Below are 144,179 nucleotides of genomic sequence, written 5' to 3'. Positions count from 1 at the left end.
AAGCGCTTGGAGGACATGTCCTCTAAAGATTCAAAATTTGAGTCATTAGTTGATGCTCAGACTGGTTAACATCCCTGACTGTAAAGGTTTGGGATGTGCATGCATTTGAAATCTTCAGTCCTCAATTAAATTGTTCTGAGCTTTGGGGGCCCAGAAACTGGGCTGGCTCTCTCATGAGAAAAGTTTCAGATTTGGGTCAGGTAATCACTTTGGAAATAAAACTAGGTATTTGCATGAGCTGAGGCCATGGGTCCATGAATGGGTTAACCCACAGCAGCTCAAGTTGTTCCAGTTTTGAAGAAGGTGTGAATACATGGATCAACTGTAAGGAGCCATTAAGCCCACCTAACAATAAATTTACCCCTGGCTAAGTTATGGGCCATTTTCTCACATGCTGAAATGCCTAACCTTTCCATGCACAGCCTGCTCACATCTTACACCTCTCAGTGAAGGATCCACTTACTTGGACACTTGTGCTGCTGTGCACTTTGCTTCATGGTTTTACTTCGTTTTGTGTCTCTTTGTGTGTGGCCAGAGCCTTTACTGTGTATTGCATACATAAAGGTAAAAGCCACCCACCTAGCTGAAAAGCAGATGTCATCTTGTGTTATACATTCCTTGGAAAAATAAGACAGAGTCATATTGCCTGGGGTCTTTCTCAGAAATAACTGTATTGTGTATTCTTCTTCACTCTCCTTATATTGAAGGTATATATATGTTTTGCTCTTTGCACATGTATAGGACAGAAAACAGATGTGAGTGTGGTCTCACTTCAATGTTTGGTCAAGTTTGGGCAAGACATTCTTCCTGTCTACGGCCCGGGAGGACAGGGAAACCAAGAAACCTGTTATGTTCCTGATAGATCTTTCGTTTACTCTTAGACCCCCTTTATGCTCTGTGGGCCAGATTTTTCCTTTATTTCCTCAGTTTCCCCATTCCCTGCAGGCATTGCTACCAGTGTGGGAAGGGAGAGAGGACTGGGCTACTTCGCATGCTGCAGCAGCATGTACCACATCAGCCAGCGGCGCAATGCGGGACAAGGGCAGCCAGCCTGTCTAAGGAGCACTGTCTCCCCCAACCCCTCCGTAATCTCATGCCTGAATTAAAGTGACATGTTTCCCTTGTTGAGGGTGAATCTACCCCTGCAAACTAGTCACACCACAATGTTTTACTGGGTAACTGACAGTCAGGCACAGGGCAGATGTGTTCACCTGCCCAGCCAGCACAGCCACCATAGTACTGCGCATACCAGGGCACTTTTGAAAGGGTGTCTTCATGGCAGAATCAAAAAATCATGCAATGGCACCTCCACTGCATGGCAGCCCCACCCTCCCTGGTCATGGGCACCCACGGCTGCGGGCTCCCTCTGCTGCCCACCCCCTGACCAGCCCTGCTTTTCCCCAGCGCCTTGCATGGCTCTGCAGAACAGCGATGAGAAAATTCCTGGCCCAACCCCAAGCATTTATTCCCAGGTAATTACTTAGCAACATATCAGCACTTCACAGCCCTGATTTTCCTGACTGGGAGACAACTAATTAAAGGAACAGGCATGGCATTGATTTATCACCAGATGGGTAAAACCTAATAAACAGCAATGACATATGGGTTCATTAGTATCTTTCTCTGTTATGTTTCTCTTTTCCTCCCTGAAACAAGAGCTGTTTTCCTTATGACACTATGGGCAAGAAAGACTGAAAGGAGTATCCCACCTGAAGAGGAGGGCATTCAGAACAGGCTCATTCAGTAGAGGCAGCTGGGTTGAACCAAAGAGGTACAGCAGCATCCCACTGACACGGCTGTTTAAGATGCTCAGCCCTGTCTCAGAGGCAGTGATGCAGCTACATAAGGCCTAATCCAGTTGAGTTATGCAGTTATTGCCTTCCACACTTCTTTCTGTGTCTTTTGCCAACCCGAGCTGCTTTTTATCTCCTCAGCCAAGCACCGAATATAGATAGATGGAAACAGCTGGGAGAAACTGAAGTGTGGGGTGCAAGAGCTAGTCACACTGTGTGCTGGTTGGAGCCAGTGACCCGTTTGACTGGCTCCACATGGAAGCTAGCTGGGGCAGGCAGAGGAGCAATCTTTTCCCACACAAGGTGCTGCTCTGAATTTTTTTTACCCTTCCCTCATCCCAACTGTCATCACCTTCCTCTGCAGAAGAAGAACATCTTGTTCTAGGAAGGACTTTGCCCCCTCCGCCATTCACAGGCTGGGTCTTTTCCAAAGGTTCCCACCTGCTCCCTTGGAGGATATTCATTCTTGGGTCAGAGTCCCTCTCCTCCCTCCTCTCCCTCTCCTGCTTTCACATACTGAAAGCTGGGATTCCTTATCTCTTCATGAGGTTGAAGGCTCCTTTCCATAGGGTGACAATCCCCATGTTCAGGGAGCTGCCTGAACCCTTCTGTCTGAATCACAGTTTATGTGGGAGCATGAGGAGTGTTGAGAGGTTATAGACTGACTCTGATCTTCAAAATCAGAAAAAGAGTGGCTGGCTAGTTCAGAAATCCCTAAGATGAGTTTATAGACTCGTTTGAAAAGCAAATTTTCAGTGCAAGATGGATTTCAGCTCAGCTCGCTCCCCCTTCAGCTGGTGGACCCAAATCATATGAGAGAACATAAATACCTGTGCTAGAGGAGGCAGATGTCTGAGAGATCGCCAGTGCCAGCAGCTCTCTCTCTGCTAGAGGCAATCTACTCCAGGGCTCCCCCTGCCCAGCATGCCATAGGCACTCAGTTACACTTTTGCAGTTTCTTTCTGATCCAATAAGTTGTTTATCCAAGGTAGAGCAGCTTCAAAGGGAGAGTGCTGTATTGAAGTTTCCTGGTCTCCAATATTAATGTCCTTGTCTTCAGGTGGAATACTCCTAACAGTCTTTCTTGCCAATCCCATCCCATCCCATCCCATCCCATCCTAAAGAAAAGGACTCTTGTTTCAGGAAGGAAAGGAGAAACATAACAGTGGGAGTACTGTTTCCCTGAGGGAAGAGAAGGATGTAAATCCCAAATGGCATCAGGCAGCCCCTCTGGCTCCACGGCAGGTTCCTGCATTTGTAAGGACATGCAGCACATCTGCAGAGGTGCTACAGAAAGAGAGAGAGCCCCTCCAATGCCTTTGACACATGTACTAGGACCAAAGCTAAAGGAAAGTGTGGGTCACACAGTGTAACAGCAACATACACACAGTAGTGTGAGGAACTGTATTTTTCCGTAGAGCTCTAGTATGGGGTTTAGGAGGTCAGTGTGTTCCTGAGAAAGATGCCTAACACGAGCAAAGCTATCACAGAGATGCTGTGAGAGCAATCTCCTTGAGGGGAGGTAAGCCGACCACAGGTATAATCAGGGGGAAAGCCCAGGGTAGAGAAGTATAGCTGTTTGGAGATGGAAGTCATCTGGATCTTATTATAAGGATCACAAGGTGGAGGCAGGGAGCTCCTAAACAAAAGAGGGGAGGAAGAGTGATGCTGTATGAAGATGGATAGTTGCTCCTGCTTCTGTTTTATTGTTGAGGCTATTTAGGCTTTTGAGGTTTGAAGGGCTAGTCTCTTTTGTCTTTTATTAGAGAAGCCATTCCTGGTTATAGAGTTTGGAGTAGGATTCTTCTTCAGCTAGTTTGGAATTTAGTGGAAGAGTTGTCTCAGGGTTGGAGTAGGATGTTATCTCTCAGACAAGGCGATCTGATTTATTTTGTAGATTATGATCAGGATATCTTATTTTTTTTCTTCTAGTACTATAAAGCAAAACTATTAAGTTACTTCAGACCAAAAAAGTGTAAGCTTGACCTCTATGTTGAAAAGATTTGGGGGGATGGCAGGAAAGAAACTGTCTACTAATCTGAGCTACTAAACAAAGATTACCTGAAAATCTGAAATCTGAAAAAATAAAAATGCATACTAGCACTAGTCTTCCCTTGGACTTTTTCAAGGATTCTGTATTTTTCAGGAAGGAGGCAGAAAACCTCTTAAGAAACCATTTGACTACCACTAATGAAGTCCTTAAAATCCCCAAATCTTGCTAGGACAGGTGAAAGAATTGATATAAATGTCAACACTCAGTATGCCAAACATGGCCACTCTAGGCTTTCTGAAGCAGCTTTATTTCCTGGTGGCCTTTTCACCTGGACCACAGCTTACTCCCTGAGTGATTCTGTGCAGTGTAAAACTTCTCTGAGGAGAGAAGAGTGCAAGCTCTCTTTCTTTAAAAAAAATATAGGAAGGACTTATAGTGAACAAAAAATAATCTTCTGCTTCAAGGCACACTGAATCCCGTGCCTGACTGTCAGGGGATCCTCAGCAGGTGAAAGACTTCCTGGACCTTCTGAGATGGGGTCAGCACTTGTGTTTGGTCCAGTTCCCAGTTGCTTGGTATTTCAGGTGGTGACTTGTGTCTGAACAAAACCTGACAGACCAGAATGGTGCTATTACTGTACTGTGACATTTCTTTACTTACAGCCGAGGGATAGGAAAGACATGTTCCTGTGCACAGTCACACAGGCCTTGCTTGCTACATAATATGGCAGCTCTTCAGGGAAAACTTCTTCAGTGATTGTTTCTCATCAACTCTCAAGTGCTTTATTCATCAGCTAATAAATAATTTGAATGAAAAATAACACAAATATCAGAAACTTAAAGTCAAGAGGAGGCCAAGAAAAAGAAGCCGTGAGTTTGTGCCACCTACCCCTTGAAATGGAGAACTCTAGGGACAGATATAAGTCTACAGAAATTCTAGTTTACCCTGAGGAAAACTTTTAATCTGTCATGGACTTCAGGATGTATGAACAATACAAGAAGAAAATGAGTTTTGCTTCAACATGTAGTACTTACACTGCACTATACAGAGATAGGTAATTCTGAAAGAAGAACAGAAATCTGACCAAACTGGAATAAACATTTCTCAGTATTCTTCTTTTTTTAATATCATTCTTTTTAAATAGTGGTATTGTTTAGTTACACTCAGGTGCAAATTATTGCTGTTCGGGATTCTGTGTCAGTTAAACTTTTGACAAATATTACCACCTGCTGGGCATGCTGTAACAGTGCAACTTGTAACAATTTCTTCGAGAAAGTAATGAAGCTCTTCTCCTTTCTGAGCCTGAACAATTCGTAAATCCTTCTCTGGAGGCAGCTTGATAAAGCTAGGTGGCTTGGAAGCATTTCTGATTTTATATCAAAGATAAATCTGTTAGCTCTATCAGCCCAGTAAAAAATGCACATTTGTTTTGGGGGGAATTCAGTACAGAAAGATTGCTACCCTTTGTTGATTGGTTTGTATTTTCACACCTACAAATCCAGCCCATGCAGAATTTACAGAAAAAGTGTTTATGTATCACTTATTTCTTGGTATATTTTGCCACTTAAAAATGTATGTAATGTGTGGCTCTCTTTGAGTGTCAGGTCAACAGCTGGATCCTACAGCCTTCCTTGGTCAGGCATACAACCCGAGCACAGAGAGCTCCTGTCTCGCCACATTGCTCCACCAGACCTATAGGAGCTAAAGGCTTGGGATCAAGGGAGTGCTTTTGCCATGGGACACATACTGTATGTTCAGAGCTGTTTTAGAGATGGCCAAGTTTGGCCACTGGTTAAAAATATTCCAAAATTCTATGCCTTCCATTCTCTTCCCCCACCTAGATTAAGATTGGGGGAAATACTGTATTTTCCAGGCTGCTCTAGCAACTAGGGATTCAAGACTGTGATGCAGAAACTATGTATTCCTTTATAGACTCCATAAATCTTTCATTCCTCTTGTGGACATCTGTTTTCTCAGTCGCTTGTTGGTGAACAAACAGGATTTTGGCACTTCGAGTGTTTACTCCACAAAGTAGAGTTGATTGGCACACATGGCTCAACAGCCATTATCAGCTTATAAATAAATCTTTGTGGTTGACTTCACAGCATCTGTGTGTTGTGGCCTGTTCTGGAGTGGACTAAGGCCCAGCTGAAAGAGTGGTGGTAGAACAGTTGTCCTTCCGCTCAGGCTAAGGGGGGGTCACTGAATGCTCTTCTGTGTAGTAGTATTCACTACAATAGAGTCTGGTGCTCAAAAGATGGACCTACAAGACCTGGCTGATCAGCAGAGATTTTGCCAGGACTGCTAGAGCAACTGGACAGTTGGAGTCTCTGAGATATCTGTTTGGAGGCAGCAGCTCTGGGAGGATGAAGAGAGAAAAGCTAGAAAAGAGAGCTTCAGGGTAAAGGGCAGTCTGTGAAAGGAGGTCTGAGAGTAGAGATCCCTCTCTTTCATTTGATACATAGTGTATCAAGTATCAGGACTTCATACTTACTTGGATGTGCCTGCTTACAAGCAGACAGTAGTTTCAAAGCTGTTTTTTCCTCCTGATTGGAACAGCCTGCAGGGTTTTGAATTTTGGCTCACTGCTTGCTTGGACAGCACTAGGAGAAGGGCAGGGAGAAACCAGTCCAGGTTGCAGTGGGTCTGGCAGCCTCTTATCTCTATGGCATTCAAGTTATTCATCTTCAGCCTTTCCTCAAAAAGTTCTTCTTCATGTAGTGATATTGTATAATTGTGTTGCCTGTGGTGACTGGTGTTCACCAGCAGCTACGCTGAGATGGTACAGAGAGAGAAAGAAACATGTTCTGCCTTCTGTATGAGCATTCATCTTTCAAGAAACCACTGCCTCTGGCAAGAATATCCAGCCTATTTCAGGGATACTAAATTTCTTCCTCTCTTTTCTTTCAATGGGGTTTCTTAAATCATGGGTATTTTTATAGATATGTGGTTCTTCCCATCTTATGAGGATACTAGCTGAAAGCAAATTTTAACATGTTTAATAGGCTCATCTTAGCTAAATGTAAATTTAAAAGCATTTAAGACCCTCATCCTCCACCACTGTATGAAGCCTTACAGGACTACTCAAACGTACGGCTCTTAATGTTTAGAAAACATCAGAAACAGTTCCTAACCCAAACTAATACATCAAAGACCGCCATTGTATATAGTTTTTCCACCTTATCCTCCCAAAGGTTTTCCTACCTGACCTGAAGAGACCAGTCAGGCAACAGACTGAGCAGACACCCCCCTGGATCCCATCACAAGGGGCTCCCAGTACATCCACCCAGCATCCAGGTGATTAGGTTCAGCAACGAAATAGATGTAAAACCCCTTTCAGATTAGAAAAAGTATGATAGGTAGCAAAGCTGCCAAATCTGGGGGAACATCTGGAAGCCTCGAGGAGCTATTTTTTTTACAAGCTTTTGGTCTGAATACCTGAATTTCTACTGTTTTTGTTGTGCCAGGGGGCAGGAGTCTGTCACAGACCTCTATGAATGAGCTACAACTTCTGACCCCGGTCCCCCCCTACAGGCCTCCGTTTGCCTGTCACTCCCAAGCCTGTGCCCAGCACCTGGTCTTTGCCTCTCCGTGGTAGTGCCCACATGCCATCTGTGGCCATCTGCCCTTAGCCCTCCATGGTTTTTGCCTCCTGGGTCTTTTGAAGAATTCCTGTTTCTGTGTACCCATTCCCTTGTGTCCTTTTCTGACACCAAGCTATAACACATTTTTCCACCTCTAGAGGACACTGTGGCCTGCCATATACTCGCTCCACCGTGGTGCTACAGATGCAGCAGCTGTATTTAGCTGCTGGCCTTATAGAGGTGCCACAAGCAGGTGGTGGTCCCATCTACACCTGGTTTTGGAAGGGGCCAGGTCATCGTTCCTGTTTGAGCTCCTCCCTACCACTTGCTGAAGTTTGGAGACACTTTTCCCTTTTCACACACTCTGTCCATCTTCCCACAAAACCACGAGGCCTCACCAGCTTCTGAGGCTGGCCAAGAGGGTGGAGGAATTCAAAAACATGCTCTGTAGTTGTGGGATTATATTTTCTTGCTCTCAGCACACATCCATACAGAGGTCCTCTGGATTTTGCCTATTTAGTCTACTATGAGGATTTCCTTCCTTCTAGGTCTCTGATTTTGATCCTGCAGCCTTCATGCCCCCATTTGTTGTTTCACGTGTTATTTTCTCCCACTTCACCTACATGAGAGCTGCAGTTGGAAGACAGGAAGCCTTTGGGGAGGAAAGACTCAAGCAGTCTCTACTCAAGCAGTCAGACTGAACACAACCCCAGCCCCAGGGAGTTATTCTGTTTTACTGTAGGACTGTGCTGAGTTTAATCTGCTTTCTTGCCTGATCACAAGCCTTGCTGACTTGAACATGTCCTTTCTTTTCCTGTTGACTCACTTTGGCATCTTGCATTGCCTACCATGGGGGAACTTCTTTGAAATTTTCTAACCAATGCCTCTTGGTATTCAGATGAGTTATAGAGTTCATGAGCACAGCAATTTTAAAAAAGAAGTCACAGTCAACAAGGAGGTGGCTATTTTCCTGGAATTAGCTAGCTAAGTGAGTGACCATAAAACAGGAATACTGCTAGGAGGTTGGGGGAGATCTAATACAGTTCCAAGTAATTTACACCATAGATATCCTGGAACCATGCTGCTCCTCCTTGCAAGCTCCCTTCAGAGTACACATATAGGTTTGTTTTGCCAGACTCATCCAAAGTACTCATCAGCAGAGCTGAATTGTGATGTTCTGCACAGGGTGCACAGGAATGCAACTGGGGAAGTTTCTCTATCATAAAGATAACCAACGGCAACAGTTCCAGACATAACAGTGGTCCCCTGCTCAGCACATGTATAAGTAATGTTAGATTCCCAGTATTGCCAATGCTGAAATTTTTATGTCTAACACTGCTGTCTCCTGACTGGCAAAGCTAACAATAGGGTAAGGTTTTTTGGTTTTAATCAAATCAGAAACCAGACCATTTTGGGGCAAGAGTATTTCTGTTTCAGTTGAAATGTTTGGCCATGATCTCTACATCCATGGATGAACAAGGGCTGAGTTTTTCCCACAAACTATCCTTCCCATGAAGTACATCTCCAGCTTTAATTCAAATATGAACTATTAGCTGGGTTTTCCCAGAGTTTCACAGTGACATCACAAATCCATTGGAACCTGCTACTGAAAGCAAAACCAGGCAAGCCAAAGCAAAGAATGAATCATGATATGACCCTAGGTTACTACTGAATTTCAAGCTCTGCGTGTTGCTGGTCACAGACACTAGGTTGTAGAGCAGGAAAGCAGATAGGAAGAAAAAATGGTATTTTTTATTCAAATAAAGATACAATTTTCCTTCAAAGTAGCTAGTTTTGATTTTGAGCTGGTTGAGCTAAGAAAGTGGTGGGGGGGGCAACATCTTTCTGTACAAAACAGCTTTTTATAAAAGCCAAAGTTAAATACATGTTTGCTTTTCAAGTGTTTTGTGAAGAATTGTAGTGTAAAAACTGGTTGAAGTTCAGTTAAGAAAATGGTAGACCTGAGCATAAGACAGGAAAGTAGTGGAAGTAGAAGCTGATCATATAGCTGCCGCTTTGATACCACAGAAACTGTCTGGAGAAGCCCTTTGGAGTAGGAACAGACAGGGTCACTGTTTCCTATCCAGCACAAGCCCTCAGATACAGTAGTGTAACATCGTTCATAAATTTGATTTTCGGGTGCTGGTTTGCATCCTTGCCACTGTGAGCACCTCCCCTCACCCAGGGAGGGTGGACGCAGCGTGGCGGCGGCCTTGGTGCATAATGCAGGTGCTGACCTTTCCCACAAACTCCTTTCTGCACTGCTCTCAGGACATCTGCTGGCCCTGGAGAGTCTTGAAACAATGTGAGTTTCCTGGCCTTCTATGTGGTTTTTCCTCTTATAGGAAAATATATGCTAGAAAATCTGCACTGTTTTCCAGTTGCTTTGTCCCAGTGTTAGCACGTGTGTGTTATGTCGGCAAGGGAGCCGTGTGCCTTTAATGGTGGAAAATCATGGTGCCACGTACTGCAGAAAGAGGCAATAACTCCAGTGTTTTGAAAGAAGGAGTGTTTAGATGGAGATACATAGGGACAAGCTGCCTTATTCCAGAGAAACACCCTGGGCTGAGAGAGATTTTTGCACAGCAGATATTTTCCCTGCCGTGTTGCTCACAGTGAGTCGGTAGGTCTCTCTCAACAGTGGTCTCCCCAGAGTTTTTTAACTCTCTTCCCTCATCGGTCCTGCTCTGCACTTGTGCAATACCCCACCAACAACCACTCTTAATACCTGACCTGCTACGACCATAGCCTTCCACCCACTTCTCCTCCTGAGCTCACTAACTTTTTTGACTAAGCCATATCTCCAGTAAGACGTCTGGTTTGAAAACAGTGATGATAGACATATTGCTTTTCTTGTTAGCCTGTGCCTGAGATTGCATATGCTATGTCTCTCTGACTTCAGTGCCACAGGTAATTTTTCTACTCTCACTCATAAGATTTTTAAGTCCATTTTCCTTCTGTGAAGAGATTTATATGCCATAATCTAGTCACTTCTTAGTGAACTAAACAAATTAAACTCTTTAAATCCTACTGAAGGCAGCTTCTACAGCCACTGAATCACATTTGTGGTTTTTTTCACACTCTCTCCAATTTTTCAATATCCTTTTTTACAAATGTGGACTGGACAGCATATTGCTGTATTTGGTCTTGCCAAAACTGTGTGCAGAGGTAAAATCACGATAGGAAGATTTTTAATTGTTTTAAAAACCCATGGTCTGTGAATGGTAACATTTACCATTCTTTCATAATATGGTTCCTTCTGCTACCTCAAATATAGTGACTAAATCCTTCTCCCTAAAATATTAAGGTTTGAGGTTTGATTAAAGCTGTGAAGAATGTGTGTGAAAATGTTTCTGGTAAGTGATTGTTCATGGGAGCTGGGAATTACCGCTGTTTACATTCTTTTTAAATTACTTTGAAAGATTTGATGTGCGCTATAAAGAACTTGATTTTCTACAGAAGCCAGCTGAGTCAAAAGAGTGTGAGGAATAGGAGGGGCAGGGTGAAGCTTTAGGGCAGTTTTCCCTAAAATTCCAAGAAGGAATATTTTTAAACACAGACAATTGCCTGTGTGGTGGTGCTCCCTGATATGAACAGATGGAGGCTAAAGTCCAACCACACTGTTTCTTTGTCGTTGCTGTCTCACAGGGCATCCTCTTCATAGCGCTGGTGTTTGATTAACTGGGAAGAAGCACAATTTCACATTCACTGCTACAAGCTCATTCACTTGGTAATACTATCTGTGATCCTCTTTGAAATCCCCAAAGCAACTGTTAATAGCTGGGTCCCAGGAAAAGCGATACGGCACAGCTAGCCCATGGGGAGACCAGTTGCCTAGCATTGTGCTTGATGTTGTGAAACAGTTGGCCAAGCGATCAGGCTTGCTCAGCTAAATGAATTAAGTAATCACACAATCCTGCAGAGAATATTAGTGAGGAATTTCCATATTGCAGCTCTTGATATTCCCGCCTCGCAGCCCTGTTACCACAAATATAAGGCTTTGGCTGAGCAAGCAGTAATTTGATATTAAATGAGGTTCTTATTAAGCAGATGCAGTGAAATAGGGCAGAGTTTTATGTTGCATTAGTCAACTAAATGCTTTTTATTAGCATTCATTAGGATGAGGGATAACTCAGTACAGGGTATTCTTTAGACAAAGCTTGACCCTTTTGAGGAATGGTAATTAAACAGCTCAGAGCTTGGGAATCAGAGCTAGGCCACACATGGAAAATGTATGTCTGCTCACTCTCTCCCTCTTCTGGGAACTGTCTCTGCAAAAGAGGTCAGTGAAGAAACTTGGGGGATAGTCCGTTTTGCCAGGGGATGAAACTCCACTTTGTCTCATTCTCCAGGTGTTAATTTGACAAATCACAAAAGGCTCTTAGAAAGCAAGCCATTTGCACATGCACGCATTGCTGTTTCCATCAAATGGAGCATATCGGGTTGTCAGCCATGGAAATACTATCCTTTGGATCACGAGGCCTCTTTGGAGAGGTAGTCTAAGAGTAGATAAAAGCACTGGCTCTTTACACTGTCCTGTTAAGAAACATGCACAAACATACACATTTGTCCAAGTCTGCTCTACCAGGGTGACAATGACCATGTYGAAGATGTTCCCCTGCAGGGATGCTGCTCCGTCAGGAGAATGGAGCCAAGCGTGCTGTGTTCTCACCAATCCCAGAACAGGTGGAAAAGTCACCTAAAAATCAGAGATGCCTCTCTGTCAGCCCAGACAGTGTTTGTTACAGCAGACTGTGGACTGCATTATCCGGCCTTGAAAGTCCTAACAGAAAAGATTTCCTCCACTCCCTTCCCAGGGCCGAACTGATGGTCCAAAAAGCTTAATTTTCCACTTACTTTTGTCCTGTTTAGATTTCTCTGTTTGTATTAAGTTTTGTCTCTGTTTCTCCTTAGCCTGTGTGCTACCATCAGTGAATTATTTGACTTTCTGTACACTTAAATCCATCATTATTAGACCCCCTAGGCCTTTTACCCATCCAATGTTTTGTAGATCTATGTCAAGCTGGGTTTTTGTCTTGGTTTAGTATTTTCTGGCAGGCTTCAACAAAAAGAGGATTTTCTGCAAGTGATAATTTTATGAGGATTTCCAGTGATTGCTGTGCATATGAATTTGTGGTGGGTGGCTTTCATCTTTTTTGCAACAAACCAAGACCTCATGCCCTAGGGCCTGGACTTGCTCTGGTCCTCTTAAGTTGAAAAAAAAAAATCTCCAAATTCTAGTTATTTTAGGGGGGATAGAATTCAGCCAATATTGACACCTTTGCAAGTCTCCCCTCCTAAGGCTGTTGCTGGCTGCTAATGTGGTGGTAAACAACACTTATAAGCTCTCCTGAGTAATGATGAAGATTCAAGGATACATCATGGTGACACTCTGACCAAATCATTTCCAATCTCTGCAAAGCCAGTTCTCAAGAAGACAGCAGGGTCTTCTGCTTCTCCAAAATTGGTGATGGGCTCCGTGTGTGAAGTGAGCCTATGGATCCAGATCAGGGTTTTTGGTATATTCCTCTTTTTGAGTAGAAAGAAGGCATAAACACAGCCCTGCACTATCAAGCTGTTTGTTCTGCCTGTGACAATGGTTCTTTGCCCTGCTGCTGTTTCTTTTGAGGGCCAGATTTATACCTTGTTGCTGTCATCTCCCCCTGCAGGGAACCACTGCCCCAGGGCCCATCTCTGCTTCATCTTGAGGAAGCAGAGACTCCTTCCCACCTCTCGGCAGCTCTGGCAGCACCATGAATGAAGGGGACCTGCAGGAGACACCAGGTCCCCTTGGGCTCACGGGAGAGGAGTTTAAGAGCTGAACCATGAGACAGCATGTAAACTCCAGGGTCTATCCTTCATGTCAGGCTGCTGCAGCCGTGATTTGCCTATGTTGAAGTTTGATTCTGAGGTAGCTCCAAGTTTGGCCTGCTGTCCATACTGTAATGGGATTTAAAGACATCACTCATCTCCTCAGAAAGATGAGAAAACATGTTTTTTCTGGTATATTTAATACTGGGTACCAGTAAGTCCACCCTGATACTCCTTTGGACAGTTAAAGCTGTGACAGCAGTAGCAACAACATGGTGGTTGTCACTGTGGGGGAGGAGAGGAATAAGTGGGAAGAAATCATTCAGCAGGAGGTGCCACTCTGGTTGGACTCAGAGGAACCTATTCTTTTCCCCAGCCATGAGAAAGGAAATGTCTTGATTTAGAGAATGGAAGAGGGCTGCACCTGCAGGGTAGATGTGACAAGAGTTGCATGGGGACAAAACAAAACAACCCACCCCCCCCCCCAACAACCTTGGATCGGCTTGTAGATGTGGTCCTGGGCCTTACTGCCAGGAAGTCCTGTTGCTCACAACCCTTTGCAGTAGCTAAGCCCTGGGAGAGATTGCTGTCTGCGTCCCACTAGCCAGTGCAAAACTGGAGGAAGACTCGTTCTCACATTGCAGCTAGCGTGCTGCCCAGCCTCCGGTGTGTGTGTAAGAAGCTTGGCTGTGTTTGTGTCTGACACCATATACTTGGGCAAACAGATGCGTGAAGACTATTTCCTTGAGGAAAAAGGATTCTTTATTTCTTCTGTTCTCATTCACTAATGAAAATCAAGTGCCAGTGTACTCCCAAGGGCTGCTTGGAGAGTGCACAAAGATCTAAGGTGGGTGTTTGACTGGGGGTTGATATTTGACGGTGTAGGAGGGACAACAGACCAAGCCCACACTCTGATAAGTAAATCTTCAGGGCTAAATTACTGAAAAGATTCCGTGTCCTTTTCTGGTTGCAAGACACCTACCAACAAAATGTGATTTTTTTGGACTGATGTATTCAATTAATGTTGACAGATGCAAGGAGCAGTCCAGCATTTCTTTTTTATTCCTGTTCAGTACCTGTTTTTCTAGTATGCCCTGACTCGATCATGTCTGCAAGTACAATTGTTAACGATTGTCTTTACTTTGTTGATTTAATCAAACACAAGGTTTTTCTACTGGATATTCTTATTTGAGCTGCATTGGTTGGCTTCTTTATGGTCACAGGCTGTCAGTTGTTTTTATTTTGGTGAATGTAACTCTCATAATCAAAGGAAGTACTCAAAGCCACAGAACCTTCTCAAAGGGAAAGCAGCAGAAAGGTAGCAGATGAACCAGAAAAGAGAATCTTGGAAAATGAACTGGAAAATCTTTTTTCTTTATAAGGCCATGAAGCTTTTGTATGTGATAATTATTCCTCTGAAACCTGGTCACGTGCATTTTGTTATCTGGTAGTTAATTAAGAGTGGACAGTTTCAGTGCAATGTCTTTCATGCACATCCCTATTTGTGAAGTTTTAGGCAGATCACTTGGTTGTACCTGACTGAGGCCTCTGACTCCCTATCATCTTCATGTTCCTTGCTTATAAAATGTATTGACCTCACAGCATCTATGGGTAGAGCATTTTCAAGTGTTATGACAGCTAATGACACAGAGCAGTAGCATGTTAGGAAATATCCCTAGTAGGGATGGCTCTCATCACAAACTTGTGCGACTTGTTTCATTTAGTCCAGAGCTTCAAGAACCCCTTTCAAGCTTCAAAAAATGTCCTATCTTCCTTAAAATATGTCTCTGCTTGCCTGAATACCACAGGGTAAGAGGTTAAAGCTTGTTTTTCCCAACTATTCATGCCAATGAATAGTTGACTTCTGAAAGTTCACAGAAAGCAAACACCAAAGGGTCAGGAGCACATCTGAACTGAATTCAGTTTTAAAGGTGAATGGATATCCATGGAAATAAGCTTGTGGTATTTGCCCAGCTCCTGCAAAGACCCCTTCTTAAATTCATCACTAATCTGCTTTTTAATGTTTCTCTTTCTGTATGTGATTTCCCTGCTGCCTTTCTCCTTGGTACCACTCCTAAAAGTTTATCCTCCCCTATGACAGTGGTGCTAAAATACTGAGGTGACAAAACTGGACAGCCCTTGGTTTTCCACTTTCAAGTGCTCTCTGTGGGTAGTGAACACCACAGGCTACACTGTTTTGATAGCTGCTAGGTCACATTACCTGTCTCTCCACTGGCATTGTAGTAGTAACCCGGCAGGTCAGCTATTTCAATGCTATTTCCCTTCGCTACCTGGCACCAGCCATACAACATTTTTATATACTGAATTATTTATGGACTCATAATTATTTAGCATCAATATGTCAATGTTACAATGCCCATGTTGGCCATAAAGGAGCAAAATCTTTCTTTAATTAAAATTACATGGTCCGTGTCAACTTTCCTTGGACCCAACCTTTTAAAACTGAGTTGGGAGTTTGAATTCCAAACCAAATACCTGTGTTTTAAGCAAAGACTAAATACAGAGCTTTCTTTCAGTGAGACTGGTCTTGGAAGCCAATAATTTTATGTGTTTTAGGGAGGTTTATGTTATACTGGGGAGTTTACAATGGACTTCATTGAACTGTAGACCACAGTGGCAGTATTTTTTTACAAGCAGTGTCTAATAAGGAGGAAGCAGCGTATAATTCAGACTGTCAGTGTTCCTGACTGAAGACAAAAGCTTAAGATGCCTCACTGATGGTTTGGAAAATTGGTGAATCTTGAGAGCAAGCTGGTAATGAAGGTGGTGGACCGCTTTGTTTTAAATAATGCACAGCTGTCCTTTTTGAGAAAATATTGCATCATTTGGCATTGTAGAAATATACTGAACCACCATATAATTTAATTACCCGACCACCCTGCAAGTTCCATGAGCCAAACTCAATCCTGGCATAAGCGGGTGCAAATCCCTCCTGGAATTGCACCCGCTTACTCCAACGCTAAATTTGATCCAGTGTTTTCTTCCCTTCTCCCCAAGAGCTTGAAGGTATGGAGATCCACTTCATACTATGCTGTGCTTGGAGCTATTAGCTTTTTTCCACACATAGAGCAACTCTATACTTCATGCTGAACTGACCTTTATTTTAGTTTTCAGAAGAAAAACAAGAAAATGGCTTTCAGTTGCAGTGTATAGAGGCAGTTCTTATGTATTTAAGGATATCATAATCAGAAAGCAAACTCCATCATTTTCTAAGTCACATCTGCCACAGAAACAATGTTCAACAGAGATAGTGAAGGACCCCTTCTGTAGAGTAATCAGCCTAACCAACCATCTATTTTATGTCCAATACATGATTGTTGATTTGATGACAGGTATATGATACATGAGCTTTCAGTCTGATGCTTAGATAAGTAATTAAGTCTTGTGTTTCTCTAGGATCATTGCTTTATTCAGGGTGTGAGCCTACCACTCTCACTTGAATCAGCCTTCACTTCTTGAGCAGTCCAGTCCCCTTTGGGAAAGAGAAAAAAAAAAGAGTTCCTGAAAACTGTTTTATGCACAGGCCATACAGCTTCCCAGGGATTTTTTTTTCTACCTTCATAGGCCTGCAGGTTGACTGACAGATCTCTTAACAAAGAAATCTAGAGGGCTTCTTTCCACATGCAGAGAGGACTCCTCAGCACAGATAAGAATAATAAAATCTTTGGGAGATGGTTTTGTTGAAGGGGAATGCTCTGTCAGCTTTCTTTTAAAATAAAAAAACTCTGTTACCTAAGGCTAACAGCTTGCTACATAAATGTGAGCGTGTGCTGTCCCACAGACACCAGTGGAAGCCTGGAGCAATGCAGAAGGTGCAAAGAAGTTCATTCAAAGTTTTCAGTCTTGCAGGGCTATATCTTGGATAACTTTGGCTCACTCTGATTAGCCACAGTGAGACAGCATGTTTATGACAGGCAGAAGGACATAACCCTAACTTTTTCACTTCCAGAACTTTATTGTAAATATTTGACCAACATGGATGGCTAACAAGATTTTTAGATGATGTTTTCTGAGAGAAAAAACCTAGTGTCAGGAGAAGCCTGGTTCTTTCCAAACACTTAAAACCAATAATCACTAGTGAGTACAGAGGCAATTCAAGGCAAAAAATAAAGCAAACAGAAGGGCCCAAGGTTTATAAGATAGGCATGTAGTGATAGCCTTCCTACAGTTATTCACACACACGTGCACACCCATGCACACACACACACACACACACACACACACACACACTCCAGCCCTTGACTTCAAGGGGAGCTGCTCACATGTGTCTTCAGACAGATCTTGTCCCTAAATTGATTTATGTGTGAAGGAAACTTGGACTCTGATTCAGGTTCAAATCAGGTTCAATGTGGAAAATCCTGAACTTGGAACCAGACCTTAAAGCAGGCCTTCAAACAAACGAACAAACAAACAGACCAGAGCAGCTTTTCTCCCTATCCAGAACTCTCTAGACTCATGCTAGGGCTTAGCATATCCCTCTGCCTCCCTCCTGACTGAAGTGAATTATTTTTAAAGGGATCTTTATTCCACCCAGGAGAATACAGTACAGGCAATTGGCTAGTGATCATGTCTTGGACCTCTGCCACCTGGGACAAGTGTGAGACTGCACATGAAGTGAAAAGAAGCCAGTGACGGAGAGACCCTTCTGCTGTGAGAGCCTGGGAGACACATCCCAATGACTCACAGAGGTTTCAGTCTCCTCAGTTTAAAGGGGCCTGATACATGTTATTTTTCCTGAATAGGCTGTTCTTGTTGGTCATGTTGTTTTTTAAACAAGTAGAATGTCAATGTGCATTTATTTCATTACTGTCCATCCTGCTATTGAGTGTAAAATGAATTTCTGTGGCAACTGTGCGCAACTGTTCAAAGACTGGACTTCAGGAAAGAAAAGGTCAGGCAAATATGACCTATCCTTCTTATGACAAACTAGTGAAGGTGCTTAGATTATTTATCTGCTTCTGTTCCTAAAGCATGTTGCTTACTCCTGGTGAAAATTGTTAAGTAACCAATGAAAAATGCAGCATGATGCTATGACTAAAAGTATCCAGTAAAAATTCATCCTACCACTAACACCAGACCAATCAGTTTAGGGATGTAACAATCAGTTTAACTACAAATATAAACTGCAGAACAGCTGATTGCCTGTCACTAAAGAGTCTGATCGATCTCATACTCAGTGATATGGAGATGTGAAGCTGACATGAATCACTTCAGCTTCAGTCCAACACTGAGGCTGGTCCAGCTCCTGAGCAGCCACCAGGCTGACCACCAGGGTTAAGAGGGAACACAATCCACTTCTGGAATTGATACATAGCATATCCTCTGCTTCCAGACAAAGATAGGTCCAATCTATCTAATGATTTCCAAAATCTGGCATGCTCAAAATTGGCCTGATTTTGAAAAACAGTGGGCACCTGTAACACCTATTTGACAACAGGACTTGAAGAATGTCTGGTAGCCAAATCGTGCTTTTCCCAGGTGCCTACAAACATCGTGGAGAAAGAAATCTATGTTAAAGATTACTCTCATCAAATATATTTATGTTTGAAAAGGTTCTTGATTCATCTATGAGAAACACATGAGCAGCTTTACTACATATTACTCCCAGTTTTTCAATATTCCTGTCATCTCACAGAAGTGTTTTACTTCAACTGGTTTGACTGGTTTCCATGGTGTTATCCTCTTCTTTTAACCTCATTCTGAGCACCACCTATTATGTAGTAGTGCATCCAAGTACGTCCTAAATGGTTGGAATTTTATATCTTGCACTTACCTTACCTCCTGCTTTCTTGATTTTAAGTGGCAGGAGACAATTAACAAATACTTTGAAGCGAGTTTACTTTTATTCTCTGTTTTTTTTCATGAAATTTCTTTTTTTTTCTCTGCCCAGGGGTTTAATGGGAGAAAGAAAGCAAATAAATATATATTCTGTGCATTAGACCATTGTCATCTGTCCAAAGTAAGGGTTATCTACTGCTGCTTCTCCACAAGCCCTATTCTGCTCACTTTCTTCTGCTGGGGGCTAACATAGTTGTGCTTCTTGCTGTGTCCTTACTTGGTCCAGAGCTGCAACCTTTACAAACACCTTTTTGCAATTTCTGCTCTTGAGCAAATGAATTCCATTTACTTTCACAGGGTTACAAATGACCCTATATGTCAACCCTGAATATTCACTCTGTCATGAAGTTGGTGAAGAAGTGAGATCAGGAAGAAAGGTGAATCCAAGTTAATACTAAAACCTTAGGATAAATAAGTGATTGTTTGAAAATGTGCTTGTTCCTTGCTGATTTACTGCCTGGCCTCATTATCACCATTGCACTTCCTCTCTCTGTTTCCTGTTTTGAGCCCTGCTTGTCGCATCATTTCGAATCAGCACTACAGGCTTTTGGGGAACAAAGTTAATACAGCACCTTTTTGAGCATTCAGAATAATATTTCATGCATCAGAATTTCCTATTGACTTCTTAGTTTCAGGCCAGCTGACCTGAACATGCAGTATCAGCGTGCCTCAGACCAAAGTGAGAGGGGTGATCATTTTCTCCTGACTCAGTCATGGGCTCTTCTTCAGAGAGATACTGCCAGCAAAGGTGCTAATGAGAGCTGATTGTGTGGGATTGATCTGTGATGCTGCCATCGACCCATTGGGAATGGTGGCAGATCCACCAACTTTTTTTATTTTATCTATTAATAGGGAGAGCAGCTTCTTTAAATAGCCCTAAAGTAGCAGTAAAACTATTACCTAAATCAAAAACAATTGCCTAAGTGTTGTTCTATTTATACAGCTGGAATACTTTAATTTAGTATCAGTGTTGCATAGCTGAATAATTAGCAACTTTATCTTTAATAGATATATTAGAGGGAGTGACTCAGTGAAAATATTAACAAAAATCCAAGCTGCTGAGTATGTAAAAGATGTTCATTAATTTCATTCAGTTTAGCTCTTGGTGTCTTCAGCTGAAATATTTTTGTCTGTTTCCATCGTCATACTGATGATACTGGGACCTTATCTGTAGACAGTCTGAGGTTCTGAGTTCTGCTGAGGTTGATGCTGTCAAAAATTGTATTGAGGCATTATAGGCCTTATCCTTAAGTCCAGATATATGGCAGGGAAATCAGCAGTGAAATGACTTTCTGAAGTTAAAACCCAGCTAAAAGCAGGACTGGGATGAAAGCAGTAGTCTCCTGACTCCCAGTCCAGTGCCCTGTCTGTTCACCTACTCCGCTTTTAATGCAGTGCCATATTAGAAATACTGATTTCCTTGCTTTCTGAGGTCTGCTACAAGGTAGGAAAAGTGTTCAAATAAAAATGTCTCCTCCCAGTTTAAGAGATGGGGGAACAGGGAAATGAAGCATGAGGCATTTGCAATTTATCTCCAGGAAGTCCAGGGCAACACAGAGAAAAGGCATCTAGAAACAGGTTATAGACTTTATCACAAGACATCCTCTGCAAAGAGTGACCCTGCTACAGTCTTCCGCTATCAGCCCACACAGGGTGTGAAACTGTCTTTGCCTCCAAGAGCCATGGGCTCAGACACATGTGAGGTTGCATGCAATATCAGCCCCTGGTGCTACCTTGAGTAATGTTTAGCCAGGAGGCCACTCTGCCTATTGCATGCTGCCGTAGCAGTTCTGAAGGGCTGGATGTGCAAATAGGTTCATAAAGCAGAGGAGGTTTTCAAAAGCACCAAGGGGCACTTAAGCACCTACCTTCCAGCAACACCTTTGAAAATCTCTCTTAACGAAGCCCTAACTTCACAAAGGCACAAGGCGAGTTTCAGACTGGAGCCTGCCCCCTGTTCAGCAGCAAAGTGCATTTGCTAAAAACCACCCACCATTTCAGACATGATGCTGCAACCTCTCAACTCAATGAGTAATGTTTAACAGGGTGACTTTTATTATTTTGGCTTTGAAGATCCTAAAAGGCTCCAAGCTATTAGAGAAAACCTCCCAAAATACCCAGTGGAGGTGTTGCAAAACCCGAATCATCTCTGCATCCAGTGCACCCCTGAAATTTACTGGCTGTTTATATTGCTAACTGCTACTGCTGGGAGGAATCCTATAAATAACCCTGACAATGTGTGGGTTTTAGGGAGAAAAGCATTGCATGAATAATGATCCATTTGTATCTTGGGGGCTGTGTAAGGTCTCTGCTTGCTATTTCTTACTCTGTTTATTCAGGCGAGAGTACCTCCAAGAACTGGGTAAAAGAAAGCAGGGTATATTCTTACTAACGTTGAGCTGAGTGGTGGTCAGACCTTTTGTATATAGACACAGGCTGAATGTAAATAAGCCTTTTGGGCCAGTGAGCTTTGTTCCCAGATCCTGGAAGATTATTTACAGCACAAGTATCGTCTTAGGAGTGCAGGAGAGATACACCAATTTCTCCACATACAGCAGATCCTTCACTCCAGTGGCCCACATGCTTTCCTGAAATAGTCTGTGTGGTTTTGATTATAGTTCTTGTCCAACTTCTGCTTGAAGACTAGCTCATCTACATGACTGGGCCACCTCAAACAGATCTCACTATAATTTTTTCCAGTACCAGAGGCAGCTAAGAGAGGAGAGAAGATGACACAGAGGAGTATTATGTTCTCTTGAGGTTTGTTTGCTACGTCTCTGAGTACAGTGGCCACAGTTAGGAAGACGACTCAAGTTAAAATAACACACAGATGGAAAAATAAGGATTCCCTACAGAACTCACCATTTTTTATTAGCTGTTTTTTTTTAAAAAAAAGAAGTCCATGGTTTTCTCTGCTTCCCTTAATGCCTTAGTCTCTTTTTTTCTTCGTTTTTCAGTAGACCTTCATTCATCCCTACTTCTCCAATCCACATAACTTTCACAACTGCCACAAAATTACTTTTTTTTTTTTTTTTTTTTCTGGGCAAAAATAATTAGCAATGTGCTGCAGAAAGCTTCTGTACTATTGAGGTCTCAGGCTCTACAAGGACAATCCCAGTAAACTCTGGAGTGGAGTAAATGAACTGAATGTGCCATCATGCAATGAGCCAGTGCCCATGTTGCCATGATCTCTCTGCTGGGTTTTTAATTTGTTCCCCCTGAATTAAGGCTTAAATTCAGACATTCCCAGCTGGTTTCCAAGGTTATCCTCAATTAATGAGCTTTTTTTATATAGAAAAGTTACTCAGACATTTTTCCAATGAAATTGTCATCTTCTCCTTACATAAATGTTGACCACAAGCATATAATGTGATGTCTTTTAAGATCTGAGCCCAACAGTTTGTTTATCCCTTTTCTTCCACGTACCTCATGTGGCCTCCTGTGGTTCCAGTTCCTTATTTGTTTGCAGAGACAAATTCAAAGAGCCCAACTGGCCTGGGAGATTAGGGTGACTTTGGTGCTCTGCCTTAAGGCCACCTTTGGTTTTTCTGATCCAATTGCAGCAGATTTTTCACCTCCTGAAACAAAATGAACAATGAGAAACATTTGTTCATCGAATCCCACAAAGTGCTAATGAGACAAGTGACTGCTCAAAAGGGCAGGTGACCTTTCACATTGCTGTAGCTGCACAGTCAATTTTGACTGACGGAGCAGAGATGGGGAATGTGAAGGGAAACAAAACATATTTGACTGCAATTAACCTTCTTACTCCATCAAAACATATGGAGCACCTGCAAAATCACCTGCTAAATTCTTGTTGTGCGTTCTCCCTTTTTGTGCAGATGGCAAAGAGTCAGGCAAGGTATAGCTTGAGTTCTGGGGCTGAAACTGGCTCGACGCTGCAGGATTTACCCCAAAAAATCAAATGGATAGCTGACTGACTGTGGGTGCTCTGGCATCTATATCTTGCACAAGAGAATGAACTGGGAATCCCAAGATGTAGCCCCTGCTCCCACTCCACCATTAAATGCCAGGGGATCTCCGGCAAGCCGTCACTCACTGGCCCATTTCAGTTAGAGATTCAGGGTGCTACTGTAATATGAGTGGTTATTACAGTCCAAGCTCTTGTTCCATTCAGAGCCCTGGGAAGCTGGATGTTGGATGTCTTTGCATCCTAATTTCTATTTTAAGTTACTTCCTTTTTATAGTATAATTTCCAGGTGGGGGGATATATTTCTGTACATCGAGTCTCCTGTTTTGCTTCCTTGGTAAGAGCCTTAAATAGCTTGTAAGCATTGTCAGCGGGTGGCTTTTTTTTTTTTATCATTTAGAAATTATTTTCTAAACACCTTGCTGAACTTCTGATCTTAGAGCACCCCATCAGGTTGTGGGCTGATCTGGGCCACAGCAGAGTGGTGGCCGCCGGGGCCCCTCTGAGCAGCCATGCCCTCTGGCTGTGCCACAGCAGGGCTGCCGCAGCCCCTGTGATTGCTGCACTGTCCAAAACAGGACTGAGTTCTCTTTGACTTTACTTTCACGAGTGCAAGTCTGAGCTGCAGACTGGGATCGTGCAACTCCCCATCTGGATAAATGTGAACTCTGGGTCTGTGCCTCATCCCCCGTCTTCAAAAAATTAAAAAGGAAAAAAACACTGGGAATTTACAGGAGCTGCACTAGAACAAAAGTGAATCTGTATGCTTGGATTCAGCCCCCTTTTTCCTCCCCTTTGAAAGGGAGAGCCTGCAGTGTGTTATGTTAGCCTAGATTTTATTCCCTTCTAGTCTTTACAAAGAAACAGAAGCTCACAATGAAAAATATGCAGTGATCTAATTTTGGTCTGATGCAGACCATATCATCTCACTTGGGTGTTGAGAAGATGATATGATTTAACTTGGATATATGCCATGTCTCACTGTTGCCCCCATCAATCAGTCTGGCTCTTAATCATCATCTTCCCTTTCCTGTCAAGGAATGATTCTTATCTAATGGCACCATTAACCAAGCACCTTCCCCTCTTCTGCCATATCCTTGGAAGTTTCTCACTATCCCCATGGCAAATGCTTGCTGATGACATAAGGCTGAGTAGCAAACAGCACCTCATAAATGTGAAGTGAAATGATTTAGGTTTAAAACTGAACTTGAGCCACCCTTTCTTGCCCTTACATGCATAATCCAAAAAATGCCCTCTGCTGTACTTAACAGAGGAAAATTCCCTCCTTTAGTTATCCATTCAACCCTCTGTATTTCCTCTATCCCCCACTTAAAGAGTCATTGCAGAAATAAGTACGGAATGTCTTTTTCTTTTCCTCTATCTTTATTCATATTCATATTTGTCTTTTCTTTTTCTTCTTTCACTGCAGAGAAAACGAGCAACAGAGCTGTTTCAGAATGTCTTTGTTCTGCAGTAATAATCAGTTAATTCAGACATAAGCATCCTGATTTATTTACTCTTTTTTTGAGGTATGTTCCACATTGTATATTGGTAAGAGGCTGCTTTTTGTTGTTGAGGGTTTGGGTTTGGAGTTTTGGTTTGGGGGTTTTTTTGGATAAGAATTTCACTTTTCAGTCTTCAACAAAGATAGCGTATTTCTATGGATTTCCATCTTTTAGCTGTGTGTTGGTTACCTACTTGACTAGCTCTATTTCATCCCAAAGGTAGTTACTTTACAGAAACATCATTTGTGAAGTCATCATGGAAAGCAGCCCTGAACTTAAATTCTGTGCTGCTGGACAGATTCCAATGGTTGCATTTTCTTTTCTTTTTTTGCCTGAGATAAACACAAGATCTGTACCTGCAGTGTTTTTTTCTCTCTCTTTGCAGCTCCACAATGAGATTTTTGTGAGCCAAAAAATTCTGGTAAGAATTGTTGCGCTAAACATTTTAATTAGAAACGTCATTTCTCCTGACCAGAACTAAATAAGCAGATTAAGCACAATCTGTGTACCAGAAGAGTACTGGGAGACAGTGGTGATTCTTTGCACAGGTGGCACTGTAGAAGACCACTTCTGCCAAGCACAGTAGTTTATATACAGCTGCAGAGCTACAGAGCTGGAGGCTGGTTCCTGATATAGCATAAAAGAACTGAAGTTGTATGGGTAGTAGGCTTCAATGATTTTGTATTGGTAGAGCAGGGAAGCTGACTGTTTTTTGTTTGGTATGGGGTTCATATGGATACTGTGCATATGTGAACTGTACCAAACAGACAGACATTGGCCGGCTTTGTGTTGATCATAGCTGTTTGCCTTTCTGTGAACAATAGTTCCATAAACCGGTGCTGAAAAAGTCCTGGTACATGCAGGTGTCTGGAGTTCAGAAAGCAGCTTCTCTAACCTGACTGTACTCCCTGTCTTAACACCCCTTTTTGCTGTGGGCCAGCAAAATAACAATTTACTATCCTCTAGTGTGCTATTCAAAAACAAGGGTCTAGGGAGTGTGGGGGAAGAGAAAATACCATCGAGACTAACAATCCTTGTCTGCCAGCCTTTTCATTTGGCCTCCTCTGAGCCACCAGCTGACCCAGCATCCCCTGGCATCTCCAGTAGCTCATGTTAGCTTTCCATGAGACACAAATGACAGTTGTCACCAGCTGAAAGGGATGGGAAAAGGTCCTGATTCAAGGCTGGGATGACCACAAGTGAGGTAAGAACATGGAGGTTTCCTCCTAGGAGATCTGTGCTGAGCTCACCACATACCCACGGAGGTGGGTGACCGCTGTCTTCCCACAGCTGGCCATGAAGAAGAGTGTGACAGCAGCCATTTGGAAGCTAGCAACCCCCAACCATTGGCTGTCCGTGGCAAGTCAGTGACTTACTTGTAAGCAAGGCAATAATGAAGGCACACACCTCTTGCCACTTCTGAGTTGCAGCAATGGTGGTAGTCAGCAGCAGCTTTGCACTCGCAGGGGTCTTCTGTTGCATCTGGCAAGTGGCAGCCCCCAATCTCCCTCTTCCTAGCTGACAGGCTGAGGTTTTACATGAACAGGAGAGAGCTCATTCCTCAAGGACCACAATGGCCATTTCACTTAGGTGACAGCCCATCTTCAGGCATGAGCTGCAGAGAAGGAGCTTTGTTCCTCTTGCTGGCCTTACAGGGACCCCATAGGGTGAAGACCTCTTCCCAGCACCCTCCTCCCCACACTGCGGGCTGCCCTGCTAGCACCCAGCCGGGATGCCTTACGAAGCTGTGCATAGGCAATTGCAAATGCAATTGGGGATCAGCCCCCGGTGAGCAAGTGCGGCACGCATCTTTGGTGGCTGGGCTACAGGTGGGGAGGTTGGTGTGCACAGCCGCCTTTCCTGCAGTGCTACCTGACAGTGCTGGGCATGGCTGTGGGAACTCCTGGCACACACAGCGGGGCCTCATTTGCCTGCTCATTGGAACAGGAAGAACATTTGTGCTGTGAGAGGGGCCATATTAGCACAGGAAAGGAGGAGCAAAATAGTCTTATCAAAGAAGAATAAGCCAGGAGGGTTGACTTTAAAGCGTATGAGAGCTGAGGAGGGAAGAGAAAGGCCACCTCCTATGGGATACAGACTCAAGCAGCAAGGAGGATATTTGGCAGAGAGAAACAGACAGACAACAGCAAGTATGTCCAAAGCATTACTGGCTTTGATTTAATGTCAGTGAGGATGGGTCAGGTCTCGGACAGCATTACCAATTTGTGGTGTCTGTATGGCTTGCATCCTGTAGCAAAGACTGTTTTCAAATGATTCATTTAGAATGAGGATGGCTCTACCCTCTCTTAGGCTCTCAGTCTTCTTAATGCTGCCTGTAGAAACTTTTTTCTTTCCTTTGCAGCTATGAAAACAGCCACAGGAATCAAATTCTACCAACCAGACCTCTGATTCCAAAATATCCTTAATCCAGGACACTATATCATGAAAGGAATATCCCTATTTTAGACTATTTCTCTTGGGAAGGGAAAAGCGAAGGTTTTCATTGTGGGTTTTCTTTTTCTTTTTTTAGGTAAGAGGAATTAAAACAATATTATAGAAAATTTGTATAAGGAACAGAAAAAAAGATTGAGAATGGAAAATGACAATTGCTGGACCAGGACAGGGAATATGGGAGGAAAAATTGAAAATATCTTACTCTGAGTATTTCTTTGAAGTCTGACAGGTATCTATGACAAAGAATGCATGCAGGAAAATATTTCAGTTGTATTAAACTAGGTGTTCAAGAAAAGAAATGCAGCAGACAATTCTTATTGCTTGGAATATAGAAGAAACTGCCAAAGTCAGCAAGCCAAGCAAGGTACATAAATTCTGCAGGGAGCTGAACAATTCATTTATAGTTGCACTAATAAGCTCTAGGTAGAGTTGTATTTCTTGAGTGTACATGTGCAGATCTTTGTAAGTGATGTGTTTTTTCCTTTGAGCCGGGCAGAGAGAAATTCTGTCCTGCTAAATTTTGAGATTTCAAAACATGATCCTTTTCCACCTGGGGAAGAAAGCTGTAGCTTTTAAAAGTGTTTTCTTAAAAATAAAAATAAGAGGGGGAGACAGGAAAAGAGAGGGAAAGAGAGAGAAACACTCTAGGATACCTTATCCTTTCCACCCACTCTTCCTAAGGACTGCCATTAGTAAGGCAAGCACAGTTTTCACTTGCAGTGTCTCAGATCTGTCCCTTCCCTGCCTTCCTCCCACAGTTCGTATGAGTGCCCCAAACAGCTGCTTTGGTTCTTCACCAGTAAGTCTTGCTGGTGGTGTGGAGCACTACAGATTTAAAGTGGGCCTCTCCTATGCCTGGGTAGCATCCTGACTCTCCAGTTCTCTTTCTCTGACTCATTGTTTCCATCCTGGAACTAAGTAGCCTTTGCTGCCAAAATTTTAGTTGAAACTGGTGTGTTTATGCAAAAAGTTAAGGTTTCAATCATTTGGCCTTTTTTTCTAACAAAACCCCATGTTTTTGTAAATATCTGGACCTGCTTGATTTCTTTTCTTCTTTTTTCCTGTGTCTTACTCCCTGCCTTTTCTTGAGCGGTCCATATGAAAACAGTAGACTCCAAATGTCTGGTTGACTTTGACTGTGCAAGAGTATATGTTCGCTGGAAAGAGGAACGGGCATGTTGTAAATGAATTGTCATGTAAATATGGTTCTGTTTTTCATACCTCTTCAGCCAAGCTTGCTTTTGTGCTGTATAGCAATATGCAACAACAAAGAAAAAGACTCTTCTTCCCTCTTTCTCATGATTGTTGAATCTCACTGTCTGGTGGCAAAGTACAGAAACCAATCTGGCCTATACAATTAGTTCCCCAGTTAGTTCCCTGTGACTATGGGAACTAATATCCTGGATCAAGAACTGCCCCTTTAGGAGACAAATCTCTTCTGGCAATGTCTTACTGTACTCTGGTTTCTTCCAGAGTTTTTTGCTGTGTCCCACCATGCTTGCTGCTGGGCCATTACCTCTGGGGCTCTGAGAAAGCCCACTTCTCTTCGTGACTTATCTGCTGTGCAGGGTGTGCAGGTTGATGCCTGATGTATGTATGGGTGGTATCGTTATGGGTGGCAGAGCCTCTCTGTTTTACCAATCTCTGTACTACTATTTGCAGCTGATCTCAAATTTTTTTTCTTCTCATGATATCTCCTTGAGTTCTCTATCTTTACTGTTCTTTTACTGTGAAGACACAAAATGGGAAATACTGGAGGTAGTAAATATCTACAACTCCGTTATCAGCCATTTTGCATTTCATTGCAAACTACTGTTTAGCCATGACTGAAATAGGCAATGCCTTCGGGAACCTCTGTAGCTTATTTATCCAACTTTACATCCTGTTACATGATCCCATTGCAATATTCTTCTCATATCTTCTTTCCCCTTCTTTCTTCTTGGAGTCCTCTCTCTAATGACTGTGATTTGAAAAGATTTTGGAAAAAGTGAAAAGAATATCTGCCTGAAGTACAATCTAGGTGCTGAAACTGGGGCACATACAAGAGTAATGGGATAGGTAGAAAATGGCTGGAATTATATGTCAGGCTTTCAAGTGTGTCTTATAAGTGTTTTCTGCTAGTCAGAAGGAGGGACAACCATGGGAGGAATGATTAGCTTGCGGGACAGGGTGTTTGAGGGCAGGCTTTGAAGGCTGGTCTTAATGGATGGTTTAAGTGGTTTTAATGGATCTTGAGGATTTGTTTCAGAGGAGAAGGATTACAAGTGACATTAACAGAGAGTCCAACAGTGTGTTTGGTATGCCTCATTTTGGGGGGTTATTGAGGAGTTTTATTTAAGGATGTAAATACAGAGAAATGTCAGGAATGGAGACATTTGCCATAGCTCCGTGTATAAATATTTGCACTGAGAGGATGACCTTCCCTAGCCGCTGTGTAATTGATGACATCCACGACTACAAGAGCACTATGCTAAGTGATTTTGGCACTGGGCTTGGGCTATGAATATTGTTTGCTCCACTTCACACTGACTTGGTAGCAATGACCAGGGAGATAACATCAGGACCCTGGCTGTCAAACAGGGTGCCAAAGAAGGCTGTGCTGTGACGTGGCTCAGACTCAGCGCTTTGCAGGCAGCAACACCCCTGCATGGGTTGAGAGGAATTCACAGCCAATGTGTTGAAGGTGGCAGAACAGTCGCCCGCAAGAGCAAGCACACAAGACCAAGGGGAGTTTTGACTGGGCACTCTTGGTCCGCATGCTGCTTCTTGCTGATGACTGCGTGAGGCTCAGGCATCCTCTTCAGGCTGCATGGCATGTGTCTGGTGCTCTTCGCTGCACTGTGCTTGGGTTAGGTGCTGCCACTGCTCCGGCTGTGTGCGGTGAGAAGCACAGTGAGTGAAAGGTGTGCATGGGCAAGGCATCTCCTGTGTAAAATCTCCATTTGTCTATAGATACTCCCATCTGCCTTGGTAGCTGGCTCACAGCACCATGGGCAGTGACAGAGTCGCTCAGAAGATCCCAAAAGGCAGTACACTATTTGGAGGATTACAGAAGCGTTTCTGGAGAGAAAGAGGAATTTGTCTTCTCATAAGGATAAATGCCGGTCCCCTGGTTGTTCCTGCTCACAGATGGCAAGACCAGCAGAAGCTGGGTGATTCTCCGTCATCTCAGACTCAGGCACAGCACATACCCTCATGCCTTTGCCTCGTGAGATGGCAGGATGAGGCTGCAAAGACTGAGAATGTGGGGTACTGTCAAACACCCCTCAGAAAAGCACTTTTCTTTAAGCCCAGCTATGCTGATCCAGGCACCTAATGCATATTCCAGAAACGCCCTGCCCCAGATTGCAATGTCTGGCCAGATAAAATGGGACAGACAGTTAAGAGAGTGGAAAAACCCAATGATCTGATCAAGCAGGTCATCAGCTGCTGTGCAGCACCAGCTGTATACCACTATTGCACATGAGGCTGCAGGTGAGGAGTGACTGCTCTGGCAGGAGATGCATCCTGGTGGTGTTAGCCCCCAGTTAAACCTGAGAGACATTGCGCAGCACCCAAAAGGCCAGGGAAAAAGGGCACAGCATGTACAGGAAGCTACAAATGAAACATCTGTGGCTGCTGGGGTGCAGTGACTGCTGGACTCATTTTCTGTTAAATATAAAAGTTCAACCATAATCCTCAGGTGACAAATGAACGGCCGATTCCGGCTGTCAGTGCTTGAAAGCTTCCGCCTTGTCATAACATTTGCAGTGCAGATGGGGGGTGGCTGTTCTGGGCTAAAAGTTTCTTAAATTTACTTTTATTCTGTCTTTATTAACAGTATTTTTAAAAATAGATTTATGTCAGGGTTTTAATTTTAGTTTGTTTAAAATTATTTTTAAATATGCTCATTTTCACATTATCATTTAAAGAAATAAAGGGTTACGTTCAGAAACACCTGAGCTTCTATAATGTAGAGCCATAACCCAGATGAGGACATACTGGCTTTGTCCAGATGGCTGTTGGACATATGGTGGCTTACCTGGTTTTGTCAGCAGATGGCCTCAAAGCTAGATGAGAGACTGCACAGCAGATTTTAAAATGTCCTCCTCTGAGCATAAATAACTATGTGAAAGAGACGTCATCATCTGCCAAACTACGGATCAAAAGTAAGCATGCCACTTTGGTGACAAATTAATTCTCTCCAAGCTGGTCTGATGGTCAGCTTGAAAGCTGCCACAAGCCTCCTGGCTTCCCCAGGAAGAGTCCCTAGTAGGACAAAAAAGTCAAATAACATGAATTAACACTCTGTAGCTGCTATATAGTGATAGCATCAAGCAGAGCTGGAAAAGACTGCTTAGTCATCACATTTAATCTTCCCAAAAATGTGCTGGCGTCTCAAAGGAAAAAAAAAAACAGTATCCAATACTCATCACATTGCATGATTCTTCCATTGAGTAATTTGTATCTTTGCCTATTCCAAAAGAGGTAGATTTAAGTCATCACTTGCATTCTTTTTTTTTTCTTTTGCATCTGCAGATATAAAATGAGTAATTCATTGCTCAGAGGTATGAAACTAATGTGACTAATCATTGACATATTTATTTTGAACTTTTTTTCTCAAAGACTTGGCTAGTCCGTTTTGAAGGATATTGTATGGAGGAGATGATCGTTTCTGACTCAGTACAAGTTTTTATTTGTGGCACTGTAAACACAAGTGAAATTCTGATGATCAAATTATCAGGAAAAAGCCAGACTGTCTGAAAAGAAACAAAACTGAGGAGGACAAGCATTAGGCTTCAATCGAGACTACCAGGCACGTGCAGTGATGACTTTTTCCAAATGCATTTCATAAGAGTTTTATTACTTACCTAAATCAGGAGCCATGTGAGTGACTCTAGCCAAGCTATAAAAAGAATCTTTTTTTCTGTTACCTTTAAGAGAAAACTTTTGTATTATTAATATAATACATCAAAGATATTTTCATGAGAGTTCCAGGTATTTGTCCTTTTTCTGTATATTTCTTTATGAATCTACACTGATTGCTGTCATGCCATGTAACAAAATTACTATTTGTTAGACAGGCAAGTAATAGGTATAAGCCTGAAAAAAGGCACCTTGGACTCAAGTAGGTATCCAGCATTCCACATTTCTTTTCCTTTCTGCCTTGTACATGCAGATCTTTCCTCTCCTCTGCTTTTCTGGTACAAGTAAATAAAGCAATAAGTTCCCAGTGTGCAGCACTGTGAATAGAGGGTAGGCTTTTGTTGAGTCAGGTTATCCTTTGACAAGGAATCTGGTACTGTTCATCCTGTTTCTGTATCTGATAGTGCTGCCAGTAGAGTCCACTCAGATGCCTTGTATTATTTCAATGGAGAGTGAAGGATTTTTAGAATACCTAGAGCTGTAGACAACAGCAGGTCCCATCCTGAGCACTTGCAGAGCAGCAAAAGGGTCAGGGATTGCTTCATTTTCCTGCTCCAGCAACCATTGTCTGTAATTCTTTAACAAAGGACCAGGTGCAGAAATTAGATTCTTTGACAAATGTTACTATTCGTGACTTTGTTTCTGAGCAACTGGTTAACTGGATCTCTTTTTTCCTAAACTTTTCCACTGGTGCAGGCTTTGCCAGGGCAAGTGAAGGTTCTCTTGGCATCGTGTCAGAAGTGCGAGCAAGGAAGTTTCCCTGCAGATTTTCTTTTCTTGTGTCTGATCCCCTTAATGTTTAGATGCTAATGCATCTAGCCTTTCATTTGTTATCTTCTTCATTGCGAAGCTTGGAAATGTGTTAAAGAAAAAATGTAAGATATTCTGAGAAATTTTTAATTCTGGAATGAATGTAGTGAATTTCATCTTGTGTTTGGCTGAAGTCAGTCTGAGTGACTAACTGCTCCAAGAGAACTTTCCAATTGTCCCTCTTGAAAAGCAACCTCTTTGAATTAATTCAGCATCCTCTATTTTGATTAAGTATGTGTCAGCTTATTGTTAGTGTGACAGGGAGATACGGGGCTGTTTGTTTTCCTTTTAGTATTATACAAACAAGCTAATTATGACTCATGCACAATACGTGCACTCAGTCCATGATAAGGGACATAAATGATAAAACATTAACTGGACTACGCGTAAGCTACTTTTGTGGGCTAAGCAAGCAGGGGCTGAATAAACAAGACTGGTACTCTTCTTCCTCTAACATCTTAGCAATTCCTCCTTTCCAAGGGGATCACTTCCAAGGAAAGTGACGTTCTTTCATAACTTATTTTATCCTGAAATTTAAGAAATAGAAGGAGATGAAAGAAAAAGAGAAAGCCTGTATGCCATAGGCATCACTAGCCCAATATGATAGCTCACCCTGGTCTTTGATGTCTTCTTGCAGATGCTGTGTTCAACTTATATGCAGCATGGATCTCCACCTGTACTGTGGCTCTTGCTAATGGGCCAGAAGTTGAGTCCTTCCTAGCTACACACTTGTAAAAGAGAAAACATCAAGACACACAGTGCAGTAGAATATCTTGTGAACCACAAAAGAAGCTTATGTTTTCTCTTCTGGAAAAGGTGTTGTTTCTTGCTGCCATTTTCTTTACTTTTTCTTGTGTCTGTTGAACAAACACTTTGACCACAGCAATCTACATAAGTTAACAAACCCACTGCAGGATGTTTGAATACACAGAAGAAAAATAACACAGGAACTTGCAGAAAGAACAACCAGGTGCAGATGGAGCTGAAGTAGAAATGTTGGTGACAGATGTTCTTCCTGGCCTTCTGGAGGAGTACACTCCAGACAGCATCTTCATCATGCTGCATGACATCTTCTGCTTCAGGGAAGTGAGACATTATATCAATTGCATAATGCTGCCGAAGGAGGTGAAGTGCTGCAGCCCCTCTGCCTGTAAACACCTTCTCCGTAGCACAACTGATTGGCAAGAGGATCATAAATAATGGAAAGGTTCTTTGGAGAAAACGTGCACCATAAGATTATGCTGTTGACTTGCGAAGCTTGGCAGCTACTTTCCTTATAAACACCTTCTCTACAGAGCAGTCCATTGACCGGTAGATTGTAAATAATGAAGGAACTGAAGGTGATTCCACCAGAATAGAAGAGGAGACAGATGTCCACACCCACAGAGAAAGAGCTCTGCTACTACACATGACATTTTGTAGGGTGAGCTTTACCTGCCTAAAGAGTTAACATGTGTTGCACTTCTCTGTACCATCTTTGGCAAATAATGTAGATGCTTTAAGGAAAGGATAGTGCACACCTTCCCAAGCCTACAAACGTTTTTTCCTCCATTCCAAATCTCTCTAGAGGAGGAGGCCAAGAGAAGAATGCCCTAAGCCTAAGGAAACTTATTTGCTATTATAACTGCCATGCATTTTTCAGTCCCAGGAAAGCTATTGCAAAATAGGTACATGCATCATTCAGTGGGTAGCTAAAAGTTTGGGGGTTGTTATTATTATTCTTTTCTTTTTAATATTTGCACTGTGGCACCTGATTTTCTTCTACCCCACACCAGCTGATGAGAGACAAGAAAATTTAAAGGAAACCACTGGAAGTTTCACAAATGGGAGAAGTTTTGCTGTGTGTAAAAGTTTTCCAGTGCATCAGTTATTCTGAATACTGAAAGCCATTTTAGGGCATGTACTGATAAACTATCCTAAGCTGCTCCTGAAGTACAAAATCTAGATTTATTTTTATTGGAAAAAAATAAAATTCTGACTTTGCAACTCGAAAATCAACCTTTATGAGCTTTTGTATGATGTGACCCTCTGCTTTTTTTGTGAATATTAAAATCAGGGCAAAATAGGGTTTTCAAAAGCTTGATGATAAATTAGTATTTGTATTAGCAATCAAGGGTCAGGGCTCTATGCTACATGCAGTTTCCCTCCTTAGGCTCAGAATTCTTCTTGTGATGTGGGAAGATCTCCTTTGCGTTGATGATCCGCCACTTATTTTGCAGGGAGGTAACTGAAGAATGCATGGAGTCTGAGAAAAATGTCTTGATCAAATTGTCAAAAGGCCAGCAAAAAAAATGGAGAGTGAAATATGGCTCAAGCTGCCTTCACTTAGAGCTGGAGATGAGAACCAAACAAAAATTGGATGCTTCCATGTGCTTCTATTGCTATTTCAGAACACGAAAGCCTTTATCATTGTGCAGCCCTTTGCCTCTAAGCCTCCAGAGTAAAGACTGTGTTTGGAGTTTTCCTTTTCTTGGAGTTTGCTTTTTTTTAATGCATTTTTGAATTTTCAATTTTTAAAATTAAGAAGGAAAGAATGTTTCATGCATCTCAAAATAAGATGTTGGGTCCTTTAGGCATTCTTGCACCACTCACCAGTACTATTTGAAGATCTAGCACTATTTTAAAAAGGAAAGATTAACAGGAGTTATGAGAAATTAGTAAAGCATTTCATGAATGCCAGAGATAAACATGGCCTATTTTGTGACAAACATTTTGGACCATTTTTCAAAATTGCTACTGTTTTCCATGTCAAGCAACAGATTATAAGGTAAAAAGCCACTTGATCATTAAAGAAGGACAAACAACTTTTCCTTGCTCCAAAACAAAAGCACCATGATAACCAAAATGCTGCCATTTCACCTCACTGCTAAAAAGGTCACAGTTTGGCTGAAGGCTACTTAGCAGAGTGATCTGCTTTGTCACTTGAATAGGTCTTTTTGGATCATGAAAAAATCTAAACTGTGGTAGTAGAGAGAAAAGACAGAGCACTGCAGCCTGGGAAAGGAACAGAAATTTAATAACACTCATTGCTTGTTTGTACAGCATTATGGCAAGAAAAGATAAAAAAAAGTCCATTTCAGAATCACCATATTAACTGGGAAACAAGTTCCATGAAGCTTGTTGTGTTTTTCTGTTGTGCTGATTCTGACCAATGTGAACTGCGCGGCAAGAATCTAATTTCAGATTGCCAAGAACAACAAAATGGATGTGCAACACCATGCTAAAATTTACACGAGGCTGACAGACACATCCATATTCAGCTTGCTGCTCCTCTGGGGCTTGATATGAATGTTATCCATGTGGTTAAGTTGTTCTCACTGTTTTATAAAAAAATCTTTGGCAGGGGAAGGCGGTGACATGAGCATGGAACAAGAAACGAATATGTGGAGGCAGGGGACAGGAGGGAATAGCCCACGTTGTACTTGGTTACACAGCATAACCTTGAAGGGCTCTAGCTGAGGAAAGGGGGAAACATTTTTTCTGTGCACAAGTCTGAAACTACTTGGGCTTGCCCATTGCAAGTGGCTTTAGCCAGGTAGTGGTTAGCTGTGAGGGGCTTATGGCAGTGTCCTGTGGGTGTCAGAGCAATGGCCGAGCCAGGACACCCGCGTGGTCTGCAGGCTCGCATCTGCTGGAGAGCCAAGAGGCCAAGCTAGCTGAAGCCATGCTAAGCTCATCTCAGTGGGAGCTTGTTCTTTACATGTTTTGAAGGAAGGAAAATGAGAGGCCACGACTCTCTGACAAGGAAAAACATGTGAGAGAAGAGTGAGTGATCCAAATGTCCTCCACCAAGCACAGGCCAAAGGCCAATAGCGTGCGCAGAGCTGTTAAGGACTTAAGAGGAGGACACAGTATCAGCTGAACAACTTCATCACATAAGAAGACTGATTTGGGCAATAACGAAAAAGTAAATTATGGTGGGCCTGAGATAAACTGCTAAGAAGAAGAGGCTGCCCTGGGGAGCAGGAAGAAGGAAGAGAATTTGTGCTGCTGTAGGTATGCCAGGTTCCTTGTGCTGTGCGTCAGTAAAGATTTGTTTCTCTTGAACCACTAGCACCAATTGTCTTGAGCAAGGAAAACTGTTTTTGAAAGGAAGATATGAAGCACCGGAGATGAAGGGCCTGGATGGGGAATGTAGCAGGGACTGGGGACAATGTGGCCCAGCTGGGAGCCGGGAATGGGGGAATGGGGACAAGGAGAAAAGGGCAGACCTGCACGTGAGGGGAAGAAAGAAAGAATAGACTAAGTTCAGGGTTGCAGGTGGGAAAATGAATTATGATAGCAAGATTTGGAGGCTTAAGTCCTTCTGACGTAAACTAGCCATATAATTTTTAAAGGGCATTGTATTTCTCTTGGACTGATTTGTTCACCTCCCTTCTTCTCCTAGGGAACTTCCAGCTGTTCTGTGCTCCAAGCAGACCTGGAAAGTTTTTTTTCTTCACCAGGTAGAGAGTCCTTTCCTTGATTTTACTTGTGTGTGTTTCTTCAGGGAAAATACAAACTTTTTTTTAATTTTTTATTCCTCCTCCTCCTCCTCCTCCTCCTCTGAAATGTACTAAGTTTCTCCTCCTGCTCTCTAGGCAGCTGCCCCTTGGGATAGGAAAAGGAAATTAAATAGCTAATGGTTATGCTTTAATTAGGCTTTATTGGAGTTAACACAGCTTATGCTCTACATATGTGCAGTGGAGAGTTAGATACTTAAAAAATCCTGTCTTTGCTATTATGAGTTTATGAGAAAGGAAGCCCAGGGAAGATCAATACATCCTCTGTGTAGATTACAAATGGTTCATGACGTATGTCCACAGGAGCTGTTTTTAGTGAGGGTAGTCTAGTTATTATGGATTTGACATGAACTTGGCCTGATGCCCTAAGGGAATGCAATGTAGGCATAATTTGGTCTTCCTGTAATTGTCTATTTAACTTGGCAATCCAGAGTAATTTTTTCCTGTGAAATGAGACCGAGACGTCACTAAAGCGGCGGTCAGATTAATTAATGAGACATAATAATACTCTTAATAAAAGCTCATGAGCTGAGTCCTCTTCCCTCCCCTTTCCTCTCATTCCTTGCTGTCCTCCCCCTGCTGAGAATGCAGCTTTGCAGGAATCCATGAGTCACATTTCGTAAAGGAGTTTCTTCTTTAGTTGACGCAAACAATACAGCAGAGAAAAATAATAAGTGCAGAACCATCTGTTTGATGAAGTCCTTGACATTTTATTTCATTTCCCCCTATTGCATATTAAAGGAAGTAAATAGAAAAACATTTGCTAATTATACCACTGTTTACTGATTGCAGGGCGGCTTTTATTGTATTTATCAGAAATGCTAGCCCATTCTGCAGTCTGAGCTTTAGCATCCTCTTGCTTTCTCCTTTGTGTGAGAGAAGCACAACAGCAATTTTTAGTGCTCTGCACAGCTTTTCAACCCCTCATCTCCAAGCAGTTCACAAAGGGTTGGAAATGTGCCTATTCTGTACAGGTGGGAAAGCTGGGAAAGGTGAGGGGACAGCACGATTTCTGGGGTAATGTACTGAGCTAACGGCAGAGCCAGAAACAGGACCTAAGGCGGACACTTAGGCACTGACACTGAGGTTGAAAGTTGAGGGAGAGCAGTTGCCATTTCCTTTCATGGGGCCAGGATTTCATTCTCGGTCTCTTGGCTGTCCTCTCCGGCTCAGTAAAACTTGACAGGGAGGCAGAATGGCAACGCTTCATTGGGACTTTGAGAGTCTGAGCAGCAGCTGCTGTCTGCCCTTTTGAAAGAAATCTCTTGGATCTCCTGGGACACTTTCACTACCTTGTTCTCGATGTGTTGGACCATGAGTGTGCGTTGACTGTTTCCCTGTCTGATTCCCTTTGTAGGTATAGTTTTATGGTTTAAAAGTAGTCCCTGGACAGTACAAGGGATGAACAGTAAAATGCAGAGCCTCACCCCTCTCTCTCTCTGGGATTTGAATTTGGCTAATGGTCAGAGCAAGTGAGTGCTTTTTGAAAACAAGTTGGTGGCCTAAGGCCAGTTATATTAGGCAGCTATTTCCTTTGCAAAAGCTGAGCTATTGGCACTCATTAAAAGTCACAGCAATGAATCAAATGGCTGTGAACTAAACTAGTTTTTCTCTACCGCACCATGTAAGGCCAGTGTGAAAGCAACTTGGCCTAGACCATTAGTAGGAAGGGAAAGATTTGTAACACAGCAGAGGACACAGTGACCTTATCTAGGGATAAAGACACTAGGAAATACAGAAACACCAGCTTGCTTTTGGATTAGAATTCAGTGCTGATGAAAGAATCTATTTCTGGTAATTTCCTTGGGTACAAAAGACTTAATGAATTTTCCAGTCCACCATTTGGATGGATTTAAGTGATTTTATTACTTATACTTCCATGAAGATTCTATCAGTAGCTCTGGTTGCCCTGCTGTGCTGGATGTTTTGAATCTTATCTCTAACATCAGTTTATTCAGACAGGTTTATGTTCCCCGGGCAGTAAAACTCTCAATTCAGAACACAAATAGTGGAAGATATATTTCTCCATGTCTCTAACCTGTGGTAACATATATGCTAACTTGGCTCCAAGTGGTGCACAATGCACGTTGGTTAAAAGTTCTTGTGAAATGAGTTATATTAAAACTAGAGGAAAATGGCTGTCTGATTGTTGAAGAGATACACAACATTCACACCACCACTTGAAGCACCCAGCACATGGAAACTGTTGACTAGAGCAGGCCCCAATGGCAAATCATCAGCCAGACCCTGGGGTAATAAATCTGGGAAAGTTCAAAACTGATGTGCAGGCTAGAATCCATTTATTTACATTTACTATTGACTACAAGAAATAACATAGCTTATAAACTTCATAAGCTTCATAAAGCAACTCCTATCTTCTAAGAAGTAAAACCATGCAATGCAGAGAAACCTCCTGTTGACTCCAAATTGATTTTMTTTAGAGGAATTTGAGGGTTTGCTGCTATGGTCTTAGCTGACGGACAAAAGTACACATGTTTTTCTTTCCTCATGATGCCACTCATTCTGTCTGGTGGTCTTTGCATCTAGAAATTCTTTCTTGAAATATGATTATACATAGAGAGGAAGCAATAGTTAGCTTCTGGTTTGTTATGGCTGCTTTGGAATGATCTTTTGAGGAATTTTTTATTATCGTAATGTTCTATTGATTCAGGTGACAGCTTCGTAGGAAGGAAAATATATCTGCTTCTTGTAGTTACATTTAATGTCCAAAAGTCTCTCTGTTGTGTGTTCTGCTTTTTTTCTGTAATGATTGAGAACAAAAATAGAGGATATATGGTGCCATAACTCCATCCTATTCTTCTTAATGTAAGTAGCTTGAACAAAACAAGGTAAATCTTGGGTATTCAAAGACTTCCAGTTTCTATCCTACAAAACTATGGACTAGGGCTGTGTCAGTGTATCGTAGTAGAGAATGGTCAGATAGTAAATTTTCAAGCAGCTTTTTTTATAAAGGTATAAATAATGAAGCTATGGAGAGTTTCTTTCCACAAGGTTTGCAAAAAAGGGAGGGAGTCCAGTCACTGACATGTCACGTTTATTTCTTCTTATTCTGACTCAAAATATTTCTCACTTCATGCAATGTGTATGTGTGTGTTTGTGTGTAAAGGTCTTGCTAAATCTTCAGAAATGGTGTTGACTATGCAGACTTCTCTTTGGCTACTTCCTCTTGCTGCGGACACCCATAGTTGCTGACTTGTCTGGCAGAGCCCATCTGTGCACCGTCATCTGTTACAGACCATCATAGAAACTGCTCACAGAAAGCTGCTCTTCTTCCAAAAGCCAATTTCCCCCAGCTTCCATGGGCAGAAAAGAGTGCAGTCAAGTGCTGCAGTGGAATAACATGACCTTGTTGTTTCTCTTAGAGCTACTTGTCCACTTCAGTGCAATGGGCAGTGTTTTCCTCTATAGCTCAATGGAAGCAGTGAGAGGAGACTTCATACACTGAAATACAGGTCATTTTTTGTTTTCTTGCAAGGGGAAGAAGAATGCTTTCAACTTTTGTAGGCTACTAGTCATTGCTGCAGTGTCAGCTGAAATAGAAGCTCTGAGAAGAAAGTGCTGAATGGGTACCCCACTGAGGCAATGAGATGCTTGTGGAGCTGGAGCTCAGTAAGCTCCCAAACGGACTGAGTTCTCTTTCCTAAGAATGAGTCTTTCCCTAGCACTGGTCCTTGGGGAATTCTGACCATTAGGATTATGGTCTACACTTTCGTAATTACATCACTTTCTAAGTCTTCCTGTGCATTTAGGATGCTTTCTGTCACCTATGGTAAGTCAAGTGCTTTCAAAAATGCTCAGTGAAGTCTGTCGCTGATGACAATGACCAATTTAAAACTGCCAGACACAAGAGAAGTTCTTCAGATTCATCCTGCCTCACCATACTATCTTCTTCAGAGGGACTTTTGACTCCTTTCTGCCCTCAGTCTGATCTTTTTCCTATGTCAGGCATCCCTGTGCAGACAGCAGTTGGGTTGCGTGCCACGGTCCCTTTCTGTTTCCCCTCTCTCACAGAGCTGTTCCTGGGTCTCTTCTGATTGAGCAGCAGAGGCTCAAAGACACTGAAGAGGCCATGAAGCCTGTGCTACTGTTAGAGTATGTTGTGTTGAACGGCCTGTTTAAACTTTAAATCTCTCTCTTACCTTCAAATCTCACTGAAAACGTGTTAGACATGGATTGGCATGAAAATCAATGCCCAAAGATAACCTGTGAAACCTGCAATTTAGGCCCATCAACGTAAAATATTTGCAGCCACTGCAGATTTGGTTGCAACTGTGCTAGTAACTAGTATCTTTACTTAAACTATGGAAATCCCTAGAGCGTTAATGATTTGGATTTATTTCTTTAAGTCTTGAGGATTTTTCATTTGTATACAATATCTGGGACAAGATCCAGACCCTATTCCAGCATGTTCAAATAAGTTCAAAGGTGGGATAAAAAGATGAATGAAACGTACACCATGAGTACAGAAAGCTGCCTCATGCTCTGATTTTTACAGAAATGTTTCTCTTTGTGTGCGCCTGGGTCTGAGTGGGTTCTAGGTGCACATTGCCAGCTTTGTGGTAGCGAGGGTAGAGGTGACCGTTAAACCCTTTTGTTTGTTGTCTGGCCTATATTATTTTATGTATGCAGTTTTAAAGCACAGCTGCGTTCCTGTGACTGCCTGTCAACTTAGTCAGAGGCAAGGTTTTGTAGAAAGAAGTAGAAGGACAAGGTACAGCACCTGGGCAGTGGGACCAGGCAGAGCAGATGGGGCTGTGGGAGAGGGGGGAAGAAACGCTGACAGCTTCCCTGCCAGTTGATTAGTAGTGCTGGCGTGCCTTCAGGAGAGGTCAGCCTCCTGCTCTGATGCCCAGCGGAGGGGATCCACGGTCTCTTCCAGCAAAAGGAAGAGGAGGAAGGAAGGGGGTTTTGTTCAGTCACAGCAACTCCTCAGGCACTCTGCACACCAGCTGGATCCCGCTCTCCGATGGACCAGGGCTATATCGTTCCTACAAAAAATGCTTCGTTTGCATGGGCTTGACTCAGATGCATTGGTGTAGTTCCCGGTTTTGACATTCCCCTATTTGTGAGCTAACATAAGCAAATATGTTCTTTTGATCTTTCATGCAGCTTTGTGAAACTATACATGCAGCTCCATGCTTTCTTTCACAGATGTCAGATTCAGTTGCCACATGGGATTTCCTAGAGAAACTGTTTTGTGTGTTTTTAAAGGAAAATTACCCAATTATTTTGATGGAGTTAATGTGGAGATGGTGACCTTTCCATTCAAAGCTGTTATGCTGCAAATGTTCCAAATACATTATGTGCTCTGCTAATGCTGCTGACAGGTTCTGCATGATTTATAGTGTTTATAAAGCATGTACAAGAGTTTGGGAAGACTAGGATAGAAGAACTGGTATGGGATTTATTTTGCACTAACATGATAAATATACAGTTGGACTTAAGAGTATTTTTTCTTTCTAGAAATGACTTAATGATGGAAGAGAAAATCACTAATTCATTAAATGAGTTGTTTAATTTTTCTTGTAAGAAAAATAAAGGCAAAGCATATTGGTGGTAGTTATTCCAATATGTACAGTTAGACAGATCACTTTTAACGGAAGACTGATTTTGTTAATGCATGGTTTTTACTTCAAAGCTAGCTTGGCTCTTGCTTCTTTGGAAGACTGTAGGAACTCTTACATCAACTTCACCGGGTCATGGTATTGCCCGGGGCCACACACAGCTTGGCGGAAATTTCAGGATGAAGCCTGACATGTAGGCAACAGAGGCAGGTGTTTAAAAAGGGGGAAAGGTATAAGGTTTCCCATTTGTGCTACCGTGAGGACATAAGGGATGTTATTAAATAAAACAAATAGACAAGGCAAGATGTTTCTGTCTACTCAAGATACACCCAGGAAAGACTCTTCTTCAGTTTAATTTTATAACAAAACAACATGACTTGTTTTTAAACTATTTTCCACTGTCTCTGTGACTCCAGGACAGAATCCCCTTCCTCTTCACCTGGTGCCTTGGCAGGACCTCCTGCCCTCCCCATGTATGTTGGGCAGTTTTGTATGAAGCCATGGGCCTGGACTATGACTCCAGWTTTAGCCTGTATAACATTGTGGGCTACGGTGGAGCAGTTCCTCATTTACACTGGTGTAAGCTGAGCAGAAGCAATCCCTCTCATTTTGATTAGGCTGAAGTCTGCAGACCAGTGCAAGGGTGCCTCAGACCCCGTTTGAGTGTCTACACTATACTATGGCTCCACTGCGTGCCTATAGCCCCCACTGAGCTTTGCCTGGAGGTCCCCCTGCAAGGATGGATGGATGGACTGATTTGTTGGTTGGGCTCTAAATTGTAATATTGTAATGTTTACAGCCACAAATTTCCAGGCCAAAAAAACAGGATTATTTCTAATCAACTTGTGTCTAAAACTGCATCAGCATAGACGCTCTTAATTGGATCCAATGATTTCTTATTCACAGGATAATAAAGGGAGTTACATTAAAGCTCCTTTAAACCACTCTGGCAAGGCAAAAGTGCTTAGAAACATGTGCAAACTATGTTTGCACTCACTATACAGATTCTTAGGGCTGTTTGAGTAGAATGAGGAGGTTTTTATAAAAATGAATACGGTATGAGAATTTATCTTGTGCCTTCCCGACTACCACACACATTAATAATAATAATAATCCACAAACATTTTATTCTCCAGCTTTTCACTGAGCCAGAACTTGCAAGAAGTACTCAATACTTTCATCATTAGTTCTGCATTAGCTGCCATACTGATTTTAGAAGGCTCAGGGGAAAAATAAAAGCATCTATAAAGGCATTCTAATTTTTAACATAAGCTTGGGCTTTGATTGTAAAATGTATCTCATTTGGTCATCTTGGTTTTTAAACTTCATACAATTCCCTAAATTTATCACTTGCTGCAGCTGTTCAGCACTTAGCACCTGTACGTTTACCCCTGAGAGACTCCAGACTGAACCAGAAGATTTTATAGGCACTGAGGCTAATGGCTAAACTTTCAAGATTTGTTTTTCAAATAAATGCACTTTTTTCCACATTATACTTTCAGCAAGCCAGAATAGTTAGAGGTTGCTTATGAGAAACCTACCACAAGGCTCTTTAACATGGGGATCTAAAGAGAAACAGATTGAATTCCCTTTACAGAGTGAGACTTTTTAAAGAACAATCATTTAATGAGTATCTCATTTCTGCATTAAATATTAAGGGTCTTTTAAGCACAGGTTTCAACTGATCATAAGGAAGAAAAGTGAGGGAGGAGTTCCTCTGTATTTTAATCTGTACTTTGAAGCATTAGAAATTGAATTTGTCTCTATGATTCATTTTTATTTTTGTGTCTATCTATATTTTATATTTTGTCCTCTGTCAGTTTACTCTTTTTTTTCCTGTATGCATGCATTATTTTATAAACCTTGTTATCCTTGGTACTCTGGGACTGTTTAGATTCCCTTCTCTCCTACACAAAGATATTCTGTTTATGCTTGCAGCAAATGTCAGAGGCCTTTATTATTAGTAAAGCAAAAGTCAGTAGGAACTGTGTAGCAGAGATAAGTATTAAACACAGCCAGTTCAAAACGTTAGAAGTGGTCAGAATCTGATCCTGCAGCAAAGGCTCTGTGGATCTGATCCAGGTCCAGAGCTGGATCCCAAATGTGTGCATAGGACGAAGCACTGGTGGAAACCTGGGCTCCAAGGCTGCTTTTATGCTTCTTGACTCTCCAGTTTGTCAGATCACTGAAGAAGGAGTGGGGAAACAAAAGCGGTGGAGGTATCCTGGGGTGTGTAAATGTGAGTGAGGGTAGATAAACCTCACAGCTGAAGTTTGGGAACATGGGGCCTGCTAGTACTTGGGTCTTTCTAGTGTTCAGCCCATGCCAAAACCAAACCAATCACTCATTTATTTAGAATGGGAATCTAAATAAGAATGAAAGGCCTCAATCCATTGCAGGGTGTACAGAGTAGCTATTTTCCAGCTAACCAAAATCCTCATCATGGGGAAAATAAGTTGGGAATAAGCAAAATCCAAGCTAATAACTATTCAGACTCCTGGGTAATATGCAGGTATGGCATGGCTTTAGTAGTCATTCACTTTTGACCAGACATACATTATCCATAGTGCAAATAATGGCAATAATTTTTCACCAATTGCATGAAATTTGTGTTTAGTTTGCCCAGAGCTGCTCAGAAACAAACCTGTCATATATTGGTAACAGCTTTCAGTGAGTATTTCCTGGTCTTGTTTGACTAAAAACCTATATAAGATAAAGGTTAAATGCCTAAAGTTACCTATGTTGCCTTTTAAATGCTACTACACACTGCTAAAATAAATGGTCATTTCTTCAGAATGAAAAGATTTTATCTATCTACTGTGTTTTATTATTTACAGCCTTTCTTCTTTGTGCTTTCCATAGCAACTTCTTACTTCACCTGTAGATATTCTTTGCTGCAGAGAATAATGCTTATGAAATATTAGGGTGTTTATTGTTTATCTTCTCAACTCCTTCTTGCACCAGAACAATAAATGTCACTAAATTTTTTTTTAATTGTTATTCAGAGACTGTTAGATGACTTCATTATGTAATATGAATTCATCGTGAATCACTGCAACTGAAGGGAACATGAGGGAAGAGGAAACTATTATTAGGCAATATATTATCAAATGAACTGTAAAGATTTCCAAGATCTCTTTAGAGAATATTCCACATGAACAGTACTTTCCTTGCAAAGAATTACGATACCCATTTCATTTTTGGTGATCAAGCTGTAAACCATTGTTAAAATTCTCCATGGAAAATATTTTTAGTCCTTATTCTTGGCATAACTGAAAATCTGCTCTCTCAGATTTCCTTAAAGGAGAAAAGCAACTCTGCCTGTCTCTGTATGACAATGAGATGAGATCCTATTCTAAATTTCAGACTTCTAGACATATTTGTGCAATATTTATATTCTTGTTTCCCTCTCGCCTTTCAGAACTTCTGCCATCCTCCAACAGAAATACCTTAACTTTCTTACAGAAAACCATACACATTTTAGTTTCCTCCAGGCATACTTTTTGAAAGTAAGTGCAGGTTAGAGACGTGTGTGTAAGATTAGATAAGAAGATTTACTGCCTCCCCAAGGGAATTAATTGAAGAATGTTCCATAACAAGTGCATTAGTCATCATTAGCCCCACCTCAATCTCAGCAGCGGTTATTGCTTCTTTTTTGAGTCTTTGTGTTTCCCAAATTGGTTACAAATTGGATCCAAATTTGGCACATGAAAAGCTTTGCAATAACACTGGATGCTTTGCAGGATGGTTAATTTACTGAGATTAGGTGTCCTCTATTCAGAATTCTGTAATGGATTTTTCTCAACTGCTACCCAGATGGGTTGTCATCTGGAAATATCTTTAACTCTTCCTTTAGGATGGACTATTCACTCACGACTGTTACAAGATTTTTGTAAAGCAAGGAGAAGCACTTTTTTGCTGGGATGCAAAGGAGCAGAATCCAGTGGGTTGTGTGGTGGCAGAGAAAGGCATTTTTTAAAGGTTGTAGGGACCCACTGGCAAGATGCCTTGGATCCTCACTCAAGTAGAACATTTCATCTTCTGTGCACACTGTGAACCAAAAGTCCTAAGGCAAATTGATCAGGTCACGGAAGGCATAGAGGATTTTGTGAGACTGTTTTTTTCTGCTATCAGTACAAATGAAGTTTGATGCCAGTGACATCAACTAGATTTACATCAGTGTTGAACTAGTGCAAATGGGAGTTAAACAGAAACGTTTTCCTCCTGAGGCATCCTTGTTCTCTGTTTAATTAGCCAATACTTTTAAAGAGAAATCTGCTGTCACCATGCATGGAAAAAGAGGGCAGAAGACAGCTGCCAAAAGAAGCAGTGAAATCCTATCCTACACTTTCTCACATCCTGCTTCTAAGAAATCCATTAAAGACACCAATTTAGAAGAAACAGCAAACATTTGCTTTTCTCCCTTCCCTTCCCTTCCCTTCCCTTCCCTTCCCTTCCCTTCCCTTCCCTTCCCTAGTGACAATGAACTTTTGCAGGGAAGGCCTGGATCCTCTTTGAGCTCTCCTGTCCCCAGATTCCAAATTTCAATGGTGTTTTGAATTTTGGGTCTGAATATTTTTATTATTTCCTCACGGAATTCACTTTTCAACTCACACCTACTACATGTTTCCATCTTCCATCTGCAGTAATGAAAGTTTAAATCTACCTTTTGGGCTTCTAGCTATTCTCTTTTGTCTCCCCTCTTTATTTTACACAGACTTGGAATGACTCCCAGAGCTCCTAAAAGTCTACCTGTGCCAGTCAGATCACCTACATCTGCAAGTGAGTGCATTGCAAACACCTCTCTTTCCATCTACTCTGACTTTTAAAATTATATACTAAGTACTCAGTACCCAAGGGCCTTATAGAAAGTAGTAATTCAATGTCAGGTAATTCAAGGTTCTTAGCATCAGGATACTGACTTGTGCAAAGGATTCATGTGTGGTATATGAAGAATACACTATGTGTTGTGATGAGAGATACTTCTCTTATGGGAAGATTTTGTGACCCACAATTAAGTGTGGATTAATGTCACGGTGTAAACTATCAATCTGCACCTGCAGTGCTGGCAGGTTGTCAGGACCTGTCAGGAATAACTGTACAGTATTAAACAATATCTGYGTGCTATTGCCAGACGACCGGCTTAATTCATTATCTATTCATCTGCCTTGACACTGGAAGCATTGCCCTGCCAATACTCTTCTACCAGGTGTCCTCTAGGAATCAAAGGGAAATATCTATGTATCCTACTATTTTGACTTATTTCCCCCTTTGTCCCTTGACTTGGTGGGTGTCCTTTGGCAAATGTATTTTTGCTGATTATTTCTTCTCTCCCCTCTTGCTGTCTTAGAGTGGGAAGCCCGCAGAGCTGAGGATCTGGGACTGCAGGCCCTGCCTCAATGCTGCCTCACCTTCTGTTTGCCCTCTAAATGCTACAGCCGCACAAATAAATACTGATTTGTTGACACAGGTTTATAAAAAGCATTTATCAATGCATCCTAATTCCAAATCTGACTGGGCTGCCATTTTACTGATTTTTCTCTATGCAAACACTGTTGACTGCAAAGCAGAACTGCGCTGTTCTCTCTACACCTAAGCAAAGCTGTAGCAGCTCTAGCCACTTCTCTCCAAAATAAAACTAGGAACAGTTTGAACCAACCCACTCACTAAAGCAGCCATTCTGGACTCTGGACTACAACACTGACCACAGGCAGTTATCTGAAGGAAGCATTTATCATACAAAAAGTCCTGGCATCTTATTTTTCTTGGTCAAAAAATTAGGTTTGTTCCCTTGAAAACTTTAAACTGCCCCATAAACAAAAGAAGCCGTTCTTTGCCGCAATTTAATTTTAATCAGGGTTGCTGATAGAATGAATATTGCTTGTTTTGCTGTGCTTGCTTGTTTTTTTGTGGTTTTACCCTTATAGGGTAGGCTCTCTCATCTTCTCTTGGTGTCAGTCTTTGCTGGGATGCAGAGAAGAACCCTTCTCTCATTGACTTTTATGGCAAATTAATTATTGGGCATTTGTAGTCTAGGAAAAGCTAAGGAAGGGGTGTGTCATAATCTCTGTGACGTGAGTGCTGTCTCTATTTTGCAGTCTTTGGCAGTCTACCAAAGGGAGGTTAATTAATTGGGTTTTTTAGAAAAGTATCTCATATTCAGGTGGATGAGCGACACCCGCCAAAATCTGAGGCAACTCAAATATTGCTATGGTATGCAAACTCAGATAACCTCGCAGTGACTAGCCTGCAAGCAGGATTTTATAGGCACAATATGTTTTCATTGCTGTTTTCTAGAATAGATAGATTAATAGATTTTAAGATGGCAATAAATGCTGGTGATTATCTGTCATGACCTATTTTATTACAAGAGCCATAGATTTTACCCAGTGATTCTGGCCTTCAGCCCGACAAATTTTCAGACTAAGTCATATCTCTTCAGAAATACATTTGCTCTTCAGTTAGAGACTCCAGCAAATGGAGAATTTACCACAACCCTTAGTAATCTGTTCCAAGTGACTTATTCGCACTGTTAAAAGCTTACAGTTTATCTCCAGCTGGAACATTTGCTGAGTCCTAAATTCCAGCCACTGGATCTTATGCTTTCAACTACTGAAAGAAAGACTCTAGTAGTAGCTCTCTTTTCTTCACGGAGGTGCTTGGGGCAAGGGAGCAAGTTACTTCTTAGCTTCTTCTTTCCTACACCCTGTACATTGATTTATTTCAGACTCTCATGGTAAGGATAGGTTTAAATTGCTGTGACCACATTGCAACTGGATATGCAAGTGGCTATGTCTTCCAGCCTGGTGGCCAGTGCAGGGCATAGCCCATGGCAAGCTGCAAATGGGCCTGCAAAGCTGGGAAATATGTGGCCTGTGCTGAGTCTCATGTTGCCATGGCTGAATTAGTGGCTCAAGTCAGCGCCAGTAGGTTTGTAAGAAATACCTCCAGTGACAGGGGAGAAACAACATGATTCTTGCAACTCTTCTCTGAACCCCCCCCCTGTGTTTTCAAAAGGCTTTTTGAAGGGTGAGTACCTTCTCCCCTGCTGCAGGGAAGCAGGACTGAGGCTGAGCTGAAGCAATCCCCCTGCTTCCCTGGCTTGCGAGAGCACATCTGCTCCTGTGGATTAATGGGAGCGAGCAGCAGCACTGGGAAGGCAAACTGCTCTGCCAAATCCAGGGCCAGAGCAGGAGGGGATTCCTGCAGCGCCTCTACCGTGCTTTTGCAAGGGACGAATGAAGAAGAGGTCTCCTGAGGAGCCATGCTCTGGTCTCAGCTTCTCCGTGGAGAGCAACACGGAAAGGAAGAGGACTTTCACATCCCAAGAACTGACTGGTGCATAGACCTGCGCTTTGAAACATGGCATTGACAGGGCACAACCTGGGTAGGGAGAGAGTCAAAGCGGTGTGGTGAGAAGGGAAGGAGGAGGCCAAGTGGTCTGTGCATCGCAGAAAGCGGCGCAGCGTGCGGAGTCACAGGACGCCCCATGTTGTGGGGCAGGAGGCCAGGAAGCCGGAGACTGAAGCTCTGGAAAGGGAAAAAGGGAACACTAATGGGGAAGAAGAAAAAGGGGAGCAAAGGGAGGGGACGTAAAAGCTTATGCAATTGCTGAGACCACCACGAGATTTAGCAGATGGCACTGCAGCTTTGGAGGGATCTGAAGGGAAGCCAAGGGCGGAAGCAGGCTGCTCGCGCTCCCTTGCAGAGGTGGTCCGCGCTGAGCTGAGCCAGTTGGCAGCAGCTGAGGGGGCTGCCGGAGCTCAGCAGGGAGCATGTGCTGGCAAGGCCTCTGCTGATCCACCGTGCATATTAGCAAAACGCGTTTTTAAGTCTTCCCGCTGCATTTTCTTTTAATTGAAAGGATATCCATCACCATGTCCTGCATAAACAATGACATGTTACAGGAAAAATATCCTTTTATAGGGGATATTCCCCTCCCACCTAAGCTGCCACATGCATTTGGTGCACTGTTAAACAGGCCTCTCCCCAGAAGTGGCTGCATTTTTGTGATGGGAGAAGTGATTCTGGTATCTTTGCAGAAGGGTCTAGCCTTCCCTTTATAGTGCTTTGGCAATCCTTGAGATAAAAGGCAGCACGTATGCGTAAAATGACTATGAAAGCTTGCTTTCTGCATGGTATATCAGTTAATGACAGTGTGTGTAAAGGCATGCTCACAATTTCTCTTGCTGACTTGCTTATTTTGACATGAAGCACAGATAGACTCTGCTTTGAGAACTTATAGAAAGCCGTTAGCTGATCTGGCATTTTGAATTCCTTCCGAAAGCCAAGAACCCTGTCCCAAGTTGCTTAAGATAACCAGATGTTTAAGTGACCTAAACACTTTTATAAGTGGTACTGCAGTTTGTTCATAACTATGCTAAGTTCTGGGTGTCCTTTATTCTGCTTTGGCTCATTTCCCTGGAGAGTTCCCACTGACTTCAAAAAAAGATCTGGTCCATTACTATTTTGAAACTTAAGTTTTATTCCTTAGGCTAATAAATGGTAGGCTGATTGGTTGATTTGACTGTAATTTATTTTCCAGTCAGCACTTCCTAGCTCTTTATGTGAATTGACAACATGTTCTTCTTGATAAAATGTTTTAGGCAGAACTAAATGAAAAGAGGAAAAGAGGGAGGGAGAGAAGGAGCCTGCAAAGTGCTGGAAGATTTGGAGGAATTGCTCTGCAGGAAAAACAACAGAGGAAGGTACCAGGAAACAAAGTATTAATTTCAAGTTCCACCATTAGCCTGCCACCTGTTAGCTCTGATCATTACCCAGAGCTGAGGGGGAAAAGGCTAATCTCTAGCACATTTATATCAACAAACTTGAACAAAAAGCTGCCTAATTATCCCATTGAACCTGTGTCAGTTTTAAGCCCAGCTCAGTTTCCCCGGCTGGCGGTTTGCCAAGCCCAGCAAGCTGGGGTCCATAAGCTGCATGCTAATGACAATGTCCTTTCATTCCAGGAGCGGTATAATTGCCAAAAGCAGTTTACAGACTCATTATTTTTATGGTCATATTTCAGATGACGAAGTCAAAGGTCAGCCCAGGGTTTACTTGGCAATGCATTGGAAATAGTTGATTTAGCAGAGAGATTGCAACTCAGTGATAACAGTGGGGCACCCTAAAATAGCTGCCTGTTTTTCCCGTGCTGGCCTGGGTTGTCAGGGCAGGATAACTGAGGAAGGAAACAAAAAATGACGAAGATGGACTGAATATGGCTATATATGTAGAGGCCCTGCTATGCCTATTTTCCTGCTGCTGCTGCTGTGTTGCTCAGCAGTCAGCCGGATTTGGTGGTACGACATCCAAGGCCATGGGATTTGTTCTCTCACGGCAGAGAAGATTTGAAGGAGTGGGTCCAGGCGCCACAGCTGATCTAAGCTGTGAAGTTAAATTCTACATTTTGGTCCAAAGACGAATCCACCCCAGGCATTTCAACTGAAAGGGATAGGAGGAATAGCTGTTTCAGTGTTTTTTAGCTTGATTCACTGCAAAGGCTTGACATTTGGGTTTGAATCTGAATGTATCCAAAATGCAGAGATATTTTGGATTCTTTGCTCCCATTTGGTCTATGATTACATCTGGTCTCAGTGGCAGAGGACAGATTTGGCCCAGAGCTTTCCCACAACGGCGCTGATTGTTCGGTTCAATTGTCTTGATTCAAACCAAAGTTAACTCAGAACTCCTCTAACCATGCTCGCAGTGGCAATAAATCACATTTGCAAGTATAATTTTTTTAAAAATAAATATCTAGCTCTCTTTGTTCATTCAAAAAGAAAAAAAAAACAAAAAAAAGGAAAGACGTTCAGGCCCTTACTTTTTTGACCAGTCAGAAAATTTGGCAGTGATGACTTGAGGGAGAACTAGCCCAGGAAAACTGTCAAGAAAACTCTGTTTGTCTGCAAATGCATTTGGAGCAGTGCATGAGGTCTGAATTAAATGCATGCTTAGATATCTGGCCATTTGTGCCACAGTTTCCACGCTAAGCTGCCTCTTGTGCAAGCAGTAAACCTAATTATAGCAAGCCCCATATTATGAAGGGCAGGCCGTGAGGCGGCAGGGCCGCTGGCGGCAGGGCTCTGCAGCCCCACGTGGCACGTTCGCTGCCCAGCCCGCGGCTGCCGAGCCGTGTGCAGGCGCCGGCAGCCGCAGCGGGGACAAGCGCCTCCCGGGCAGTGATCGGCACTGCCGGTGGGTCTGCCGTTTCAGGCAGATTTGGGTTTTGCCATAATGTTCCTTGGCTACGGGGACTGACTACCGAGATGTACACTTACAAGTAAAGCAGTAAGAATACAATTAACAATGACACRGAGGGAAAATCACTGTCAGCTGCTATTAGTTTGGTGGTGACTGTGAAATGTTTTGTTTCTAATTTTTTTTTAATTCAGTTTCTCCCCATCCATGGTGGAGCTGTGTCATTTTAGTCTGTGGGAGAAGAAAAGTAAGATCTACACATTTTTCTGCTTCCGTGGTTTCTGAGGCACCAGTACACAATTCTCAGCAAACACGGCACTGTAACTGTTTGGGTGGTTACAAAAGGAGAGGAAGCGAGCACAGAGAGAAAGAGATAAGCTGTGTGCATAGATACAACATCATAAAGAAAAATAGACATCACTTTCATTACAGCCCATTTTCCAGTCCTTTAATAGGGTGATTTCCACATGGGACTGAATGACTGTTACTCAGCAAGCTCTCAGGTAGGAAATTCAGAATGAAACTTGTGTGAAATACTTGTATCTCAAATAGGATTCTCTACGAGGTCAGACCCAGACATCTCTATATCTGGTTGAAATTGGAATCCAAAAGTTGTCTCTAGTCTCTGCCTCAGATGACAAACCCTTGTGCTGCAATAAACACTAAAAGATGATTACTTATTGCAGGGAAAGCACAAGTAAAAGAAACATGATTGAAGAGAAAAAATCACATATTCAAACACAGCTACATAGTGCAAATGTTAGGGGAAGGGCATGGAAAAAGTATTACTGAAATATTTCTCACAGCTTCACTGTGTATTAAAAAGCAAATGAAAATAGCATCTCTCTTTAAACTACGGTTGAATTATATTTACTGTAGTAAAACTACAGGAGCTTGGTGTATTACATAATAATAAAAAATGCCAGTTTATTAAGTCAAATAGTAAAACTATAGTCAGTCTCAGCTCTAATGCAATAATGCAGCAAACCATTGCTGACTGAGCCTTTATAGTTTCTTCAGCATCTGCTGTTAGTTACAACAGTTTTACTATCTACAGTTCAATATACTCTTCTGATTAAAACTCCTCATAGTTTTTTTATTAGATTTTTAGTTTATGTATGCCTGATTTACCAAGACATTGTGAAATGGAGAAAGTTGCTTTGAAAATTCAATTGATGTCTTGAATTGTTTGAAACATAGAAATAGGAATAGGACAATGTGAGGAAGTGGAAATCCTCTTGAACCTTCACTGTAGCGTACATAATTGCAGGGGCAATTTATCCATGGTAGATGCTATGCATGTGGCAGAAGCCAGTTTTCCTCAAGGCACCTGGTTCTCATCCCTGGGAGAAACAGGAACCAGACTAGCCTAGGCCTTGACTTTAGCCAGCTGGCTAATTTTTGTATTTCTGTGTTGCAATTTATAGTCCTGCAAGTGTTGTAAGAAGGTATGGAGCAATTCAGATGGGATTGATGGCTAGAAACCTCTACTGACTTCTCAGTCATGACTGTTGACTTATGTTTGAGCTGAACATTGTATTCTGGCTCAAAAACTGGAGGTGTGGGTTAGCTGGGTAAATAAAGGCCCAAAAATATCTAGACGTTTTGGATTCTCTGGCTACAGAATGGGAGACTCCACTGAGGTTCACTCAGCTCTTCCAAAATCAATATGTGGAGTTCAGTGTTGTACTGTCTGTATTTCAGGTAAGACCTTGAAACTGGGGAGTCTGTGGGCATTAGGAATCTATTACTGTGCTTATTAAATTATGATTTTCCTGTCTTTAGTCAAAATTTCCTTCTCTTGGTTTGTTGTTGGCTAGCTGTCCTCATCCATCAACATATTTGGTGTTCCTGTTAAAGTGCCCCACAGCAAAGTAGCTGTATTCTGCCTCAAAAAAAAAAAAAGAAAAAAGAAAAAAAGAAAGCCTTGGCTTCAAAGAAGAAACAATCCCATTGATGTCAATGGAAGGGGAAGGGAATTGGCCAATTACTAGCTTGTAAAGACACAGCCTGGGAAGTGATCCTGCGGATTACTGAAGCTGTTCCTGGATGTTACCTTGGTTTGGGAATGCAAAAGGAACTCCGCAACAATAACCTTACCTTAAGTCATACCCTTGTGAGTGTTATCACACAGGGATATGATCTAATTTCTGTTTATTTCACTCCCCTGAGAAAGCCCAGAAACACAGGAGGAAATGTCAGTCAGCTTTCCCCTTCATTTTATCCTCTGACAGGGCTATGAAGAGATCCTTTTCTACTGCGGGTAGTTCAGGGCAGATGCAGGTGTGTAAAGTTTACAGCCTTCAGCTTGAGTCATACAGACCACATCTCTGCCTAGCGGGGAGTGTCGAATGCGGTACCTGCTCTATTCTGTATTTCTCTCTGTGTCCCTGCTGCTCCCCCAGGATGGCTGGAAGGCAGCATGCTGTAGCTGTCAATCTAGTAGCTGATGGACCATGTGAATGATGCAGGGAGCTAATTTGCAGAGCAGGATATGGCCAATAAATTTCAACAGGCACAAGAACCTGAAAGCCATCTGCCTGCAGGAGGCTGTGCCAGCCAAACTGAAAACATTCGGCGTTCTTTGGTTTAAGATGCTATCAATCCAGCGTTATCGGAAACGTCAGTTGTATATTTTTGATACTTCCTTGTTTAAAATCATAGAGAGCCCTTCCAGGGGCCTCTGTGCCTTTTTCTGTTACCTTTTCTCCGGGGCCCTTCAGTTTTTGGCAAAAATAATAAACAAGTTTTTTTATGTGTCATGCTATAACTTTAGAAAAGTCAAGATGTGTTTTCTAGCACCAGTGTCATGTGACAGTCGTGAAGGATCAAAGAATTCTTTTCTTGTCTGTGCCAGAAGAACTTAGACGAAGGAGAAAATCTCATTTACATTCTTTCTTTCTGCTTCACTGCAAAGCTTCCGCCCCCCCCCAGTCTGTCCTCCTGTCTGCGTTGCTGCTTCAGACTTGAAAAAAACAGTATGTGGTGCTTTTGGTCTACTTCTAACAAAAACAGAGATACAGCATGCCAGTGGAGGTTCTGTTGCATGTTTTCTGAAGGTATAAAGAAAGGGACATGAGAAGAGTGTAGCTTATTTTCCTTTTTCTGCACTACGACCTCTAGTAAGATTATTTTTCAAAATTATTTTATCCATTAAATTACTTCTTTTTAAAATAAATTAACTTATTTTTTAAACAGCTGTTTTTTCATTCTCATCTGAAAGAACATTAATCATGCAGCTGTATTTAATTCAAACATTTTCTAGTTCTGGAGCCATTTTGTGTTATTGCAGTACCGCTTTTAGTTGTGCTGTATATCAGATCTTAATGGAAATAATGGCTAATACAGGGAATCCTAAGTCCAAGAAACCAATCCAACCTAAGGCCAACTCAGAGTGAAGGATAAACCTACTTATAAGATGTATGCACAAAAATGTCTGGTTGCTCTTATAAGGCACAAGAATTTGGGGTTTTGTGTTTGCCTTCTGATCTATGAGTCATGCCACTGACAGGCAGACTCAAACTGGAGACTTGTCAGTGTTTGATCCCTGTCTTTTCTGGATCATCTATTAAAATTTCACCAGGTCAGGCTCTCAGGAGATTTCTTATAGGCTGAAAGTCTCCCAGGCTTCAGGGTATGGTGGGGGTTTTGGCTAATTTCAGTAACCGCCTTAGACTTAACTTTCCAGGGACAGAGATTATCATTTGCTATAGGGAGGGTTCAAACAGGCTAAGCTGACTAAGACCCACTGGTGCTCCAGATAATGATGATAATGTAAGAAAACCTTGCTGTCAGGTTTTATTTGAAGTGAATGTGTTACACGTCCCTCTTCCTCGCCATCTTTGAGGAATGTTTACAAGTGTATCATGTAAAAGCGAACTCCCAAAGCTTATCTGCAACTGAATCTTTTGTTTGCAACTGCTTTAAAATGGAGGGAGAGTCCTGTGCATTGACACCAGTAAAACCATTAGATAAACAAACCTTTATTTCCTACATTTCCTTAATACTTCAGATCCTGCCCTATTTTTTTCTTCCTCCTAATGCTCTGCTCATTAACAGGTTCATTTGATTCCTTCTTTGGGAATTCACCACGGTTTGCCCTCAATCTCAGGGCAAATAGTTTATAAGTGACCTGCCGGATGGTGTTCGTTAACTGCTTCAGTCCCAGCGGGACACTGATATACCCTTAATTAGGATGTGAAGGGAAAAAACTCCAAGTGCTCTAAGATGACTTGAGAAAGTTAGATGAGAAAGCCTAGCTGTTCATCTTCCAAGGTTCAAGGCAAAAGTGTAAAGGGAACAGGAAGAAAATCCCACATTAGTAGTGAAAATCAAAAACAGAAACATTAAAATGGTAGTTACACACCCTGTCACGTTTTTTCCAGTGGTCTTTTTTTTTTTGTATGTGTGTGTGTTCTATAATACACCTGAAAAGTTGAACTCTCCTAAGAATTATACCAGGGTGAAGTGTAAAAGAATCAAGCACTTTCATTTCCCTTTTTATTTCCCTTCAGGTACAGATACCCTGTACACACAGAGTAGAAGAGCTATGCTGCCTGCCTTGTGGAAACTACTTGTTTATTCGGACTGATCTTCTTGAAAGAAAAAAATCCATGAGGTGTCTTACACAGTCAGTAGGATACCAGTTTGCTGAACCAGATGAAATTTTGTGATGCACTAGAGTTCAAGCTCTATTATCCATTCCAAGTCACTTTCCTGTGAGACATTTTGGGTTTGAGACTTTGACTTTGTAGCCATAGTTTAAGAAAATGACCCCATTCAGTCAGCAGCTGAGAATGTGCTTACCTTTAAGCACCTTAACAAGTCCTGCATTCTTACATAAGTGCTTTCCTGAATTGTGTTTGTTGTTCCAGCAATAGGTGATATTATGTGTCTCTCTCATGCTTGCTGCATTTGGTTGAGATTTAACACACTACTGTACAATAATAATCCTGTAATGTAATAACATCAAGGTTATTCCCTATAACAGAGAACAGATGGTGGCACCCTGGAAAACGGTGCTTTATCAAGCAGTTCTGTCAGGCATCGATTTTTGTTCTTACCCTGACTCCTTCTTGAGAAATTTTCTCCACCTTCCAGTTCTTTTTGAATAGTGTGAATTGATTGATTAAGGTCCTGTTTATGTATTTGCCATGGAGCAGCGGTTACATTTTCAGCCCTCCCTGGAAGGAGACAGGAATCCTCTCTCTCTCCCACTCCGGATCAGCAGGGCACAGAGCTGCGGCCCTCCTGTCTCTTGCTCTAGGCAGGGGATTTAGGCTTGCAGACACCAGGTTCAGAGACTCCAGCCAAACAGCAGTATGATGCAAGGTACCATGATTTGCAGCCTTGTGAGATGGGAGCATTTCGAGCTTATACAGGAGTCGAACTTGACTGGCAAAATATGTGCCTGGGACTGTTGATTGCCAAAGGTAGCTACGAAGTGAGTTTACAGTTTCAAGGACCTCTCTGCCAGCCTGCAAGGCTTCTTAAGCTCCACAGTGCTTATGGTGGAGAGACCCCCCAGCTACAATTATATGAACAGCCCAGGAAGCAGGGATGCCATGTGAGCACAGACCTCTGCAAGTGTCTATTTCTTACCAGGTTTGCTATTATTCTGCAGATAACATTGCTTTATTCCTTGTACCTGAAGTATCTCAGGGTCTCTGTCCTGCACAGCACAGCGTACGCACACCTTTAAGCATCCACATTGTGTGCAGGCCCCTCTTAAGTGGCTCTGAGGTCCTTTTGCAGGTCTGAGCTATGTAGGGCTCAACCATGAAGATCTGCTAAGCCGGGAGAATGGGTATGCTTCAGCTTCACCTGCTCAGATATCACCAGCATTAAGTTTTGCAAATGTAATCGTAAAATATTAACACTGGGTTCTGCTGAATCATCTTTTATTCAAAGCTCTTCAAGCATTTCCTGAACATTATCTTCCTAGCTACCTTGTACCCAGCACATTTCTAAAGGCTTTTTGCTCCTTCTGATTGCTTCTGTGCTTTGTACCTTGCAAGCATGCCACAGACCTGACTGTATTTCATGCATCAAAATCTGGAGGAGAACATAATTTGAATTTAATCTGCTCATTCTCTATTTTCACTGTCATAATTCTCCCAGAGAGAAAGAAGCAGTAGCCCACCCTATAACCTCTGCACCTTCAACCTCTTCAGCTATTACTAATGGTCTTCATTCTCTTTCTCCTTCCTCTCCTTGAGCCTGGTCTTCCTGGATGGGAATGACCTCCTCTCTACCCCCATCTTTTTTATGATTTCCAAGACATGCTATGCATGAAACTACAAACACCTGGCAGACATTCCAGGGAGCGATCTGTAGTGCGTCTCCTGCACTGTGCAGGCATCTGAACTGAACCTCGTTTTAGGGATCCCAGAGGTCCTCTCAATCAATAATCCATGTATTTTTATGAGCGCTGGATTACAGGGATTTGTGAAGGGGGTGATTAAGTAATGCTTCAAAGAACAGTTACTACTAACACCTGCAGCATTAATAAGGATCTATTAATAGAAAGTGAACAATTTAGTAATAATCCCTTATTCATAGAAATACCTTCTGATTTATGCCCTCCAAAATAGACAATACTTTCCATATATCCAACTGGATTTAGATCGATGTGACTTCAACATCTGGCTGAGTGATGACATCTCAACTATGCAGACGTCATGCAGGGGGCCCAGAACAGTTAGCTAAAAAAGGGATAATAATCATGCTCCTTACATTGCTCACCACCTGCATGTTCACGCTGTGTGGAAATGGTTTCCTGTTCTGATCTATCTCAGGTGGTCATCTGCAGGTGCCCCAGAGAGACAGAGTGAGCATTGTCAATCACTGCCTGGACACTGGGGAAACCAGTATTAACTCTTTTGCTGATGCGATGAGGTTAGATGCAGAATGAATGTTTGGGATGCAGCCTGTCCTACCAGGGTGAAGGCCCCTGGACACATAGGGCTGATCGATTTCCCCAAAACAAACATTTTGAAAGACTTTGAGCTTGCGATGGGAAGCAAATACAGATCTGTTTGCAGACAAGAAAAGAGCCTCTGCACAATGAGTGCAAACTGGCTGAAAGGTAGATGTGTCAAACTAATAATAACATCTTGCTCTTAACCCATATTTGTTGTTAGCTCTGTGCTGGCCTCTGAAGCGTGCAGAGCCATTGGATGGTTGAGTTCATTCACCAGTTTCCAAGTTTTTGGGCTATACTGGGTTTTGTCTCAGTTGCTTATCTTCCTCATGCCAGTGAGCTGGAAATTGTGTAAAACTATTCCTCTCAATAATTTTGCTCTTTGTTAGGGCAAATCTGCTCTACTGGACACAGAATAGGGTCTCACCTATTTATAATCACTGGGATCTACCACTGGCAGTGCACAGCAGTTTCATGCATGCACATGAAGCACTTTCAGGTCACTAAGCCTCCAAACAAGGACAGAAATGTAGTCCCCACATGTGCCACCCATGGCAGGATCAAATTCAAATATAACTGGACAAATGTATGTCCATTTTGCTATTTCTGAATCTTATACCCATGTAAGGCCATAGCTCTGATTGTGTTGCACAGATTAAATGGGAGCAGAAAATAGATCCAATTAGAAAAGCTTGCAACTTTTCTGAAGCCAAAATATTTCCACTGCAAACAAACAACTGTGCTAGGTTCAGCCCCATTTACTGCAAAAGGTCTGTCTCCTTTCATGAGTGAGGTACCCTGAGTTCCAATGGATTTAGACATTTGGACTCTTCTCCAAACTCAAGAAATGTAGAAATATCCTCTCCCATTCCCATTTGGGCTTGCACTTTTCACTTCAGTAGGCTAGCTCTGGATGTATGCCATCATCTCTGAGAGCAGATGGGATACTCAGCAGCCACTGGACAGCTCAGTTAAGGGGTGGAACTCAGCATAAATTCATGCAAAACTCTTGATTGTTTGCTTTTGTTTTGCTTTCAGGGCAGTGATCATGATGACAGGTCACTCCTCTGAATACTCTATAAATAATTGGAGGGGAGAAAGTAATTTTTCAATGACATGTAGCAGTTACTGCAAACCAAACTTTGATATACTTCTGGGTAAAGTCTGTTGGGAATGCCCAGACGTTTCCAAATACTGCTGTTTTTCTTGTCTGTTTGAGCGGGAAGCAGTTTTGTTTTGTTATGTTACGTTGCCTGTTGCAGCATACTACATGGGGCCTGCCTCCATGGGGCACAAATTGGGTAGTGCCTTTCTCAACCTCCAGCTCTTTGAGAAATGCTGAATTTAGTTGGACTGTGTCTAAGTGCAGTCAATTTCAGTGATGGGTGAAGGTTCACACTGATTCATGCTGGACTCAGAATAGCTCTCCCCTCACTAAACTGACTAAAAGCACCACTTTTTCTCAGCAAATGTGAACAACCCCGCTCTTGGAGCAGGTCATACATGAGTGCAGAACGCTATCACCGGAGAACCCATCCACGCATAAAGGCAGAGCTTCACTGCAGGCATATGGAGCAGAAGTCCAGATTCCAACAGTGTGGCCATCAAAAAGCCAAATTCTGCTCAGTTATGGCTGGCTGCCTCCACTGACCTCTGAGGAGAATCTGATGTGAAACTGAGGGCATAATTTGGGAGCTAAAAAGAAAACAAGACAGCCTCAGGTGCATATCCTCTTCTCCAAGTGGGAGGTGTTTAATCAAGAGGTGACCTTGTAATGGAGGACGATATGTCTCAGACATTAGTAGAGGTACCAGAAATGTTCAAGGAGACCTAGAATAGATTAAGTTAGCATGAAATGTATGTAATCATGAGATCAAGAACCTATAACATGCAAGAAACATGCAACAAAGTGACACAGAGGAAAGCTACTTATCTTTGTTCAATACACATCTTGCTGTATTTTTCAAAAAAGACGGAAAAATTAAAGAGTAAGAAAAAGCTATTCTTGCCCATTGGAATGCAGAACATATAGTCTAATAATTTATATCCTCATCAAGCAGAATTTGCTGGTGGCTGCTGAGATGGCTTTTTTGGTGAGGTTTCTTAAATATGGGTTGTCTTTCTGTTCCTGCTGGATTGTGTTCTTAGCAAGTCACTTGTTACTTTAAGAACTTTTGTTACGGGGCTACAGAGCCACCGAAACTCTACTTTTGCAAATCAGGTAAAGCATAAGGAAATGTTGTTGGTTTGTGTTTTTTTAAAACCCTTTAATGGATCTACTTTTTTTTTAATGACTAGTGTCCAGACTTTACATTCCCTGCAGGTCATGAGACGTGCAGTGTGTTTAGCAGTGATGCCTGCTGGGAGAGTTTCCATCTACTGCTTGTCATTATAAGTGATGTGCTGCTAGGGAGAAAGCTACAATTTGGCTGGTTGGCGTTTGTCATTGCCTTCAAGAAGAAATCTCTTATCTAGAAGTTAGGGGGAAAGCTTTCCAAGTTCACTGTCTTGTGCAAGTCAGCTAGAGCCTATCACTCTCCATGTATTTCGCTCTGTCTGTAGAGCCCATCCATTTAATGCTCTGAGTTCTTCTTTCATGGAAACCATTAAAAAAATCTCTTCTTGAATTAAAAAAAATCTCTTTTTTGATCCAAGAAGAGGAACCTGTGTTTTGCACACGACTTTTTGTTAGGACTGTCAGGTACCAACAGATCAAGACATTACCTTTAGGACACCTTAGGACAAATAAAACAGTAATTTCTATTTTTCTGTCCTTTCTTTAGGTGGGACATAAATGTAGGTACACTAAGTAAAAATGCCAAGAAGAGATGAATCTTGGGTGCAGAGTGTTTAGCATTTTATTTTTAAATAAAATCTCTCTGGAACATGCAACAGATTCCCCAGAGTGTAAGGCCTGCATAATGCACACTGGAAGGAGATCTGTATCCAGACAAATACTTCATAGGAGAGCTGTACCAGGAAGGCAATAGGTGGGAGAACAGTGAAGGCAACATTTTGGCCCTTGCATAAAGGAAAGCAACTCTGTCCTGCACTTGAATAATGGATTCTCCTTACCCAAGCCCCCCACACAAACACACATAAATAGGAGAGGAAACAGGATCCAGCCCTCCCAAGAGGCAGCAAGTATCCTTGTAAAACAGGACCTTTATGGGATGAAGGAAGAGGAAATTCTAGGGGCCCCATCTGTACAATAAAGTAGTTAAATTTACTCTGGGACCAAATCAATAAATCTTCATTTAAGACAGTTCTGCTGCTGTTTTCCTTTTTATTAATTACTCGATATTACAAGGACCAAAAGTTAGTGATCCACCCAGCTTGTCTGGCTTTCTGCCCAAGTCTGCCATTGACTGTCACTGCAATTCTAAACCATCTACGGGACCAATTTGTGCCTCAATTTACCTACCTATAAGCAGGACACAAACCTCATCTGACTGAGAAGCATTGACTCTGAAAGAGAGCTTTGGGTAGTTGGTATTATACGTCCAAAAGACATTGAAAAAAGACCTTTCATTCAGTCAGTAGAGGTATGGTGATTAACACAAGTTGGGGATCTGTTCTTCCTGATCCTTACATCAATTACATTACTTTCATAGAGGCTGGATTTTCACATTATCTTTACTGTTAATAGAGCAGATCCTCCCCTGCTGTAAAGAAGCATAACTCTGTTGACTTGTTTACATCAACTGTAGATGCAGCCAGAGGAAATGAGAGTAGGGCTCCGGCCTCTTGTTGGATGAAGGCAAAAGGTGTATTTCAAGATACAGGATGTCTCAGAGGGAAATGTGTTCATTTTAGGAAGCCTCCCATTGACTTGGAACTGACCATGGTTAGGAAGGAACATGTGTTTCCAAGAAAACATTTCACATCTTATCACTTTATGGCTGGAAGACTCCTAAAGGTACTTGATTTTGTTCACTTTCTCAGAGTTGCATGTGTAGCCTTTCCAGATATAACAGCAGTTTCCTTTTTGTGCGTGCTTTGTTTTAAAGCCTGGCTTTGCTCTTTGCAAAGGTTTCTTCTCCCTAGTGGGCTTTGGGAGACAAGATAGAAGGTCAAATAACATGATATTTCCTATAATTCAAAGTTTAAACTGGAGTTTAAAAGTTCTGCTTCAATCACTGTAGATGAACCAATGTTCATGGCTCAAGTCATGTGCAGTTAAAGAGACACTACCAAAGAAGTCCTGTACTTGCCCCTCAGCTCCTTTTTGGATGATTACGACCTCTCAAGAATTCATCTTAAACTCAAGTTTAATCTGCTTAATGACTGTTTCAAAAGCCAGTTGACTAAGGTTACAGAGAGATCACCCAATGGGAGGGTCCCTTTTACAGTCCTTGCACAGCAAAATGTTGCTGCAGATCTCAGGACAAGAGAAAGGTCCAAACTACATTAGACTTTGGATTTCAAATATCCTGAAGCTTGGAGGGAGTTTTAGTTCTGGGGTTTTATTCATCTTCTTCTCTGTTCTGAGCTACTAACAAATCTTAGACTCTTTTTCCCAGTGCAATAGGTTTTTACTGAAACATGAAGGCTTCCAAGGAATGAGGACTGACGTTATTCTGTATACAGGGTTTCCAAGAACATCATAACATGAGGAGATCATTTTGTTCATGAGCACAGGTTGCCTGAGCTAAAGATACTCTGCCAGCTGTTATCTGTGTGTAGTCTGCACAACACCAAAGGGGATTCTCATCACTGAGCAGAGAGATACACTCCTGCCAACATATCCTCTTCCGCTTCACCTTACTCCTTTAAGTCTAGCCTTCTAAGTCCTATGCTGTTCATATATGCATACATATCCCTTTTATTTGCACCTCTCCTGTTTGGAATATGTGAGTCTTTGGATTGTTACACTAGATATGAGTAAGATAAATACAGTCATTGTAAAGTTATACCACATTTCTGCAAGCTCTTCTGGTGCAGGTGAGCAGGCGAATAGCTCAGCTGGACCCTGAAGTTAAACTAAGAGAAAGTTTATTGGTTTCATTCTTAGTCTGAATCTTAAGAAATCTTTTCCAAATTAAAATAGGTGCATTGCTAAGCTCTTTAGAGTATAGAATGGACTTGGACAACAGAACCTAGCACTACTTTTTGTTTATAAATGTACTCAACCATGTACCAAGCCATGTCCCTTTTAAATCAAAATAAAGTTTGTTACGCAGTTGCTTACTAATCCCTAATGCATTTTAATATTAAGCAACCCAACCTATTTCTTTGGCTGCTGCTGTATAAAATAAGATCACTGTTGGCTGCAGATGCATGCTAGAGTAAGACTGTTGAAGAGTATCTGCTGATAATAATATCTATTCACAGCTGATAACACTAGTTAGCACTTCAGTAGCACTTTTGTGCACACTCTCAAATAACTTCGCATACAAGTATTTCTTTTTAATCCCCTCACCACAGCAGGGAGGTCAGAAAGAAGCCTTATTATATTCACCCATATAATAGGCCACATAGCCAGTGAAGAAGCCAAGAAGAGAGTTCTCTGGCATTGACTGGCCAACACTAACAATTTTAAGCTTTTATTATGATACTTCCAAATTATTTCCAAAATTTTCATGGTATCTTATTTTATAGCATTTTGCACAAATCTTCCTGTTAGAATAAAAAATACTTATGAGATTCAGTATAGTGGAAAGTTACGTTCCACCTACAGCACATTATTCGGTGTGCTTATTCAAGCTGAAATGTTTTAAATGTGCATGCCTTATCAAAAGTGTGCTGTGACTACACTAGTGAATGCTTTCTTCTGGAAATATAGCTCCATGAGGCCCATATGACCTGCCAGCACTGTCCATTCTTTGTACTCATCATGGACTCCTCCCTACAGATTGGAAGTTGCGTTTGGTTTACTTCAAGATCCAACATTTCAGATGCTAAACCAAACCACCTGTGTCTGCAGAGTGGATAGAGATCTCAGGCAAACTGGTCATCTTTCATGATCTTTCCATTCCTTCCACTCTGGCCAGAAATACAAAGCCATTAGTCTCTCTTGTGCTATCGCAGTGTCTCCACTCCTGGAAGAACAGAGGCATTCAAGCACTGAAAGATGTACTGAAGGAAAAATGCAATTGAAAACGTTTTTTATTTTTAAATAACTTCAGAATCTGTTTTAGCACTGACAAACTTACACAGAGTAAGTTTCTTTTGTTTAGACTGTTTGCTGAGCCTGTGGCATATGGGTAAGAAATGCTACCTTCATAGCTGATGTAAGGAACCTGTAAGGTGCAGTGTTAATTATAGCCAGAAGGTAAAGTTAATTGGGATTTTTTTTGTCAGTCAGAAATGTTCATTTGCCTTAAGAAGACTTCCATGGGAATATACTGGTCTCAACTCAGATGTCATTGGGATTACACAGCATTAATGCCTTTCTGCTCTAAGCGCATTGGCATTGTACAGTGCCTGAAGAGCCTCTTCTTTGAGCTCCCAGCACACTGCTGCAATGAAGAACAGGAACTCTGGCCCACAACCAATGTTTTTCTCATGAAAAGTGCTAAGGGATCATTAGGGTCCAGCCAGACCAGACAAAACTCTCATTTTTAAGGCTTCCTCTGAAACACCCACCCACTGTGAAGTGAATGGGACTGAATTTATCTTGAGGAAGATAAAGGCTGAGTCAGCCCAGCTGGGACTTGGACCTGTGGTTAGAGAAAAGTTAGGCACACCACATTTGAAGGTTAAACCACTAAGATATCCCCATGAGCTAAGGTAAACATACCATCATTTACCCTTCCTATCTTTTGCTTGCCAAACTATGTATTATGTGCATAGCAAAATATGTATATAATTCAACTACTGGAACATGGGAGATTTTTAAAAAGCCAAAGTACACTCTAGCTGGCTATATGTACAGCAGAACTGCACCCTATTTCTCCTAAAAGGTATGGCAATGCAGCCTAAGTTTCCTAAAAAGGTTTCCTACCTCCACCTCAGAAACAGTTAGGGTCTATGCCAAATTACCAGCTCTTTGGGTATAACAGATTTTCCTCACCTCAGCAGTGCCACAGTACAATGCAAACTGTTTCTTTGTCTGAATCTTCTAATGAGGAAGACAAATAAGGGCTCAGAAGATTGTTCTAAAGGGAATATAAGTCAGCTACATTTAAGCCTGGAGAAGAGAAGCTGTTCAGGCCTGGTGCCTAACAAAATAACAGGAGGAGAAACCGGGTCAGGAGACATTGACCTCCAGAAGCTCAATCCTCCTACTGAAGTCAAGAGGGAAATTATCATTGACTGCAGTGGGACAGGAACTAAGCCTTGGAGAGAGAAAGGGAAAAGTACCTTTAGCAGGGTTGGCTTAGAAAAGCCTTCCCCTCCTGCTTTCTTCATGTTGCTTCTCAAAGCAGCATTCCCCACCAGCAGCTGTGTTTGCTCTGTCAAGACTCACCCATCCAAAGTAATTCACCTTGATCTCACCACTGAAGAACCGATGGGAAAAAGAGGTCAAGCAGTGAGAATCATGAAAAGAAACTGTATCCACAGATGGAACTACATTCCCATTTTTTTCATCTGCCTTCCAATATCCAAGTCTTCCAGCTTTCATCCAAAAACCAGTGTTGGTGATGTTCTGACGCAGCACACTGCACACTCACCTTTATGCTTTCCCCAGTCTCCTCGCTCTCTAGATCCATTGCACCATGCTGTCTTACCTAATTTATTATCTGTGCATCAGATTCAAAAAGTTTCAGCTCAAGTATATCGAACATGTGCTGAATAATTTAGTTCTAGTTTAACACTAAAAACAAAATGGTCTTTATTTTTAGGCAAATTATTAAGTTGTTTCAAGCTTTGTTTTGTTTTTACAAGACATTAATAGCCATTAAAACTGAGCATGTTTTCCAGGTGCATACTTTCCTCTCTGAAAATGATTTCTTCTTTGAGTGTGTGTTTAAGAAAAGTCTGTAGCACCAGTTCTGCTCACAGGATGCTTTCTCTTTAAGTGTACATGAATATATTTAGTTTGGCTGTAGAGACCAAGCAGTATACAAGACATATTCTATATCCCGTGCTTTTCTGGGTGAACTGCAGCAAGTCCATCCCTAATCCTAGGCTTCAGTTTTCTGAATGTAAAATGGGGATAAGATGACCAAAAAAGCCATTCAACCTCATAACAGAGCCACCTGGAAGCGTTGGGTTAGGGTGTTTTAGCGCACATATCCCCATTCCTGTACCACCTCACAAGCTGCAATGTTACATCCATGCAGGAAAGTTTGTCTGTTTTTTCCAGGCATACAAGTTTGCCTCCTAAATGATATTACCTCTCCCTACAAACCACGTATCATGTCTATCTTCACATGCTGGCATGAAGCAGGAGAGCACGGCGAGGACAGGACTCACTTGCAGTTTTGCAGAGAGCCTCCCTCGGACACTGGGTACTGCCTGGTCACCCGGCCTGGAACACGCAGGCCATCTTGCCCAGGGATGCCAGCTCCTCCCATCCACAGGGGCAGGAGCATCCTGGCCAGCCAGGGCAGGCTCGGACACCCTCAGCTGCCCTTAGGAAAGTCGACTCTGCTTGGGGATGCAAACAGAGAGGTTACCCAGCTCATTATTCCTCTTACCTATCCTGCACGCAGGTTGATGAAGTTTACTTAGTCTCCTATGCTATGAGACCCTGGGAGAAAGGTGTTTTCTTTGGGAGGCTCCGCAGCAGCACACTGCTTCCTCCAGCTCGGAGCGGCCACCTGTGTGCAGTCACACCCGGCGGTTCCCTCCGTCTGCCGCCCGCTGGGTACGAAAGCTTCACCAGCCCCCTTGGCACTAAGTTGTTCATGTGCAGCAAACTGCAGAGAGCTGTCAGCGGGGGATCGGCCATCCTGGGCAGCCCGGGCTGTGGAAACGCGCTGCCCAGCTCACAGCTGCTGCGAGGTCGGGTTTCAAAATCACCTGCTCTGGCTGAAAACACAGGAACTCGCCTGTCAGCCGCTGCCCAGTAATTACTCCATATTCATCTGCACCTTCCCTGTCTGCATCCTAATTGAGGCTTAGCAGGTTTTGTCCTGGGTGTTTGAAAAATAGGCTTCTCTCACTTGAGAAGCCAATTAACATAACATCTGGGTCAACAAATACTAGCAAATGCTTTACACTCAGCTGGAAAGTCTGACTGCAGGTTAACTAGCTGTGCACACATGTACGATACACACTCCTGCAAAAGCCTGACCCTGCCTGTCTCCGCAAGCTGAAGGCTGCAAAGGGCAGCTCTTGCCTCTGGACCACCAAACACAGCCATAAGATTGAGCAAAAAGAGGCTGCACGTGTCTCTCATGCAGGTGTTTTCAGGTGCAGCTTCCAAATGCCTCCAGCTTTTGTCAGACAAAACTGAGAAAACGCAGCACTGAAAGTTGCTTCTGTCAAATTGCAGGTCAGACTTTAGCTATTCTTTAATTGTATTCCTGTTCAAAAATACATCATCTGGGACACTTGTACAGTCAGCAGAAAATTGGAGAGGGATAGTCTCCCCATTGCTGCTATTAATAATAAAAATGTGTCACAAGCATGAAAAGCATTAGTCCCAACATAATGCTTCTTTTATGAAAGTGTTTGCCTTTGTGATTGTAAGGGAACTATGGTGTAATGCTAACATAGAAGCAATGACCAGAACAAACCTTTTAGCATAATAACTCCAAAGATTCTTCGCAGCCTGCTGTAAAGTATTTGTTAATTTGGTAAAGAGATGGCCCTGTGCCATATCCTGAATTGGACTGCATCTAAGAGCTTCCCTGGATATTCCCTGGAAAGATTTACTATTTCCATCTCTTGATAATGGGACAACCAAAAAAAAAACTTGACTCAAATAGCCTTGACTCTGGCCTTCAAATTTTAGTTTGGAGTTTTTTTCTTTTTTTTCACTGTTGTTTGCAATCTGAAAAGGCATCCGTTTTGCTAAGCGGGAAGCAAGATTCATTTCTCCACTGAGGCTGATTCTTCTGTGTTCACTCTAACCACTACAGTTTGCTGCTATTTTTAACCGCAGTACAGCTAAAATAAATAAAATGCTTGCTTACAGTAGGAAAAAACCAGCTTCAACCTCCAAAAATTAAGTGCTTATTGCAATTAGCAGCTGTTGTTATAATTTGCCACTCTGTGGGAAGCTGGGATGGCACTTCTGGCCCAGCCCAAATCCTCTTGACTTCTTTTGACCAGAAGATTTCCCCATCTCTGTCCATCCATACCTGCACATAACTGGACCTCTTAGATATGAGCATCCCAGGAAGAGCTTCCTTAAATGCAATACTTCTAAAAACGCATTTACAGTATCAGGCTACTTGGATAACTTAGACCAGGCCCATCAGTCCACAACCTATCATCCTCCCAAGGGGGAGAGCACAGAAAACATAAGTATTCAGCAATATATCAGCAAAGCTAAATCTGTTTTAGACTAATAACATTAATCCCTCTTTGGCCATACATTGTAGTTTCCTGATGCTTTCCTAAGAAGCCTGCTGGAATATTATAGTATTTACAGCACTACACTTGGAGATATCACTATGGCTAATAAATGATAAATGGTTAAATATAATCTTGTAGAGCTGTACCAGCACTGCATGTTGACTTCTATGGTGGCAGTTTTTCCAGACAATTACCAAAGGCCCAGTCAGTTCTTGTTGGAGCTCTAGGCACTAGGAGAGCCTGAATGACAGCATGGCATTGGTGTGTCTGCAAAGAAACACATATTCCCCTCCTAAATCCAGTCTCGTCATGCTGGGTTTGCTCTAAATCAGCGCTGTGACCGCAAAGGCTTGGCAAGTTGTACTGGTATTTTTCCATACTGCCACTGTTCACTGAATCTTTATTGTTATTCCTCTGTTTTGTTTATGGTTTGTTGCATTACTAGCTAACCCCTAATACTTGTCTCAGAAATGGTGGGGGGTGTCACATCTTTATGCTCTACTGAATCGATTCTAGCATGCATCTAAAGTTAGTAAGTCAAGATCTTGGCTATTTTTTTATTAGTGTTGTTTTTGTCATTACTGATAGCTTTGCTGAAAAACAAGGCATAGTTAAATGACCACTAAGGAGCAGCTTCTTTTTTTTAATTCAGCATCATTCTGCAGGGATTTGGGAAAGAATTTAGATGAGTCGTGTACAGTAACTCCGAACACCTTCCAAATACAGTACGTTGGTGAAACTTGTTCATTACTTGTTTAATAAAGATCATGTGCCCTGTTATAAGCATCAAAACTAGTCCATTAATCTTGGGAAAAATTTTACTTCCAGTTCTGATCTTAAAAGAAGGGAGGGGAGGGAGGGCAGGGAACAGCCATTGAGGTTTTTTTCCACTTTCAGGAGAATGGCATGTTCCTCAGGGAGACAGTAAATTGAAATTAAGGCTGTTTCAGTTGGCCTACAGGATATGCCTGCAAATGTAGACATATCGAAATGGTGAAAAAGTCTGTCTGTGCCCATTCATATAAAGTGAATGGGTTGTAATGTTCTCCAGCCCTTGGGAACGGTGGCTAGATTGAGGAAAGAAGGCAGGAAGAATGAGATGGATTTGACATAAGTATATTTAAGTGCACTGAAGGCTTTCTCTCCTCCCTGTGGTTTAATGGTATATTCCACTGGGGTCTACAAGGAAGAAAGAGAGTGAATCCCTACAGCTTTTCTTTTTAAGGATAACAAATCTTAAAACAGGTGTGAGCACAGAAAGATCCTCTTACTTGTTGTTTTTAAGTTCTTTTCAGCCAGCCCGCGCACTGTGTGTATTATTATCATTCCACAAAGCAAGTGCTGGGGAGAGGAGACCAGGAGGGGAAGAGAAGCTGGAAAAAATAAATGACTGCAAATGAATAATATGAACTAAGTATGCTGGTCATGCTCTATGAAATTTATTATACTGTGGTTACCAAGAAGACATATTAGCCAGAGTAAAAAGAACAGAAAATAAAAGCTTGCAGTGTAGGGAAATACCTTCTTGCCTCTTGGCAACGTGTGAAACATGGGAATAAGCGTGACAGGAGCCCAGGCTGTTCATCAGCTTCCATAGCTGAGAAGGAAGGCTTAGGCTGTCTGAGCACAGAAAGGTGTGCTCTTAATTTACTGTCAGTGGGATATCAAGTGTGTGTGTATAGGCGGGGAGACTCCCTTAGACATTTAGTCTGCGGTCAGCTGAGTGGTGGCTTTCCCCTCTGAGCGCTGACGCTTGCACTGCCATCTCCAGGTGGGGTATAGAAGAGGCAGCGGTGTTATATCAGGCTGCATTTTCAGAAGCTGCTAGTGAAGTCCTCGGTGTCCCTCCACTGCGAGGACCCAAAATGCCACACAGCACCTGACTTCCAGGACTCCTGCTTGCTGCACACGCTTTTAGGGATTTCAAAGCGGATTGCTGAATGTGGGATCTCGGCTAAAAAGGAGAGGCCAAGCACTGGCTGAAATCTCTGTCTCTTCTTTCCCGCTCCCTGCCCACCTTCTTCAGGGAAGGCATAAGCAGACAGTACAGGCTCAAGTCATTGCTTTGAGGGTAAAAGTGAGGTTCTTGCGTCTTTCCTGCCTGTGGGAGGATGTTATCTGAAGTCAGGATGGAAACCCTGAGGGGTATTAAAAACATACAAGGACTCACTGGATCTGTGTATGTTTGGAAATGTTTACAGGGGGATTTTGCCACAGTTCTCATAATCCCAGTGGGTCCTGAACAGTCAGTGATTTTAAGGAGAGCAATCGTCTAAACTGCTGGAGTTCACAATATGGTAACTCTTAATAAACAGGAAATAAAATTAACTTTCTTATTCTCATTCCAAAGTATTTACTAAAGGGAGGAGAATAAAACCCAAACTCCAGAGCAGGCTGCCCCAAGTGGTTGGACCTTTGAAACCTGGAAGGGAATTTTACAATCTTTGCCCATATGTTTCTGCCCTGCTTTAAAAGTTTGGCAACTTTGCAGAGGTTTCCCCTTTTAGTTGTGAATTTCATATGGAAATGTAATGGTTTCATCAGGAGTTTTGCATTTCAGCTGTAATAAAAGAAGAGATAGGAATCAAAGACAGTTGTTCCAGGGGAGTGGAGTCTATAGTGTATAATTACAAGTCCCTCAGCCAAGGGCAGATGCTTGAACTATTTCAATTCTTTTATTGCTTTCTAGAACACAGCCAATGAAATGCTGCTAATGTACAAGGCTGCAATTGCCTCTCTTGTTTTCTCTTCTTTTTTTTTCCTTTTGTTCATCTCTTGGACAGGCAGGGAGAAGGCAACGATCTTTCTTTCCCTGGATATAGCCCAGCGACAGTATTCTTCAGTGAAAGGAATTTTCACCTCTGGAAAGTTAACAACATTTTAATCCCATGTAAGATTTCATGGTTTTGCCGTGATCTACCTGAGAGGTTTTTGGCTATGAACAGCAGTTGAACAAGAGAGACCACCATGATTACCTTGAGTCAGACTTGAGTGCAAACCCCAGGAAATATGGCACAGAAGCTAAAAACATCAGTTTTCAGATGCGACACTATTTTATTAAGCATAATCTCTGTTTAATTGGTTGGTCTCTGTGCTACCGTTGACACAAATATAAAACACTCTGCCTGTTTAAATTTCATTGTTGTTGACACAACTGGGAAGAGTATTTTGAGTCCAGGTTTCTAATGAGGATTTTTCTTAGGCCAGCTAAAGTGGACCTGGATTTCATTTCTCTGGTTTGTTTCAACAGTTGTCTCCATTACATACTATAATTCCTGCATGTAGCTTTTTCAGCCTGGCATAAGGACAATAGGTAATTCAAATATCTATATTGTCCCTGCACCCTATAATGGTATTACAATGACAATTTTATTACTCTCATAAAAATTTTGCAACTTCCCCACTGCACATTGTAATTTCACCAATGGTTGTATAAATTCTTAAATTATATTTGTACAAAATTGAGATGAATGGGTTTTAATATTAATGCATTTCTCATTGTGTAATTGGAATTTTTTTTCCCTTTCCTTTTGCCAAGTGCAGAGAAAAAGCAACTCAGTTCAAGTATTTGTCAACTCCCATTAGAAATATTTAATACCAATAAAATTTATGGATTTAGTTTCCAAAGGATACTCTGCCAGCAAAGTTCATGATTACTAAATCAGTACTTAAATACAACCATTGTTCACCTTATAAATTTATATATGCTGTTTGACATATACAAAGTGCAGCCTTGTAGGCTGAGTCAGCACTGGAGGAGCTTTTTGCTTAATTCAAGCTTATATAAAAAAAGACAACTCAGTACCAACAAAGCAGCAACAATATGCAAACTGTTCCCTAAACATTTCCTGGAAATGGTGTGCAATATACAGCCTGAATCATAGGAGCAGGTGGAGCTTGTTTTGTTCCCTTAAGCTAGACATTGCAAATTATTTTAAGTCTCAGATAATCAGAGCTAGTGGGGTGTCATAAACAGTTTGCTGTGGCTTTAAAAATAATGCTGCCTACTCCTGATTTTAAAGAAATCAGCCAATGTAAGAATAAAGTAGTGAAGTGCAAAATGCTGGAGTCCTTGTGGACATTTGTTACCAGTATGAAGTTTCAGTCTGCCTGATCAGTTATCTACATTAAAAAGTCTCATCAGATTGAATGTGCAGCAAAATCCGAAGAAGTGAAGTGCGAAGGTACAGTTTGAGTTGGCTGGAGTCCATGCAGCTGTGATGAAAAAGACAGGGAAAAAGAGATGGCATCAAGGGAAGGGTAAATTCTACTCTTGACATCCTCAGCACTGAAAAATTATTGAAGAGGGGGAGTGGAAGAAAGATGAACATCTTGATTTTTATTACACGTAAATGCAGTACCATTTCAAAAGCAATAGGATTAAAACAAGTTTCTGTTCATGCTCTACTTGTGCTTGTCCTTTTAGCCCTTTCTGGAGTCTCCAAATTCAGTCAAATCCACCTGCACAGCGCTAATGAATTTATCATTCAAAATAGAGTCAAAGAAAGAAAATTGACTTAAGTAGACAGCTTTTAACAGAAAAAAAAATGGCTCAGGCTGGACAGGAGATCACTGAAAATATAAAGAGAGCAGAGCCAGTCTTATTTGCAGGAGAAACTTCTGCAGACGTTTGTGTTTTCAATTTTATTCAGCTGGCTGCAGCTTTTGATTTTTGGATGTTTCATTTTTATTATTATTATTTGGATAATAATTCCAGCTTATCTGGCTAGGACACTCCTTTTTTCTTTTTGTTCCGCACATGAGGAGAAAAATAATTGATGCTATAGCTCCCTGAGGCTTACTGAGTGCCTGGGAGAAAACGACAACAGCATTTCTTCTGAAAAAATGTTGCTTGAATGAAAAACAAAAAGTTGAAGCCACATGTTTGGAGCAAATGTGCTTTAACTAATGGATCCCAGTGTATTATTAACTCACAGTAACTCATAAATATGACAAGCTTTTTTTTTCATTTTACACCAGCGTCCAGTTAGAGCCAAACAACGAACCATCATTCTCTGTCGAGCTGGTGTCCCTGAGCGATACTTATCTCCTGCAGAACTGTCTGCAAGTGTGTGCACGGGTTGTGAGGAGAGCGGGAAAGAGGGTGTCAGAAAGCAAGCTGCAAACACAGGCAGAGGTTTAAGCCAAATTCTTGTACATGACACAGAGAACAGAGCATCGTCCATCACAGTTATTGAAGCTGTGACCAGCAGCCATAAAGCTGACAAGGAAGAGGAGAAAATAAGGCTTGTTGGGCTGCGGTGGGAGGAGCGAAGAAGGAAAAGGACTGAAGAGGGAATTATAAAAGGAAAATTTCATGACAAATTAGTTTGCATTTTTTGTTTTCATTTCTGACACACGGAAGGAAATGCTCTGTGTTTTCTTAAGGAAGTGCAAATTTCTCCACTTCATCCATTTTAAATCCTCGCCCTTAGGCCTTTTGTACTGAAGCACAAAGTTTGGAGGCCTTAAATGGTTATAACGTTTCCCTGTAGAATTTGGCCTCAGAAACCTACTAACAATTCAGTAAAGCTAAAAAGGAAAACCATTTTACAGCAATTTGGCAACATCCATTTATAGGGGGGTTCATATGGAGCATCAATTTATTCTCATGGTTTCTTTACCATATTTGATGAAATATAAGATGCAATTGGAACAAGCGGCTAAAGAAAAAAGGCCATAAACTTTGAAATGGTGTTGTAAAACACACAGTGTGTTAACGTGAAATAAGTTACAGACTTAAAAGAATTTACAATGGCTTGCTCATATAATAGTAATACAATAGGCTTGCAAGTTGCAGATGTTTTTTGGTAAATCTGGTATTTTAATACACGTTCTCCTTCAGTGAAACTGTGACATTTGGATCTGGATAATAATAACTCAGTGACATTGGAAAGCCGAGTTAAAGGAAAACTAGTAAAAGGGGGAGGGGAAGAAGTCAAACAAAAATAGAAAGCTCAGCAATTGCCCATTTAAATAATATTCCAATTTATTTCTGCATGGAAAAAGTGTTAGGTTTGCAAGTCAGTTGAACAATTAAATTCCTTCTTTTTTCCCCAGCTCACTCAGTGGCTCTCGTCCTGCAAGTCAGATGTGTGTTTCCCTGGACTCTTCACTGACTAGGAGGGGGTGGAAAGTCCGGAGCAAATGGAGTGGGAAAGAGATTGTGGCTGGGGGAGGAGATGGACCCTGACCCCTGCTCTACCACCTAGTCCTCTCTCGTGCAGGTCCCATTCATGGCTCAGGTCCACAGCTGTTGCAAACTGCCGAGCGCCACCTCTCTCCCCAGGCAGAGCAGAAGCTACCTGTACAAACAGCTGCACGCAGGGCAGAAATCCCTTTTTGCTCAGGGAAGGAGAGGAATTTTTCCCCATGGCAAAAGCTGCCCGTACAATGGCAGTGGTGATATGTACAACACTTCTGGCGAGGCTCTCCCCTGTGTCCCTGGGAGCCGGCTGGAGCCAGAGGTGTGGGCACCTGTGTGCAAAGGGAGGATAGGAGGGAGGGCAATCCCAAAGAAATTCCACAGATTTCTTTCTGCTGGAATCACTGCAATCTTTATAATTGGGGTCTTCAGTGGATGCACTGCTGCAGCCTTATATATATAGCAACAATGATTTAAAGTTAAACATACGGAGCTGCGGTGTGGAGAAAAAATAAAAGGGTTTAATCCCCCGCTGGCCTAAGCCAGCCTCACAGACCCACACAGGGCCCTAATGCTCCCATTGCTCTAGGGCGTACCTGGGGTCTTTGAAATTTCGCGTCTGGGAGAACCAACCCCTGGGCTAAGGGCTGGAGTTTGTTTGCATCCTGCCCATCTAATAGGGCCAATTTACAATTGGCAAGGAATTCAGGAGGGCTTACACGCAGCGTGACTGACAGCGTCCTTTTCCCAGCAGTGCCAGTTTAGAGTAGAAAGGTAAAATTAGTTAATAGCTTCCTTAGAAAATGGGCTCAGCCCAAGGCTTGTGTACAATAAAGTGACAGAGAGGAGGAGGTGAAGCAAAGCTGTCAGTCCTCAGTAACCACCAGATTGAATTGCTTTCTTTCCCTAAGGGCCGTATTCTCTGTCGTCCAGTCGGCATAAGATGGAAATCTCATTCCCCTGAGGGGACCTCTTCCCGGGGGGAGCAGAGAACGTGCTCCTCCATCGTGCCAGTATGCAGCCAGCCAAAGACCTCCTTCTAGCTGGCTGTGAATGTAAAGTGCGGTCTATTGTAATATGTAGGCAAGTAATACGTAGCCAAATGCAGCTTTCGGCCCAAATGCAAATCCCATGTGGCCTCTCCTTTACATAGGAGCCTGGCCCATTCTAAGAGCACCCAGCTCAGCCCGCTTCCCTCTGCCTTTGTCACCTATGCACTGCATGCTGGGAGCGCAAGCTCAATGAAATAGGAAGTGTCCCACTTCAGAGCATTTTTATACTTTTCACTAACAAAATGCGGATGTATTTTTTTAAAGAAAACGTGCCCAGTTCAGTTCTTTGCTGACACTTCAAAATTTGTAACTAGTTCTTCTCTCTCACTTAGTTTGGTTGTAATGTGGAAGTAATGTGTATTGTGCAATGTGACTTCATCAAAGGGAAAGAGGTCAACAGAGAGGAGATTATTGCATCCATTTTACAGCTGGGAACCTGAGGCAGATAGGCTTCTTCCACCCTAATTCTAGCAGTCGTAGAGCTACTTCCCCAGGCTTTCTCTGCCATCCTTAGAGAAGGACTTCAAGAAGGCAGCTCATCCCGGTGTCCTTTGGTAAGAGCAGGAGCTTCCAACAAGGCCAGGCCAGCTCTACTCTAGTGACACGAGTTCTGCCTGGAGTGACTTGTCCTGGTCACATAAGGGCCACGAGGACCATCTGGAACCAAACCTGGCTACTTCCATTCTGCTTCCTTAAGGACAAATGATCTTTTGATGGACAGAGGAACGTTAGGGCAGTTGTCTCAGTTCCACTGTCAATACCAGCCTGAAGGTCATCAGGCTTCTGTTAAGGACTGTAAATTGGGCTTAGGGTAGCTGCGGATGGCATCATCTCTCTGGGCCATATTTGGTGATTAATTCCTGCAAAGAAGGCAGTACAAGGAGGCTTAACACACTCTTTTATATAATACCTCTACTGAGTCTGTTTTCTTATAAAAGGAAACCTTTACATACAGGAGCAAAACTACTTTTTTTCAAGTAGAAAGAAAATACTGGAAGCTGCTGAAATTAAACTATGGAGAAAAACATCCCCCATTATTTTCTTTGACCACATTGTTTTGCTTTTTAATAGATGTTTGGAAATTACTGTTTCTAGAGTGAACATTCATATGAATCTGCTACCGGAAACAAATGTCACGGAAATCTACCGCAGGATTAGAGAAGTCAGGAAAAGGGAAATCAGTCAAGTCAGTATTGATAGGGACAAATCTCCATTTAGTTTTATGTTCCACAAAGAAGGGAAAGGGAGGAGGGAGTGCCAAGGAGGTGAAGAGAGATGGAGCCTTTTCTGGATGTAATATTGCCATTATGGTAAGGCTTTTCAGGATTAAAGATCTCATCTTGGTTCCTGAAAGGAGGAGAAGGAAAAAGAAACGCGATCATAAACATGCCCTCACAAATAGTGTTGCTGAAAGGCAGCCACCCACTGGGGTCATGTACTGTGTGCGTCTGTATGTGCGTTAAACAATCTCAACCACTCAATTGCCTTGCAAGTGCCCTTTTGTGTGGGTTGTGGGTTTTTGAAAAAGATAGGAATCCACCAGAAGGAACCTCATACACTAGAGCAAAGCTAGCCTTAACTCCACAAGGCTGCTCCTGATTTACACCAGTGGGATGAGATAAGAATTGGGCATTGCATTTAAGCCTACAACATTAGTATTGTATGCACTGTGTGTGTGTGCTCTGCCTTTCACACTCTCTCTATAATCTGATTCAAGCACATGTGCGCTCTATTCAACAGAGACCTCTTTTTTCCCCTTGTATAGTTCAGGCCTGATGTCACCTACAATATGAGACAATGCCAGTACAATATTTCTTTGTATCAAACTTGCCAAAACACCACAACTCTCCACTGTGTTTCAAGAGAAAAAAATAAAGAAACCACAAGGAATTTTTATTTTCTACAATCCCAATCAGAAGGCAAAAGAAGCTGCCAAATTGTATGATAGAAACTCCTACGCACAGAACCCAGTAGAGCTGCAGACTGAACTTCTGTAGCTTTTTAATTGTAAATCCAGATGCTATTATCCACAATTCTTTTCAATGACCTTTCACTTGAAAGTCAATTTGTCAGTCTACTTACAGTGTCTGAAGAAATCATCAAAGCCGCAACACCAAGTTGTTCTGAAGATGTTGTTCCTAACACAACTGCAAAGTTGCTACACTTGTTTCCTGAGCCTGGGTGCTCACATCTTGTTCCTGCTAGCAGGACTTGAACAGATTCCTTTCTTCACTCAACGGCAGCAGCAGAGAGGCTTTCCCTTTATAGCTGAGGGATAAAAGTCAGTGGCATCAGGGAAGGAAAGAGAGGAGAGAGAAGGGAAGGAGAATGACTTTGGATGTGCAAAATCAAAGCCATTTCAAGTTTTTATGCCTGATAGCTGTACAGGAAATCTGGTCCTCTGTACAGTGGAATGGCTTAGGTTACTCTGAAGGCAAGCACAGCCTGGATGCAATGAAAATTATTAAATAACTTTAATATTGCTACAGTGCAGATGAATTTAGCCTCTGAACATAAGGATGGATGCACAGCATAGTGCTGGATTGGTTCTCACAGCTGAGCACTGCTCCTGAATTCCCCACTTAGGTGGGCAAAGCAGTGCCAGGATATACTGGTACCACCATGCAAACCCAGTCAACTGCAGCACGAACTGGCAGACTAACCACAGACCCTTCCATTTGGGAAAGGAATTTGAGACCTCAAATATATTTCCTCCATCATTTGGGCCTGCAAAATAGGCTTGAGAATTTCCTAAGTTAAGAGTCAGTTGTATTTCTGGTGCTTTCTGAGTTTGGATGAGCCAGAAATATGTGAAAGCAATATTTGGTGAGGGTTGGATACTCTTTTTTGTTTTTGTGGCCAATCCAGGGCTTGCCAAATTGTGCAGATACAAAAAAGAACAAGGAAAGTTGCATGCTGTGGCACGGTGTTTTAATGTACGTTTTTTAACATGGAGGAACTTTACATTTAAGTTTTGAGAAAAGTTTCAGGCTGGTTCTAATTATCACCTACAAGCTGATTCCATCAATCCTAAGGGTGGTTATGCTCCCAAGTGTTGATTAATTTTACTGTTATTAATTCCTATTTATTTTAAGTGCTGACAATGCAATCAGTCCAATGAAGAAAACAGAACTAAAATTCCTGCACTGCTGAGGTCACAAGCTACAGGATAGGAATCAGCAAATAGATGATCTGAGTGGGCTTGAAGAAAGTGCTGATATTTTCATAAGATATTTCTCTCTTCCCCTTTTTAGCTAGCAGTGGGGGGAAAAAAGCACATAAAACTGATAGGACCTGCTGTTCATGAGTCATGAGAAGAGAGGACTGAGGGGTACAGAGAAAGGAATAGAAGAAATAAAGACTGAGCAAAGCTGGCAGTCACAGAATGAAGATGACTAGGAGAGAGATAAAAAAACAATTAGAGGGTCAGCCAGCGTAGAGCTGCCCAAGGTAAGGGCCACTTGGGTAATGTATTTGTGGTGGGAAGGAGAGCAACAGTTGATGCTTGGAAAATACAGTCTCTGTGTCTTTGGACTGACTAATTCTCCAGTCATTAATGAAAATACTTAACACTGGATGGGAAAAAGGCCAGCAAAGATGACAGTCATCCCCAGAGATGTGAAAATCAGTCAGACCTGCCCTCAGCTATCATCCAACCCTTATATGGAATAGAATGAAAAACTTTCCAGGTTTGGAAAAAAAAAAAAAAAGAGAAGAAGTGGGTGAATTTGGAAGCAGAAATACAGGAGTATCACCAGGAAATCTGTTCTTCCATTACTGGCTCAGTAAAAAACAAGCAGTATTGGAAATACTCCTGAGCTCATGAGAGAGTCTGTGTTTGTGTGATTGTAGTCCGATTCGTACACAAAAAAGGGGTCAAAAGTTTATCCAAAGTTTAACCAGCATCTGAACTTTCCAATGCTGAGCTGAACCTCTAACCCAAATCACTCCTCCAAATGTGATACTATTTAGATCCACTTTTTCAGTTAACCCACTTCATGCTCAGTTACGAGACTCCCTTAGTCCTATCCTTAGCCTTACCTATTCTCGCTGACTCATGTCTGTCTTTGGAGTTAATATTCCTACTATGGGGATGCAGAAATTGAGACTGACATTAACCAATGCCCTCCTTCTGCTTGCTTTCCTTGTACTCTTTTCACTTGGCTTCTTGGCATGCACATTAAACTGCTTCAGAGGCCCTTTACACTCAGGTACATGGCTCAGCATGGGAGGCGGCAGGCTGGAGGGCTGTAATTGCCCAGGCTGCTGGGGCTGCTGCCGATCGCTGAGCTTGCTGCTGCTTGCTGCCGCCCCGCTTTGCTCGCAGGGCTTTCCCATTGCCTCTGCCCTTAGCCTGCCCAGGCTCGGGGGCCGGGATAGGGGCTGTGAGGGGCTCTCCATCTCTGAGAAGGGTCCTGCATGAGAAAGCTGTGTCCTGTAGTGTCACCATGGTACAAACACGCAGGCACGGTGACTAGTAAATACACCAGGGTCTAAATATGGATGGAAATGTGGGGTCCCAGAGAGGCAGACTGGGAAGGGCAGATTGCTGCTTTTACCCCAGTGTGACCGCATTGACACCGGTAAGTCTCACCTAGGGCTCATCTGCATTATCAGTGCAAGATCAGCACAAGGAAAGCAGTAAATTCCGCCTTTTGAATGTCTCAGTGTAGTTGCAGTTTAAAGTCACAGAAGTGTCTTTTAGGCCAGCCTAAGAAGCAAAAAGAGCTGTGCTTATAAAGCGATCCCCATGTAACTTGGTCTGCTCTAGGGAGTTTTGGCAGCACAGTTATATCTGCCAAGGTTTTGCTTCTTCACAGCCCTGAACCATATACTCTGCAGCAAAAATCTGTGGAGTTCCACATAACTGTGAGATCAAAAGCAGATCTTAGAAATGATGTAAGCTGTGAGGAAGTACATCTTGAAAAGTGGAGTATAAAGTTGTATAAATTCAGGTTCCAAATTTAATCCTTAGACTTAATCTACAGAATGAAGATTCTTGTCTTAAAACCAGAGAGAGTCTGAAATTAATTCAATTCAGATATTGGAAAAGTAGATTTAGGGAAGGCTAGCCCCTTATAAAGAAACTTTGGAGAGTCTCCCAGTCATTTGTATTTTCCAGCTGACTTTTCTGATTCAATAACAAGGAGGAAAGAGATGCAACTTATAGAGAGACACCACTTCTCTTCTGTCAAATACTGCACATTCCACAACGCTTGCTCATGCTACATCCTTCCCTATGGAGTTGATGCCTGACTTTCCCAAAGCTGATATTAATATCACAGACCATTATAATACAGTTATTTTCATGGAAGCCTGGGAGGAAGTCACGTGGCATTAATTGGTCCCTGATGCCCATAAGGTCTCCATTTAGTTTGTTGTTTTTACTCACATACACAGCAATGAAGTGAAAAGCTGAGGAAGTGGCAGTGATTGTCCTAAATGAGTATTTTTTAGTACCTGTTTTGTTAATGAATCATTATTCCCCTTAATAGGATGAACACATTTATTAGTCAGTGCAAGGACACACGCACACACATGCTTCACCAGCCAAACTGAGTTTTCGCTCCTCCACACCTGCAAGGGCTGGACTGCCCGGGGTACTGGGGAGAGTGTCCTGAGTCCAACCCCCTCGGGTAAGACATCCCAGCTCTGTGCCAGGAAGGATCACAGTGTAGCAGCTGTACAGTGACCTCCTTCAGCCTATTCACTTTCCTGAGAAATTCAAAACAGAATAGTAGCAACACACACACACACACACACACACACACACAGAATCCACCAGAAGAGAAGAATACTCCTTGTCAAATACTTCTGCTCCTGTCACCTGCCAGTTCAAAGCAAATACTGCTCTTCTGCAAGTACTGCCTCATATTATTGAGCATATTTGCCCAAGTTTGAGACAGCTAGAGCCAAGAGTGTTGACCTGTTCTGGATATAAACTTGTCAGTGTATGTGCATGTGTGTACATTGGAAAACAGGGCTCTCTGTGTCTTGATACATGCAGCATTAGCACAGCACAGAGGAGGGCAAAGCATGATCCTGCAGGCAAAGGACAGTGTTGAGAGCCCAAAGAGCTGAAGTTTCATTTGTGACAAGTGACTTCTACAAATATTAGTAAAATCCTTATTACTGTTGACTAATTATTTGCAGTGCTCTAAGGATGTGTTTATAGCTCTTTTGTTAGAGTTAGTAAAAAAAACATTTCTTTCAGAAACGTTTTTTCAATAAAGATTGCATTTTAGCAATATTTTCTTTGTCACAGTGGCTGCTTTCTGCCAAAATTTTCAACTTTTCATTGAAGAGTTGAAAAACCCTCAAACCAAAAAGGTTTTGGCTGAAAACAGCAATAATTCAAATCAGAAATGCTACTGTGATACCTCATGGGAATAGCAATTTGGCTGTCTCATTCTTTTCAAGGATTTAGATTCCCCAGCTTAATACCATCTCCCAAAACGCATCAAAGAGAGGACTGCCATACTGCACCATGACAGTTTATCAAGTGAGGAAACACGTGGAAGCTGGGAGGAGTACATGACAGCAATGTCACATACATTCATCCAGGAAGGCATTCAATCAGCCTTTCAGACAAATGGACACCTGAGGCAACAAATCCCCACAAGGTGTCATAGCAGCATTTCCAAATAAAAACTTTCCAATTTTTCCCCAGAAGTTTTCAGGTTTGAAGTAAAAGATTTAGGGGTATTTTGGGATGAAAAGCCCACACTTTCAAACGCCTATGAGAAAGAAAACACTTTCCCACAGGTGTATTTGTGCCTAAATTTTGTAGCCTACAAAAAATTCTGAAAGAAAAGTTCTGGAGGAGAGGGTAAAAGCCTGTATTCGTCCCTCTAACCCACTACATTTAAAAACTAACCTTATATTTTTGAACACTGATGTTCTGAGAACTGCACTGCTGGACATTTTAGGAATAGCACCCAACTTTTTCTGTTTTCACACTTGCTGCTTCCAAAGCTTTCCAGCTGCCAAAATCTTCAGCTGCCCTCCTGCCCAGAAGAAAAAGGCTCCAAAAAAGCTTGCATGATACAATCATGCATTATCAATATAAAAATATTAATAATCTTAAGAACTGACTAGTAGTGTTTATAGAAATGTTTTCAGCAGGATGAAGCTTCAAGTAATGATATTAAATGATATCAGGTTCTCTGAAAAGCTACAGATTGTCTATGCCCCAGTTCTCCTGCATTCCCCCAATGCCCTGCCTGTTGGGTAACCAAGGAACCCATTAGAAAACAAAAGCCCTCCCAAAAGAAAAGACTTGAGTTTTTGATCTGAAATCAGCCATTTCAGTCCAATTTCATTTTGTAAAGAACTGAAAAGCTTTTTTGTTTTTATACCAAAACTGAGTGAAAACAATTTCAGAACTTCAACATTGTTGTAAAATGGAATTGTAATCCTGTGGACAGTATGACTGAGCATACGGTGTTACTGTTGAATAGATCTCATTAATATCAAAATGAATACCATTGGACTGATTGCGTTATTCAGTGTATTTTTTTTAACTCACTCAAGCCCTGTCTTTTCTCATCTAAATAGAAATTCCAGAATATCAAGGAGTTTTGCTGAAGAACTGAGTCCATTTTGCCATGTATTTCAAAGACAACAGCACTAAGAGAAAGTCTGTTTGCTTCCTTTTCCTGGAAGCATTAAACACCTTGCAAGAAGGCTTGTTCGTCAGAAATGAACAATTTTTAGTTCAGTTTTGCCAATCCAAATAATTTGTATACTCTGGAGAAGTAGCCTTAATTTTTCATAAGGGACTTTATCGCCTCAAACCAACCTTTCATTGTTAGTATGCATTTAGATATTTCCTAATGAAAGATTTACTAATGGCATTCTGTGCCTTCACTTGTGCAAATTTCTTACCTGTTTATCTTCCGTACTCCTCATAGGTCTCAAATCTACACCCCAAAATGTATTTTAACATATTTAAGCTCATGATACACCTGTGAGCTACAGCGGTGTAACTACCTCCATTATGCACAAGGAGAACTGAGGCTCAGGGGTATGAAATCTCACATCCTCAGGTATTTTGATGCACAGCCCCCTGAAGTCAATGAGAAAGCTGTCAACCAGTGTTTGAGGAGCTGGACCAAAGGAGGTCCTGAAGGTTCCTCAGAAAATCTGGAGCAAAATAAGGAAGTGACCTGGGCTTCTTTAGTACTCAGCTAGGCAGATGACTGTATCAGCTTCTTCATACAGGTCCTAACTATGTCCACCTGTGAAGGAAGCTATGCAGCTGAAACACTAGACTTTTTGCCTGCATTTTTTATTGTTCAAAGGGGTATAGGTTAATTGTTCTGAAGTCTATTTGCTTTCAGGATTTTTTTGATTTTTTTTTTTTCTGAAATAAGAACTACATACATACAGGTCAGGCTGAACAAGTCATTTCAGCTCCCTCTGTCTCAATTTCACTTTCAGTACAGTGGGATTGATGAAACTTTTATAAAAGCATTGGGTGTCTATGGACAGAAAGATCAGTTCAGTCAAATTTTACCTGCACCATTACTGATCAGTATGGACTGCATGTTTTTTTCCTCTGGATCCATGTTCATACCAAAAGATATAGGACGATCAGTATTCATAAACTAGCATTGTATTTTGAAGGGTTACATTCTCATTTGATATTAACAGGCATAGCTCCATCATGAAGTTGTATCAATTAATGAACAGAAGGCCTAAGGCTGCAGCAGAGTAAAGGCAGTCACAGCACTTCCCAGGGTTTTATGCTGACTTGTGCTCCTTTTGTACAACTCTTGACAAGGGGCCCAAACTAAGTTGGAGATCAGAGGACAAAGGGCAAAAGAATGATACTAATTCACAAACAGCCTCATAAAACTATTCTTGTTGGCCCTTTAAAAAGTTTTTACTGTCTGCCAAAATAACTACACATGCATGAGGTCACTATGAGCATTCAGCAAGTCTTGCTATGCAAGAGAAAGATCTGTTCACATTTTGCTTAAATCAATAGAGGGGTAAGTACATGATCACAGTCTGGCTATCTGGCTGCCATCCATCTATAACCTTATCAAGCAGTCACCAGAAGTGGACAAATTTGTGCCTCAGTCTTAACTTAATGGTGTCCATAGGTTAAAAAAATACATGTGTTCCAGAGGTTGTTTCCATAAGACACTGATTCCCAATTCACCAAAGCACTTCAGGATGTGATAAGTATTATTGGTTTCATTTGTCATTACCTGCTGTTTCATAGAGAGAAGACCTACCTTATACACAGGAAAAGAAAACTTTTGTTGTACTGTGTGTCATGTTGCAAAATGTGCTCTTTATGTTTTCTTTTCTTTGCATAAACTATCTCATGAAGTAAATAGAAAAAGATTGTTGAGGAACACCACCTGGTCTTCAGTTTTCAATGGAAAAAAATAACTTTTCTCTTCACAGCTTTTCAAATCCTATAAATACATTTTTTGCATATCAAATTGCTGTTCATTTGCAGATCATATTTAATTTAGGTATAAACTTGGGCTTTCATTTTTTTCTTTTGTTGTAACTTCCCTGCTCTGTTAGCTTACTAACATCTTGGTTTCTTTCTTGTGAACCACAAGGATGATTTACTTATTTATTTGGTTTGGCAAATGGTAGGGGTTTTTTGCATCTTTTTTTTTCCTGAGTTCTCTTACACTCTTGCTAAATATATCACTCCATTAAGCAATGATGCTGCTACCTCTATACACCCCCTACACAACAATCACTTCATTTATCACAAAGATTCAGCATCGAAACTGTTATCCTTTTATTTCATTGCTTTTTTACAGGGGTAATACAGATAGTTTTATGAGGTTGTCTGTGAATTAGCATCTATAATTTTCCCTTTGCCCTCTGATCTCTGTCTGAAACCCTTGTCAAGAGCAGTACAAAATGAGTGCAACTGGATACAAAACCATGGGAAATGTTGTGTCTGATCTTGTTCTGCTACAGCCCTTGCTCAGCAGCTGGAGGAAAGGGAGAAATGTCTCTGATTGTGCTGGGCTTACTAACACTGGTTGAGGGTCAAGGCTTTTGACAAGCTTAGAAAATTAGCATACGTTTGCTTCTGAAGCAAACAGAAAAAACCCTGCTAACTAAGCTCTTCAGAAGCACCAGTCCAGTCAAACTGAGCTGAGCTGAACATTGAATGTTCAGGTTTTGATGGTGGAAAGCCACATGGGTGAGCAAGTACAAGAGGGCCAGACTGATGAATTTGGATTTAAGGAGTGTCTCACCAATGTAGATTCTCTGATGTCTAGCAAGGACTGAGCTCATTAGCTCCTTCCTCAGTGGGGGACACTAGTATGGTGTCTGTCTCCCCTGCTTTCATATAACTTGTAGGAGTTTGATCTCTTTTAAATCTCCTGCCCTCTCCAGTCTGCTTGAATTTAACTGACATGTTCAAAAGCAACTGAGGGGAAGGATCAACAAATCTCACTTGTATATACACATGCATGTGTGAGCACAAGCGCACACACACAATGAACAGGATTGCATAAACTCCATTTCCTTAGGAAGTAAGACTAAAAATGAAACAAGTGTTTATGCAAAACTGCAAAGCAAAGCAGCCAAGGAAGGCTTTCCACCAGATCCTTGTCTTTGGTAAATCAGTGTGGAAGGCAACACCAATTTGCACCAATTTAGGGAATCTGGCCCTTGTTCATGACTAGTCCTTTGTATATCCAGTCTCCACAAAATGAAAATGTCAGGTTTTTGAGATCAGGATCAAAGATGTGTTGGAAAGAAAGTTTGCTAGGGAATTGAAAACCCACAAGGGATAGAGCATGAAGGCTAAATAATATTATTTTAAAGTAATGGCTACAACATTTTCAGGAAGCTTGCTTTCCCTGGATACATCCCATTTTAAGGAATCACTGTTCAGTCTCATAAAGAATGCTATTGCTGACAAAATATCCCCAAGTTCTTCTTGCTGTTTCAATTACTGCATTGATCAATTTGAAATGTCTGTTTTCTTGACATGGCTGTGAGTGTAAATGATCTGAAATGCGATACAGTGTTGCAAGATGATTTGAACTAGTCATTGCATCTTTCTTCAGAAGGACGATGGTGAGCCAAAAAAAGAAAATGAAACTTGATTTAGGGAAGCACCTACAACAGTTATGGCCTGACTTAATTCAGTGTCCTAAATAAAATTACTATGTTGTGTTTCATTTAATAACAAAACCAAAAAATAAGGAACTACCAAGTTCCTCTGACCACAGTTTATTAGACGGCCTTTGTTCCCAAGTGATCTGTCTAAAAGGCCTTTACAAGCTGCTAAATTTCTTTATGTCTCCATCCTGCAGCAAACCATTGTCAGGCAGGAGCCTGACACAGTTTTCCAACTTACAAGTATTCCTACGCTTCTTATGCTTACAGACAACTGGGAACTACAACTGGGGTCTTTGTAAAGAAATGAAGAATGAAGTCCAAAGTGAAGTAAGATCCATGTCTTCTAGGGCACAAAAACTAGCCCTTCAGAAAAGAATAACATCTAAGATGTTGAGGAAATGGGTTTGTAACATGTTCTTTATACTCTCCAGAGGAAATAGGTTAAAATGCAAAAGACCTGACCTTTAGGTCAGTGGCTCCAAAAGAGTGTCAAGTTCAGATTCAAGATGAGTACCTGCCTATTTCTAGACTGGTCATTGGCACTGACATTACCTTAACGTAAGCTTTTAGGGAAAGCCATTTGCTTCACTACCCAAAAGCAAGAGGGTCAGACTGAAAATAAGGCATTTTTTCCCCAAGTCTAAGAAAAAAGACATTTAAAATGAAGAAAAAAACCCTGTTCCGATGTGGTCTTTGTCCTGGTCTAATTAACAGTCCCATTGCTTTCAATCAAACCTTCCAGAACTCACCCACTATAGGTGCCTTTGTGGATGTGATGGCAAAATATTTTGAGTGGCTGAGATTTTTAACAAGAAATCAGATATTGTTACATATGCACTTTTGGAAATGGGAGGACAGGTACCAGATTTAGCAAAAGTTAGTAATCTGGATAGTATGGAGATTGAGCAGGTATAAATCATTCTGCACAGGTCAGACACATCTCCTATAATGCCAAACAAAAAACATAATTCAAAGGCTAAGGTATGACATGTATGAAAGTTATAATCACCTTTTGCCTGAGTTTTTGGTTGTCCAAAAGGTTATAGGCTTTTCTCAGCCTGTCTGCTCCTTATTTCTTCATGGTCACAAGAACCACAGTAGAGCAATTAGGATTGTACCCCCCTGGCTCAACGCAGATTCTGGTCCAAGAACTCATATTTCTATGTGTGAGAACCTATCTCCATTTCATCATTGGTCAGAATAAAGTGAGAACTCATCTAAGTCCTTGCTCCAATCACACTCAGATTTGAAGTACTTCGTGTTAAGTCCCTGCTCCCTGTTTTTCTTGCTCACTAGATGAACCTGATGAACTAGTAGAACCTGACTGGCCAAGAAGTGCTGGGAACATCTTGTTCTGGGAAGATATTTCATGCTCTGGAAAATAGTTTTAATTCAGCCAAGCTTCAGGAAAACATATAAGATAGATAGACCTGAGATCTGACCAAAACCCAGGATCCATACACCCTTAGACTTTTGGAGAAGTTCAGACGTGGAGCCTAACTTGGTAGTTCTCTCACCTGCTTGATAGCAGCAAATCCATGTTGCAGGTGCTGGCCTTCAGCTGCCACTGAAGTACTTCATTGTGATGTGGCTGATAGACATAATCTGAAGTGTTCCTCCTCCTGTAAATGATACCCCCAAATTGACACAGCATGAAACATAGGCCTTCTGCTGTTCACCTGTCTCTGTACTCCTGTTTCCTCATGAATCCAAGTTCCCTGCTGGCACTTCCTGCGAAGCCACCTGGTTATCTGGAGCAATGAAAATGTGCATAAGGATAACACTGAGAAACTCCTTGTACAGACTGCCTCCCACCTTTCAAAACCTTTTCAAAATCTCCATACCAGCTGTTAGAAGAAAATGAAGCTGTACAGTTAGGAAAAATTGTCTGAAAAGATGCAATGTTTGGCTTCTTTCCTCAGATCCAGCATGTACTATGTGTTCCTTGGATAATGGACAAGATGTTGGGTAGTTCCAGATAAGGTATCCAATAACTCTATTTTGGGTCCCCACTTTTCTTGCCCTTGTTCCAGAGAAAATTGGATGAGTGCCTCAGAAATAATTTTATTGTGAGGAGAGTTATTATGAAAACGTACACTGCTATTTTTCATTGACCTCTAAAATGAACTCCCTAATTAAGTGCAAATGGGAAACTGACTTGGAGCAGGTTGTCTCTAATCTTGGACAGGGCAGACACAGAAAAGTTTATGAACTTGATAGACTGAACCTGCCAAAAGTTGCTTTTGATTTTCTTCCATATAGTGTGCACAGAATATCTATAACATGTTGCTGAAAATTATGAAAAAGGGAGATTCCTTAGACATCTGTTTGTATTGAAAGTTAAAAAAAAAAAAAAGATACTCCAGATGATAGCCATTTGTGGAGATTAATTATTTATGCAGGAGCTTTTATCTTCCCCTTAAAGAATCTTTTATTTTTACTGAGTTGCAACATAATTGTAAGAAATTGCATTCATATTAAAAAAAAAGTGATATTCCTATGTGCCATAGAACTTATTTCCACTGGAATTAAATATAGGGAAACTGTGTTAACAGAGAAAAAGAGTCCAAAAAAGTTTCAATACACTGCAATATGCACATTTCAGTTCTTGCTGAAAGTGAATTTAATTGTTATGGTGAAGTTACAGGAAACTATATGTATATTACATATGAATGTCTGTATGCATGCAAATCAGCTACCAGAGCTTTCCCACTTGAAAAATGATGGAGTAAATGGACCTGGATGGAGGGGGGCAGGAGGGAATAGGTATAAGAATAAGGAACCCACCATACAAGTTGCCTACTTCTAAATGGTCTGAATAATAAGAGTCCAATATCAGAGAAGTACTTAAAGATGTACAAGGGTGCACACTAGACCGGAGAATACTCTGTGCCTCAGGTAAGGTGCCATGTCCCTGCACTGTTCTGCTGCAGTACCTCAGGGCTGCCCATGGAGACCCTGTGCCTACAGGGTGCCATGCCTCTGCAAGGTCCCATGGGGCACCCCAGCGCTAGGGCAGTGCCCTGCACCCTTGGCAGGCACCGTGGGGTGGCTGGGTGTCAGAGCCCCTGCAGCTCCCCATCAGCCACCAGGCCATGTGAAATGTGTCTGAGGTTCGTTCAGGAACCTGTGTTTCTTCCCTTCCTTATGCTCCCAAGCCACAGTGTTAGTCAAGAGCCCCTAGGAGAGGCCGCCATGCCACCATGCCATGTCATCCATGGTCTTATATGCAGTGACCGCAGCAGTGAGTCTCCTTATGGTTTGGACCGCAGAAACAGCACAGAGTAAAGTAGTGCCATTCAGGAACATCACTCTGTTAGCTGCGGATGCATCCTCCAAGACCCAGAGGAGCATTTTCACTTTTTTTACCTGATAGTGCACCAGTGTGGCCTACAGAGTTTCCCTGTAAGCTTGTAACATGCAGCTACATCATTACATGTTCCTATTTAATTAGTCTCAGCTACTATTCTGTTAGCCCTCCCTGCCTTGCTCTCTCTCTTTTTTTTTTTTAATTGTACCACCTTCTTGTGCCTTACCATCATTTTAGGGTCTTGATCTTAGGGCTGGATACATGCTTATGGTCTCCACAAATGCTCCTTCAGCTCAGGTGCTTCACAAGAGGGCAAAACCCTGCCAGGACAGCTCTGACGTTACACCAGTGAATTATGGAGGGTCTCTCTTATTACCAGACTGTAAGGCACCCAGCACAACAGAAAACAGGGGGACTCTAAATACAGCTGTGAAAAACTAAGATAATTGATATACAGGCCACAGCATGAATTTAGTTTCTGTCTGAAGAATTTCTGTGTCTTTTCCAGATCTCTGGCCATAATTATGTGATCAAGTTTCAATGATATCCCAGTGATGCAAATCAGCAATAGCTGTGCTGATATCAGTGTGAATCTGAAGTAAGATCAGAATCAGTCTCAAGAAAAGTATTCATCAGTTTTATCCAAAATATGTAGTCATCATAAGCTGAAATGTGTTTTGTAGCTATTCACATAAAATCAAATACTGTTAAGAAATACAGATATGAAGCCTCTTCACCAGTCTTCACAATGTACCTGTACTAAAAAGATCACCTTTGATCAGAAAGTAGCACTTTCTTTATGACTGGTTAAACTCCTTTGAAACCTTTCTTATTTCCTAGGGATTTTTTTCCATAGGAAAAAAAAAATACTTTTTCTCTATACACTTCTCTTAACAAGATCTTCTTTAAGCTCCTTGACTTTACTCTTCATTAGTGGCTAGCATTGCGTAACTTTGCTTGCTCGCAATGTGAGGCATCAAGGTAATAAAAATGAAGGGCAAGTTTCTTCTTTTGCTTCTGCAATTGGAGACAAGCTAGAAAGTAGGGTTACAAAAGGATGAGGAGATTGACTTTCCTCTCATGACAACAGACTGTTGCTGTAAGTTACTGATTCAAACCAGTGCAAGTGACATGCTAACGAAGACAAAGAGGTCAAGGAATATTGAGTGACATAAGAAGGGCCATTAAAGCACTTTCTGGGCGTTAGAATTTGCTCACACTTCTGTATTGCAGCACATAAAATTTTTGTTTTATCTGTCTGCGCTTCAGCGTTACAAAACATGCATGTATATTGTATGTATCATATCTAAGGACTGTGTGGGAGATTTCAGAGTGTTCTGAATACAAGGGGAGCAGGACATTTTCTCCAACAGATTTACTACCTGCCATTTGGCAAAAAAAGTAGTTTTCCGTATTTAGTGCTCTCTCTTGCAAGATGCTGAATGGCCTTAATTCTCCTGATGCCTAGAACCTTGTAGCATATGGTAATACAATGTGCATAAGCCAAATGGTACCTCACAAGTACACAGATGGTATTTTCACTGAAAGTTGATAGTGGCCACACATGTGCAGGCATGAGAAGATATTGCTGTAGAAGCTGCATATAGAAACTGCATCTAAATTTTATGGTGCCACAAAACTGCTCCTTAAAATTACTTTCAGTAACAAATGTCATCATTTAGTCTAGCAGGTCAAAACATGACAAGGAAGTCCATCTGTGCTATTCAAAGCTCATGTGCTGCCAAACATCTTAAATCTGATCTAATTTGTTTTATGTTTACTTATTAGCACCTAATTCTGTGTTACATCACTAAACTCTTGTCTTAGGACACTGTCATTTTCCCAGTAAATCTATCTGATGAAATGCCTTGATTTTTGCTCTGTCCTGATCTTGCCCTCTGGATTTAATATAAAGGGGTTCCTGATATTTATGGAACAAACACCTGCTGAAGTCCCTTGGGCATTCTGAGTCCAGGAAGGACAATAAAAAAGGCTTATCTTGAATGTAAGTCTTGGTAAACTGATTTCTTGTAATAGCCAGGAGTGCATCACAATTCTGAATTGGGGCTGTTCCCTGGAGTGAGCCCTGAATGTCAGGTGTCATGAGAGCGTGAGAACACTTACCTAATAAACAGAGATCCCTGTGACAGTCTCTCCACTGAATTTTTCACCTCATAAATATGTCATTTTAGCTCCATGTTCTTTTTGAGAAATTTTCCATCATTTCTGATGAAATGGAACTATCCTGGAAGTATTTAAAGACAGAACTATGCTTTCATTTATGCTTTTGCTGGATAGAGAAAATATTAATAATAAAAATATTAAGGTCCCCTTTTGGGCTCAAATATATTGGACCATCATTTTCCATCTTCATTTTCTCCTGAAGAGGTTGGCTCCATGGTCAAGTACTGCCATGTGGGAGAGAGAGTTCAATCAGAGGTTGTTTCTGGACTTTGAGAGCTGCAAATGCTGTGGAGAAATAGTAAGCAGTGGAACTGGAGGGACTGGAATTCTATTTCAGGCTCTGTTACAGAATTCCTGTGTGGCCTATAGGCAATCTTTTAGCTCCAGGTTTTCAAAAGTCAGCAATGAGATATTTAACAACTTGATTCTGAAAGAGTATTGGCTTGTAGGATGTTCAACTGCTAATGTCACGCATCCTTAATTCATGGCCCTTACAGAATTCTGCAGCATGCCATATAAATACTGCTGTTGAATACCAAATAGTTATCTTACATGTGATCTTTTCCTCCAGTCCTAGAAAAGATAAGGCAGATAAAGATAAAGCTGATGCAGAGTTGCAGAGTTTCATCAGAGCAGGATGGATCACTGAAAGACTTCCAAATAGAAAGGGCTGAAAAGAGTGGAACTGTGCAGTTTAGGGGAGAAAGCCAATACAAGAAATTTTAAAAAATAACAGAAGGACTAAAGAATGCATCTGCTTTGCATTTCTTTATATCTAAGAAGGGCCAATGGATCATCCTCTGGCAACAAGATGGACTACTGGCCTAAATGAACTTCTGCTTGAATCCCACTGGGCAATTCCTATATTCCTACAGCAGACATGGAAATGTGATGTGTGATGTAGGCCAAACTGAGGTCCTGCAAATGTGTTCCTCAGTCATTACTCATCTTGTGGGAGTGCAATGCACTCTTAAAGATTTGTAAAGTGCTTGGGATTCTCTTATACAAGGCGTGAAAAATCATAAGTGTGAGTGAGTTCATGTGTGTCTGTGCATGCTTGAGAGGGCTTTAATTTATAGAGAGAGACTTTTGCACACAAATAAACACAGCCATACATAGTCTCAATCCTCTTGAATTAACCCATATGGCCAGACCTCAGTGTCACGGGCTGGATTCATTCAGATAATGGAAGAGGAAAATAGAAGGATTAGTGAAGCAAAATGTAAAGTACAAGTGTACTCAAGGAAACTGAAGGTGTCTGGACTTAGTCTATAGAAAACATATTTTAACTGCCAGATTTTGTCCCAGTGTCTACCTAGCACAACTCTTGACATGGCTCCTGTCACAACAGTTTCTATGGACTCTGTATCATATGGTGTGGAAGTTCGTACACCCTTACAAGTAGTCCCTGGGGCAGCTATTTAGTATTTTCTTTGTCTTCTTTTCAGAATTATCATCTCAACAGCAGCTATGCTCAAGATTATGTGTCATGTTGAGTCACACCTTAATCATGCCACATTTCTGTTGTACCTTGACAATGGCTTCAAAGTCAGTGATCTTCTATGTCAAACCAAAGGGATGAGTTACAGAATAATGTACTTCCTATGAGCAAACACGATAAATTAAGTATATTGTTTAAAAAAGGGGGGGGGGGGAATGTTAAGTTTTTTAATTATTACTACCATGGGAATTTAACCCTATGGATAAAGAGCACTTGACAAAGATGTTCCTATGATAGAAAAAACCTCTCAGTTAATGAAGCAATATTTCACCAGGGTTTACTTATCAATTATCATATTTAATCTAACCAGTTTTAATAAAGGAGGTAAATGCAAAATCTAATTGTTCAAATATTACCCAGCTGGTACACAGACAGCCTTTTCATTGCTGTTTACACAAAAAAATTGTGACTCCCTTTACTCACAGGAAGTCAGAGTAGCTCACAGAAAGAGTGTCCCTGAAGCCAGCTTACTAACTGCTTGCCAAAGGGATTCACCCTAATCCCAGGGGATTTCAGTGCCTAGAACATTGTTAGCAAGCTGTGGAAAAGGACCAGAAGGAAAACGTGTGCCTAGGAGCTGGAAATGGATTTCTAAAAACTCCACAGTCAGCAACTGTTGAAGACAACTGCCATCATACACTTGCAGATATGAAAGCTGCCTTACCCTGTTTTTCACCCAGAGATTTTCTTTTACATGAAATAAATGCATAGATTCAAGCAATGCAGAGTTGAAAAGCAATGCTTGAACCTTACTTGGAAACATAGAGAATTTATTCCGTCTCCTTCCCCTTCCCTCCCCACCCCCAGATTTAACAAAGTTTCTGCCTCCTGAGCACAGTGGAATTCAGCTTGAATTGACTTTCGCACTGCAGTCTTCAGCCCACTGAGCAGGGCTCCTACCACCTTCAGCAGCATGGTGTCACAGCTCTAGCAGCAGTTTCTTAAAGACCATTTTTGATATATGCTAACCTGCTAACCTCTCCTTCCTCCTCCAAGTGGCCACTACAGCATGAGAAGCTAAGAGCAAGAACAACGCTTTTCATAGAAAGGTGATATTTTTAGGGTCACTTGTAGGCACACAAAAATTCTGTGTAGTGACCTGTTGAGTGCACAAGTGCATGAACCGTCTGCTAAAATTTGATCAGACTTTATCAGGAAGGCAGTCTGTGCCTGACTAGTCCAAAGGGCTTTTCTCTAGCCCAGATCAAGATCTGCAATCATTTATAAAGCTGTTCAGGAAATTGAAATTTTTTTCTCTGAAAAAAATACAGACTTTTTTTCCATTTCAATAGAATCATTCACATTCAAAGAACAGAAAAGACAACCTACCAAAACCTGTTTCAGTTGCTGAAAACAAAACAAAACAAACAAAACAAAACAAGTTTTCACCTACTGGTAATACAAAGTACTGTTTCCAAGATTAAATTTGTTCATTTGTTTTAAGTTCCTTTTTACTGAAAATTTTCAATTAGCTTTTAATGAGCAGGGCCTTAAACCTGCCCTTGTTGAAGGTGACAAGAGATCTGGCACAGAATCAGTCCTGCGATGATCACAATGAGGATTTCCCCAGATGAGCTCCTCTGTAGGAATAATCCGTACAAAAGTTACAGAAGAGATCTGAAATAGAGCATAATGGAGAAAACATGCAGAAAATATTGAATAGCAGCAGATTTTATAAGCACAGGCATCTGTACATTAACAATGATTCAGTTTAAATGAAGCTTACAAGAAAGACCGTGTCCTGTGGCATATTCTTTCTGGTTTCAAACAGTGCAGATAAAGATGTGATACCTCTTCCTTTCCACAGGACCCTGGACAAACAGCTCTGACCTTTCCCCAGTGTTTTCATGCATCAGTATTGACCTGTTTCACTGAAACCACTAATCCTTGACTACTTCTGAATGAAACTGAATATTAAAAGAGATTTCCTCCTGAGCCCAGTAAAGAGCTTGAAATTCTTCCAGTTCTGCTAGCCTGCTAATCCTTAAATTATGTATGTTTTTTTAATCTGGTCTAAATGGGTGTCTCTGCTTTTAGTCACTGACAGACATGCCTTAATTTTGGTGACTGTTATCCTAGAATTGCTTAAGCTGTACAGTGAAATCCTACCTCTGCAGGCTTGCCATATACCCACCATGAAGAAAAGAAGACTGACTTAGATTTTAAAAATGGGTGCTTAAGAAGAGTTTTCCAGGGTGGACCGTGCAAAAAGACCCTTCAAGGAGTTAGACATTGAAATGGCAATGGTCCTTTGAGCCCTTTAGAAGATGTCAACCCTGGAGCTTTATTTAGGATCAAGCTTAGTGCCTGGGTTTTGCAAGCTTACTGATCTGCCTGTGGCTTGCATAGCCAACACATCGAGCCGTAAGGCATTCAGTCCATTGGAAAAATTGGGCCAGTTATCTAGATGCCTAAATCCGGCCTGTAGAAATCTAATCTTAGCTAGAAGTTTTGCCCCATTTGTCAGCACACAACTCTTTCTTCTCCCCTCAGAGGTTTTCCAGATTGCCTGTATCACATTTCGTTGGGGACTCCTCTTATTTTTTGAGTAGCCTTATGCTTTTTTTTTTTTGTTTGGTTGGTTTTGTTTTTGGCTGGCTCTGTCAAGAGATTTCATAAGGTAACTTCATTAAATTTAAGGAAGTTACCACACTGACAGTTTGCAGTGCGTTGTGAAAGGTATAGTGACTTGGAAAGTCTGACTCGTTGTCAGAATGAAATGTGCTAGTGCTGTGTGTAAAAACCCACTGGCTCCTTAGGGAAAACAATGAAAATATTCAGCAAAGACACAGGCCTGCCTTTGTATTGTGTGTTTTCTGTTTCTCCTCTTCTATCTTTTTGTTATGGAGGCACTCTGATAGAGAATTAAGGCCTCAGTTTTCTCTTTCCTGGGTAAAACAGGGCACAGAACCTGTTAGGATACCAAATCAGCCAGGCACTGGAACTGAATTGCTAAAAGCAGTCAAACTTCTCTGATCTGCAAGAAGTCTAAGATGCCTAAAGGAACTGTGTTGCACAGCAGCCTCGTTTGCAGAGTCCAGATGCCGTCCATGCACAGTGTGTTGTGAACTTACTCCCCACAAGGCCCTGATCTGCTCCTGGCAGTTCCCAGGATGTCTGGAACTGAAGAACAAAGGTTCTAGAGCAAGTTTCCTGTGGATCCTGGTGTAGGAAAATGTTCAATATCATCATGCCTATTGTTAGAGACAGTCTATGTCTTACATTAGGGGCTAAGCTTAACCTAGAGGTGCATATATTGGCTCCCATGTCTCCTTACAAGGAAAGGAAATCATCTTTTATCACCTTTTCACCAGTGAAACTGCCAAGGAAGAGAGGCAATGGAATCCTCTTGCCTTTCACCCTGTCCATCACCACTGTGGCACAAGACTAGTTCCTTGTGTACTGTTTGCCCTTCCATGCTCCTGACGCCAAGACCAAAACCATTTTTCCTTAAGAGCTTGCCTTTTCCTGCAGGTGATTCTCTTCATCAGAGCAGTGCAGAGGGCCTTGTAGAAGGAGAGCATAATGCTGAAATCTACCTGAGTGTGGCTGGAAGGTGTATATAACATCAAGCTCCAGGGATTCTCAGTGGAGAAGGTCACTCCCTCTTCCCATTGCAACACAGATTCCCCCATATGGGATCCACGGTGTTGGTCTCTGTTGGTTTAGATGCTGTGAGACGGAGCATAGTTAGTTCCTCAGAGGTCCATGCCCCATCCACTTTTACTTGCACATGAAGCTTTTAAGAAAAGCTGAGAGTCCCCACGAAAGGAGACAGTGCTGTATAAGCAGCAGCCAATTTCTCTCCCAGTAACGAATATTGCTATCTTGTAAGAAGATCAATCCACACCTTCAAGCAGCACTCTCTCTTTGATACTGAGAGTGTTTGATCCTTTTGCCAATGCATCCAGCAGAGAGTCTCTGATAGGACTTTATCTAGTTAGTGAATTGTCACTTACAATGTAAACAATGAGTTAACTGCAAAATAAGACTAATCTCCATGAAGTACACAGAGAGGTCAATGAACTACTTACCAAAGTCTTCAATCCATCTTAGCAGTGTGCAAAATGTAGGCTTTCTTTGTCCTCAATTTCACCATGCTTCCTCTGTCATAATCATATTCTTAAAGCAGGAGCAGAGAGATGGAGACAGTCTTCACCATTAGACAGAAAGTGGAGCTAAACTTGCAGACAGAGCATGTGTAGGGAACTAATCACACCTTTGCTCAAACATCTCAACCCAGCTGAAACCCTTGATTCATTCCAAGACCTTCTTCCCAAACAGGTTTGTATCAGCTGTGCTGAATGACACAGCCACAGCCACTTTATAAATCCTTCCCCCAAAAAACAATACAGATGTGCTTATACACCAGAGGGCTGTGCTGCCATTCAGAGAGACCTGGACAGGCTGGAGAGGTGGGCGGAGAGGAACCTCATGAAGTTCAACAAAGGCAAGTGCAGGGTCCTGCACCTAGGGAGGAATAACCCCATGCACCAGTAGAGGCTGGGGGTGCTGGTGGACACCAAGTTGACCATGAGGCAGCAATGTGTCCTTGTGGCCAAGAAGGCCAATGGTATCCTGGGGTGCATCAGGAAGAGTGTTGCCAGCAGGTCGAGGGAGGTGATTCTCCCCCTCTGCTCAGCCCTGGTGAGGCCACATCTGGAGTGCTGTGTCCAGTTCTGGCTCCTCAATACATGAGAGACATGGCACTACTGGAGGGAGTCCAGTGGAGGGCTACAAAGATGATTAGGGGACTGGAGCATCTCTCTTATGAGGAAAGGCTGAGAGAGCTGGGCCTGTTTAGCCTGGAGAAGGGAAGACTGAGGGGGCATCTTATTAACGTATACAAATATCTGAAGGGAGGGTGTCAAGAGGATGGGGCCAGAACTCTTTTCAGTGATGCCCAGTGACAGGACAAGAGGCAACAGTCACAAACTGAAACACAGGAAGTTTCATCTGAAAATAAGGAAAAACTTCTTTCCTGTGAGGGTGACAGAGCACTGGAACAGGTTGCCAGAGAGGTTGTGGAGTCTCCTTCTCTGGAGATATTCAAAACACGCCTGGACGCAATCCTGTGCAACGTGCCCTAGGTGACCCTGCTTGAGCAGGAGGGTTGGATTAGATGATCTACAGAGGTCCCTTCCAACCTCAGCGATTCTGTGATGTACATGCAGCTCCACTTGGGAGAGAAAGAACTTTATGCCACCCATGTTAAAAGACCTGGCAAATCAATCTGTGGAAGATGCTTAGATTTTCTAGTAATGAGAAGCAATGCAGACTAGAACAGAACACGCATATCTCAACAGAGAAGAAGTTAGACCAAGTTCTTTGAACAGATTGGCAACTAGAGCTCCAGTCATTTACCTGCTGGCCAGGCTGCCTGACTACAGTGGTGGTTTTCAGTTTCTTCCTTTATCTTCATGCCTTCAGAAATTGTGCTCAGCACCTTTTTCCTCTTATATTCTCCCCTCCTACCTTGGGATACTTCCCACATCAGTGTTAGAACATCTTTAAAATATTCCTTTCTGGGCTTTTGTATGTGAGGTGCTCTGCTTCCCAACAGGGCCGTGTCAGTCTGTACACCACCTCTGGTTCTAGCCAGGACTTGACATTACCTTACAGAGACCTTTTCTCCTCCTCATTACTTATTTCCACCTTCTTGCATCTTGTCTTTTTGTTTCTAATTAGACTGTAAGTTTTTCAGGGCAGAGATCACTGGGAAAATCCAGACATCACTGAAGCTAATGATAAAACATTCATGAACTTTAACAGAATCAGGCTTTCACCATTCCTTTTCTGAATAAGTGTGTGAGATGCACTGGAATATCATACTGCACTTTGAGGGGAGAAAACCCTTCCTCACTTCAGCAGCTGATTAAGTTTGACCCTGATGAATTGGGTTTTGCTTGCTCACTTTTCACTGTAAAAAGCTGACATTCTTTTCTGTGACCTATATAAGATGCTCATTTTTTTTAATATCCAGTATTGGCTGTTCTTGTGGCAGCTTTCTGGAGCGGGGGCTGCTGCTGGTTGCACCCTTGGTGAAGTACTGACCATTTCATTTGTTGCTCAGATATGGCTCTGATGAGTGGTTCACTGTGAAACAATGACTCTGTGCTGGCTCTTAAAAGATAGATTAACAGTTATAAATTCAAGGTAAGACAGCTGTGTCTGGCAATGCTTTCATTGCTACACCATTAACAGACAAATTGTGGCATAAAATCTTCAGTGATAAGGCAGTGTATTTTATGAAGCAGGAAGCATAAATTACACAAACATGACACTGGATCTTTAAAAGGCTGGTACTGGGAAAATCATTTGCTGTATTCAAAACAGTCTCCTTTGAATTCTTCATCTCTTTAATTTGTATTCATTATCCTTAGGAGGAGAAAGAAGCTATCCCAAGGAAGTTGCATCAGATAAAGTTAAAACTGGTGCAAGGGCAAAGCCAAATAAGCCCTTTCAAATAAGAATCTGTCTTTTTTCATAAAGAAACCAATTATGCTCTATTGATAAACTGAGAGGCTAACATTAGATCCATATGGGAGCAGTCTTAGTACAGGCTTTTCTTTTGGTGACACCCCTGCCGGAACTCTGCACATTAAATGTAACAGGTGCACAGCCTTGCATGTCTGTCCTCCTTTACTGCTAAGGAAATCATGGAGCGAACATACTGCTGGAGGATGGCTTCTGGGGCACCCTGTGGGCCAGCCAGGAGGGAAAATGGATCAACAAGTAGCCAACAGGGACAGTCGCTCAGGCGGGAGTTTGGTGTGCTGGTGAGGCTGGGGAGCACCTGCCCTGGCCCCGGCCCCCAGCCCCAGCGAGTGCAGCAGGCCCAGCAGCCATGCGAAGGCAGCCGCAGTGAGGATGATGGGGCTGTTTGTCGGTTGCTGCTAATCCACTAGAGGCCATTGTGACACAGAGTAAAGGGTGCCTCGCGGAGCACTTTCTCTAGTATTTCTCTGCTGTCCTCTTCCATTTGAAGTGGTGTGTTAAGGAGCTTATTCAGTAGATATTCAAGGGGTGGTGGAGTGGAGAAGTGATTCCTCCCGAAGTTGCAAAATTTCCCGTGTATTATAGAGGAAATTCTCTTAGCCAGAAGCATTGATTTGCTCATGTAATTTGTATTTCAGCAATACAGAATATATCTTACTGTTGCATTTTGAACAGGATGTACAGTACTGTGCAATTATTTGTAATCTAGAAAAGACATCCTAACGATTTCTTTTTCTATTTACTGTATTTTAGAAAAGCAGTTGCTTAAGGATTGTTGAGGAAATACTGTGATGGCAGTTACAAGTAACTTGCACTCCCTCTCTTACTCATGCATGAGAATGAGAGCAGAAAAAGGTGATTTTTGAAAGAAATATGTTTCTGCCGGGGTGGACGGTGAGATATCAACACACTTAAGTCTGTTGGTGATGCAAAGAGAGCCCCAACAACTGGGAAAGGGGAGAAAATGAATCAAATCGGAGTAAATGTGGCAGTTGTGAGGGCAGTACAGTAGTGGGAAAGGGAGAAAAGGAGGTATCCAAAGAGACAAGGCTCCTGGCCACCTGAGCCAGTACATCTGAAGGCAGATAAGCATAACAACTGCTAGGCTTACCCTCAGAAGAAAGACTCAAGCCACTTTTAGTTGTCATTTCTGTTTAATCCTACAGCTACCTGAAGAGAGAACAGAAGCATTTGATGAAATGCTGTAAAGAGTTTGACCAAGTATAAAAAGAGGCATCTCCCATTGATGAGAAACCTTGCAGAACTAGCTAATCAACTCTTCATTTATTTTCTATTATGTATTACATACCCCATCCCCCCTGCCACACACACGTATATTTGTATATGAAGACATTATTTCAAAAATCAGTATTGCAACATTTAACATTTGCATGAGAAGAACACCAGAAAATCTGAGATGATGCAGTGTCATCATGGCAAACAGACTGCTTCTTGTGGTAGCAGTATCATGATCTTTCTTGTGTTAGGATTTAGGGAACAATAAACCTAGTGAGCCTCTGATCTTCCTGAGACTGGCGTAAATCAGGAAAAATTCTACTGATATCAGTAAACCGGACAGTGATTTAAATTGCTATAAGTGGGTGCAGGATCAGGCTCTCGGTCTCAAGAGAAATATGAGCATTACTCCTCTTACCTGAAGCACCTAGAAACACATTGATGTGTGGAGAAAACTGTTCTGGAAAACAGGATAGCTTCTTGCATGTCTGAAGGGACTGACCCCACCTGTTTTTAAGACTGTGCAACGGCTGCTCATTGTGTGAGGGTGTTGGAGAATGTGGTCAGAGAGTGGCTGTCAGCATCAAGTTTAAAATTAAGGAAAGCAGGAAATACTGATTTATTACCCCAAAGCAAATCTTTTATTTATGAAATGGAAAGTTTGCACACACATGTTTTTAGACAAGAATATTCTAAGGAGTATGTGAAAGACAGAGCAAAAAAGGAATGCATGCTAGATAGGCAGCATTTTTTAAATAGAAAAACATGAATTTAATGAATAAAGTATAGAACCTGCACCACAGAGCCTGTGTTTTTAAAGATTTAGCAAAGCTAATATAATATGAATCCAGCCATATAATCCTGTGTTCAAAAAATGTGAAATAATAATAACAATGTAACCTCATCCCCTGTATTTCCTCATTTCCTTAGGGCCACAGTTTCAAAAGGTCTTAAAAAACGTAGCAACAATACATTCCAACACTTCGCTCTGATTATGGGAAAGCACCCTGCCCTCCGAGCCTAGGTAAGTGTTGACATGCTCAGTACCTCCAACCCAGTCCTCTATGAGCAGTTAGAGGAATGGGTCACATGTGTGTACGATAGGGGTCAGGTCTTTATTTCAGCTTTTGGGCCTGGCCCAGCAAACATTTAAAATTAGACTTGAGGTTTAGTATCTCAGAAAGTTTTATGGGTTTTCACAGAAATATTGTGTGGTAGTTAGCACTGCTACTGGTAACGTTTGGGGAATTGATCTCTTTGTGCAAACTTGGATATTTATCTGCATATACAAATGAGTGCACTTTCTTTGAGACTAAAAGCCCCCCTCCCAGCCCTCCTTGGTCTTTTAAATGACCTGTGAGGCGCTCATCCTGCAATAACACCACCCCGCCTTCCCCAGGCAGATTCCTCTATCTACACAGCAGCCTAAGACTCTTTTTGGGGTTATGCACGACCTCAGGGATCTATCAGCATGGAGCTTGCTGGAAGATGGATGGCTCAGAGAAAAGTGAAGGAAGAGTCTGACTTGGTTGGAAATGCTTAGTAACTTCTCTTGGGAAGGCTAGGTAAAGCCTGAATAACTTTGAGAGGAACAGGAATGGGCATGAACAGACCTCTAATGCAAACTGACTAAATTCGGAAAGTTGAGTGGACCTCAATAAACCACCTGTCTTTTAATAATTGCTGACCATAAGCATTTCTGCTTGTGTTACATATTTCACTCAAGGTTTCTGGGTAAATTTATAGATATTTACTTTTGTTCTGTGAGTGAGTAATCTGAAACACTGGGAAGCATGTTGCAACTTACTTTGTACAGATAAGTCAGCTGCAGAGCTGGATCTATAATCTAGCGACTCTGGTCACTAGATAATTGCTTCACAGTGCATCCAAGGTTAAAAAAAAAAAAAAAAAAATCGCCTCTCTAAACAAAGTAAACTAAATCATGCTTTGTTGGCTTTGTCTGAAGATATTTAGATCTGGTATTCCCTTGTCTTGAATCTCCGAGGGCAAAATGAACTCTGCACCAGTGCTACCCATATTCTAAGTAGTTAGAGTCTGTAAAATAATAAAATTTGATCCCTTCCGTGATTTTAAAATAAAGGAATGTGAAATTGTTCTGAACTGTTGATTTATCAAATAATTTTGGTTCAGGTAAAACCCTTGAGGGATTTGGCTGTGTATGTTTTTGTAATAAATATTCAAAATACTACTATCAAAACAACCTCTCCCCCACTAGGACAAAGCCACACCATCACCACAACATTTTGGTGACTTCAGCAGCACATGTTATGACAGAGACACTTGAGACTTGATAGTAGCTACTTCCCTATTTTTTTAATTGTCTTTTTGTGCCAAGAATATTTGTTTTTCTTCTTCTTTTTCTTCTTCTTCTTTTGTACACATTAAACGCAGTTGTCCATTACACTGTGCTTCAGAACTGCATTTTCCAGTGCCTGGAGTAGACTTCTTCCCAGCCTGCACTGTGACTCTCTGGATTAAGACTTTTTGTATGCAGTGAAGAGTGCCTCACACTACAGCCATAACTGGAATGTGCACAACTTTGTGAAGTTTCTCAGAATGACTCAAAGAGTGGAAGCAAATAAAAAACCACAGAGATATTTGTATCTTAAATGTGCTTCAAGTAACTGCATTATTACCACAGTACCTCCTAGGCTTCCCATTTTTGTAGATTGCACATTGTCACCACTTCCTAAATAGCTGTATTTATTTATTGAAACTCAAGGGTTTTATTTAACACCTCACATACAAAATACTTGGATGCTTATAGCAACCCACCTTCATCCTTGCTTAGACACACATGTAAGTAGTCTCATTTTTAAAAGACCCAGATGAAGCATCTGTGCAAAAAAAACTACTTCTAATTTATTTGGATGTTTAATTTTATAATTAGGCCTGGGTTCAACAGGGCGGGTAAAAACCCAGGTTTGATTTTAGAGTCCTGAGTTATGCCATGGGCTGCAATCAGAACACTCATGTAATTGAAGTCAAGCATAAGCTTGAGCAAAGTACTGAATTTGAGGCTTTGATGCCTGTGACTGACTTGAAATTGAGGTGAGATTGCTGTAGGATTGAAAGTTATGTGGCCAAGTCTCCGTGTGACAGAGGGGGCATTCGGAGACCCTAGAGCCAATGAAGGGAAGTGTTTTGGGAAAAGCTATGAGCTAGTTAGAAGCTTTCTGCAAGAAATACCAGTGATCTCTTCTCTTGCAAAAGGATAATGCACCAAAATTAGTTTTTGTCTGTGACAGACCACATGTTTGTTCCCATCGGCTTGAATGAAATATAAGTGGGGATGAAGGCTTTAAGGAAGACATGCAGCAGGGGTCAGTGGAGCTGTGGCAGCAACTGAAAATCTGCCCTGGGGGAATGATTCCCACCATCTAGTAGAACCATAGCACTCCTGGTATGAGCAACAAACAGCAGTGAGCTGGGAAACTGGCAAATTTTAGATTTGATTTTTGCAGGTTTAAGCCCCTACCAAGTCTATAGTGTCAGCCAAGACCACAATATTTCAAAATATGCCTTAACAGAAAACCGAAAAATCAATATGCCTTCCTCATTTTCCTGGAGCATGATAGAAAACTCATTTAGTCAATGACTGTCTTTCTATCAGTCTCAGTGGGCATTGTATAAATTCCCAATGGATAAAAATAAACAGAGGAAAAATGAGGAATCTGCCCTTACCCCAAGGTCACCTTGCTGATAGGAGTTCCTTCAATGAAGGAACCAAATGAATTTTATGCCAAGTAAATGGATAAAGCAGAGCAATGTTGCATGTAAGGCTTCAGTAGCAATGTATGTTAAGGACCTACTTAAGTCCATTTCTGGATAGCAGATCAAGTAAGGGAATGATGAAATTTAAGCCTTTGTTTAAGTTCCAAGTTAAGCAGTTATCAGTATAGTAAGTTAGGAGAGATTGCTTCAACAGCACTGTAAAAATCTTTGTTCATAACCATACTCAGATGACCAAGATCCTAAGAGCACTTATATAATAAAACTGTGTTCAAGGAAACATTTGCAGATTGAAGGGAAATGATAAGAGAGTAAATTATTTACACAATTTTATTCAGCTATCTATAATTGTGGTGTATAATGAAAATAATGGGCCAGATTTGATCTTTAAATGAATGCAGCTTCATGGATAGCTTGTAATTTACAAATAATTTGTCTTAAGATAAAAGACAATATGTAAAATTATTCATTGTTTGCATGGCTTAAAGTTAATTCATACATGCACACTTTTTTGCACTTTTTACACATACAAAGACGGAAGTTTTGCAGACAAAACCAAAAATACAGTCTCTCGAGTCAGACTATTTCTACCACTGTGTTACTGAAATTTCTAATCATCATCTCATGACAATAGTTTCAAGGGATTTATGAAAAAGTAGCAAAGAATACACTTTTCTGTAATTTACTATTTCCTGTAATTCATCATACCGTTTTTTCCCCAAATCGCTTTGACTTTTTTTCAGGAGTATCATATATCACAGTCCTACTGCTTGTGACCCTTTTTTGACTGATACTCTCCTGCCTTTGTGCATTGTTTATTAATTGCTGGTTTTCTGCAAAGACAACTATAAAACTAAAAGGCAAAGCAAGAGACAGCTTGATAGGCTGGAATAGGTGACTAGAAGGCTACCTCTGCAGAGGTTTGTTTAGTTTGCCCTAGTTACTCTAAAAACTTTAGGTATCACTGACCTAGTCAGTGAAATTCTATAGTCTAGGCTGCACAGGAAGGCAGACTTGATCCATTCTGTTTTTAAAATATTTGAATCTACTTCAAAACTAATGGTGTTAAAGCAAAGCAAAAGTAATGGTGGCAAAACCAAAAAGGAAATGCAAAATAACATGTGACTTAAATGTTGGGTAGGGTAGGAGTCTGCATTAACTACACTGCCTACGAAGCTGATCAGAAGTGCCTCAAGCTGTCACTTTTTGAGTGGTTTGTCTACTAAGCTAGAAGATGAAAAATAATCAAATACTTGTGTTTTTCTGCTATGCAAAAATAAACAGTAAACTACAATTTTATGAGGAGAGGAATTATTATCTACAGAGGGCAATCCGAAAATATTAAAGACAGGAGTGCTTGGGTTATCACCTGTGGGTTTTGATGTGCAGTGTTAGTACCTTCATAAAACTACAGCACTTTAACGCAAGGAAGAGGAAATACAGATTAGCATGCAATGTCTATGATACATCTGTGAAAAATGGACACTTCTGTAATGTATTTTAAGTAAGTACACTTAAAATCTTCTTTCAGGATTCCTAGGAATTGTTTGAGGAAAGTCTCTACTCTTAGTAATCTGTGGCAGAAGATGATCAAATAATTAGGGAGATAGATGGGAGCTGGAAACTTTGCATTCAGTTTCCAGCACTGATAGTGTCTTCCTGTTTGACCCTGTATGTAAGTCACGTAATCTTCTTTTTGTCACTCAGTTCCTCATCTGTGCTTTGAGTACAGCAAAAAAATGAAGTGTTTTTATTTGTGTGTATATCCCACTGAAAAAATTGTCTCTGATTTCACCCCTGCTACATCTTGATACACAGCGCAGTCATTAATGTTCTTCTTGTGAACCACACAGTAAAATACAGTCTGAGTAACCAGACCTCATCCACAAAGACTTTTAGCAGCTTCCATGGATCTGATGTTGACCTGTGCTCCCCTTCAATGAGCTCATGTATCCATGGTGGGTGCTAACARCTCGATGGAAGTTTTACCAGTCACATATTCCTGGTTTTATAAAGAGGAAATGACTCTTAATTAGAGCAGTTCAAGGAGAGAGGAAGTATTGACAGCTATGTACAATTACACAGCTCTTCAGAGATCAATGCAGTGGACCAGCTGCTTCCACTGCGTGAGAAAGCACTGTTGCAAAAGTCACAAAGTCTTCACCCAGCCTTACACCTCCTGGTGAGCGTATTTACAAAGGGTAATAGAGCTCTGCCGTGCAAGGCCTTCTCTTTGCCCATTTTAAAATGGAGACAATAAAACCAACAGCCAGAGGAGCAATACAGACCTGCCTCAGAGTCACGCCTTGCCATAAGTCCTTTTGAGGAACAGCTAGAGTGGAAACAAAATTAGATAAGGCCTTAACTGAAGATTCTACTTGGAGCTGCTGGCAAGATTTCTAAGGAAGGGAGACTTTCCTCATCTGTTGTCACACCTTTGCTTTTTCACATTGTCATAATGCCTCAGAGATAGTAGACACGTTGGCCATGGCTTCAGATTTGATGAGAATCATGAAACAGGCCACAAAAAGCAGTCCATTTCATTTCAAGTACTGTTCAAACTCTGTATGACTATTTCTGTATTTAAAAGGGTAAAAGCAATTTTTCTCCAGGGATTTGGCCCATAAGAATTAGTGTCTATGGAGGATGCATAGAAATAAGCGGTGACTATCAAAACACACTGGGATTCAGAGCACATTTGTTACAAAGATTGAAGTTCGCTGGGGTATCTGGATTGTCAGAGTCAGTTTTATTTTCCTTACTGCACACATGCGCATATTTGAACCTTGTCATACTGCAAAGGGAAATACCTCATTACATTTCATTATGGTTTCTTCAGAGTTGTTTATGCAGTACAGTCAATAATGATTTTTTTTCTTTAATAAATGAAATACTGAAATGGCCTGTTCTGTTAGGAAACCAAAGGAAGTGCGTTTATCCCTGGTAAAGATGAAGCTCTACATTATAGGGTGCAGAAATCCTGAATGTGTATTATTTTTCAAATAGTTGAAAGATTTATAGCGGTAAATGGATTCTTTTTCAGAGTCTTGATCACATTATCTGTAACAAAGCAAATGTTACAAATAAAAACAAGAGTCAACCAGAAGCATTTTTATATTCTGTATTTTCAATTATCATTTTAACAGAAATGAATCACTTATCCTTTTTTCATTTGGAAACATTTTTGCTTCTCTTTTCCCCACTGGACATATAATCTTGATTTATAATTGTAGCAACCTGGAGCAAAGGGAAGTTTTAAGCACAGTACATACTCCTGCTGAGGCCTGCTTTTATTTTGCTTAGAATCTTTTATTTTTATTTTTTACATTTTCAGATCTATTTTAGCTATATACTTCACAGATGAAAAACATGCTTGCAGATGACATATTTTGCCCATTTCAAATCTGCACAGGCCTAAGGTTTCATCTTGCACCCAAGGCCTCATTTTATAAACAAGGTGAAGAGTTCTTCCAGTTAAAATGTGCTTTTAACTGGGATAAACCTGTCTCCCAATGTTAAGTCTTATAAATCTTCTCTGCAGTGCTATTTACAATCCAGCTACTGCATGCTTACTTTATTGACTATGAATGAATAAATCAGTTTTCCACATCACCCCATTCTCTTTGYTGATGTTTTGATTCTGTGTCTATCCAAAAGTCTCTGATCATAGACACATGATTATAAAACCATCTCTTGCACTGAAAACTATTTAAGAAACAAGCAATGGAATTAACTTCTTTTAGATATTGTTTTACACTGCACATTTGAACTTGAGGATATACATTTTTCACAGGGCTCAGTTCTGCTGGGCAGAGCACTCTGATAAGACTGCAGAAGCCAAGAAATGAAATAAGGGTTTTTTTTCATCATTCGCTATTTGGCTTGAGTTTCTGCAACACAGAGTCTGTCTCTTTAACTGAATTGGGGCTCTTTGAGTAGATGCAGGTGTCTCTATGTTTTACAGATTTTTAAAAGCTTTTAAAGATTTTTCATAGGTTTGTTTTGCTAAAATTGCTTTGGTGGGGAGGGAGGGGGAGTATTGCACCACTCAGGTGGAATTGTGCAAAACTATGAGAGAGAACAGAATTAGTCATCAAAGCTTTACACAAAGTATTTTCCATTCCCTAAGTATCTAGGAAAATCAGAAAGACATTTTCACTTACTTACAACTTACACTTTAATTTTGTAAACACCCTGGAAAAGGCTACAGAAGATCCCTAGAACTGCTGGGAAACACTTTATACATTAGGATCAGACACTGGCTTGGGTCTCAGCAATAGCATCTGTCTTTTTTTTCTCCTCATTCCCTTAGGGAGAAGAAAAGGACTGACATGAGCATATCTAGATCAGAACCCACTCCTTCCCTTTGAATTCTGGGTTGAATTCAAAACTAGAAGGAGCCTGCAGATTGCGTGCAGCCTCTGATGATGGAAATAACACGAGCACCAGTCTTGCAAGGCATTTGATCTCTCAGGAAAAGAGTCCCTGAGAGCTGAGCATGGTGGAATTTAAACTCCATGTGAAGCCTTTGCTCAGTTTCAAAGCCAAAATCCAAATCTTACCCTTTGGCTCATTCAGAGGTAAAAGGCCATTGCAAGGCAACACTTGACAATTCTCCCCGCAGGACAGGTATAACACAGCTATTTGTAGATTTAACTTTCTATAAACACATTGCAATCAGAAGAGAACAAGTGTTCTTTTAATTTTATAAAACAATAGATAGCTGAAGGGAATTTGGGATATGTAGAGACCAACAGATGAGCTTTCTTGGAAGATCTTATTTTCTTTACTCCAGATCTCRCAGAGATTTATAGTATCAGTATTGTCTATTCCAAACAATGTATCTTTTTGTTTACACTCAGCTAAGGTTTGTACACCTAAAAAGGTTGCATTACATTTCTTGAAACCAAATTTCCCTGTTTTATTGTCTGGGGTGGAGATATATCGTATTTGCCCACATTATTCTTCAGATAACCCTCAGTCTTCATTCAAGGGAATCACAGTTTGAGTGTATAACATTCAGTCATGCACAAACAGGTGTACCTGGCAATTCTAGCTCTATTATAGTAAGTCCTTCATAACATAGTAGGAAAAAGAAATCAGTATCTGTCTTGATCACTGAAAGTCTTGGTAGTATTTCAGTGTGCTTGGTTTGTTCAGGTCTCAGCGGTAGCAGTTATGTCAGTGAATTGGATTCAATTCACCATTTATTTTCAAAGAAAGAGCCATTTAGTGGTGACACTGAATTGACTCAAGCCAGTAACACTTGTGAAGTTATGCTTTCTGTCTCTGTCATCTCCCTTCTTTTCCTTGACTGGAATAAAATGCGGAAAAAGTGTTCTGTTAGGATATTGTGCTGATCAGACCCTCAGTATCATCCTTATTAAGAATAATGTCTTCTCTCTGTGGTTTGACTGCTACCCATCTAACTCTAACCCTTTCCTCAATTGCCTCAGTTAGGAGATAGTTGTGCTAGGTTCTCACTAGGCAGTTTGGTGGTGGTTTAGTCAAAAGAGAAGTGAGGACAATTTCACCCACTAAAGGCCTTGGTTGCCCTCTTTCTCCACTGGCTTTGTAGAAGAGTGACAAGGCACTTAGAGAAGCAGTGAAAATCAGATGAATCTGAGCCTCTAATTTGTATTCAGTACTTTCCTACAATGGCCATCAACAAACAACACCAAGGCACCAATAATACAGCCAAGGAACACTGAAAACTAGCATGAGAAAGTCCAGCAATTGCCCATTATAGAAAAAAATGAGAATATTCGGATTTTGAGGCAAATCATCTCTCTGRGATTATTTCTGATGGGAAAAATTACTCTGGAACAAAAGAATAGAACAGTTAAATCCCAAACAGCAGTAACAGACAAGATATTGGCTTAAATACCTCCTAAAAATAAAGAATGAGATTTTGTCCTGGGAAATACTGACAACAGCATGTGACCTTTCACAGAGACAGGGAGATACAGCACAGAAAGATAGCAAGGATACAAAAAGAACGATGATATCACAAGTAAAACAACAGCTACAAGGAAAGCTGAAGACAAATGGTAAGGGAGCAACAGCAACAGATGTTTTCCCYTAAGGTCGTAAATGAAAACAGGAATCCTGATGCACAGGAGCTTTTCCGGAGAAATACATCTATATCAGAACATGAAACAGCAGTGCACAAAGAATAAAAGCAAAAGGGTCTCCTTTTTGCAAAGAGCATCAGGGCAAATACCCAGGTATCTGGGGATGGGCTGTTGTTTTAGGAGCAAAACTCACATCTCTTGCCACCAAGATGTGCTGGATTCTGGTGCCGTTTGCACGACTGGCTGCCCAAGGACAAGATAACTAACACAAGGTCTGGCCATGAGGTATCTGTGGTGCTCAGCCATGCAAAGTGGAGGGAGGGGAAGGACAGCAGCACTGGATTGCATAGGCTGAGGTGGAGGGCCAAGGTAGTATAAGAGACAAACAGCACGGTCTTCTCACCAGTCTGCAGCCTGAACACAAGAAGCTAAAATTATCCTGGCTGAACTCACACAGGTTTGCACCTGAGCTAATGAGCTAGTAAGTGAGGCTAGCAGGAGCAGGATTTAGCGGTTCTGGCTCAACAAGTCACAACTGGCTCAGTACAAGGATACCATAGTATGCCCAGAGAGCGCCTGAGCTGGGAATCACTGGTGGCCAGGAGAAGACCCATGGGAGACATAGTGCTACATGATTGTCCCATGCTTACACTCTTCCTTAGACATCTGTGACTGACCAGTGTGAAGGAGAGAAAGAGACCTCAGTTCTCACCCTCTATGGCTGTTTTCATATTCCTGGGACACAGTCTTCTTGAGCATGTTGTGGTGCTCACAATATGTTGTGACATGGTTTATCCACAGAGTGGTCAGTGAACCCACAGATCATCCAAACATGACTGCAATTTGAGATCCCTGAAATTTTCATTGCTAACATTCACACTGTGGAGTTCTCTGATGATACAACGCTTAAATTGACCTATAATTGGTCAATGCTCTTCAGACAAGGAGGGCAAAATTGGATTCTCTTCCAAATCTCCCAGCTTCAATCCTGCAATCAATTAGAGAAAAACTGAAGCATTCTCCACCCCTCTTTCTGTTGCTAGGTGGGCTTACTCTTCCCTTCCTTGTCTCCCCCCTGCCCAACAAATCTCCCAACCCATCCTCTCCAAGGAGAGTGTTCTGTTGGGCTATCACTAAACCCCTGTGTGCCACATCCTGGACCATGACGTGTCCCTTGGAAAGTCACAACAAGCTGTATATGAAGTGCCAGAGCAAAGGTTGTGCTCAAGTGAATGTTGATGTGTTATCCAAGCAGGAGAGCCCACCCCTGGCAGCTGTGGAATGAGCACATCCACAACGTTGACTTTCCACATGGATCTCTGCTTTTTATTTTTCTCCTAGAACATCCAGATTCAATCTGTGCTCAGGAAAATTGCAGTGCAAAGTGCTTTCTCAGACCAGCTCTCTTTCAAGACTGACATTATCAGTTTGGAATATTCTCAGGGCTATTGGGTATCCGGAAGAGGGAATGGCTAAGATCTGACTACACCATTCATGTCTAATCCAAACATCTCCCAAGATTTAACTCAGCCTATCAGGAAAGATAATTTAGAACCTGGGGAAGATAGGGTTTGGAGTCTGCATTTGACAGGCCAGCCAGCCACCTCTGAATAGACCTTCCAGATGAAGTATTTTGTCACAAAAAGTTCACAGAGGTGTTAAGTGCAAAAGCATTCCTGAACCAACAGCAAATCAGGAAAAAAAGCCCCACACTTTTGCCAGGAAAGAATAGTTTTCTGGGTGTTTTTCAAAATATTGTTTACATAAATTATTAAGGAAAGAAGGAAAATAGGAGGAAAAAGAAGTACCATGATTTTTAGAGTTCTGATAAACAGTGGTGTAGTCAGAAGAGCTCTGGAAACTATCTGGCTGTGCAGTCTGTATAGTACGTGCTGTGCTGGGCTATAGCATATCTGTTGAGTACAGGAGGCTAACTGAGCTTCATGCTACACCACCTGACTGATTGTCAATGGAGACGAGGGGTGCCTGCACGTGTGTGTGTGTTTTGATCATTGAAAGAGACAGTGGATAAAATTTTCAGTGGACCTAAGTGACTTAGGACCTTGTGTCTCATTTTCAAAAGTAACCCCTTGCTGGGAATTCAACACAGTGGAGTGGCAATACCATAACAGATTTGCCACTCCTCAGCAAAAGCATTATAACTACCTTTGAATACTTGAGCTTAGAGGTCATCCTACTAACATGGTGTAAATCTAACCTCAGCAAAGCCCCATCACAGTTGCAACGGACAGACATCAAGGATAGGCAGCTTGTCAGGAGGTGGGCAGTAAATTGTTAAGTTGCCATAATTCAGCTCCGTGTGCCAGCCCATAGCTCCTGATTTGGTTCTATATTGTGTGCATTTTTTAACAGGACTTCTAAATCACTTGGATAAGCTAAATGTTTTCTGCCTGTCTGGAAAAAAAAAAAGAAGACAGAAAAGCTGAATCCTCACTGTTGAATCAACAGGAGAGCTGACCACGAGCAGATTTGTGAAACATTATAGCGCTGTTATTGTGGGTTTCCAATTGCAGAACCAGGAATAAAACTGACACAAGATATAATCAGCAAAGAAGTAAAGGACTGGAAAAGAAATAATGCTAGTCAACATTGCTTTATGGACRATCAGTCTCCTTGGACAGATCCGATTTCATTCTCTGGTGAGATTATGAACTTAGTTGATAAAAGTGACTGCATAAATGTAACAGACATTTTAAAGTTTTTGACTACTATTACATGACATTCAGACTTTCAGAAATTACACTGTATAATACAGTATGTGATGTACTGAATGGTGTAAAGAGCCAATTAAGCATCAGGGCCTGAAAGGCAGCCATCACCAAAGGGGCATGGCTAGGGAGACTGCAGTGTGTGGGGCCAGGCTGTGAGGCTGTTTGCCTTCTCATCATTGATCCAGAAGTAAGTATAGAAGACAGGCATGCATTTTTAGTGTTGGGGTACTTAAATATTGGGGCAAACATTGACAAGAATTGATCAGTTCTCCATCTCTTTACATCTTTGAATCAAAAAGGGAGTGAAAACCTGGAAGAAACACTCTAGACCAAAAATTTATGCTTATAAAAGAGTCATGGGCCTCTGTACAAAGGTAGCTAGTGGAAATGTAGTAGTCTCTGTAACATGGAGGGAGGGGGATGAAGTACAGGAGGTTGTACCCTCTTCTCATCTAAAACTTATCTATGAACTGGAAAAGGAGAAGAAAATGAGAAGGTATTGCAAAGAATGATCCAGTGTGTTTAAGCCTGCAAAAAAGTTTAATATAAACTTAATTTGATTTGCCATTTTACTTTTATACTATATCTGATACACTTAGAAGCTGTAAATAAGAATAGTCAAATCTCCACAGAATATTTGGGGCACATATCAGGTTTGGTTTACAAAAAAAAAAAAAAGAAGAAGAAGAAGAAGAAAAACAAGAAAAACAAACATTATTAAATAGTCTGAGTATTAAAGGATCACTTTATTTTTATGAACACAGACTACTCAAACATCTGGAACCTAGTTTTCCTTTTGTACACTATTTTTATTGTATGTTCCACCAAACCGTGGAAATTATCCTCAACCTGACTGTTATCGGAGGTGACTAATTTTCATGGCAAGGTCCTCTAAACTCTGACTGCAGAAATCTGTGATTGAGGAAAAAAACTAGCCAGACATGTACATAGTCTACTAAATATCTGTAAAAAAAAAAAAAAAATTTCACACTCCCCCAAACTCATTAGCCTACAATGGCAATTAAACTCTCCTTTGTGTATTTCCAACTGAATCATTTTTGGAAGATGTTGAGGTGACAGTGGGATTCCAAAAAGGAATAGAGCTGCTTGTTTGAGGGATAAACATTGAAGAACTCAGACTGGTTTCAGTTTGGGTTTGTCTCCCAGAGCTGTTCTTCTTTATGTCTGAACTTCCTGAATTCAAACACCAATAGCATTTCAAAAACCATTCTGCAAAAATGGTTCCCTTGCCATTGTATCACCATTGTATCTGTGCTCCCCAGTTAGAATTGTATGAAAAGTAAGGTCTCAGCAGTTACTCTGTCAGATATAATATATTGCCTATACCCCCTCCAATACCTGAAATTCCAGTCTAACACATAAAAATCATATATTATATGATTTATACCATATAATGCCTCATTTTTCATTTAGTTTTAATATGTATCTCCAGATATCTCACAGTTATAAAATAGTATTGGCCTCCTTTGGCAATCATAGCAGTGATAATCGGAGTATATATTACAAGGCATTAAAGAATTTAAGTAGGTTTATTACAGCAATGGTGATATGGCAAAACTCAGTGACATTCAATAGATAGAGATTCACAAGAAAGAATTTTCACCTGTGGTGACTCTTTCACACTTACCTTTAAAAATGATTTTTAGGAAATAATTCAGCAAATGAATACTTATATCATGTCTTTCTAGTGTCACATAATAGTTCCCACAGTAGTTCTAATAAAGATACCAACTTGTTTTGTCCCATGAGTGAATTTTTAAAAATTTCATGATAGAGTAACAGTGAAGAAAACTGAGCATCAAGAGAATGGATATGGGTGATCATAATAATACATTATCAAAGGTATCTTTAAAGTGCAGTGGTCTGTATAAGATGATCCGCATATGCTGTGAGGATGCACATGAGCCAAGCCAGATGAAATAATATATAATTTTACAAACTATCAGGTTTTGCCTCCAACATTTCACAGAAAGAAGAATTCTCAGTTTTATATATTTCTTTTTAGAAACACCTTCAAGTAGATTTTGTTTAAAAGTTTTGCAAAACCTGCAACCCATAGGTTTCTTTCATTACTTTTATTCTTAATTACAATGAAAGCAAAATGGAAAGGTTTTTTTTAGGGAGGAGAGCAAGAGGCAGCTTGCATTTTTATTTTAAGATTGTAAAAGGTCGCTCCCATGGGAGAAGATAAACCACAACAGCATTGTGAAAATTGGTGAGAATAATATGAGTATAAACCAAAGTGAAAGAGAGCTGAGTGTTTTAACCAGACATATGCAATGAAATACAGTAGCAAATGAAAGTGAGCACTTTCAAAAATAAAAACAGATCTTTTTTACCCCCAAAAGTTATTTCTGTTCCTGAAACTGTTTTCATTCCTCATTCCTGTAGCAGAAATACCTACTTTGTAATCTATGGTGTTAATGTAATATAGGTGGAATTTAATTAATTACTTAATATACTTCTTTGATGCTGATCTAGGCCTTTCAGTGTATTTTTTTTACCAGATTTCATTATTTTAATCTAAAAGTGGGGAATCAGTTGAAAGAAGACAACAATAATTACGGATGACTGCAAAAGTAGCTATATGAAAAAATCTTGCTCCACAGCTCAAATTTTAAAGACAGAGGGTAGTGTATTTTACGTAAATGTTTAGTGGGGAGGATAAAATAAGTTCTGTTTTTTACGTAATACTGCACAGAGTTTGTTCAAATCCAATAACTAGTAAGATTTTACTTGATAGCTAAGAGCATGAAAATTCAGTGGGTGGTGAGTTGGCATGATATCTAAAAGCAGTCCAGGGAGCTAACGGGGTGATTCTTTCTTTTGAGTGACACAAGGGCCTGGGAGAATAGTAATGGGGTAATTTTTAAATTCCAGTTTGCATCCATAAGGAGGAGGGAGGACACTGTGATGAAAATTGCTGTTATGTATGCAAAAGCATCAGTTTCCCTTAACCATCTGAATGACAGACCACCTCTTCCGCTAAGCATTGAACTGATTAAGACCCTTTCCTTCTAAAACTCCCCTTCTGCATCCTACTTTGTAAGGTGGATGCTCTCAGGTGCTGAGCAGCGCTCCGTCAGACAATACCTCAAAGATGAATCGAGCAAACCTGTTTGGTTCAACAGCCTGATCTCACATCTCCTTGCCCAATGCCCACAATGCAGCCGTGGTGCCCTCACACGAGTTAACATTTGATATTAGAGCCAAATCTTCTGTTTAACTGCTGCCAAAGATTTAAAGTGTTTCTGCTTTCCCTCTCACATCCCTATGAGCTAACCACATACCCTTGCTGTTGCTGTCCTGTAACTGCCTTGAAAAGAAAAAAAAAAGAAAAAAAAGGATCAGAAATCCCCTAACTAATTTTACCAGCTAGAGAGCTGGCAAGCAGAAGTATATGTGTTGTAGAACCGAAACAGGTGTGGTTTGAGCATTTTCCACATTTGATCTTGGCAAAAATATGAACAGCGGGTATTAATTCCTCCACACTGATAATGGGGCTTTGGAATCTGTTATCTGAAATAAAAACTTTTGGTGGAATTCCTCACATACTCAAAAGGACAAGCAAAACTGATAATGATTTTTTTTCCCTTTCTTTCTTTTTAGTGGTAGTATTTTCTAAATGAACCAATTTGTGTGCAAATTTTAGTGAATACTTTTTTGTTTACTGTGCTTTACCTGTTAAAACATCTCTGCTGCTCTCTTAAACCCTAAGCTGGATTCCATGGCTCTGTCTCAATCAAATATCCCACTGATTGGTTTTCATCTGTTCATGTGTATGTCTCTGTGCTTGCATACCTGATCATACATGCACTGCGCAGCCAGGTTGGGTGCAATTGCACAGTAAAAATAAGCTGTTGCCACCTGTATCTCTCCATGTCTGTAAGAAAGCATATATAGACCAGCTTCTGGAGTCAGAGAAGACTGATAAGGCTCTAAATGTAGGCTTAGTAGGTAAACCACGCAATGTGATACCATGTTGCTTGGTTGGCTTTTCTCTGCCTTATCTCCTGACGCTGYATTGTGTTGAGCACTGCACACAGAGCAGGTCTTGGTCCCTCTGACTTTGAGAGGGACTGCAGCTGGCCGGGCATTGACAGTACGAGATTTAAGATGAGGACAAAGGGAATGAAGGGCTCATTTGGAATTATATGTGGCTGGTTCTGCCTTTCTCTTATTCTCTGCTCCCTCTATGCTACGCAGGCCTCCTATAAGTCTTCCTAACCCTGGGGAGACAAAAAGTCCCTGTTAACAATGTTAAAACTACCCTGCTTCTGCAGTATGTATACCACCCGCAGATGGTGTGGATGGCATACACCATATGGTGTGATGGCATTATCCCACATGTTTGTGCACTGTAGAAAATGTTACTTACTCCTTTCCTCAAACTCCTCCTTCAAAAACCTCCTCAAGACTCATTTCTTCCATGATGCAGAGAGGAATTTGTCCAGCTAATAACAAATTGGTAATGCACATCTGCACACATGGAGCAAAGTACTGTAAGTGAAACAGTCACTGGAAAACATGTAGCTAGCTCTTAGAGGGACTGAAACCCAGGACTTTCCCTTTACATACCCTAGCTGTTTGACTGCTAGATCAGTCTTACTCTTGAACCGTCCCTTTCTCTCCAACACAACGAATCTCAGCATCTTTGTTGCAGGTGTCTCTCTGATGCTGCAGGAGCCGCGGGTTTGTATCTGCTCCTGGTGAGAAGAGGATTCAGTCAGGGTTCCCCTATTCTGGTTGAGTGCTCTACACACAAGCCCATCAGACATAGGAACAGGACACTTCTTTTGACTGTGGTTTAGAAGAAGAAAACATAGCCCCTGTTCCTCTTATGAAAGACTAGCTTTGCTGCTGGGTTTCAGACACTGACTACCGAGTGGACAGATCACCTCCGTGCGATGCCAAGTGAGTCACCTGGGTGTCTCTTATACAGCCTGTGATCTGTGTGTGGCCCTTACCAAAGCTGGGGCTGTGGTGATCCCAGAAACCAGTCAAAGCAACATGATGTTCATWGATTTACAGATAATTAAGAAACATGGTTCTTCAGACCTAAACTATGTTCCAGTGGTTTCTTCCTGTTACATTTTTCTGTAAAGAGAAATAGTATAACAGTAGTAAATTATCTTTGGCATTTTTTTTTTCTGTTTGACCAGTTAGTCCTTTGTAAATAGGACCATATATATTAAATAATTTAATTGAAGTTTATACTCAATGCAACAATCATCCCAAACTGAAGTCTGAATTTCCCAGGATTTGAGACATGGATTTGGTACCCCAACATGTGTCAGGCTGTAAGTGCTGTACATAGCATTACATTTCCATCCTATTAGAGATAATCAAACTACTCAACTCATTTTTTGGAGTGCTTGAAATCTTCATATTGCAGCTTTTTTTTTGCAATAGTATCATTTGTTGTTACTGAAATTTGAGGGCTAGATTCAGTTTCTTGTTATATGTTTAGCATTTTAGTTTCTGCTGCATAAGTTGGTTATATTTATGCTCTTTGGCATTGCCTTCAGATTAGCATTTACCTCACTGTGCTTTCTTTGGTTACATTTTCCAGTGACAGCATTTTCCTCACTGGTTGAATTCACTTCTTTCAACACAACAATGCCTGTCAACCAGTTATACCAAAACTCAGCTTGTTGATAGCAAGTCCCATAGGAAGAGCCAATGGTAAACTAGGGGAATTCCCAATGAAAAGCTAGACCGCGTTTATTCCTGCACGTAGAGGCTTCAGTAACCTTTTTCATTCATTGGCCAAATAGAATACACTGGAAAGACCAAAATCCATACATGGCTAAAGGATATGGGCTTATTCAAAGGCAGTGCTCAGGAAGGGTGGGGTAATGCCAAAGGCCTAACGTAGTGCTTTACAGCTGTGAAATCCCAGCAGTTTTTGCCAGCTGTAGCAGGACCCAACTGTGTGGGCGCCAAGCCGCGGGGCCACACACAGGCTCCATGGCTCAGCACCCACACAGCCAATGTATAAAAAAAAAGTAAAAAAAAAAAAAGCTGAATCAGACTCTAGAAGCTTAACCCCAAAACATGCACATAAACTATAATTTTTATTACAAAAACTCTGGTTGGGAACAGAGTTATTGTAGGAAAGCTGGAGAAGAGGGGAAATATTCCTAGTGTTAAAAGCAAGCTAGAGTTCATGGTGTTTGACCACAGTAGTTTTCTTGGCTGCTATGGTTCTTTGACTGATTTAAAAGGGTTTAAGGTTAATAAACCATAGTTGCATGTTATTATTTGTGCAGTTCTTGCACTCTCGCTAGCAATGTCATTTATTCATAGATTTATGATGATCACCATAATAGTGTAGAGGTTATGCGTTTCTTACGGACCTTGACTTGTGGAGGGAAAAAATTGGGGGGGGGGGGAATGCAGGGAGGAGAGAGAGAGAGTGAGGCTTGATCTTCTTATCTACAGCACTGCTACATCCGGGCCAGAAATGGTGTTGATCCATAACACGGCCCAAAAGTTAGAAAAAAAAAAAAAAAAAAAAAAAAAAAAAAAAACCTCATCACCTAACCAGGGTGACTGTAAGAAACTTATTCAAATGTATTAAAAAGCATTGCTGACCTGAAGATGATTGACTGATGGGTGGGTCAAGAAAAGTGCAGGTAGGTAGAAGATGAAATAGCAAAATTAAAATGTTATCCCTTTAAAAAAGAGGTAACCTTTGCCTTTCACAGATTGCACAAATGGATGATTTTTTAAAGAGAAAAAAACAGGGGTTTGGGKTTTTTTTTCTTTTAGTCTTTCATTCCTTCAGGACTTTAAAACCATACTATAAAAGCCCAAGGATATTAATCTGTCATAAAAAGCTTAACACACGATGATATAAATGACAAGAAAATGATCTACAACAGTGTTAAACCACAGAAAAATTATTAATTATTAAAGTCTCAAAATATTCTAAAGGAGTTTTCCTGCTTTCTGTTAGGCCAGGAAGAGAAAAAGTAAGTAAGAAAGAAAAGCCTATAGTCCGTTTCCAGTCTCTCATGCTTTCTGAGCTGAACTCTGCATACAAATCTATATTTGTAAGACACCCTCATCTACCAGTTAATCAAAGCCCTGGAAATTCAAGGAAACCTGTGTTTATGGAAATCTGGCATTTCTGTAAAGTTTTGAATGAGAGCTAAATAGAGCAGTTCATCTCATTGAAACTAATGGCTTCTGCCAAGTGGTTTTGCAGTGCTGGGTCTTCTGGCACAGTCAGCATTTAGGAATTCATTTATGAGCTGGGTTAGCTGGAGACTCTGGAATTCAAATTTATGTCTAAGACTTAGTGGTTTATTCCTGATAGGTCTCTGTAAAGAAATTGTAATCAATTTACCAAACTCGGACTTCGTAATACGCAGGATAGAAAGTTAGCCTTTTTTCATGATTTAGAGCTTGAGATTTTTTTTTTTCCTTTCCCTAGTGGACAATTGCAAACTGTACACATGTACATTGTGTAACTGAAGGGGGCTTTTTAATCACCCATTCATACTTGCATTTGAAAAAGCTTTGTCCTTGTGCTCTTGAGTTGACTTCCTACAGGCCTGATCCTGCTCCCACTGAAAGCACTCACATTTTGTTTGGGGGAACAGAATCTTACTTCAGATGAAGTCACAGTTGCACATAAAGAGCAGAGAAATGTGTGGCTTGTCACACAAGTTGATTTTATTTCAATCAGTATTTGCATGAACATGCACAGTGAGGTTCTATTAAGTACTTGTTTAATTTGCTTAGAAAATATATCTCTCCAGGAGCTGGCCAGCATATTTGGATATAGGCTTTTTTTTCTGAGTCATAAAAACCTAGACATTTTTAGCAAGCAATGAACAAGAATTGCTCTACCCTTTCAATGCAGCTATAAATTTGCTCCTTTTTTCCCCTTGTAGAACTCCTTTGAAGAACTCATTGAATAAATTAACAACTTGGAAAGTTGCCTGCCGTTTTTGTTGGCTTTGGGTTTCAGGGAGTTGCTTGGTAAACAAAAGTCAATGGATTCAAACAGTAACAAAGTAATTTAAATGATTAATCAAGTGTTAAAACTAGCTTAACCTCTCCTGTTTTACAAACTCTATATCACCCTCACTAAACTAATAGAGGAATAAGACACCCGTCTGGAAATCTCATCTGAAATATTAGATTGAGAATCAAAAATTCAGCCAAGCAGTGTGGTTTGTAGGGATATCCTGGCGGATAATAAATTGCATTAATCTTACTTAAATTTTCCATCTAAATCATGTCTTGAGACCATATTGCACTGAGGGGAATGTGTCTAGCTTTGAATGCATTGTGCTACTGAAAAGGTTATTAAAAGGGGAAAAAAACAGATAATGACTTTTCTTGTTTTTCTTCTGACTACTTTTTCCAATATTGAGGAATCTATGTTAAATATTCTGGCACCTAATGAAGAAAGCCTGCTTTCTCCTGCCAGTGCTTATGTTTTCTAATAGAAGATAAGAAACTCACATACTCAGAACACTTGAGGCAATCTTTTTTTTTTTTTTTTTGGCCAAAAATTATATGTGTGGACAAAAATAACCCCAGAGTTTTCCCAGTGTCGTCAGAGCTAAGTATTTTCCTCGTCTTGCTCATTCAGAAGAATTTCACTTTTCCAGCTACACAGAGTATGAAAACAATACAGAAAAAGCTCCCCTGGGTTTTTCATCAACTTGCAAGTCTGAAAGAAAACCAGAAGTTATAAAGTTCTGCCCATCTTTTGAGCTTCTGTCTGCCATCTACTACACCACTGTCATTTCCTTAGTCTTAACTGAAATAAAAGATGTTACAATAAAATGAAGAGTTATTTAAAGGCACAACCCCCAGGAAATTTGAAGCTGGGCTGTCATCGGCACCACTGGATGGAGAAGGGAGCTCCTCGGGCAAGAGCACAAGACGGCTCTCTGGGTTGTGTCCCCGAAGCGGAGGGAGGACGCAGTGCCCAAGTCCTCACCCAGCACCAGCACGTGCCCATCTCCGATTGAGGGAAGGCTGCGGGCACCCTGTGCTCCCGGGCGAGCGTGGGGGTGAACCAGCCTGCCATCCCTCCGGCGGGGACGAACCTGCTGGGGTCGGCGCAGCCCCACATGGCTGGCACCGGAGGAAAGCTGCTCCAGGGCTTCCTGCAGGTCCTTACTCAGCTGAACCATGAGTAAGTACAAACTGAAGAGGAGAGTTGCCAGTTGTCTCCCAGGGGGCACGGGCAAAGCTGGAGATCCGCGGTGCTGTGCAGGATGCAGTGGTAGTCATGTTTCTGTTGGGGGGCAGGATGGGAAAGGGAGACTACGGAAGCAATAAGTCCGCCGATATCAGCAGTGTGGGGCCTTATGTGCTGGTAGAAAGGCTGCAGCGTGGCTATTGCCAGAGCTGTCCACAGAAAGATGCGATTATCACCAAACACATCAGCAACCACATCATTCAGAGCTGAGGGGAGGATTATTTCCAGAGAGTGTTACACAATATTATGCAATGTACTGAGTGTCTGTCGTGCTGATGACCAATTTTGTTCTCTTCATCTGAAAATTTGGCCTTGGAAGCCCTGAAAGTTTTCAGCAACTTCTGCTAGTATTTCATCTCCAACCCCAACTCTTCGAGTGCTTTGGGAACAGACACGCACTGGGCTGATCCTAAATGAAAGAAATCTTCCCTCTGATCCATCTGACACCCCAGGAACTGCCTGGCTGCATTTCATTAGCTGCATGGAGGCACCCTGCWTGGGGGAGCCTGCGTATGATCTCACCGGAGCTGGGGAGCAGAAGTGGGGTGTCGACGGAAACGGGCATCAGCTCACCTGGCCCCAGTGCATGCTGTCCTCCACCCAGCCCGCAGCCCTGCTGCCCCGGCACTAATGCAACTCAGAGCCAACCTCCACACCAGCGCGATTTCCTCCTAAAAGCGTGATTCCTGCTTTATGTTGTCTGAGGTTATCTGATGAGTTTGCTTGTTTTCATGAATGTTGTGAACCCTGCAGATGCTGCAGCCATTATGGCAAAAGAGTGCTGACTTTACTAAGTTCTGCAAGAAGGGTTGTCCTCAAATATGTTTTTCTATCTTTCTGTAGCATCAAAGCCCAAATATGTCAGATCAGTTTTCCATGCAAATTGTTTTTGCACAACTAGAAAAATAGTGAACCAGCAAATTTTTCTTGAGAAACAAATTCCTGTTAAAATCAATGAGGCAAGCTTCCCACTTTTTTTCTGTGGAGTTTTGTTATATATTAAACAGCTTTATGAAAAGAAAATATTTCCGTTTTATTTTAAACARCAACACTTTAATATGCTGCTGCTAAATCACAAATTAAACATAAAAATGAGTCATCTGAGCTTGAAGTTTGTAAATTTTCTTACACAACTGTTGCAATTATCTCCAAACTGACTGTATACACTCCGGTAAATCAAAAGTTATGCTTTAGAGGTAGTAAATACTTTTAAGGCACCTGAACAGTCTTAACTCTTCCCTGAAGTCCAGACACAGAAGGGCAGAGTATGGGGTGGGAGGCATTTTTAAAAACAATGAGGCTTTTAAAAATCAACTTAATCTCATTTAAGATCATAAACTCTGAAAYAGCAGTATGACTTGATTTCAGAAAAGGATTAATGTTGCTTGGGTGGCTTTCCCCTTAGCATATTTGGGTTTCTTGTGAGTGCAACCTTAACTGAGATTTACAGTGCCTGAGTTAGGATAATTATATAACCATGACAGGCTTTTTGTCCTTAAAATACCGATACATATTCTCTGTCTTGCCTTCATTGTAATGTAAGGTTTTCTTCTTTTTGTTGCCTGGAAACATATCATAGATATACAATGCAAAGGTTGAGCCAGTCCTGAACTTTTCCAGCAATTTCTGTTTCAGAATTTGAATTTATCCTGTTATGAATCATGCCATGAATTGGACTGTAGAGCCAAGCTGCCTCTAAGCTTAGATCCTGTGTTTTGATTTGGGTTTCTCTTTTATTTGAAAGGGCCAGTAAGACCAGCAGGAATGCTTTCCRTTCCTGAATCTCCTGTGCGTTGAATTTATTGGTGTTGTACTGATGTGTAGACAAAGTCATTATCAAGTATTAGTAAGTTCCTCCTCACTTCCAGCTGGCGGTTTTGTGAATGGTGCTCCCAGCCGTGTCCCCTGGGAGTGGCATGCACATCGTAATAGGAGTTCGGTTCCTGGATCTCCCACAGCATGGGGCTGATCACGCATCTAGTGGCACGGATAACAAAGCTCCCATTGATCCCTAGGCCACAAGATCAGGCTTCGTGCAGGCCTAAATTGCTCATCTGTTTTTAATGCCAAGAGCAATTTGTTTTCTTTATGAACAGCATGCTTGCAAAACCATGTTGTTTAAGATTAAGCTTCTTTCATCTGGACAATGGCAGCAACAACAACAAAAAAGAAAAAAATGCATTTGAAAATAATGAAAAAAATCAAGTAACTCTTTTTTTATATATAAAAGAAAGTAATTACATCCAGGCAGACCACAAATGCCAAGTTTGTGCTTGATGCAGTTTTAACTGGTTGAAATATTATTTCTAAATAAACAGAGTTTAAAATGGAAATTCTGACGAAGCTTTGACTATATTGCTATTACTATCATGTTAAATCATTGTTATTGTCCTAGTGGTGTCAGTGCATAGCTATAATTGCTTGTGGAATGATGAAAGCTAAAACCCCAAAAACTCAGCTTCTCGTATAAACTTCAGAGTATTCAGTTAGAAGAGAATTATACCGGCCCAACTTTGTAGCATGAAGTCATACTGGATTTGTTATAACAAACAAGTTATTAAATGTAGCTTCTCTCCTAAATCATTTATATGTTGTAAGGCTATTCGAGGAACTCTGGTCTATTTTCAGTTACACAGCTTATCTAGGGTGTTCATCACAACAACAGTAATTGGTGCAGTGATTTAAAAGACTGTTGTCCACACTGACCTTCACTTCTTGCTTTGCTGGAATTTTTTAATGGAATCTTTTGCCTCGAATTTATTTGGGTGTCAGTTATTGTGAAAAGGCTTCAGAAGGTATAAGTGGTTAGATTTCATTTAGATCCTTTCTTTGGGTATTAGCACATTTGGAAACCATGAAATTATCTCAGTCAAAGTGTGGTTATAGTAATAAAACTGGACCACGCACAGCTGGATTCAAAAGGTTAGATTCAAAAGATTTTCTCCTCACTTGGACTCACGCATCTTTGTTAACAAAATTAAGTTCATACTCTTCTCATTTCCTATCACTATGCAGTATCTATCACAAAGTATTTGTTATGGTGTCCTCCAGCTCCTGGGCTGCAGTATTCATACAAGGACTAAGTGGGAATGTCCTGTAGCTTCTGCTACAGGTCATTTAGCTTGGACTAGTGATTTAGAAGTGCCCTCAAAAAAGGCAAAGAAAAGCAAAGTTTCTGCCCCAAAGGGCTCCTGGTGGTGCTTGTTGAAACTTCAGAGCCCCACAGCCCTGGGCGAGAGCGGGCACACAAATGCCTGGCACACAAATCCCACTGGTCCTCCAAAGGCAACGATGCTACCTCACCTGCAACATCCTCTGCTGGCACCTTAACCATCAAATAAACTTTTTTTTTTTTTTTTTTTTTTGCACACACGTGTGTGTGATGAAACACTGAAGCATTTCAATAATTTGTTAAGTTATATGCCCAAGAATCTGCAGAGGCTAGGGATTTTTAAACTATCTATAGGTCTGGGCACTTCATTTCCATTAACAACCAGATCACACTGTATGCCCAGCTCCTTACTTGTATCTTTTAATATCTGTCAGAACCATATAATGTCTTCTGGCATGGTGGTTATGTGAAATACAAAAAGAGAAGGACCAAACCAGTCTCACAGTAAATACATGCTATCTTCCATCTTGCTGTGACTGCCTAGCTGCAGCAAGTGTATGTAAGCTGGCAACTATTTTCTGCACAGTTGTGAGCTAAGGTACTTATTGTGCAACCTCATCGTTTTAAGTGGAATGCTGACTGGGTTTTATTTAAGGAAGTCTGTGTCACACAAATATTTGTGTGTGTGTGTGTGTGTGTATATATATATATATATATATACACATATATGTGTGTGTGTGTGTGTGTGTGTGTGTGTGTGGTGCTTTCACATATATAAGAACACATACAGCACTGTCAATACCCAAACTTGTGACTTGGGTCCCAGACTTGGGACTTTGCGCAACGTCTTTTTTTCTTGGGCAAGCAGTGGTTTGAAGGATACTTGGCAGTAGCTTGAAACCGCACTTTCTCATCTGATCACTGGTGAAAATAATTGTGGTCTCCAGGTGTTACAGCTGGACAGTTTGTCTTGTTCTATGTATTGCTACTTCCTTCCTGAGATAATAACAAAACCATATTCAGCCAACTGTGATGACCACTAGGAAGAATTTTTCTTCCCCTTCTCTGTCAGCCAGTTCTTATTTCTTGCCAGTTCTGTCACCCTGTATTTACCATGTTACACTCCTCCTCTCTTCTAAAATAAAGGGTCTCTGGGAGGGGGAGATGCCAGGATGGACAATGCTCCTTCACTATCCACATCTCTGGAGAGAGACTGATAGACAGGTTTGAAAAAGAGAAGGAAGTAAAGCTGGAGAAATTAGAATTCCCCCCCGCCCTACCTAACCCAATACAGACCCTTCTAATACCCTTCCCTTGAAGATCAGACTTGTTGCATGCAGTGCCAGTCACAGCTCTGCAGACAGCAGCTTCCAAGGCATCCAAATCCGGCATGTCCCTCAGCGGGGAGCACCTACCGCAGCCAGGAGGTTTCACCACAGCAGTCTGTGCCTCAAGAAAGGACAGGACTAACTGAGCAGCCTAAAGTGGCACAACTGTGATCACAGCCAGGCCGTGTCAATACTGATCGCTGTTTTGTCGTAAAACACTGAACACACTCACCATCTCAAGGTATAAGGCTCCAGGTATAAGGCTCAGGGTATAAGATCCAGTGATACAGCCAGTCTTCATCCAAGGCCATGTCACAGGTCAGCTGAGCATCAGTCAGCTGCACGGTGAAATCAGGATGGCAAATGCCTGGCTTTCATCTTCCCTGTGTGTTGAAGTGAGCCTCCACTGGTGTTTCAGCACAGCTGAGTTGGCACTGGATCCCAGGGCAGGCTGTGCTTCTAGATTCCTTGCACATGATACTTAATCTTAGCAAGCTGCCCACCAGTCTTTGGATGACTCATCTAAAATGTCCAAACTTTCTGGCTTGCTAAGCCAGGCATCTTCATAAAGTACTATCTTCCAAAGATGCTGGCACCTGCAGTATCCTCAAAAGTTATTTCTTCTTACTTTTTTTTCCTCAACTGGAAGTTTTCTTACTTTGTCTGTTGTTCAGTTTTTCAACATTCATTCTTCTGAAAAAGAAGGTGGTTCTCTCAACAGAACAGAGATAGAAAGCAAAAAAAAAAAAAAAAAGGCAAAAATAATAACTGAATTTCCAATAGCTCTGTTTGAAATTGTTTTAGTGAAATAATCCAAAAGCTGGGCTTCCCTTTACATCATAAAAAGGGGTCTGAGTCCTCATTAACATGATGCTATTCATGAAATCTCTTTCTTACTGTGTTTGCTGGATCCTGAATCTGGAAGCACAGAGAAATGCCCAACTGAGTGAAAACATGCTTTTCTGAGCAACAGGACACATCGGGCTAGGTTTGGTTTGTACTTCAGCTGGACAACTGCTACATTCCAGTGCAGCTGTCCCTTGTTCTACTCCAATGAGGTCCTGAATCAAACTCTTGTTTTCCAGACTTTCCCTCTTTTGGATAACCCAGATTCAATTTTACTCCTGGCTGCTATGGTACTGGGCTGAACTAAAACCTAGGGTCAAAATATTCCTGAACTTTGAGATAGTTCAAACTCAAATTTAAATCCAGCTTTACAGTTAGGATGTGTCTGCAGCCCCCATCTATCAGAATGCAGTGTAATTAATTAATACCTAGCCTTTTTCATCCCTAGAGCCAAAAGCACTTAATAAAGGATACCATTTCTCCTATTCTGCAAATGGGGAAAATGAGGCACGGAATTTAAGTACCTTGGCTAAAGCCACTTATCTTGTAGTCCATAGCCCAACAGTCAGTCCGGTGGGTCACACTCAGCCCACATAGGAGACCTTTAGAGACAATAAAGCTGCCATTCTTTATTTGAATTAGTACTGAAATGGCAGACTGATTTACAGACTCCTCTGCTGCTAGGGTCAAAAATTAAGTCACTTTTCAGCCATGGGGGCTGACCTGCCAACTGTAATTAAAAGCTTTCCTTTGAAATATGTGTCAGACTTTACACATGGTGAAAAGTGCTTCTCACAATATGAGCTTTCAGGCTGCTGTGCTGAACAACATACATGCGGCTAACCACTTCTCTGTTGGGTCTCAACAGCATCTGTTCCTCTGCCAACATTTTACTGGCATTCCACCGAAATCAGTGTAGTGTACAGTCCTGCCAGGTAGGGCTAAAAGCAGTTAAGAGGTTAATAGACTCAGTCCAACTTCAAACAGCGATGCAAACCTCAGAGGTGAACCAAACAGACTGCTATCAAATGAGGAAAACAGATAGACTYAGTGATGATTTGACTAATTGCAGGAGTGATTGCCTTGTGCAGATGATATTCTTCCCACCCCTTCTCTCAGCTGTATACTGGCTGGAAAGGAGTCATGGATCACAACTTGCATGAGTGTCTTAAAAGCCCTAATTCAAGGAAAGATTCATGGTAACTGTGTTCCTAAGTCACGCAGGCTCTTTGGAAAAACCCAGTGCTTATCTCCCTGTTCTGAAAAGAACTATGTCCAAAATTTCAGCTCCTGCTGTGAAAAGTATGATATTCTTCCTGGCTGCCCCTCAGCAGCAGTGTTCTGCCTTCGCTGGGGGCTTTTCCTGCAGTGAACGCCTCACCAATTGCTTTTCAGGTGGATTAAGCACTCTGTGGAGAGTCACACAGAAGGCTTTCTTGTGAGATTTTCAGAGCTCCTTGTCTCAAGCCAAGTCAGAAATACTGCTAGCACAGCCACCTTGTGGCATTTGAGTATCTGCACTTTCAGTCCCGGGAGACAACAGGAAGCACAGAGTCAAGCCAGAATTTAAAATAAATACATAAAAGTTAAGCAAATATTTTTGAACCTCTCRAGCAGGTTTGGGTTTTGTTTGATTCAAAGTAATAATAATACTTAGCACTTATAATGTACTTTATAGTTTGAAAGCACTATGCATACTTTAACTACTTGGGTTTTGGGCAGTGGTCCGGATCAGCTCTTCTTTGATCTGAATCGGTTCTCTCATGCCTGAAGGGTGTATTTTAGAAGTCAGAAGAGGAAAGCAGGAATATCCTTGATGTCTCTTGGGTTCTTCTTTCTGTTTTGCCACTAAAGCCATTTGTAAGGAAATCATTTCACCTCTTTGTACCTTAGTTTAGGCAGCAGAGAATATGTACTCTAGCTCACTTGCAGGCCTGTTGTAAGATTTAATTTCAGTGATGCATCTAAAATGCTCTGACAGTTACTATGCAGATGCAGATGTTCTTTTCTTTTTTTTTACTTGCCTGGTGAAAATTAAAGCCCACATTGTGAATGAAATGTATACTGGCAGCTAAATAGCTCATACAATCCATTATTACCTTTAATGTTCTAATAGTAATTTCATTCACAGCCCAAGGCTCAAAGGTTTTGAAAAGGTTACAGTAAAATATGTAAATAGATGAGCCATATGCCTGAAAAAACTTCTCTTGGGTCCTAGTGTATGTATGTCTATTGTGGCTTGAGCTCTCCTTCCAAGGCTTGTTTTTTCAAGAGTCAGCTTTAAAGCTCTGCATAGCTACTGGACCAGTTTATGATCTAAAGACATATTTAAAAGTTCAAACCACTTCAGGAGCTAATTATATTCTGGACATGCTACAATATTTGGATGCCAAAACGTCCCTATTCTTTGAAATGAATGTTTGGTAGCTTTCTCAAGAAGACCTCATTTCACAAACTCCAGTTACAACAAATGAACACATGTTCCTCTTTTTGTTTCCTCTTTTTTTGCTGAATTTGAGAAAAAAGTAATCACACCGCAATGAAAAACACTTCATTTTCTCATTAAAAAGTACATTTCAGCAGCTTTTCATCACACTGTCCTGCCACCCTCTGCTTTCTGTGAAAGGAGCTGCTATGCAGAAGCTGATCTTCTATTAGCCAGTRCAGCACGGAAAAGGGAATCAAATGACTACAGAAAAACAAAGAGAGTCCACGGAGTCTAGGGGGTACAAGGGGAGGATCAATTTGAGATGAGCAGCTGTCATTTATGCAGGCTTCTTATTCCTCAGTCAGGTTATTTATTCCCCCACCTTCACATTTGCCAGTGAGTTGGTGGATGGACAGCATGAGTGGACAAAGGAGGCGGACAAAGTTGGTCCTTGCCGTATATATATATACACAGCCACTCTCTGCCGCTATTTAGCAAAGAGCCAGTTGCTGCTGCCTTATTTTACTGGTATTGAATGACTGGCCCTTGGGCTGGCAGGCAGGCAGCTGGCTGGAGAGCCAGTTGATCTCTGTGGACATGGAGGTTGCTCAGCACTTTGCTCAAAGTGCTCAGGCCATTGCAGAAGTAGCCCAAAGCTAGAACTACCTTTGATTAGGGGAATCAAAGGTCAGAGAAAAGCTTTCACTGACTTTAGCATGCTTTTGGTCAGACTCAAAGTTTGGGAGAGCAAGAAGGACAGCAGCAGAAGTGGGAGCTCTGGGAGGAGATCATACAGCTGGTCATACTCCCAGGACAGGGAACTAAAGCTGATGGTGAAAGGGACCCCAGCCCTGGTATGGGTGAGCATGCCATGAAACTGCATGGTGCTGTTCCAGGTGCAAGCACCAGCTGGTGAAAAGCTGGAGGAGCTGCTGGTAGGAGAATCTGGGAGCCAAGCTGCTCTGTGTTCCCCAGACCTAATGCAATGTTACTTGGTAACTGAGAGGCTAAGAACAGTGGGTGACATGTCAGCACAGTGTGCACATGTCAGAGCCACGTCTGAGCATATCCTATTTGCCATATCTAAAATTAAGTTTTTCAAGTTTTCCTCCTCACAACTGATCATTTACCATCTCTATTATTTTTCTTGCTGCTTATTCTCCATGGACATTGCCACCTCTTTGATCTCTACATAAATATATACAGCTCTTGAACACACTGTTTACATAGATTAAAAGGAATACTAAACCTTACATGTATACACTGATAACCTCAAATCTGATTTGTGATTGAGTACCTGAAAATGGCTTTTACTCTCTGGAATTTTAAAGTTTACAACAACAAGTCAGATGTCTTAAGCCTTAGACAGCAGGGGCTTTCTCCTTTGAATATAGCAAACACCAGATTCCAAGGTAAGGTCGGATCTCCAACAAGTGATGCCTCTGAATTCCAGAATGGCATTAAGGCCTGTGAATTTTACTGTGATCCACAGAACCAATTTTATCTTCTATGGGCAGGATCAGTATATGCATCTGTCTGACAGTGCAAGTGTCTTGAGAGCAGTATCCTATGCACTTAAGCTCTGCTTTGAATCAAAGAAGTCAACCCCTAAAACATAATATAGTACATCACATGAAGTAATTTGAATGCCTTCAAGTCACTGTCGAGTGCATAAAAGTTCTGAATGTGTTCAAAACCTGATGAACTACATTGTCCAGAATCCTTTTCAGTAAGACACCTCATCTTCACAAAAAGAAAGCATGAGAAGTGTTAGCACAAATCTCAAGATTATGAAACTAGAGATTAGTTTATATAGTTAGCATACAGGTTAAGGCCAGTAACCTTAACAGCTTCTTGGACTCCTTGAATTATTTCCTCATTTACTGTAGTCATATCTTCATAAGCACCATCACTGATTCTTGCCACTCCAATTATAATAAAAAAATTATATTCTTGACAGTGTTCTTGCCAGTAGAACTGCATACTAATACATACTGTAGTAAAACAGAGAAACTGCTTGTGTGCCTGCACCAACACCAACACTGCTCCAACTTACTAGACAACATCACAAACATTCATAGGTCCATTAATTATAAACTCTAGTCATTAGAGGCCATTTTCCTTATGTACATTGACTACACGACTTCCCGGAATTGAATCTTGCCTGAGCTAGGGTAGATCACTCAGAAAACTGCACCATAAGACCAAGTCACAAAGATTTTTCTGTTGTACCTATATTAGGGCTTGGACTTTTAGAGCACAACTGCATGTCAGTCCCAGTATTGACTCAGAGTTACTAGAGCCTTTGATGTGCATGGCATGGAGACTCTTAGATGAAGAGGAATCTGTTACCTCATTAACGAGGTTAATCTTGTACTACCACAGCTGTGCTGAACACTGCACAGCTCAGCTCATCTAAAGCAACATCAGTTTCAGGGAGCCTGTGGTTATTTTTAAAAAGCCACAAATGCTGTAGAGAGACTTCCTTCTACACATTTATTTCTGGAAGCCTCTAGACAGGTAGAAAAATCATGACATTGCAGGCACAGAAAAGATCTCATCTGTTGCACAATTATTTTTATGAATGAGATGTCACAGTGTGCTAGATTTAAATGTTTTTGAGATCATATAGTAATGGGGCTCAGTGGCAGGAATGAATTTACCTCCAATTACATAAAATCCTGAAGCAAACAGGGTTTGGGGAAGATCATACTTTCAGTGAATAAAGACTGACTGTTTATGGTCTGAATCAGTGCATGAAGTTGCCATACAGTAAGTCACAAGTGCATGGAAATTTACCTCACCAAGAAGAGATACTGTGATAACATTTAACAGATTTTTTTTTTTTTCCACCTGGCACTTGACACTTTAGTTCTTTTCAAGTCCATGACCAGCTCCATGTGCTTCGGAAACCTCTCTGCCAATCACAACAAGGCTTGAGAAGATCACAAGAGTTTTCACATACTTGGCTGCCCCAACTTATTAAACAGTCTCCTTATAGGATGTTTTTATTTTTCAGCCTATATCCCAAAAATCTGATGTTCTTGGACAAGGAAATGTAAGTATGGGTGGGCTCAGGAGTTTCTACCCTTGCTGCTTTCCTACCTGGTTTAAGGAAGGTTCTTTAGACTAGTATCACGCTTATCACAGAGTTCCCTGGGTGGTGATTTCACAGCCCTGACTCACACTGAATGATTCTTACTCTTATATATGATCAGCCCTTCAACTGGTAAAAATGGGCAGAGTGCCAGGGTTTTGCCCCCTCGTGCTCTGTAGGACTACATATGTGACCAAAGGCTGCAAAATCAAGTTCTGAACCCACTAAACTCTCCAAGTGGGACCTTTAGCTCTTTAAAAACACATTTTTTTGTGAAAATATCTACATGGATCCCATGCTGACTCTGAAAAAAGAAATCCCTTCTATCCCATAAAAACTCACACCTTCTTCATTTAGTCTTATTTTCAAGGGAAGCCAAAGCAGAGAGAGAGGCTTTATAACATGTGCTGAAGTTTAGAAAAGCCGGATACTCATTCCTGGTAATGCCTTGTCCCAGAAGATGAGTAGGAAATTCATGCTGCCCCTGCTGGTCTCAAAGGCTGGGTTAAAAAGTCAGGGAGGGATACACTTGCCTTACTGTTCAATATCTATCGCTGAACTAGCCTTCTCGATCCCTTAATATTAACCTAAAGGAAAATAGGCACTTCCAGAATGTAGTTCATCTCCTCCTGAAGCAGATGTTGAAACACGCCAAATGAATTATGCCCTCAAAGAGCCTGTATCTCTCCATGAAGAGGCTAGCTAGATGTACCAATCTGCGCTGTGGTCATCTGTGCTGGAGATGTCAAGGCAAGTGAATCCTACTGGAACAGACTTTCCTCAAGATACCCCAAGCCTCTGCTTTAGAGAGTCAATAATGTTGCAAAAGGGTTGCAAAAATAATGATTTCCTAAGCTACCAAGCTGTGATGAATTCTAGAGCTTTCCTAGATTATATTTCCTGCCAGTGTCTTCAACCCCCATTCCTCTTGCTTTCGTGAAGTCTACTGTGGAAAACAGAAAATGAGGTTGAGGACTGATGGCTCTGTTGAATCCCAGCAAGAGTGGCAGTCTATGGAGTCACAGCTTGCTTTTTATAGCCTTTTGTTTTTCGGGAAGCTATCTGAATTTCTTTCCAACCTACCTCACTTACCCTTCTGTTCCTGCTTGGGTCCAGTAGCCAGTATGTTTGAAGGACCAAGACAGTACTCCAGCTGCTTTTACCCAACCTCATGGTCTCTATTCTCTTCCATCTGTCTAGGAGGGTTAAATTTCTCAAGGTTTCTCTTCTAGCTACTCCACACTGTTCCCTCTGGACAGGAAAAAAATACAAGAGTGGGAAGGAGAGAGAGAGATACCCCTATGCATCGTCTTACTGCTTTGCATTCATATGCACCAAGGTCTGAACCCTACAGAAATTTATGAATATCTCACAAGGAAAATGCACAGTTAGGTGTTTTCGTTTGGTAGCTAAAGAAATATCAATGATGATGCTGTAAGGCCTTGTGTTCCTGGTCAAATTGTACGTTATCACCTGTCTCTGATCCTGGCCAGTCCTGAGTTGCCATCTTTGCCCACTGCTGGTGAATCTTTCCCAGATACATACCAAATCTGAAAAGCATATAATCTCTCAGGAGTCAAAGGTAGATTTCCCCTTAATAACAGATATTATTTGAATCATTGGAAGARTCTGGCATATCCTTACAGAAAACTTCTAAAGTTGGTGAACACCCCCATGTGACTTGCTCTTGTTTTGCCATTGCTAGTCCACCACTCAAGAGAATTGTTACTGAGCTTGTAGAGAGCTCAGTTGTGAAGAGCTTGAAGGCACTGTGCACGTGTCAGAAAGTCTTGTCAGCTCCTCTATATTGATCCTATTTGATATCAGTGGAATATATTCATCTCCAAAGAATGCTTCACTGTCAGCAAAAAAGGCAGCTCTTCTTTTCAGCATTCATCTTCCTGCAAAGATTAAGGACCTGATCTCTAACTCTTTCTGTCACGGAGAACTTGCCCCTTTAATGTGGGTCCAAAGTCCCTGCAACTGAACATATGCTTCCCAGCTGGACCTAATTAAGTCTATGTGGTGGTATTTGGGGGTGAAAAACAGAAAGAGGAAGCTTGCTTAGTGGGAGGCCTATGGAAAGAGCTGCAGAAGGCTGAGAACTGGGAGACCACAAGGGTGACTGACTGGTGTCTTCTCCTCATTGAGAGCCAGAAACAGAGGAGGGCTGGTGGACTGAGTCCTTCTTATTTTGGAGTGGAGCTAGAGGGCCAAAGGACCAGAGGAACAGAAGAGGCAGAGCAAAAAACAAATCCGATAGCCTGCCTGGAGAGAAACCACTCTGAGACACAGCAACCAGGACATGCCTGCAGGGGAGGAGAAGAGAGGGATGCAGGAAAGAGAGGCTGTTCATGAGGGCAGAATAGGAGCTGCGGAGATGGCAGAAGAAGCCATGACTGCAGTGTCTGCAATGTTTGGAATAGCTCCATTTGGGACAGAGCTGGTGCATTTCCAACCATTCATAGAGTTGATGAGTGCTACTTCTGCTTTCTCTCCCCAGTGAGTCATGTCTTCTTAAAGGATTATATTACAAGGTTCTCAAAGGACTAAGTAATCCATTTTTCCTTACCTGCTGCAAGGCAATTGCTCTGACTCTCTCCCCAGGTAGGGCACTTGACCAGCTCCCACTGTTTGGGAGCTTTACAGTGTGCTTACTCCTCCCACAGTGTCCTAGGAGGGTTTTTTACCAGCTGTTTCTAGAAGGACCAGGACCCATCTTTCAACAAGCAGGAATTAAGGATCTACATTTAATTTTGAAAACCGGTGTTGGAAGGCATTGGTGGGTCTGGAGGAGAGAGAGGTTAACAATAAACAGAACATCACACTGGAGATGTTACCAATGTGGGATGAAGCAGACAAAAGGCTGCAACATCATGGTTACAAATTCTTCAGACCRGGGATGGTTCCCGGCCATGAACTCAGCACCTAGAAGAATGGGCCCCCTGCTAGAGTCTCTGGGAATACCTGTCATGTGAGTAATGAATACAGGTGGACTTCTGCAGTCAAATGGTTTATCATGATCTCCCAAAGGATGCCTGTACTTTAGCTTCTCACGTATATTTAGTTCTGACTTACAGTCCCACTGAAATCCAATGGGACTAGTGACATTAGGGTTGTGAAACTGGGCCTGGGTTTCATATAAAAACAGTTTCACACACACTGGGCTTTCTAGACGTTTTTGAAAAAGCTGAAGAGTTGTGTTTTACTGGTGCAATTTTTGCAGTCATTGCCAGACTACTGGAAAGTTTTTATATTAGAAGTCCTATAATCTGCAAAAGCAAGGGCCACTGATCTCCCTAGGGACAATGAGCAGTTTATCTCTTCAGATATAGCCTGGATAACGAGACYAAAACTAAAGACCTCAGGTTGATCAAAAGGAAGTGGATTTGTGTTCTCATCTTTCAAAATACTGCAGTCAATATAGCAGAAGGACAGTCACAATAATGTTGGCAACCTGGTACATGTGTGCAAAGAAATTCTGAAGACTCTGGAAATGAAGCAGTTTTCTCTGGCTGAGGAATGAGCCCTTCAACACTGTTCAGACAGTTTAGTGGGTCTCTGGGCAGAAAGTTGGATGCAGACAGGGCTTTGCGTATCTGTATCAGGTAAAGGAGTAAATTCAGGGTAAAGTACTGGGAGAGGAAAAAAAGTGCAAACAGTAATCACAAAATGGCTATTAAATTTCAGGCAAAATGAGCACTGAATATGAAAGAAAAATATTTTGGCAAATGTACCTAGTTCTTCCAAACAGGAGAAAAGTTTGCTTCAAACTGTTAGTTTTTTTTTGTTTTTTTTTTACTACATTGCTTCCTATCAAACCCTCCCTTTTATCTGCAGGCATTTTGTGAGACAGCTCTGGAAATTACGTGAGTTTCTCTGTGCAAAAGCTCCCATTTCTTTCCCTGTCCCCAGCTTTCTCCCCCCCCCAGTTCTGAGTCCTTTCCAGAGCCTGATTCCAGCCCCCAGACCTGATGATGGGACTTTTTTTCTAGGGAAGACTCCTTTAGACCTCTGGACTGCAACAGTCCAAGGAATGTAGCTATGGGAGAGCAAAACCCCAGAAGAAACATGAAGTTCATTTTTTAACTAAAATTATGATTTATGAGGAACAGCTGAAGAGGCTATGTGAGGTTTCATTTAAATAGATTTGAAGACCACAATGATTTAGTAGAACTATATATGCTTACTCTTTTGCAAGACTTATACATTACATATGTAGTACAAGGCTCCTTTTCCTACTGTCTCGATGCTTAGTCTTACACATGATAACCATGTGCTTTCAGCACCTCACATACGTTAATGGCCTTTTCATCAGAAAATCACTCAAGAGTTGAGAGATGAAGAAATTAAGTGAACAGACCAAGTGTGCCCAGGAAATCCATAGTGAGACTAGGGCCAAACCCCACATTTCTCATGTCTTGGTGCCATTGCCTTGGCTGCTCCCTTCCCTTCCCAACCTGCTGCTGCCGTGGCCACTCATCCTGACCCAGGGGCTTCATTGCACATTTTATGTGGTGTGATTTATCACTAGTAAGTGACAGCTTGTCTCCAGGAGACCCACAGCTCCACCACTGGATGGTGAGGAGCACGTCCTTGGGCCAAGGAAGGCTCAGCGGCTCCCCGGACGCATTTGGCCCTGCCACAAGGGTGCACCATCATGGCCCAGGATCCTGCCAGCCTGGAGCAGACGCCTACCTTTGGTCCACCTAAAGAGAGCATGCGAATCCCTCCTAGATGACCACTGGGTCCCTTCTCTGATGTTTCTTGCCAAAGCCTTAGTGAGGGGGTCTTTACCGAGTTTTTCTCTGAGGAAGTGAAGTATTATTAGCCACCTTCTCCTGAGGCATAATGAGGCACAGGAAGGGCTCTGTGACATTGCCCAAGTGCATGCAGGAAGCCTGTGATGTGGCTGCAAGTTGTCCGTGGTCTTTTTCACCTTCCATTATTTCACACTTGCTTTGCTGGGTTCCACCAGGGAAGTATTTTAGTTTCCCCTCAAAAAAAAGCATTTTTTTTTAGTAGAACTGCTTCTGTACATGCCACTTAGGGATGTATTCATTGAAACTCAGAGGAAAAGTCCAGCTGAAGTCCAAGCACAGAGACAAATATTAATACACAGTGAAGAGCTGATGTTATTCAGAGAAATAGGTGGAAGTGCATTAGCTCAGAAAATCGCAGAAGTATTAAGGAGTCAACCCTGACATAACCAAAGGGCTCTGTCTAATCTGCTGCTTTGCCATGGACAGCCTCACCCTATTAAACAGAGTTCTCCCCCCMAAAAAAGTTGCACAAGCACTTGGACCTGCCCCTATACAGTAAAGCAGCACTGAGCCTGCCTTCCTATACCATTTCTAAGTCAGGGACAACTATTTAAACTTTTAAGAGTGATCTTAGCCCCTACCTTTAGCTAAACCATGCAGAAAGGGAGTAACCTGGAACCATTTTCTTTCATTTCTGTGGATTTTTTGTTTGGACTGGTGCACTAGATGTGGGGGGTTTAGGGATCTTTTCTCTGTCTATGTCTCCCATTACCGTGATAGAAACAAGTCATCATCTTAAATATATTTTCCTTGGCAAAATACCTGTGAGATCGGGAGGTGCCCTATCTTCATTTTTGGAGGTCAGGGAAATGCAGGGCCAGATTATTAAATGTGTTTAACTGCCTAAAGATGAGGAGGGACATCAAGCAGGATTTTCAAGAACAATCTGTGGATATCAGAGTGCGCCCATCAGAAAACAGCTGAAACTTGTCCCCAGATCTCTTTAAAAGTCTGGCTTTAAGTACCCTTAAGCATCCTATGTGTCACTTCGACAACGATGGGAAAGCAGGGAGCTGAATATTGGTTTCTCATATCTCAACAGAAGGCACTAAAAACAAATTGGGCTTTCTAACATGCAATTGCAAGGAAAATTGTCAGCAAGTTGGAGCATTGTATTGGGTAGACTCTCTTCAGTGAGTGTAGTAGTATGCATGTGTCTACTTTTGCACTCCTCCTTACTTTCAAATTTAATTGTGCATTGCTTACAGTATTTTGTAATATATAAGCACAACATATATGGGAAAGTCTGTCTGATTGCTCTTCTGGCAGTTAATAGATAAATGATCTGCACTGAGACTAACACTGGTGGGAGCTAAGTGCCCAATTTTTTTAATAATTCTATATAGTATATAATTATAAATTATAATATAAAATTATATAATTTATAAACCTTTTTTATCTATCTATATCCAGATAGATAATATTTGCCTTCCCCTTATATCTAATTACTTAACTTCTCTTGAAATAGCATCTTGGCGCAGAGTTAATATCTCAGTGTCACCTGTGCATCTATAGAACGCATGCTTGAATTTGGAAGGAGTGTTTACTTCATCTCACGAAACAGTCAGCAGCCATCCATGAGCTAACCAAGACTAGCAGAGCACTATTAGTCCTTTTGCCCCAAATGACATGTAGAACAGCATGAGCACTCCATTTCTTCCAGCACCACCATCTGTGGTCTGGTGAAAAGCTAAAGGCCCACATGTTGCTTCTTCTGAAAGGGATATACAAAACTTTTTCAGGGCACTACTTACATTTTATTAGCATTCGGGTCAGACTGTGGAGGTCAGTTCCACATCTTAAGTACTTCAAGTCCATCAGTATTTGGATACAGAGTTGGTTTCATGTCAAAGAAACATACCATCTGGAGAAACTAGGTTTATGTACTAATTTGGACACCACCACATGCTGATACATTTGAGCTTAAACAAAAGAATACATAGATGTCTAGGTCTGGAAATCACTGCTGCTAATGAGGTCTCTATTTAACTTATAGGTAGAAAATGGCTCAGCTTCTAAAATCTAGAAAAATCCTTGTGATTTGAAAATTCAGTGCATTCAGAGGCGTACATGCACATTGCAGTGAAGAAATGTTGCTCCACACTAGTAAAATAAGAGCTTGGAGGAAATCTTATTGCTAAGGTGGGTTGCATATGTGTTTTTGCAAGTGTGTTTATGTAGAGTTAGGATCCCAAAACTAGAGGCCTTGCTTGGGCAAAAATCCAACTGGCTGAAATGGAAATGTTGCCTTATGCAGTTCGCAAAACTGGGCTCTGAGAGCATGTTTGTACATTCTCTGTGCATGCTAAAGGTCAAGCGAAAGGTTGCCAGGATGTGCCATTTGTGTCTGTCCCTCCCCATGGTATAGCCAAGACACAGGTAAAATTCCCATGACTTTGAAAGGGGCTGCAGGATTTGGCCCACTGTGTATCAAAAAAACTCTGAACAGTGGAGTACAACTAAATTATTCCAACACCAAACAAATGGGTCTGCCTAACATAAGCCATAACATTTGAATTATTAATGTTCTCTAATAAAGGGGATAAAGTGTCTGTAGAACAGAGTGTTTCAGAGTTCTGTTAAAGATCATGCTTATTTTAATTTAGAAGTTCAGCTTGAGGAGAGACAATGCTGGCATTGTGTTACAGAGATTTAAAACGAGTCTGTCTTGAGGATTTTCCTCTGTCCTTATCTGTAATAATAGAATTTTAAAAAGAGTCAGAGTGAGAGCAGCAGCACTGGAAAATATCTTTCTCAGAAACTATAGCAGACAGGTCACAACATTTTTAAACAATGATAGTAACATTTATTCTATCAAAGCCATTTTATGTTTTATTTGGAACTCTGGCGCCTTTATTTTTTTAAGCTCTCATAACATGACACTAATTACAGACATCAAGATGCTCTATAGAAGATACCAGTCAAAATCCAGATGCTGCTTCTTTTCCTTTCTCTGCACTCCCACCCCAGCCCTTTTGTGTGCATTACATCATTGCATAGTTTATTTTAAAAGTGCCTCAAAAATGCAATGATAGTAATCGTAGACAGCAGGAAATTGATGGTGAGCACCTCTGGTCTGCAAATTCCTTTGCAAAGCACTCCTCCCACTGCTCATCAGAGGACCTTCTTGCTAGCAGAGGCTTGAAAATACAGAGGCTTGAAAATACAGTTTGGGTGATGTGTTAAATAAATGTTGAGCTAAAGTCATTTTCATTTTAGGACTGTGTGTACACACTTCCTCTCCTCTGTTGCCTCCGCCAAATGGAAATGATTAGAACCCCCGAACAAATGGGTAGAGGAGGGTTTGTGTTGCTACCTGTGGGAGGCTGGACTGCTGGTGCAGTGCATGGTGTCTGGCAGAAGGGGTGCTGCTTGGCACTGGTTCCCCAGACAGCACCCAGAAGTGCAGGTTTGTGGTGAAACCT

Source organism: Apteryx rowi, unplaced genomic scaffold, assembly GCF_003343035.1.
Source record: "Apteryx rowi isolate R43461 unplaced genomic scaffold, aptRow1 scaffold_243, whole genome shotgun sequence".
In the NCBI taxonomy this organism is placed as follows: Eukaryota; Metazoa; Chordata; class Aves; order Apterygiformes; family Apterygidae; genus Apteryx; species Apteryx rowi.
Note: the sequence above shows the minus strand (reverse complement) of the source record.